This window comes from Eumetopias jubatus, unplaced genomic scaffold (genome assembly GCF_037043125.1).
Source record: "Eumetopias jubatus isolate StellerSeaLion01/CBP00866 unplaced genomic scaffold, mEumJub1_p1.0 scaffold_15, whole genome shotgun sequence".
NCBI classification, from domain to species: Eukaryota; Metazoa; Chordata; class Mammalia; order Carnivora; family Otariidae; genus Eumetopias; species Eumetopias jubatus.
This window is the reverse complement of record NW_028274821.1, coordinates 59,349,001-59,470,717: the sequence shown is the minus strand read 5'-3', so window position 1 is coordinate 59,470,717 and position 121,717 is coordinate 59,349,001. Positions and strand designations below refer to the sequence as shown.

Genomic DNA, 121,717 nt, shown 5'->3' with positions numbered 1-121,717 from the left:
TCTGCAAATTACAGCTTCATCATTAATTGAAATACATGAAATGCAAAAGTTTTATTGGATTTGAAATTCGCTTTACAGCAAGAACGCTGGATGAGTTGTTAAATAGTTTCACCTGTGGTAAATTATTTAATGGTTGTAAAAAATGTTTTAATGTTTTGTAACACCAACTCATTCGAAGCTTGTCTTTGGTGACTCGGTGATTTGAAAAGATCATTAAAAGTCTTTATCAGGCGCCGTGGGAGCCCTCTTCCGCCACCTTTTCTGCGCCTGCCAAGTTCCTCTTTGGACATCCCCGGGCCCGGACTGGTGGAAGGTGCCCTGAAGGGGAGACCTAGGTGGAGCGCCTTATGATCAGCTGCTATCTGCCTTGTTTGGATCATTATCAACACTCCATCAGTCTTCTAGCAGACATGCTCCTGGAGTGGCAAGGCTTTACCTCAAGAGACGGCTCTGGAGCGGACCGGCTGCGCGACAGTATTGTTTTGGTCAGGGCCTACGAAATGCCTGAGGGAACAGAAGGCGTAATTCTCCCTTGGGTGCAAGGCCAAAACAACTGCCACGTGTGAGGACCCGCGTTCCCCAGCGTGCGTGCGGCGGGCGGCGGAGGAGAACGCGCCGGGGCGGGGAGCACACACTGGCCGGCCCGCCACGACAACGGAAAACACTCCGCCCCCCTCACGGGGCCCCTGCCAGAAACCGTTTGGCAAGAGGGTGGGGCCCGGGCGGGCGCAGCCAATCACAGGGTCGCTCTCAGGTTACGTAAGGGCGCGTTCGCCGATTCGGTGCCGGGGGTACGCGTGCTGGGGCGTGCGGGGCTGGGGTCGAGACGAGAGTCGTCTACGCGCGTGGCGGACTTGTGGAAGCCGCAGGGGCGGACTTGCGCGGGCCAGCCTTCTGGTGTTGCGTTCGGCTCTCGCCCGCGAGGCGCGGCGGCGGTGGCGGCGGGGAAGGGAGCTGCGCGCCAGCGTCTGGTGAGAGCCCCGCATCGGCCGGGACTCGGGGGACGGGCCGGGGAGAGCATCCTCCGGGCCCCCACGGCCTCCTTTTCCGACTCCTGCCTCGTGGCCTCCGCGGTCCGGCGGAGGCCTCGGACCTCCCCGTGTCCCCAGGCCCGCACAAGACCCGGCCCTCGCCCTGTCTTCCGCAGGCCTACGTGCCAGGGCCCCTCTGTATTGCGGTCACGGGCTCCGTCTTGTGGCCCGCGGAGCAGACAGGTTCATTGCGGGCCCCGGGCGAGTAGCCGGCGGCTCGGAGTGACTCCAACCCAGGGGCAGTGCTGTCCAGTAAGGAAGCAGGCTGTCCCCCTGGGAGATAAGGTTCTGTTACGGAGGTGTGCAAAGGAAGGCGGCGAGGTCCTTAACAGACAAGTTGCCCTGGGGTGTAAAGGGTTGAACTAAAAGATGTTGAAGATCTGCGCCCAATCCTGACTACGTTCTGAGTCTTGGCTTTCTTAGAAGTTTGATAGGCGTTTATTTTTTCGCCCAAATCTGAGCACAGCCGTTAAATTGTTAGAGCACGATAAAGTATTGTCTTCTCTGAAAGGAGGGGTGCAGTTTAGCAGCTGTAGAGGGTCTGGAAGAAGCCAAAGCAAATTACAGCTCAGGAATAGGTTTCTGAATTTCAGGCCGTTTTTATATAGCCCCTTCTTCTTAATCCTGACTCTCATCCCCGCTGCACGGAGGGAAGAATGATATATCATGTTCTTTTCATTGCTGTGGGGCCTGGCAGGACCTGGCACAAAGGTCCATGGATGTTAATGATCGGATACTAGGCAAACACTGGATGTGGCAGTATCCTGCGTGCTGGGTTTGATTTTTGGTTCTGGCAATTATTAAATGTGATTTGGGGCAAGTAAATTATTTTGGCTGTACCTCAGTGTCCTCCTCTGTAAAATGGGGCTAGTGAGAGGGCTGTCAGGATGAGATGGTTAATGCTTACGAAGCTCTTAACACAAGTGCGTAGCACCTCAGAAATACTTCTCAAATGTTTGCTGTTACTCTTTGCTCAGTGATTGCTTGAGCCAAATGTTTGTGAGTCTTTTTCTACAGCTAAGTGGAATATTATTCTGGAAAGTGTTGAATACCTTTTGTCAGTATTTAAAATGGTCACTCTTGAGAGAATGCAGGAAGTGGTCTTTAGGAATTGGGTTTCTCAGAGATAGCCAGTGAATTCAAGATGAAAGCATACTTCTCTGGCATTTATCTTTATTTTAGTTACAATTTTGGAATTCATAGGTGAAATGGGGGCAAATATCCAATCCCTCCTGACTTTCTGAGCTTTAGGCTTTAGAGACTATGGACGACATACCTACTTCATAATATCTGTTTAAAAGAGTTCTTGTTTTTAAGAATGAAAATTTCAGATGTGCTTAAAAGGACAGAAGATGGTATGACACCTTCTACCAGTCACCAAGATTTAACACATATTAATATGTTACCATGTTTGTTTCATATTTCTGCTTATGGTATGATTTAAAAAAAAAATGTTAGCTAAAGCCTGAAAAGCCCCATTTTTCTTTTCCTTCCTTCCTTCTCCAAAGGTAACTACTTTCCTGAGTTGGCGTGGAACTTTAGATCAATAAACAACATACAGTAATGTTTTATACATTTTAAAAAACTTACAAAAATGGTACCCTATTGTAACTAACTTTTTAGAATTTGCTGTTTTCCTCTAATGTTCTGTTTCTGAGATTTATTAATATAGACAAATACAGACATAGTCCATACATTTTAATTGCTGTCTGGTATTCCATCATGTAAAGAATCGAGTTTTATATTGTTTGGTTTACGTTGTACTTTATGCAACTTAAATTTGTCCTATTACAGTTTAAGTCCATTTTGCCACTCATTATTTTGCCATTCATTCTATACTGGTCATGGGGACTCTGGTCATAGTTCTCAGTATAAAAATGTATCTTTGGGTATGACCTCTTATCCAGAGCAAATAGTAATGTATACTGGGCTGAGAAAAAAATTAATTTTGTTTCCGGGGATTCTGTTTGGAAAAGTGAACTAGTTAAGATCTGTTATGTGGCCTGGTGTCAGGTACTAGATTTAAGGTTTCTAAAAATCAGAGACAGGGTCTTTTTCAGTTCTGTGTCTCAGCTTTCTTTATAGTGCTCTGCACAGAGTAGATACTAAATGTTTGTGACACTGATTGTTTTTACTTCTGGGTCTTTCATAACCCTTCATATATTTAAAGAGGTGATGGCCAGCAATTTTCAAAACTTTGCACTTTTAGTTTTGATATTTCCAGTGCCTTTAGACTTTCCCATTTTACCATTCAATTCAGAAACATAATTAAAAGCATTTTGAAAAGCAAGGTATGCAACATCAGTTTGTAGAAAGTTATCAGTTGTATAATATATGCTGTATGTATTTATAAGCAAATACATCTGTATTTATATATGTATGGTTTACCTGTGAAAGTATAGATGAGAAACTAGTAACTCATAGCTTCCAGGGAGAAGAAGTATGTGGCTGGGGAACACAGATAAGACTTTTGCTATATAGCCTCTTGTGATTTCTCAGTTTTAAACCATGCGAAAGTACTCCCTTAGAAAAAAAATAGTTAAGATTATTTTAAAAAACCCCAAACCTCTCTCCTTAAAGAGGCATTTTAACCATATTTTAAAGATTTAAGTTCTTTCCTGAAGAAAACTTTGGTCTTAGTAACATTTTTGCCTTTTCATAGTTTGTTTGTTTGGCTAGCTTACTTTTGTTTTGGTAGAATAACTTTTGAGTTACTTGGTAAATACTAAACATTTTAGTATTGCGAGGCAGAATTTATGTTCTTTTAAAATAAAAACAAATTGACCAACCATGAATGATTTGCCTCACCTAGCAAGTTGAATATGACCAACAATTTATTCAGCTCAAATTTAATGATCAGTGAAGGAAGGATTATGTATAAGAACATTTAAGACAACCATTTTTGGAAAAGTATTTTTGTCTTTAATTAGGTAGTGCTTAGATCTGGTGAATACAACTCTCTTGACAGAATGCCTATATCATTATATCATGAATGCTTTTTGTTGGATGGAATTAGCTTTTACTGGCGATTGTTGAGTTCAGAATGGGCCTAATGATGGGGCAGTTTGTGTGCTCACAGAAGTTTGAGCCTAATAGAGATGAGATGGCAGCTGATGAGATTTCCAGTGGGTTTTAGAGTTTACACTGATCTAAAGGGCAGCGCCCCTTCTACTGGCATCCTTAATCAAGCTTCTTTGTATTCCTGATTGCAAATTCTAAATATTGACACACTTCCTGAAGCAAAAGCATTGAATCTGTGAGGTGGAATTTTACATTGATATAGAGAAGTTTAAAATGCTCCATAAAACATCTCATATTCCTGATTGCAAATTCTAAATATTGACATACTTCCTGAAGCAAAAGCAGTGGATCTTTGAGGTGGAGTTTTACATTGATATAGAGAAGTTTAAAATGCTCCATAAAACATCTCTTATCCCTTGCCCCTGATTTTTACTTTGAATGGAGGGTATAGATGGCAAGAGGGAGGGCCGGCATGGGCAGAGAAGTTGAGCAAAAGTATTATGTGTTGGGTAGGGCCATAGTGCTCAGAGGAAGGCAGCAGCTAAAAAGGGTGAGGTGAAGAGGAACTGAAGCTTATGTAGAGGTTTTAACGAGGAGGCAACGCTTAGACTGAGTTTTGAAGGAGGAGGAGGAGCCCAGGCCAGAGGGAAAGCAAGTTTTACCTAGAGGTGCATACGTCTAGAAAGGCACAGAAATTTGGAGACTCACTGGTTGAACGCAGGTACTTGGTATGGCTTTGGCACAGAGTAAGGGTAATTGTAGGTCAAGGAGAAGTGGTTGGAAAGATGGGGTAGGTCCAGATCAGAATTTGGACTTTATTCATAGGTTGTGTATTCTGTTGAGCATGATAATCAAATTTGTGAACTTTGGAAAGATCACTCTGAAAGTGTGTGGGAGGCAGGGCAAGACTAGAGACAGGCAAACTACTTTGGCGTTGTTAACAATGGTTCAGACCTAAAATGAGAGGTTAGACTAGGGGGTGTCCTGGGGATGAAGAGGAGGAGCTAGAGTTGAAAGATACTCAGGAGGTGGAGGGGCGCCTGGGTGGCTCAGTCAGTTAAGCATCGGACTCCATCTCAGCTCTGGTCTTGATCTCAGGGTTGTGAGTTGAAGCCCTGCTTTGGGCTCCACGCTGGGCATGGAGCCTACTTAAAAAAAGTTCAGGAGGTGGAACTGACAGGGTTTAGGAGGTACAGAGTAAGGGACAGAGAAGACAGGGATGGTAAGGGTCAAGGCATTTGGATGAATGGAAGTTCGTACCTGAGGTAGAGAACAAGGAAGGAGGAACAGAAATGAGGAAAACAGTAAGTTCGGTTTGGGCCATTGACTTTAAGGTGTGTATGGGTCAGTAGATACCTGGTAGGCATTTGGAATTGTCAGAAGTTTGTAGGCACTGGCTATAGGAACTAATGAGGCCTTGAAGGTAAGGTTTTTTATTTTACCTTTCTCTTCCCCAACACTAATCAAGTGCTTTGTATATAGTGGGTGTTTAGTGTGAGGGTGAATAGATCCTATCCCTTATAAGATGTGATCTTGAATCTTGGGGAAGTAATTTCCTCTCTCAAAACATGTGTTTCCCTTTCTGTAAGAGAGGGAGTTGAACTAGATCAGTTGTTTTCAGTAGTCTGGTATGTCGGGATCAGTTGTGAGGTATGGTAAGTAATTTCTAATAAAGAGCTGATGTTTGCTTGCCTTTTAAATGGGAGCTGATTTATGTCACTGTTTCTTAATTGCATTCCAGTGTGTTTTCTTAAGTGTGAGAGAAAGGGGTGGAATTAGTTGGCAGGAATTTCCTAGCTCTGGATATACCAGTGGGTGTGTCACATAGCAGCAGCGGTGGGGAAAAAAGGTTAAGAAGCACTGTATTAAATGGTGGCTAAAAGGCTTGGAACTAGGGGCGCCTGCGTGGCTCAGTTATTAAGCATCTGCCTTCAGCTTAGGTCATGATCCCGGGGTCCTGGGATCACATCGCGCTCCCTGTCCGCGGGAAGCCTGCTTCTCCCTCTCCCTCTTGCTTGTGTTCCCTCTCTCGCTCTGTCTCTCTCTGTCAAATAAATAAAATCTTAAAAAAAAACAAACTTAGAACTAGAAAATTCTGTGTTTATGTCTAGGATGTATCATTCTGATGATAAATAATTTTTATTTTTGCAACTTTAGGAACTCTATTTTAATAACCTCTCAAAACAAAAGAAACAAGTCATGGAGAAGAATGGGAATAACAGAAAGCTTCGGGTTTGCGTTGCTACTTGCAACCGTGCTGATTATTCTAAACTTGCCCCGATCATGTTTGGCATTAAAATGGAACCTGAGTTCTTTGAACTTGATGTGGTGGTACTTGGCTCTCACCTGATAGATGACTACGGGTAAGATGAAAGCAATTTCTTACGACATCCTTCATTGCAACATGGTGTACTAGAGAGAGCTTGGATCTTGTGGCCATGTGTACCTGTCTTCAAATCCCGGTTCTCCCTCTTAGTTTTTATATGGCCTTGGAGAAGTTGCATCTTCAGGTTCCTCGGTTATAAAATGGAGCGAAAACCTGTGGTGTAGTTACTGTGAAGAATGGAGGTAGTGATAGGAAGTGGCCCATCGCAGTGTAGCTGCTTAATAGGTGCTTGATAAATGATAGCTATAAATATTTTTATTATTACTTGTTACATTCAGGAGAAATGCCACTTATATGTTGTGTGACTCTAATAATGTAACTTCCTGTAATATGTTTTGTGAGTTCTAATGGTACTGCTTTCTTAAAACTCTTATATAGATTGACAGCATATAAAGTAGTAGGTATGAAACAAGATTTTAAAAATCTAATTTACAAGATAAATTAGAATGTTATATTGCCATTGGTATTTATCTTGGTGTTTGTCATTAGGTTTGTTATTGATCACAGTCTAAATTTGAAAAATGAAAGTTGGGAAATCTTAGAGGGAACAGAATGTCTAAACCAAAGATGAACATTCATTTTGTTCTGGGTAATAAAGTGGCATTTAGTGCACTCTTGTGGCATAAAAACATCATGCAGCTTCCAAAGGTGGTCAGTAATACCGTATTATATATGAAAGAAGCTTGTGTTAAAGTAAAATTGCCTTTTCAGACTATTCTGTAAAAGCAAGGCAACAACAACAACAAAAGCAAACAAAAACCTGCCTCTAAAAACCAGTTTTCTCTAAGAAAATACTTAAAGAGTAGAGGAGAAACTCATGTATAGCTCAAAAATCCATAGGTTTTAAAAATGTGAAATGAATTCTGGCTATCTAAGAAAATCCACTGGGTTTTCTTACATAGGACAAAGTAGAAGAAAAATTTTAGCTAGAGCCTGAAATGAAGTGTAAGTGTGTTCTTTTGCTTCTTTGAAAAGTTTGTTGGGAAGATGAGTAGGACAGAGGCTCTCAAGGAAATTGTGTTGCGTTTTCCTGTCTGCCATAGTAAGTAAGAGTGGAAAGGCAGTATTTGTCTCGTGAGACTGCTAGATAGGACAGTGGACTGGTACTTAATGGAAAAGTCATGTAAAGTACATTCAGACATAAGTTGGTTGCTTCTGGGAGAGGAACTGGATGACTGGGAGACAAAAGTGAGAAGGTAGCCTTTTCACTAGAGAACCTTTTGTATCTTAAATTTTAAACCATGTGAATGTATTATCTGTATTTCAAAGACATTAAAACAGAAAAATAAGCTACCCTCTATTTCAACTACTTGTATACTTTTAAAAAACCAGCATTTTTATACTCTTTAAGAACTGGGTGAAAAAGGAAATCAAATAAGTAACAAGAGACTAGTTAGAAATTCATTTGTTCATTTATTTCATATGAGTACATGATACAAAATATTAAAACATTTTAGAGTAGTTTTAGATCTACAGCAAATTGGAGCAGAAGGTACTGGGGTTACCCTGTATACCTCTCTGCCTCCACACATGCTTAGTATCCCCCATTATCAGTGTTAGCCCTCACCTCCAGGGGTACATTTCTTTACGTTACATTTTGAGAGAGAGAGCGCGTGCGTACACGCAAATGTGGGGAGGAGGGTAGAGGGAATCTTAAGCAGGCTCCACACCCAACGTGGAGCCCAATGCGGGGCTTGATCTCATGACCCCGAGATCATACCTGAGCTGAAATCAAGAGTCCGATGCTTAACCAACTGAGCCACCCAGGCGCCCACCCAGGTGGTGTAAATTCTGTATGTTTGGACAAATGTATAATGACTTGTATCTACCATTATAGTGTCAGAATTGTTTCACTGCCCTAAAAATGTGTTCTATAACTATCTCCATAGATTTTACCATCTCTGTAGATTTGCCTTTTCCAGAATGTCATGTAGTTGGAATCATATAGTATGTAGCCACTTCAGATTGGTTTCTTTCACTTAGTAATATGCATTTAAGTCTCCATGTTTCCATGTATTTCCATGGCTTGATAGTCCTTTTTAAAAATTTTTTTATAATTTATTTATTTGAGAGAGAGTGGGACAGAGAACAAGAGCAGGGGGGAGGAGCAGAGGGAGAGGCAGACTCCCTGCCGAGCAGGGGGTCCGGTGCGGGACTCGATCCCAGGACCCCGGGATCATGACCCGAGCCAAAGGTAGACGATTAACTGACTGAGCCACCCAGGCGCCCTTGATAGTCCTTTTTAGCACTGAATAATATTCCATTTTCTGGATTTACCATAGTTTATTCATTCATCTACTCACGGGTATCTTAGTTACTTCCAAGTTTAGGCATTTATGAATAAAGTTGCTGCAAATATCCGTTTTTCAGTTTTGTGTGGACATAAGTTTTTAGCTCCTTTGGGAAATACCAAGGAGCCTGATTGCTGGCTTGTGTGGTAAGAATATGTTTAGTTTTATTTATTTATTTTTATTTTTATTTATCTGAGAGAGAATGAGAGAGAGAGAGCACATGAGAGGGGAGAGGGTCAGAGGGAGAAGCAGACTACCTGCTGAGCAGGGAGACCGATGCGGGACTCGATCCTGGGACTCCAGGATCATGACCTGAGCCGAAGGCAGCTGCTCAACCAACTGAGCCACCCAGGTGCCCATGTTTACTTTTATAAGAAACCACTGAACTGTCTTCCAAAGTGGCTGTATCATTTTGTATTCATGCCATCAATGAGTGAGTGTATCTGTTACTCCACTGTGCTTATCAGCATTTGGTGATATCAGTGTTCTGATTTTGGCCATTCTAATAGGTGTGTAGCAGTATCTGTTTTAATTTGCATTTCCATGATGACATATGATGTGGAGCATCTTTTCATATGCTTATCTGCCAATTTTACATTATCTTTAGTGAGGTGTCTATTAAGGTCTTTAGTTCATTTTTTAAAAATATTTATTTATTTGAGAGAGAGAATGAGATAGAGTACATGAGAGGGGGGAGGGTCAGAGGGAGAAGCAGACTCCCTGCTCATCAGGGAGCCCGATGTGGGACTCGATCCTGGGTCTTTAGTTCATTTTTAAGTCAGATTGTTTAAAAATTTTTAATAAAAAATATAAAAAGGGGTGCCTGGGTGGCTCAGTTAAGTGTCTGACTCTTAATTTTGGATTAGGCCATGATCTCAGGGTCATGAGATCGAGCCCCATGTCAGGGTCTGTGCTGGGCGTGGAGTCTGCTTGAGATTCTCCCTCTCCCTCTCCACCCCCCCCCATTGCGCACATGCAGGTGTGCACTCTTTTAAAAAAAAAAAAGTTGTTTTACTGCTGAAGTCTAAGCCCATGGACCAAACAAATTCTAAGGGAAATTTGAAAAATCTTTTGAACTGAATAATAAATATTACAGTATATCAAAATTTGTGGGTATAGATGAAGGAATGCTTGGAGGAAAAAACAGTTCGGTTGAAAAGGAGTTTAGAGGGGCGCCTAGGTGGCTGAGATGGTTAAGCATCTGCTTTCGGCTCAGGTAATGATCCCAGGGTCCTGGGATTGAGCCCCGCATCGGGCTTCCTGCTCAGCGGGGGGTCTGCTTCTCCCTCTCCCTCTACTGCTCCCCCTGCTTGTAATCTCTCACCCTTTCTGTCAAATAAATAAATCTTAAAAAAAAAAGAAAAGGAGTTTAGAGAGGCACCTGGGTGGGTCAGTCGGTTAAGTGTTTGGCGTTTGAGGTTGTCCTTGGGCTCAGGCAGCCCCACATTGGACTTTCTGCTCAGTGGAGCCTGCTTCTCCCTCTCTGTGCCCGCTGCTTCCCCTGCTTGTGCTCACACTCTCTCTGTCAAATAAATAAGTAAAATCTTAAAAAAGTTTAGTTAGTGTTTTCACTTTATTAAGAACAGGATGAGAAAACCCCTAAGTAAGTAGAAGGGAGGAAACGATGAAGAGTGGAAATCAATGAAACAAAAGTAGATTAAGCAATAGAGAATTATACTTAAAAATATTAAGTTGACAAATTCCTAACAGAGCCGAAGAAAAAGAGAACACATTACCAATATAAGATGGCAAAGAAGATATCACTACTGATCTGATAGCCATTAAAAGAATAAAAGAATGTTAGGCCAACAAAGTTGGCAATCAATTTATATAAACTGGACAAAATCCTTGAAAAAACACTGCTTACCAAAACAACACAGAGGGAATAGAAAATATCTATAGCCCTGTATCAAAGAAATTGAATTCATTATCAAACACTTCCTATAAAAATTTCCCATAAAAACGATGTTGTCATTTATGAATTCTATCAAACATTTAAGCAAGAAATAACAATCTTTTTAAGTTTTTAATTCCTGTACAGTTAAAATACAGGATCATCTTAGTTTCAGGTGTACAATATAGTGATTCAACAATTCTTATTCAGAGCTTGTTATGATAAGTATACCCTTTACTCCCCTATGACATATTCCTCCCCACCCTTAACCATCAGTTTGTTTTTTACAGTTAAGAGTCTGCTTCTTGGGGTGCCTGGGTGGCACAGTTGGTTAAGCTTCTCACTCTTGGATTTGGCTCAGATTGTGATCTCAGGGTTATGAGGTCGAGTCCTAGGTCGGGCTCCACACTCAGTGCAGAGTCTGTTTGAGTTTCTCTCTCCCTCTCCTGCTACCCCTCCCCTGATTCTCTCTCTAAAATAAATCTTAAAGTCTACTTTTTGGTTTGTCTCTCTTTTTTTCCCTTTGTCTGGAAATAACACCAATCTTACATAGACTTTTTTAGAAAATAGAGGAGCAGGGAATTTTCCCAGATTGTTATATGAAGTCAGCATAATCTTGGGGCGCCTGGGTGGCTCAGTCGGTTAAGCATCTGCCTTTGGCTCAGATCATGGTCGCAGGGTCCTGGGATCAAGCCCCATGTTGGGCTCCCTGTTCAGCAGGGAGTGTGCTTCTCCCTCTACCCCTCCCCCCACTTGTGCTTGCTCTTGCTCTCAAATAAAATCTTAAAAAGTCAGCATAATCTTTTTTTTTTTAAAGACTTTATTTGTTTGACAGAGAGAGACACAGCGAGAGAAGGAACACAAGCAAGGAGAGTGAGAGAGGGAGAAGCAAGCTTCCTGCTGAGCAGGGAGCCCGATGCAGGGCTCGAACCCAGGACCCTGAGGTCATGACCTGAGCTGAAGGCAGACGCTTAAAGACTGAGCCACCCAGGAGCCCCTAAAAGTCAGCATAATCTTGATAATAAAACCTGACAGGGCGCCTGGGTGGCTCAGTTGGTTAAGTCTCTGCCTTTGGCTCAGGTCATGATCCTGGAGTCCCGGGATTGAGTCCCGCATCGGGCTCCCTGCTCAGCGGGGAGTCTGCTTCTCCCACTGACCCTCTTCCCTCTCGTGCTCTCTATCTCTCATTCTCTCTCTCAAATAAATAAATATGAAATAAAAAAATAATAAAAAACAAGTCATTTAAAAAAAAAACCTGACATTGTAAGAAAAAAAATTCAGACCGGTATCCCTTATGAACATAGACAGAAAATTAAAAAAATTAAATCACATCCAGCAATATAAAAAACAGATAATACATCATAACCAAGTGGGTTGGTCTCAGGAAAATCAGGATAGATATAACATTTGAAAATCAGTGTTACTCACACATTAACAATAAAGGGGAAGCACATATGATCATCTCAACAGATGTCAAAAAAAGCATTTGACAAAATTAGTTATAAAAAAAAAAAAACTTAGCAGACTTTGAATAGAAGGGAAATTCCACAACCTGGTAAAGGCCATCGGTGGGAAAACCTATAGCTAACATAAAAGTAAGCTTTCCCCCTGAGGTAGAGAACAAGGTAAGGATTTTTGCTTTCACCACTTCTCTTCAACTTGTGCTGGACATAACAGCCAGTGCAATAAAGTGAGAAATAGACAAAAAGACATAAAGATTGTCTTTGTTTAGAGACAACATGATAGTTTTATAGGAAAATTCCAAGGAATCTATAAGATGAGACTACTACAACATCCATATGATGTAAAATGATGTATGTAAAGAATCTTTCATGATCTGGGAAAATATATGAAATGGATTAAATAGATTATACAATTGTGTTCGCAACCATGTTAAAATGTACATAAAGTGGCTAGGAAAAAAATGATTTACATTGGTATTGCTGAGTGATAGGTTTAGGGACGATAATTTTATATTTTCCAATTAAAAATATAAAAATTCTAGAATTACATTATATATGTTCTAAATATATATATATTTAGGGGAAAAAATCCGTATCTTTTAAAATTATTCATAATAGGAAACCTTGAGGCATTGAGAATTGCTGCTGTTATTGAAGCATGAAACAGATTTGAAATTGCGTTTCATGGCCAAATTTTTTTAATTACAAAAAAATTATTTGAGAGTGAGTGCAGGGGGAGGGGCAGAGAGAGAGGGATCAGACTCCCTGCTGAGCGCAGAGCCAGACTCCCAGGACTCCTAGATCTTGACCTGAGCCAAAAGCAAGAGTTGGCCACTTAACTGATTGAGCCACCCAGGCACCCTTCATAGCCAATTTAATGCTGTAAAATCTACATCTACATCCCATTCAGAATTATGGTGCATTAATCGTACAGTACAAATTCAGAAGATAATTTCCATCATTCAGAAATTTATAGTATAGTGACATGTCAGGTATCCTAATTTCCTTTTTTTTTGTATTAAAAACACTTTGCTTTTAGAAGTAACTTTTTTTATTAGCATATTTCTTTTTTAAAAATGTATAAAAAGAGAAAAGTCAACCACCAAAAACTTTGGTCTCTGTTTTAATAAAAAAAATTCTCCGTCAGGTGTTTCTCTATCCAGGTATTGACCAGGGCACTAGTGAGACTTTGCAGGTGCTGAATGTGGTACATCTTGATCTGGGCGGTGGCCACAGGGGTATTCATGTAAAATAAGCGATCTGTACACTTATGATCTGTGCTTTTCAGTTTTTGTGTGTAAGTTAGACTTCAGTTTGTCTATTTTAACAAGTAGATTTTAGAAAATATTTCTCCCTTCAGGGTTGATGTTAGATTGCTTTTTTCATATGTTTTTATGGCCCTGTGTTGAAGAACATTCTCTCATATCTTTCTCTTCTGCTCTAGGAACACATACCGCATGATTGAACAAGATGACTTTGACATTAACACCAGGCTACACACAATTGTTAGAGGGGAAGATGAGGCAGCCATGGTGGAATCAGTGGGCTTGGCCCTAGTGAAGCTACCAGATGTCCTTAATCGCTTGAAGCCTGATATCATGATTGTTCATGGAGACAGGTTTGATGCCCTGGCTCTGGCTACATCTGCTGCCTTGATGAATATCCGAATCCTTCATATTGAAGGTGGGGAAGTCAGTGGGACCATTGATGATTCTATCAGACATGCCATAACAAAACTGGCTCATTATCATGTATGCTGCACCCGAAGTGCAGAGCAACACCTGATATCCATGTGTGAGGACCATGACCGCATCCTTCTGGCGGGCTGCCCTTCCTATGACAAGCTTCTCTCTGCCAAGAACAAAGACTACATGAGCATCATTCGGATGTGGTTAGGTATGTATCAAACTTTATTCAGTCTAATGGTTGTTTTTGTCCTCTTGGGTATGTTTAAGGTTTTTTTTTTTTTAGAAACTGTTGTAGGTAGAATATTCCATTAGAATTCAGAAGGCTAAAGTTTTCGTTCATAGATCTCACCCTATGGTATGACTTCACCTCTCTGAGACTCACCTTTTCTGTGGAATAGTCTTAATGGATTGAATTTTTTTTTTAAATCTGTGCTATAATTTGGGGCACCTGGGGTGGCTCAGTCGTTAAGCATCTGCCTTCAGCTCGGGTCAATTATCCCTGAGTCCTAGGATGGAGCCCTGCATCGGGCTCCCTGCTCCGCGGGAAGCCTGCTTCTCTCTCTCTCCCACTCCCTCTGCTTGTGTTCCTGCTTTCACTATATCTCTCTGTCGACTAAATAAATAAAATCTTAAAAAAATCTGTGCTATAATTTATAGAATGGAATGGTTTTAATCCATTAAATACGCTGTGGGTAAATAGTTACAAGGACAGATCCTGATAATAACAACAAGGAGGAAAAACAGGCTACAAAATTATATGTATAATAGGATGCCATTTTAATTAAAACTATAACATAATGGAAATTTTAGGAAGTATGTATACCAAATCATTCATAATGTTTATTTCTGGTTAGTAGAGTTGTGGGTGTTTTGGTTTTTGGTTTCCTGTATTTTGTTTTTTGGGGAATGAAAAAACTTTTTTTTTTTAAAGACTTATTTATTTGACAGAGAGAGGGGTTGGTGGTGGGAGAGGGGCAAAGGGTAGAGGGAGACAGAGAATCCCAAGTCGACTCCATGCTGAGCACAGAGCACGACTTAGGGCTTGATCCCATGACCCTGAGAGCACGACCTGAGCTGAAACCAAGAGTTGGATACTTAACTGACTGTGCCACCCAGGTGCCCCTGAAAAAACTATTTTTAATTTTAATGTCTTTCATATGAGATTGTTGGAATACTCAGATAATGTTGAAAGCAGTAAGCTGTAAGTACTTATTAACATAAGGGATTGTGGTGATTATCATTAAAGCAAAAGTCATAGTTGTACCGTTAAGATTATCTCTGTAAATAGCCTTAAGTTCTGAAATCTTCACTGATCAATGATCTAGCTTCCTGGAAATTATCTTTTTTGAATAAGAGGCAAAGGAAAGTTTTATAAACAGAATGTCAATTGCTTAATTTATAGTGAGTGTACTATCTAAAGGGCAAATCAAGACCAATCTTAGACATTTGGGACTCTGCTTTTTTAAGAGGTAGATCTATAGTATAATGAAATTAATGAATAGAAAATTGATTTAGTGTGGGGCACCTGGGTGGCTCGGTCGGTTAAGCCCCTGACTCTTGATCTCGGCTTAGGTCTTGATCTCAGGGTCATGAGTTCAAGCCCTGTGTTGGGCTCCACACTGGGTGTGGAGCCTACTTAAAAAACATTGATTTAGTGATTGTATGTATATTTCTAGCAAGTGGGGGGAGGGGCAGAGGGAGAGAATCTTCAAGCAGACTCCCTGCTGGGTGCAGAGCCCACCATGGGTCTCGATCCCCAAACCCATGAGATCATGACCCTGAGACAAAACCAAGAGCTCAGCCGATTGAGCCACCCAGGTGCCCTGTGATTTTGTATATTTTTAATTTAGATCACATTAGAACAGGAAAGGAATAGGGCTTTCCTACTAATGAGTTAATCCAATCTATGTATTTCTTACCGTTGGACAGATATTAGTTATCAAGGAGCCTGTCTAGATAATGCCAATGGAATAAATTCTGTCTTTTCAGGTTCTCCTTTTTGTATGCTTTTTTTTTTTTTTTTTTAGATTTTATTTATTTGAGAGAGAGATGAGCCAGGGGAGGGCCAGAGGACCATTGAGCAGAGAGCCCAGTGTGGGACTCGATCCCAGGACCCTAGGATCATGACCTGAGCCGAAGGCAGATGCTTAACCGACTGAGCCACCCCGGCGCCCCTCCCTTTTGCATGTTTCTAAGTGTACACTCTTACATTCTGATTATACTGTTTGCTCTAGATGGATTCTGAAAAACTTAGTATTTCTGAAAAAATGTAACGAATAGCAAATAACCCTTATAAAGCAAAATGTGGCAAGATTGTACTTGTGGGGCTTAAGGTTCTATTTGGAACCATTTCAGCAGTTTTTTTATGAAAAGAAGGATGACAAAATAGGAAGGCAATGAGTCTAAGCCACCCACCCCTGCCAGTATGTTTTGTGCAAAACCTGTAACTGCTTCTCCACCTGCAACTTCGTCATCAGAACATGAATTAGTAACAGTCATAGTAAAAATAGTAGCAAAGTTAAAAAGATTTGGGGCACCTGGGTGGCCCTGTTAGTTAAGCTTCTGACTCTTGATTTCAGGGTCATGAGGTTGGGCCCTGCGTCTGGCTCTGTGCTGGGCATGGAGTCTGCTTAAGATTCTCTTCTCGTTCTCCTTCTGCCCCTCCCCCTCCTTCTCTAAAAAAAAAAAAAAGTTAAAAAGACTTGTTAAATTCCTAATAAAGAAATGCCACAGTAAATAGAGAACTTTACAACATGAAACAAAATGATGATACCTTAATGGAAAGGGTTGTGTAGAAGGGCTGAGTGAGACAAAGCAGAGTGATGTCAGAAGTTGCACATTGAGGAGCAAGAGGTTGCGTGTTTAGTCTCTTCCTTCCAGTTCCCACCAATGAGAAAATGCAGTAGCCAAGAGACATAAACCGTAGAAGGTGGGAGGGTGTCTCTAGGAAGGTAATGGCCCTACGCACTACGGGGAAATAGCCATTACTGCTACTTTTTGGTCTCTTATTTATGTTAGTTATGCATTAAAGTAATCTTGAGCTTCATCAGTTCATTAATATTGTTGATAATTCATTAGAAACACTGGTTAGAAATCGGGAAGATTTGCATTTTTCTAATGCTTTGCACTATTTTGGATTTTAAAGCACCAGATTCTTGTGACTGCTGTTGAAAGTTACATGTTTTTGTTTGTGGTAGCAAGCGCCTTTGTCAAATGTTAACGTTGCTAGGTTCCTGGACTTGTTCCTGTGAGTTCTTACTGTTTGATCCTGTATTCAGATACTCTGCCTGGAATGTGGCAAACTGTTTTTTCCTTAGGATTTTTAAGCACAGACTTTGGGGTCTTGCTTTTTAGAATTTGCTTCTTCCTCTTTAAGATTCTTAACTAATGAAGCAGTGTGGTTTGATTTTTCTTTAAACAGGTGATGATGTAAAATCTAAAGATTACATTGTTGCACTACAGCACCCTGTGACCACTGACATTAAGCATTCCATAAAAATGTTTGAATTAACATTGGATGCGCTTATCTCATTTAACAAGCGGACCCTAGTTCTGTTTCCAAACATTGATGCAGGTAATTGAAAATGAAGTTATGCCACCTACTTTTCCGATTTGCTGTTTCTATTATGTCTTCTTTTGACTGCCCCTCCTGTCTTGCTTTTATCATTGAAGCCATTGTAGTCTGAAATGCATTCCAATTGTCAGGGGATCACCAAATTTGTAGTAGATGGAAGTTCGTGATGTTTTTGCCGAGTTTAGTAGAAACTGAAAAGGAAGGAAATACTATAAAAAATTTCTCCAGTCTCCATTGTAGTTCCAAATTTAGTCTCTTCCCTCCAGTTTCTACCAATGAGAAAATGCAGCAGCTAAAAGACATTAACCTTAGAAGGTTGAAGGGTGTCTCTAGAAAAGTAATGATCCTAGTGAGTGCAGTAAAATAGCCACCGTTATTTCTTGTTCTCTTACTTATTTATATTAGCTATACCTTAGTTTTGAGCATAGGCAGTTGAGATCTGGAGTCCCTAGCCGGTTCATCCTCAAGCCTGACCTGGTTGACCACCTACTGGTGAACGGTACTGTAGCCTTTGGTGCTGGTGAGACCTTAAGCAGGTTAATGGGAAGATGAGATATAAATGAGAAATGCAAAGCAGGACCTGACACTGCAGAATTTTCAATTACTGGTTTAGCTGATACCACTCATTGCTGAGCTTTTAGGCATTTTTTGATGAAGGAGGCAGGACCCTTCCCTGCAATACCAAGATGTCACCATCTTAGTCTGAAAGTATCCCTCCCTTAGTGTCTCTTGAATGATCTTTTCTGTTAGGGGAAACAATGTAGGATGTTAGTTGGAAAAAAAGAAATTAAGAACCCCCAACCCAGGTTTCATCCAGGTAATGTACCAGTATCTCAAAAACCTTTATATTGATTCTTCTAATCCTTTCAATTTTCTAAACATTTGGTAATGTAATTATATGTCTCTCATTCAGTATTCATTGTCAGCGATACTGTTTGTTATATACTTTCCTGATTGTATACACTTTAGAATTAGAGATATTTTTCCCCTAGGAAAATAAAGGGTCCCAGGAATACCTAAATCATGTCTCCTACTCACTTCTCCTCCTCGCAGGGTTTTTGATAAAATATACATAAGGAACAATAGGGAAATAATCGTGGCATCTCTTTATCATTATGTAGTATAGGGCCCAATTCCCCAATGTAGGAGAACAGACGTAGTGTTTAAGCCTAAACCAGAGAAAGCCTTCACTGAGCCCAGATCTGAATCTTGGAGTAGTACCATCTTCTGGTGTACCAAATACTGCAGTAATTATAGTCAGTGACCGGCATGCTCTGGCAGGACTGGGCATAGAGAGAGGTGGTCAGGCCTGCTGTAAAGAGTTACACCCTGAGTCTGTTACCTACCTCACCACATAGAGAATGTTAAAAAGAGAGAAAACACACGCATGTCCAGCTTCTCTTAAGTCAGTAGCTCCTGCCCACTGGTGAACACAGTGTGGTAACATGGTGTGGTCTCTGGTCCCTGTCTTGTCTAACCAATCTCGGTAGCAACCTTGTATCCTTCTAGATGGTAGCTAGGAAAGGGTGAGTAAAGAGGCAAGCTGAGAGGCATTAAATATTGCCTCCCCCATACATGTTTAACATTTAAAAAAATCAGGCATTTGAAATAAAATGTCAGCTACAGTATCAGAATCTACATGTATTTTCTTGGAGCTTTGTCCATGTAAGTGGGAGTGCTATCCAGTTGAGCTGTTGTTAGGATAAATATGAGCATAGCTGAGGCAGAGGCTCTCTGATCAGCTTGGTGTGTGGAGCCTGAGACCTTTCAGTTTAGGAACTCCCAGCTTAAGAGAGAGAGTGCTGGCCTGTCTTGAACCTCTTAATTGCTGTTTAAAGGTAGAGCTTTTATTGGGGCATCAATAAAAGGTATTTCCTTTGCTGAATGCTGTTTGAAACGTCCCAAATGCTGCTGTTTAAAGTTCCTAGATGAGTTGAAGCAGAGAGCTGACCAGACATTTTAGATAGTCATCATTCCTGAAAAGATCAGTAATTAAAATTACTGTCTCCCTAATAACCATCGTGAATTTTTATAGGGTGATTTCTTTAGGTGGGGCTTTACTTGCCAGTGGAAATGGTTTATCTCATAAACCATTTATCTCATAAGCCATTTAACAGGTGGTTCTTTTCATTTTCATAGGGAGCAAAGAAATGGTTCGAGTGATGCGGAAGAAGGGCATTGAGCATCATCCCAATTTCCGTGCAGTTAAACATGTCCCATTTGACCAGTTCATACAGTTGGTTGCCCATGCTGGTTGTATGATTGGGAACAGCAGCTGTGGAGTACGAGAGGTTGGAGCTTTTGGAACACCTGTGATCAATCTAGGAACACGTCAGATTGGAAGAGAAACAGGTATTTACCTCAGTTTGTGTCTCACTTGACTAGAAATCTGTGTGGAATCAGTGGCTCCTGCCCACTGGTGAGCCATTGTGGCCGCTGTCCTGCTGCCTGACCAGTCAGATTGGCAGCTTTGCCTCCCCTGGTGGCCAGTACCTAGGAGAGTATGAGGGGAGAGGCCTCTTTCTAAAGAAAAAGAAAAGTATCAGATGTTCTGTGTGCTGTGCAGGCTGTAACTAACACAAGGTAATATGATGGGATACATTAGATGGCATAAGGGAAGGCCTCACTGAGCAGATGACACTTCAGCCGAGACCTGAGTGACAGTGACTCTGCTATGTGAGAATCAGGGAGAAGCAGAGGGAACAGCCAGCGCGAAGACCCTAAGCTGGGAACAAGCCTGACGTATCTGAGAAACAGAAGAGCCAGTGTAGCTGTAAGGTAGTGGGCAAGAGGAAGAGTGATACAAGATGATGTAAGAGAAGGAGGCAGACCTTTGTAAGCCAGGGTAAATAATCTGGGATTTTTTTCTAAGTATCATGGCAAGCCATTTTTATGGGAGGAGGACACCATGTGACTTGGATTTTGGAAAGACCACTCTGCTGCTTTATGGAGAGTGGAATGTGGTGGGACAGGAGTGGAAGCAGGGAGACCAATTAAGAGGTTATTTCAGGTCCTATAAGAGATGGTACTGGCTTAGAGTACCTGGTAATAACAGAGATGGACAAAGGTTAGATTGGGGGTTTGTTAGAGTACTTGCTGCTGCTTGGATGTGAGCAGTGAAAGGAAGAAACTTTTAGATTTTTGGTTGGAGCAATGGGGGTACTCTTCCCTGACATGGGGGAAGCTGCAGGAGGAAAACATTTGGGAGGGGTGGAATTAAGAGTTCTCTAATGGCCGTGTTAAATTTGAGGTGCCTGTTAGATTTCAAAGTGGACATGGCAAGCAAGCAGCTAGATAGTTCTAGGAGAGTCAGAGTTGGAGATAGAAATTTGAGAGCGATTGGTGGTATGTGGATGGTGTTTAGTTAAGATATCAGTTCATTTGCTGTAACAGAGAGACCCAAAATAATAGTGCCTAAGTAAGTTAGATTTTCTTTGTTTCTCATTGGTATAGCTCCATGGTCATCAGAGAATTAGCCTCTGTCTGTCTTCTTGATAGATGCTCCACCTCTTGCTGTCAAGTCCACATTTTAGCCATTGGGAAGGAAGAGAGGAAAGGTATCCCTCCTTTTAAAAGCACAGCCCCCTCAGAAGTTGCAAATATTTCTTCACATATCCTATCAGAATATAGTCACAGGGTCACATCTAGCTGTAGGGGAAGCTGAAGAATGTAGTCTTTAGCTGGATTATCGGATACCCAGCTAAAAATTCTGATACTAGTACAGAGAAGGGCTATGGAGGATAATGGTGCACTCTGCCAGAGATGTCATTTAAAATGAAGGGACTACATGAGATTGCCCAGGGGTGACATGTAAATAGGGAAGAGAATGGAGCCTAGGACCAACCGTTGGAGCCCTCCAGCATTTAGAGTTCTGGTGAGGAGGAAGGGGCCGGCAAGGAAGACTGAAAAGAAACTGCCAGTGGGGTCAGAGGAAACCCAGGAGGGTGATAGCATTAAAGCCCAGGAAGAAAAGTGTTTTGAATAGACAGTGCTGAACGCTGCCGAGAGTTTAAGGACGATTCAAAAAGACAATTGAACGCTGGATTTGGAACGGGTCTTCTGTTGTCAAAGGCGGTCTTGTATATTCCGTCAGCACACTTAGATAAACACCTGCCCATCCATCCTTTCCTTCTTACCTGTTTACTTTGGAGGCTGTGGCATCTCTCTGTCCTGCCCACCTCTCAGCCTTCTACCCACGTTCTAGATCCCCACCCTTCCTACCTTCTCTGGGACCTCAGGGGCATCCTTTCTCTGCCATGAATCTTCAGCCTCCTCATCATTGAAACATGCCTCGGCCTCTCACATTTTAGAAATAATGACCCCACACCTCTCTCTAGCTACCGCTCTTCTGCTCTTCTCTTCTTAGCCAGCTCTATTGAAAAATATGGCCATTTTCACTGTATTGACTCCATCGCGTTGGTCAGAAAATACATGGAGACAAAGTGACTGAACAGCTGACAGGCTTATTGACTGACTGACCAACCTCACTTGAGCAGCTGATGAACAGCCGGCTGAGTAGATAATGGAAAGCATGGACACACTAGACAACTGGGGAGGGGGGGAGGGTTCGCAGGTGCTAGATTTATGCATGTCATTTATTTCAGTAAATCAACAAGAACTTGATTTTTTTTTTTTAAGATTATTTATTTATTGGGCGCCTGGGTGGCTCAGTTGGTTGGGCGACTGCCTTCAGCTCAGGTCATGATCCCGGAGTCCTGGGATCGAGTCCCGCATCGGGCTCCCTGCTCAGCGGGGAGTCTGCTTCTCCCTCTGACCCTCCCCCCCTCATGCTTTCTCTCTCTCTCAAATAAATAAATAAATAAAATCTTTAAATTCTGTTAAAAAAAAAAGAGTATTTATTTATTTATTTGACAGTGAAAGAAGGGAACACAAGCAGGGGGAGTGGGAGAGGGAGGAGCAGGCTTCTCACGGAGCAGGGAGCCCGATGCTGGCTCCATTCCAGGAGCCTGGGATCATGATCTGAGCCAAAGGCAGACGCTTAACAACTGAGCCACCCAGGCACCCCAACAAGAACTTGATTGATTCTCTTTGGGAATAAAGGACCCTAGTGTTCTTAAGTACTTAATACATGGAAATCTTGCTGAGAGTGCTTTAAAAGGTATAAAGGAGAAAAGTTGATGCTGCTCTAATAGAAGACTCATTTGAAGTCCTCTGGGTTTCAGGGTTAATTTTGAGCACAACACAGCACATTGCTAATTTCTTTATTCTTTGGACATTTCCACTTCCAAATCAATGTAATGTGTCACTGGGTTCACCTAGGGGAGAATGTCCTTCATGTCCGGGATGCTGATACCCAAGACAAAATACTGCAAGCATTGCACCTTCAGTTTGGTAAACAATACCCTTGGTGAGTATATATACCCTTTTTAGTGATTTCAAAGGGGAGCTGCCTCGGGTACCATTTTTAAGCTGTGACCATTCTTCAGTCATTTTAACAGTTTTCATTCTACATCCCTAGGGGTCCCCTAGCTGCTAGTGAGACAGGACTTGCTAATATAACCCCTATTATTCTACCAGGGGTTCAAATGGAGGATAACTTCTTTTATTTGTCTCAGTTAATTAATATAGCACTTCTGTCAGGAAATACATCTTTAGCCTACCTTGACTTTTTGTAAATATTAGAAGAAAATAACTGATTTTCTTTAAAAATAGTCTAGTTCAGCATTGTAATTTAGACTGCTCTCCTTTCTATTTCAAATTAATGATATTTTCCTATATTTGAATGTTTGAAATGTTTGAGTTCTGAAAATAACTATTTTTCCCCATGAATGTAAAGATTAAAAAAGCAACAAGTACATACATTTGTTTTCCCAAACTATGTTATATTCTGAAATTGGCTTAACAAAGATAATTTGTCTTTGATGATAGAGGCATTTGCTAATGGTATCTGAGGCTGAAAATAGCTGTATTTCAATCAGCAGTAGAATTAGACCTTCCGTTAGTAATGTGCATGTACTTACTGTGTTGCTGGAGATATCAGATGTTGTTATTTTAAAATGAAGAAGCACAACTTTATTACCTGAAGTCTCGGTTTCTATTTTACCATGTCCTACATATCATTTAACATGTATGAGGGAAGCATTTAATTTGAGTTTTTTGATATTGCAGTTCAAAGATCTATGGGGATGGAAATGCTGTTCCGAGGATTTTGAAGTTTCTTAAATCTATTGATCTTCAGGAGCCATTACAAAAGAAATTCTGCTTTCCTCCTGTGAAGGAGAATATCTCTCAAGATATTGACCATATTCTTGAAACTCTAAGTGCCTTGGCTGTTGATCTCGGTGGGACGAACCTCCGAGTTGCAATAGTCAGCATGAAGGTAAAATAATTCCTAAGTCTTAACTTCATATCTCATATAAATAATAGATTTTTTTTAAGTATGGTTGGAAGGTAGGACTAGAAACATACATTAGAGCTTGTAATCATTTGCCTACAGTATTGACTTTTGGATCCATTACAGTGTTTGCCTGTTTTACTAAGCATTAACATTTCAAAGAAGTAAAATTCTCTGGGAATCCAAGTTAGTAGACTTGAGTTGACAGTGGAAGACCCCTTACACACCAGAGAGGGCTCTTGCCATCCAGGAGACCTGGAATTCTATACTTGGTAAAGCGTGGAGCATGCTGATTACTGTCCCTACCCAGAGGAGGGTATCAGCAAATGGTGAAGGGAATTGCATCTTCTCTAGATAGAACATGATTTTAGTTGAGTACAGCATACCTTCAATCCCTTAACCGAAAGACCAACACAGTGTTGACAGAAACTGAGAGCCTTCGTAAAAACATAAATTGTTTCATGTTAAAATGATCTCTGATGACTTAAGAATAAACCTACCAGAAAAACCTTTTTTTTTTTTTTTAAGATTTTATTTATTTATTTATTTGACAGAGACACAGCAAGAGAGGGAACATAAGCAGGGGGAGTGGGAGAGGGAGAAGCAGGCTCTCTCCTGAGCAGGGAGCCCGATGCAGGGCTTGATCCCAAGACCCTGGGATCGTGACCTGAGCCAAAGGCAGACGCTTAACAATTGAGCCACCCAGGTGCCCCGTACCAGAAAAACCTTTGTTTGAAATGTAGTATATAAAATTTTAGGAGTCCATGAGAAATGGCAAGGATTTAAAAAATAAAGTTGTTTAGGTCAAATAAAACAAAGCAAAACAAAACATAATTTTCTCAAAAGAAGCCAATGGTCTCCTTTGTAAATACTCTTTAAAAAGCATTAAGACGGGTGCCAGGGTGGCTCAGTTGGTTAAGTGACTGCCTTCGGCTCAGGTCATGATTCTGGAGTCCCGGGATTGAGTCCCACATCGGGCTCCCTGCTCAGCAGAGAGTCTGCTTCTCCCTCTGACCCTCTTCCCTCTCATGCTCTCTATCTCTCATTCTCTCTCTCTCAAATAAATAAATAAAATCTTTAAAAAAAATAAAAAGCATTAAGAGATTTTCTTAACCTAAAGATGGTGTTTCTGTATCACTAGCCAGAACCCTTTGTAGTGGTTAAATTCTAGAAACATTCCTGTTAAAATCAAGAAGAAAAGAAAGATGTTTTCTGCAACATTGCACATAATTCTGGAAGTTAGGAAGGGAAGAAAAGCAAGGAACAAACAGCACAAGTGGAGATTGTGCACAGAGTAAAACAAAATATTGTAGACAATATGAATAAATAAGCTTGCAGAATTAATAAGACACCTGAGTAAAATGGTTAGATGTTAGGATAAATATATAAATATCAGTGACTTCCTACTTACATGAAATTTTAGGCAAAGATTTTTGAGTTTTCCTGTAAATGAATGTTTGTTAGCCTGACTGCACATTAGCATTACCTGGAAGCTTTTAAAAATATACAGATACCTGGCTCCCACCCCAAAACTAAATTGAATTTCTGGGCGGCATCAGTATTTATTCAAAGCCCAGGTGATTCTGCTGTACAGTGAACGTCTGAGAAGGACAACTTTAAGTTTGCTTTGTTTGTTTGTTTGTTTAGTTTAAGTAGGCTCCAAACCCAGCATGGAGCCCCAGTGTGGAGCTCAAACTCAACGACTGTGAGAGTAAGACCCGAGCCAAGATCAAGAGTTGGACCTTTAACCAACTGAGCCACGCAGGTGCCGCTAGGTTTATTTTTAATGACAGGCATTAGTGACAGCTCTAACCCTTGTAAATGGATAAAATCCGTTAGTAACAAAAGAATGGAAAAAGAACCTATTCAGAACAACAACCAGAAAAATTGTAAGAATCATCTAAACCAAAAAACTATGTAACCTATATAAAGAAAACTATAAAACTTTAGCATATAAGATAAAGGCTTGAAAAATGTCCTGGATGGGAGTGCTGAATATTGTTAAAATGTCAGCACTTTCCAAATGGAATTATAAGTTTAACATAATTCTAGTCCACATTTTAATGGAATTTTTTTTTTTTTAAGATTTTATTTATTTATTCATGAGAGACAGAGAGATAGAGGCAGAGGGAGAAGCAGGTTCCCAAGGAGCAGGGAGCCTGATGTGGGACTCGATCCCAGGACCCTGGGATCATGACCTGAGCCGAAGGCAGACGCTTTACTATCTGAGCCACCCAGGCGCCCTTTAATGGAATTTTTTTATTTTTTTATTTTATTTATTTTTTTTTAAAGATTTTATTTATTTATTTGAGAGAGAGAGAATGAGAGCACGAGAGGGAAGAGGGTCAGAGGGAGAAGCAGACTCCCTGCTGAGCAGGGAGCCCGATGTGGGACTCGATCCCGGGACTCCAGGATCATGACCTGAGCCGAAGGCAGTCGCTTAACCAACTGAGCCACCCAGGCGCCCCTAATGGAATTTTTTTAAAGTTTAACAACACTGTTCTGAAATTTACTCAAAATAATGCGCAAATGAGAAGAGCAAAGAAAATTTTTAAAAAATTTAGGAGAGACTCTCTTTGACTAGTATTAAAACATATCATAAAGCGCAGTAATTTATTTTTTTCAGGGGGCAGCAAAGCAAAGTTTATTGAGCGATAGCAGTGTGATAGTACAAAGCTCCCGAAGAGGAAGGGGACCCGAGAGGGTTGCCCACAAAGCGTGGTAATTTAAATATCATGGAACCGTGCTATTATTGGCTTCCGTTATGGGAGGTGATTAAAGGTTCACCTCCTTAGGATATTTATTTAGTTGCCTTAGTTTTTAAGCAAGGAAATTTTGTCAGCCTGAAAGAATAAACTATGACCTTCTCATGAAGATTGAGATTAGCCAGCATTCACTTGGTGCTGGAAGAGGGCCCGTGGTTTGCTGTGGAGGTGTCACTGCTTCAGGACGGCTTCCCAGGAGACGGCTTGGGCGTATCTTAGGGCTGGCCTGTACCAGAGTGGCTCCCTCCCGAGCACTCATCTAAATCTACAGGACTCTCTGTCCTATGGCAAAGTCTGATTTAGCATGAAAAAGGTCTGAAGATTCACAGGATGCTCCTTAGGTACCATCAATGAGATAGGGTTTTTTTTCTCTTTTAGGGTGAAATTGTTAAGAAGTATACTCAGTTCATTCCTAAAACCTATGAAGAGAGGATTAATTTAATCCTACAGATGTGTGTAGAAGCTGCAGCAGAAGCTGTAAAACTGAACTGCAGAATTTTGGGAGTAGGTGAGATTGTGAATTGCATATTCAAGAAATGTTCATTTTGATATACAGAGTTTACTGAGTTCTGATGCATGACTGACCATCAGGTCACTGCCCTGTGTATGTGGCTCCAGGTCCTGTCTGTGGACCCCAAGCATGGGGACTTTCTGGAACACCAGTAATCATTATCATTGGTGGGGAGCTACAGATTTAGCTCAGAATTGCTTGACATTTCCTTGCAGTCTTTGGTAATATTTGTCTTAGGAGATCTTGGGTGAATTAATTTGTGTTTGAAACCCAGGAAGTTGGCACACTTTTCTAAGATGGCTTATGAGCATTATTTTCCTTATGTGTGTGGTGGAGCTCAGGTATTTCTACGGGTGGCCGTGTAAATCCTCGGGAAGGAATTGTGCTGCACTCAACCAAACTGATTCAAGAATGGAACTCCGTGGACCTCAGGACCCCCCTCTCTGACACCTTGCATCTCCCCGTGTGGGTGGACAATGATGGCAATTGTGCTGCCCTGGCGGAAAGGAAATTTGGCCAAGGAAAGGGCCTGGAAAACTTTGTGACACTTATCACAGGCACAGGTGAGAGAAGTAAGGGAAGGTGGCTCCGGGAGCTAGAATGTGTGTCAGGGCATGCCCTCAGCATCAGCCAGGCAGCTTGTAAGTCTGCTTTAGTCTTCACTTCCTGCTTGAGTAGAGCCAGAAGGTGAGCCCCATGTGAGGGCATAGGGCCTTCCTAGGCTTTCCTGAGCATGTGCCCTGCCCTGGGCATGCATGTGGACCTCTGACTCCCAGGAACTTGTCAGAGCTATTCAAAGCCCTTACTCCCCAAAGCTACTCATTCCCAGCTTCTTCCAGTCTTTTTGATTAGTATAATATTTGCCTCAACTATCAGCTGTTGTCCTGGACAGCAGAGACTAATAAATATATTTTTCCTTTAAATGTCTTTGACAAACACCCCCTGGGTAGCCCCCTCAAGTTCTGAGGTAGGTGGCATAACAAGCTCTTTGAGGTGGGAGCTGCCAGGTAGGTCAAAACAAACCACCACAGTTTTTTGAAAATAGTCTTGCTCCCTCCAGTACTGCCATCTTTGCTGAGAATGTGGGCTGGTTCAAGGCCACCAAGCTGGGGAGGGGGTGGTGGGACCAGAAAATGCCAGAAAGCTCTCTCATTAAAATTCAGCTGTTTTTTTTGTTTTTTTTTTTTTTTTGATTAAGCATTCCCTGGGATGTTACAAACTTGTTAGTTTCCAGAGCTCCAAAAAAATTGGTTCTGACAGTTTTTGCCCGTTTATTCATTGCTTTAGTGAAGGGATGGACTTTTGGAGTTGCCTACTCTGCCATTTTTGCTGATGTCCTAGTTTGTTTTTGGAATGAGGAAACAGACTCCGCTAGTAGGTGGTTGAGCCACCGTTTGATCCCAGATAGGTCTAACCTCAAAACTTGTGTGCTCTTAAACTCTACATGATTCTACCTCCTCTGGAAGCTCAGGCCCTTCTTCTCTTAGTCTCAGACACAGTTTTAGCAAGCTTGGAGATCATTTCCTAGATTTCCTGTCAGAGCGGATAGTTTGCAAATTAGAGGGGTAGAGTTGAATAGTAGGTGCCACAGGAAGTAACTGATGGCAGGGTAAGTCTAAAAAGCAGAGCCTTCTCAGGCTTTCCTCCTTAATGACTCCTAAACACCACAAAACCAGAGTCATTGATACTCATAATCCCTGAGTCACAGATTTTTAGACACGGTGGCATTAAGAAGAGGCAACATCGTATTTTGTACACTCTGTTTAAGAAAGAGGGTGGTATATGATATATTTTGGAAAGATGGTCTTCCCTTGAATTTCCCCTACACCAGAGCCCAGGATGAGGACTTAGGTTATTTTATGTCGGAGGTGTTTCTGAGAAGCAAGAGTGAAGGTGTGAGAAGAGTAGAAACAGAGTAGGTGGAAAGCCATTATCCAAGTTGCCTTGAAGGCAGTGGGGGCTGAAATCTACCAGAACCTCCCAAGAAGTCTGCAGACCATCCAGAATTGTCCACTGGAATCTGCTGGCTCTTGCCATGCTTGGTTGAGGATGTCCTGTGCTCTCAAGGATGACGAGGCTTTTACTTTAGTGTTGGAGATGGCCTCAGGAGACACGCCATGTGAGCTTGAGGTGGTATACTGTCATCACACAGTGAGTCCGAGCCTGTGTGGATCTGTTCCCCACAGCCGTGGTTGAAATCACAGCCAAGTAGATGCAACACAGGGTTGCAACATTAGGGTTAAGGTTAGGGATCTGCTTGAAATATTTCCCTCCAAAATGCTTCCAAGGTAAAGTGTCGGTACTTAGTAAGTTACAGCTACTTAGGAAAGAAGGCATCATAAAGAACCTCACATTCCAAAGCTTTGCTAAACAGACGAGGAGTTGCTATATCACAGCTTCCTGTTTCAGTTGAAGAGCCACCTCAGTGATTGTTCTCTCACTGTAGGAATTGGTGGGGGCATCATCCATCAGCACGAGCTGATCCACGGAAGCTCCTTCTGTGCTGCAGAACTTGGCCATCTTGTTGTGTCTCTGGATGGGCCTGATTGTTCCTGTGGAAGTCATGGATGTATTGAAGCATACGCCTCTGGAATGGCCTTGCAGAGGGAAGCAAAAAAGCTACATGATGGTTGGTTTCTTTCGCCTGAGGAATTAAATAGCTATATGGTAGACAAGTATTTCAAAGTAGATTTTCCAAAAAGAGCTGGACACTGAAGCCAGAACTTTTACCCTTCTCACTTCCTGGTGGAAAGGTGGGGCTTCCTTATACCAAAGCTCCAAAATCCCCTTAGTCCTGACCCATATTAACACTTCCCAGTGGTGGGGATGGACAAGGGTCTTGAGCCCCAGGGTAGCAGGGAAGATTTGATTGTTGTTTCCTCAGCCCCTAGCTGAAGAAGTAAATGGATTAACATATTACAGTTGTGAACTCTGAGTCTATTTGAATTAAAGCTATTTCTGGACATGTTATAAAAGGATGGTTTCTAGTCTAATGCAAGAGGGAGTCATTTACTGTCATTATAATACAGTGTCAAGTGCCTTGAGACTGATGGCCAGGGGATGTAGATGCATATGACACCAGAGTTCCCTCCCTGCCCTCTTCATGCAGGGAGGGGAGTGTTAGGGTGCTGTCTGGGGGGTTGAGAGAGGGTAAATAGAATTAGCAGGGCAAGTTGGGATGAGCCCGGGATGCTTTCAAGCCTGGGAAACAGTCCTGTGGGTGCATAAAGGGCAGGGTAGGGTTGAGCATAGCAAGAGGTAGGCCAAGACCAGCACCTAATGGAGAAGCCATTGAGAACTTCTGGGGGAAAAACATGGTCAGGTCTGAATTTTAGACTCTTCACTAAACAGTAACTTTTTGTTTTCTGGGAGAAAAATAGGAGTCGAATGGAGTAGCTTTGAACGGTACAGTTCTAGGGTGACTTCGGTTTTCTCGTCGGAGCTGGCTGCGGTGGAAAGGGATGTGGGGGTGGGGGGTCTCGCCTGCGGGACGTGGGCTGGAGATGTGCAGGCGGCAGCTGGCTACGGGGGTCTGGCGCTCAGGAGAGAGTACTGGGCTAGAGGGTGGGGATTTGGGAATCATCAGTGCTGAGTTGCCAGTTAAACCTCTGAATGAGGTTTGGAGTGAGGCAAGAGTCAGGGGTGGAATCCTGCAAAACAGCATTTAACGGGCAGAAAGGAAAACCAGGAAAGGGTAAAGTCACAGAAGCCAGAGGGAGAGTGTCTCAAGGAGTCACACTGGGAATGTCAAGTGCTGCTTATGAGTAAGAGAAAATCAGAAGAGCTCATTGGCTTTGGCCATGAGGACATCATTTGAAACCCTGAAAACTTTGTTTTTCAACTTCTTTTTTATCATTAGCCTCCCTTAGGGGCCTGTTTGGACATTTTTTTCCTAATCATCGCTTCCACACATGATACTTCACAATCACAGATCTACTGTTTATCTATTTGTGTTTATGTACTATTTGTATAAAAAGAGTAAGCTTTTTTTTTTTTTTTTTTTTGCCTCAAGAACAGTTTTTGTCTCCCTGGGGGCAAATGCGTGTCTTAAGAAAGAGCGCATTCAAATAGCGGGAGCAGAAGCCTCACTACTCTGAGTAGGAGGGAAGAAGTGCTTTGAGGACAGGGAGACTGAGCATCTGCCAGTGGAAAGACAGTGCGGATGGAAGCGAAGGTTGAGAATGCAGACGAGAAGGGGCAGCTGAGTGCCCACTGTAGGGCCCCTGAGGAGATGCAAGTCTGGGTAGAGGGCCTGAGAGGGAGAGGAGGGGTGAAGGTGTGCAAATACAGACGTGTTTTGAGGCGCGGACAGGAAAGTAAGGGAACCCCTGCCTCGTGGGGTCCTTTATCAGAGAGGTCAGCAGTCTGGAGGTCTCATGGTAGTGGGGACGGGGTAGAAGGTTTGAGGTGGTGGAAGCTGAGAAGAGTCCTGGCGGGCAATGGGAGAGACTGGTGGCAGCTGCGAGGAGATTCCTGGGCCGGGGCTAGGTAGCAGCCTGCGTGGTTGGGGTTTGCTCTCATCAGGACCCAAGTATGATAGCAGATGAGGAGAGTGTGGACCCGGGTTGATGACGGGCAGAGTGAGGGGCAGAAAAGCCAAGGACTACAGGTAATAGAACTACTTACTATTTAGTGAGCATTGACTTGGCCAGCATTTGATGGAAGTTCTTTACGTCCATGATCTCATGTAGTTCCTCAAATAATCCTGCTAGGGTATGTGGTGGTACCCCCATTTTCTAGAGAAGAAAAGGGTATAGAAGGGATGTGCCCTGGATGTGGTTGTGCTGCTGCTCGTGGCTGAGCTGGTGACCAAACCCCGGTCCGTGTCAGTGCTACAGGCGCTGCTGTAGGATGGGGGGCCCTGCAAGTGATGTGCACCTGGGATGGATAAGGGAAGGAGAGAAATAGACGAGTCTCTGTTGCATGTGGAAGTGAGAAGTCAGAAACTAGAGGGCTGGCTGGGAGGCTCTGGTCAGAGGTGAGGATTTTCTGGTTAGGAAAGTTCTGGATGATGTGTAAGCAAGGCAGCAAGAGGGCAGCAGTGGCCTCTGGAGCAATGTATGTGGACATTTGTGAATGAGAAAAAGCTCTGCCAATGTGAAAAGAACACGCTGTCTTCCCACTTGGGGGCTTGCTGCCCACAGGCAGACTTCTCAGCCTGGCCCTCCTGCAGGGCTGCCACAGCTCACTAATGCCTGCTAATGCCCGCTGCTTCTCCCCTCTGCTCACACAGAGGACCTGCTCTTGGTGGAAGGGATGTCAGTACTGAAAGACGAGGCCGTGAGCGCGGTCCATCTCATCCAAGCTGCGAAACTTGGCAACGCGAAGGCCCAGAGCATCTTGAGAACAGGTGAGCTTGTGGCTCCAGGCAGCTCTGCCACAGGGGGGCCCTCAGACTGCCCAGGGCTCCTGCACATAACCAGCTTCCCTTGGGATCAGCGCCCTGGAATGTGTGGTCAGAGGTGTTTCTCCTGCTTTCCGAGACAGAAAGGGAATGGCATTCAAGGTATTTGGCAGCATTGCCTTTATTAAACAGGTTTTTTGTTTTGTTTTACAACTATGGATAAACTACTTGTTCATCTTACAGGAAATCTAGAGAAATAATAGGAGAGTAAGAAAAAGTTTCACTTCAAGTTTTACCATTCAGAGATGAACTATTAACATCTCCTTCCAGTCTGTCCTTTTTTTTTTTTTTACATAGCTGAGATCATATGGTATAGTATGTAGTATACCTAGTTTTTTTGTTTCAAAGCACATCACCCCCTCGTATCAGGAATGAATCATGAATAGCTTTGCAGGCACTGCTTTGTTCTCTAGTGTGGGTGTACTAAGTATTCTAGGCTGCTGACTCCTTCCACCATCCTCTGGCATTTTGTTGTTGTTTTATTTTTTTAAAGACTTTACTTGAGAGAGAGAGAGTACAAGTAGGGGGCCGGGCAGAGAGAGAAGCAGACTCTCCGCTGAGCAAAGAGCCCAGCACTGGCTCAGTCCCATTGGACCCTGAGATCATGACCAGAGCCAAAGGCAGATGCTTCACCGACTGAGCCACTCAGGCGCCCCCTCTGACGTTTTTGATTTGGTCTACTTTCATTTTTGTTTTCTTGTAGCTGGAACGGCTCTGGGTCTTGGGGTTGTGAACATCCTCCACACCATAAATCCCTCCCTTGTGATCCTCTCTGGAGTCCTAGCCAGTCACTACATCCACATTGTCAAAGACGTCATCCGCCAGCAAGCCTTGTCCTCGGTTCAGGATGTGGACGTGGTGGTTTCGGATTTGGTGGATCCTGCCCTGCTCGGTGCCGCGAGCATGGTTCTGGACTACACAACTCGCAGGATCTGCTAAGCCTCTGGAGAGTGGACCTGGACCGAGACTCAGAGCTTCTTTGTGGAATCAGGTTGTCTTTTAGACGAGCGTTTCTTAAAAAGCAGTTTTGGTATTTAAATTTGGCATTTGGCAGGTGACTTCGGCAGTTAATTTTTTGCTTTTAGCCTCCTCTTCCGAAGTCACCTTTCCCAGCCCTCACTTTTGTAGATGCTGCTCTTTCTGGGGTCATTTCCGCTCAAACCCTGTAAGTACCAGCCACAATCTTCTGTGCCAAAGGAGCTTTGATCGTAGACAAGGACGCCTCAGGGCTCTGCTTACCAGATGGACCACGTAGACCTGCAGGCCTTGCCTGAGGCGGGGCCTCGAGACTGGAGTGTGGATCACTCATCCTTCCTCCTCTGACCCTAAACTCAGATTGCAGAAAGGGATCTGGTCAGGAAACAGAAGGAAATCTCACTGTGAAAGGCTTAAGTAAATTTTTTTAAAAACAGCTTTACTGAGGTATTTTTAAAAATGTACAATTTGATAAGCTTTGACATATGTATACACCTGTGAAACCATCACCGCAATCAAGACATTGGACACCTCTGTCACCCCCAAATGTTGTTTGCTTAACGATGTTATTTATTACTCTTGCAGAATCTTGAGCAACTTTAGGGATTTGAATGACAGTGGCCCTGCTGACCTTGTCCTTATCTTCTTAAGGACAGCTGAGAAGCCACTAGGACTTACAGCCTCTGAAAGGAGATTAACCATCCCCGAAGGATCCTTGCTGCTGACAGACACCTCTCCCTTCAGTAACTTTTCATGCTGATGTTGAGTAGGACTCTGGAGTATCTGTTAAGGCAGTGTTTGTGGAGCCCGGATCTGTGACTCTGGATTCGGGCTCAATAAGATTCTGTGCTTTCATTGGTGTCAAGATACAAAGGCCAAGGTTCTTGCTATCAATTTTAACCTAGAAGAAATGCTAATACCCACCATTTATTAAGTGCCTACTGTATACCAGGCTCCGAACTAGGTGCTTCATATAAATTACCTTAAATTCGCACAACCTGGGAGGTAGGTGTCCTCATTTCCATTTTATACGACCCCAAACTAAGTCGTGGTGTGCTGAAGTGATGGACCTAAAGCCATGTGGCTAGTGAGTCTCAGAAACAGGGTTTGATCCCAGGTCCCTCTGTGCTTTTCTGCTACGCCATACAACCTCTCAGATAAAAAACTTGCAAAATGTGAATATATCCTAATTTACTTCATGCTACCAACAACTTTAATAAGACTGACTCACTTTGTCTTTGATGCTGTCCCTCAATGATAAATTTAATCAAATATTCCTCTCTGCTGTGGACATTTTGCCAATACAGTATTTGGTCTAGTGACAGGTTTTTATGGGTACTTTTAGATGATCTAAACAAGCATATGCATGTTTTTCAGATTTTTATTTTAGGAAAACCTGAAGGTTTGCATTGTTTCAGTGTTAACATACAAAATAAAGTGAAAGAATCAATATTGCATTTGAACCACTTCCTTCCTGGGGTGTTCATGTGAAAAGATGGGTTGGCTGATTCCTAGAATTTCACCAGCCCTGAAATAACCTCCAGGTCCTGGTTATTGTTGAAAAATTCCACAGTGATTCCTAGGAAGGAAGCTGGTCTGCTTGGCCATCAGCGTCCGGGGGGAGGCAGCAGACTATGAAGGGCATCAGTTCCTTGGCGACATCTGTCACTGCTCTGTACACCAGAGAGTGGCATTGCTACCAAGTTTCATACCAAATATTTGGAAGGATGGTACTAAATCTAAAACCAAATCTTAGTTTTTATTAAATTCATGGAAAGGCTAATATATTCCAATGTAATTATTACATATAGTTAAATCACATATTAATTTATTTTAATGTAAATATTTTTATGTTACTGTTCTGAGCCAAATTCTAAAGAAAAAATAAATCTTTGTGGAAATCCTAACATTTTTGCATTTTGTTTTCTTAATTAGTTAAAATCCCTTTTAGGAAGAGATTTCTATTGTTGCACTGCTTACTTTTCGAAGGTGATGTAACTTCTTAAGGCATCTAATATGAATTTCTTAAAAACGACAAAATTTTTTTTGATAATAGGAAGCATGCTATATAACATTTATATATATTGAAAAATCACCACAGTAAAAGAACCATCACCTTACATATAGAACTTCTCTTTCTTGTAATGAGAATGTGTAAGATCTACTCTTATAGCAGCTTTCAAATATACAGCTAAGGCATATATATATAGTATAGACATACTTCATTTTATTGTGCTTCACAGATAATGTGTTTTTACAAACTGAAGGTTTATGGCAACCCTGTGTCACACAAGTCTCTTGGCACCATTTTTCCAACAGCATTTGCTCACTTTGCGTCTCTGTGTCATATTGTAATTCTTGTAGTATTTCAAACTTCGTTATGTTTGTTGCAGTGATCTGTGTTCAGTGATCTTTGATGTTATTGTAATGTTTTGGGGCACCATGAACTGCACCCATATGATGGTGAGCTTAATCGGGAAATAGTCTGTGTTCTGACCAGTCCATTGACCATCCATGCCTCCATCTCTCTCCCTCTCTCCATACCTCCCTATTCCCTGAGACACAATATTGAAATTAGGCCAATTAATAACCCTAACAATGGCCTCTATGTATTCAAGTGAAAGGAAGAGTTACATGTCTCTCACTTTAAATCAAAAGCTAGAGATGAGTGAGAAAGGCCTGTCAAAAGCCGAGACAGGCCAAAGCTAGGTTTCTCATGCCAAATAGCCAAGCTGTGAACGCAAAGGAGAAGTTCCTGAAGGAAACTAAAAGTGCTACTCAAGTGAACACACAAAAGATTAAGAAAGCACAACAGCCTTACTGCTGATATGGATAGTTTCAGTGGTCCCCGATAGAAGATCAAACCAGCTACAACATTGCCTTAAGCCAAAGCCTCATCCAGAGCAAGGCCCTAACTCTCTTCGATTCTGTGAGGGCTGAGAGAGGTGAAGAAGCTACAGAAGAAAGTTGGAAGCTAGCAGGGGTTGCTTCATGACGTTTAAGGAACGAAGCCGTCTCCATAACAAAACTGCAAGGTGAAGCAGCAGGTGCTGATGTAGAAGCTGCAGCAAGTTCTCCAGAAGATCCAGCTAAGATCATTCATGAAGGTGGCTCCACTAAACAACGGATTTTCAATGAAGATGAAACAGCCTCTATTGGGAGAAGATGCCTTCTAGGACCTTCAGAGCTAGAGAGGAGAAGTCAATGCCTGGCTTCAAACTTTGAAGGACAGGTTGACTCTCTTGCTCGGGGCTAATGCAGCTGGTGACTAAGTTGAAACAGTGTTCATACACTATTCTGAAAATCCTAGGCCCTTAAGAATTCTAAATCTACTCTGCCTGGGCTCTGTAAATGGAACAAAGCCTGGATGACAGCACATCTGTTTACAACATGGTTTGCTGAATATTTAAGCCTATTGTTGAGACCTCCTGCTCAGAAAAAAAGATTCCTTTTGAAATATTACCCCTCATTGACAAGGCACCTGATCACCCAAGAGCGCTGATGGAGATGTACAATGACACGAATGTTGTTTTCAAGCCTGCTAACAAAACATCCACCCTGCAGCTCATGGATCGAGGAGTCAATTTCAACTTTCAAGTATTATTAAGAAATACATTTCGTCAGGCTACAACAGCCACAGATGGTGATTCCTTTGACGGATCTGGGCAAAGTTAACTGAAAACCTTCTGGAAATCACCATTCCCGATGCCATTAAGAACATTCATGGGGCACCCGGGTGTTTCACAGTTGGTTGAGTGTCCAACTCTTCAGCTCAGGTTTTAACCTCAGGGTCGTGATTCAACTCAGGTTTTAACCTCAGGGTCGTGAGTTCAAGCCCCACGTTGCACTCCATGCTGGGCATGGAGCCTACTTAAAAAAAAAAAAAAAAAAAGATTCGTGGAAGAGGTCAAAATAGCAACAGGAACAGCAGTTTGAAAGTTGATTTAACCCTCACAGATGACTTTGAGGGGTTCAAGACTTAAGGAAGTAAGTGCAGATGTGGTAGAAATAGCAAAAGAACTAGAATTAGGGGCGCCTGGGTGGCTCAGTTGGTTAAGCGACTGCCTTCAGCTCAGGTCATGATCCTGGAGTCCCGGGATCGAGTCCCACATCGGGTTCCCTGCTCAGCGGGGAGTCTGCTTCTCCCTCTGACCCTCCCCCCTCTCGTGCTCTCTATCTCTCATTCTCTCTCAAATAAATAAATTAATTAAAAAATTAAAAAAAAAAAGAACTAGAATTAGAACTGGAGCCTGGAGATATATCTGAATTGTTATAATCTCAGGATAAAACTTGAACAGATGAGGAGTTGCTCCTTATGGATAAGCAAAGAAAGTGGTTTCTTGAGATGGAATCTACTCCTGGTGAAGATGCCGTGGAGACTGCTGAAATAACAAAGAATTTAGAAATTACATAAACTTAGTTGATAAAGCAGCAGCAGGGTTTGAGAGAATTGACTCATTTCAAAAGAAATTCTGTGGGTAAAATGCTATCAAACAGCATCAAATGTTACAGAGAAATTGTTCATGATGAAAGGAGGAGTCAGCTGATGTAGCAAACTTCATTGTCTTATTTTAAGAACTTGCCCCAGCCACCCCAGCCTTTAGCACCCACCACCCTAATCAGTCAGGAGCCATCAACTTCGACAGCAAGGCCCTCCACCGACAAAAAGATTACAACTCGCTGAAAGCTCAGATGATGGCTAGTATTTTTTAATTAAGGTATGTAAATTTTTTAGACATAATGCTGTTGCACACTTAGACCAGTATAAGCATTTATATGCACAGGGAAACCAGAAAACTCATTTGACTCACGGTATTGCGATGTTCTCTCTGTCACAGTGCTGGGGAGCTGAGCGTGCACCATCTACAAGGTAGGCCTTGCCATGCTGTACATCACTTCCCTGTGATTTGTTTTATAACTGGACATTTGTACCTTCTGACTCCCTTTACCCATTTCACCCACTCCCTCCCCACCCTTCACCTTGGACAACCACCAGTCTCTTACTGGTTCTATCTATGAGCATGGTTGTTGGTTTCTGGTTTTTAGATTCCACATACGAGTGAGATCACAGAGTACTTGTCTTTCTCTGACTTTGCCCTCAAGGTCTATCCATGTTACAAATGGCAATATTCCGTTCTTTTTTTATGGCTGAATAATACTTCATTGTGTGTGTGTGTGTGTGTGTGTGTGTACGTATGAAAAAATATCTATATACAGAAAATGTATAAAAATGTGTAGATACACATATTTGTATATACACGTCTATATACACATATTCTTGTAGTTTTATTTTTAAATCTTTGAGGAACCTCCACACCGTTTTCCACAGTGGCTGCACCAATTTGCTTTCCCACCAACACAGCACAGGGTTCCCTTTTCTTCACATTCTCACCAACACTTGTCTTCTTGATAATAGCTATTATAACATGTATAAGGTGATAGCTCATTTGTGGTTTTGATCTGCATTTCCCTGATTGGGGATATTGAGCATCTATTCCTCTATCTGTTGGCCGTCTGTGTATCTTTAGAAAAATGTCTATTCAGATCCCCTAATTTTTATTTGGGTTTTTAGTTTCTGCTATTGAGTTACAGGAGTTTTTTATTTTTTTTAAAGATTTTATTTATTTGAGAGAGCGAGAGCACAAGCAGGGGGAGTGGCAGAGGGGGGTGAAGCAGACTCCATGCTGAACCCTGGGATCATGACCTGAGCCAAATGCAGATGCTTAATTGACTCAGCCACCCAGGTGCCCTGAGTTATAGGAGTTTTTATTTTAAAAAGATTTTTATTTATTTGACAGGGAGAGCACAGGCAGGGGGAGCAGCAGGCAGAGGGAGAGGCAAGCAGAGGGAGAGAGAAGCAGGCTCCCCGGCTGAGCAGGGAGCCTGACACAGGGCTCTTGATCCCAGGACCCTGGGATCATGACCCGAGCTGAAGGCAGACACTTAACCGACTGAGCCACCCAGGCGCCCTTATAGTTTTTAAATATATTTTGGATGTTAACCCCTTAGCAGATACGATTTGCAAATACTTTCTCCCATTCATCAGGTTGCCTTTTCACTTTTTGTTGGTTTCCTTTGCTGGGCAGAAGCTTTTTAGTTTGATAACAAGTCCTGCTTATTCATTTTTTCTTTTGGGGTACGATTGAAAAAATCACCAAGATCGATGTCAAGGAGCTTACTGCCTATTGGTTTCAGGTCTTACATTCAAGTCTTTAATCCATTTTGAGTTAATTTGTGTGGGTCTAAGATAGTGATCTAATTTTCCCAACAGAATTTACTAAAGAGACTTTCTCAATTATATATTCTTGCCTCCTTTGTCATAAATTAACTGACCATACATCCATGGGTTTATTTCTAGGCTCTCTATTCTGTTCTATTGATCTAGAGCATACTGTTTTGATTAGTATAGATTTGTAATATAGTTTGAAATTAGGGAACAGAATGCCTCCAGCTTTGTTTTTTCTCAAGGTTATGTTGGCTATTTGGGGTCTTTTAGGGTTCCATACACATTTTAGGATTGTTTTATTTTTTGTAAGATTTATTTATTTGGTCAGGGGAAGAGGGGCAGAGAGAGAGAGGGAGTCTTAAGCTGGCTCCATGCTGAGCACGGAGCCTGAGGCAGGCATCAATCTCACAACCCTGAGATGAGACCAAGAGTTGGTTGCTCAACCGAGTGCTACACCCAGGCACCCCTTAGGATTGTTTTAAAATATGCCATTGGAATTTTGAGAGATTGCACTGATTCTCTTAAGTTGCTTTTAGTGTGAATATTTTAATATTCTTCCAATCTGTAAACATGGAGTATCTTTCCATTTATTTGTCTTCGGTTTCCTTCGTTAATCTCTGAGAGTTCTCAGCGTACAGGTCTTTCACATCTTTAAATTTATTTCTGGGTATTTTGTTCTTTCTGATGCCATTGTAAATGGGATTGTTTTCTTAATTTCTCTAGTTTCTTTAGTTTGTTGTGCGTGTACAGAAATGCAAAAGATTGCTGTATACTGATTTTGTGTCCTGTAACTTTACTGAATTAGTTCCAACATTTTTTGGTCTTTAGGGTTTTCTATATATAATGCCATGTTATCTGCAAATACTGACAGCTTTACTTCAAGACTTACAGCCTTTTCTTTTTCTTGCCTAATTGCTCTGGCTAGAACTTCTAATACTGTGTTAAATAACTTTTAAAATCTGACATAAAAAGCAAAGTGGCCCCAATAAAGAAGTTTAAATGTTGAACACTGAGTTCCTGGACCAACTCCCTTCTTTTTATGGAGCCCCCTGTGGGTAATGGAGGCATCAGAAACAGTTCGAAGTTACTGCTGTGGAACAGACCTCAAAACTTAAGAGGTTCAAACAGTAATCATTTCTCTCATGGTTTCTATGGATTAGGGATGTAGGAAAGGTTCTCCTTGGCAATTCTGACTCAGGGTATCCGATGCATTTGCAGTTAACAGTGGCTAGAGCCAGAGTAGCAGGAGGTTAGAACACTGGGGACTGGCCAGGCATTTCTGCCTGTCATTTCAGGGTCTGTGTGGGCTGGTTTGGGCTTCATCACAGAATGTGGCTTCAGGGTGTTAGTTTTACGTGGTGACACAAGGACTACCAGCCTACACAGCTTGCATATTCCAACAAACCAGCTGTAAGCTGTGTTGCCTTTTATGATGGAGCTTTTGGAAGTCTCATAGCCGTACTTTTGTCATATTAACCAGTCACACTTTTTGATCTAGGGAATATCAGACTTTACTGATCTTTTAAAACTGCCACATCTACCCTCAAGAAGCCCTTCTGGTGTGGGAGGCCAAGACTAGTCCAGATAACACCACCAAGAGAATACCAAAAGGTAAGCTGCCCCAGGTAGAAGCCATGGGACCTCACGGAGGGGGGTAAGGGAAGGCACTGGTGGAGGTGACCTTTGAGCTGATTCTTAAACTGGACTGACATTTTTGAAGGAATAAATGGTTGGTGAACAGTGAGTGATTACTTGGTTGCAACCAGAAGTGGCTAAAGGGAAGGAGTGAGCAAAGAGGCCAGAAATGTGAGCCAGATCAAAGAATGCCCAACTAAGAAGCTTTGTGGGGGGGTGCGGGCAGGGAACACACGGGCAGAGAAGTAATGAAGTTTCCTCTTTCCTCCAGACCTAATTACCATAGGAGAGATGGCAGATTCTCCTTGCCAATACCTACCCTTCTGAGCGGTATTACAGGAGTTTACATGAGTTTCCAACTTGGAAATATCAGGTAACTATAAGCAGATTTGACTTGGCTTTATTACTTGCTCGAACCATTGCCTGAATGGAGCACAGGGTCTTAGTGGTACCTATTGTGTAGATCAGTATGGTCCAGAACTTTGTGATGATGGAAATGTTCTGTGCTGTGAAGTTGGGATGCTACCTAACCACATGTGGCCATTGAGCGTTTGAGATCTAGGGCTAGAAATGTACTTTTATTTAAATAACCACAGGTGCTTAGTGTATTGGCCAGTAAGGCCTAGTTGAAGGATTTGACAAGTGAAATAGCAGAGTTGCTAGGGCTGGCATAGACCCCCATGTGTACTGTGGGAATCCAGAGTAAGGGGACTAGCCACACAGTAACACCACCCTGATTCAGGTTTACTGACTGAATCTGAAGGAATAATATATAGCCAGAGAGACCCCTGTTGAAAAATACTATCCAAGACCTTAAAGTAGGGGACAGTGGCAAGAGCCAGCTGGGAGAAAATGTCTGGGTTGGTGAGGGGATTTCCCAGCTCTATTATCTCAGCTGGGCAACGAGAGGTTAATTTTTAGCCACAGAACCCTACTATCAATTGTTGTAACTAACTTGGAGCTCTCTGAGTTCGAGGCAGGGGTGGACATTCAGTGGCTGTGCCTCTGCGGTCCTAGAAATGGTAACAGGAAAGTCTTCATCCCTTAAAATCTCTCTCCAAGCTGCAGGTCTTGAAATCAGTAATGAAGCTTCATGTTTGTTTGAAACAAATTTATTCTCAGAATAATGCACAAAAGTAGAGGTTGAGGTTACCTTTGGGAGGCTTCCCCCCCCCCAACTCCTCCCCCTCCTCTCTGGCTGCCAGCAAGAACAGAGCTGAAGGAAACATGCAATCACAAACAATGATCAACTCTAAAGACAAAAAGGTTTGGTCCAAAAGAACTCAACATAATTAATCCAATTACTGTGAAGAGCTTCACTGAGTAGGATTAAGATCTTGCAGATGTAGTGTTTCCACAGGGTGGCTCTTCAGTGCACCAAGGGGGCCTGCTTGAGGGAGATGAGGACAGAGCGCATGCGGGAGACGTCTTTGGCCTGCTTGCTGGACTTGGGGTTAAAGTCACACAGCCGGGCCACCCGTTCCCACTCAGTGCCTGGGGACGACTCGTCTATGTCGTTTACAAAGGCTTCTTCTGCTGCCCTGGAAGCAACAACACAATATGTTGGTTTAATGCAGAACCCCCTCCCGTGAGCTACCTGGCGGCTGCCTTGTGACAGAAGTGACTGCCTCTTCATGCCTGACTTCCTTGCGTTCTGGTTTTCCAAAGAGGAACAGCCCCTGGCTCAGGTCAGACTCGGGAGCAGACCCGTGGCCAGTTCTCCTAGGCACAGGGTGCCCGGACCGCTGTGTAAAATGTTGGAATACAGGTGTTTGGTTCAGGGCTCTCTGTCGATACAGAGCATTAAAAAAGCAAGTCCTTAGCCAGCTATGCACTGCCTTCAGCAACAGGAGCAAAGCAGCAGGCCGGTCAAGAATGTGCACAGGAGTTGATGGCGGGCTCTACTGAGTTTCAAGTGAATTGAGAGACTTCTCAAAAGCCCACCGGTCATTGCACGATAGCCTCTGGATTTATTCCTAAGACCAGAGAGAAACAGGGCAGATCAAAAGGAATTCAAGACACAGCTCCCATGCGAGCAGCAGGCACTAGAGACTAAAGCCATTCTGGAAGGGGGTTTGTTAGGACATTCTCCAGTTGAGCTGCAAGTTGGCCATTTTCCCTCCAGTCAGGTGCCTTGGGCCACTCAGGGCACGCTCTGGAAGGGGTGGGTGCCCAATGGCTAAAGAGCCAATCAATGTTAGCTGCTTTTGGGTAGGAGGCTCCTCCAACATTCTTTCCCATCAAGGTCAGCCCACCCCCAGTTGGGAACTGGTGGGAGTTACAGCCTGAAAGGACAGTGGAAAGAGGGAAGACACACTCTATTCATCTACTCCAACAAGCATCACGGGCAAAGCGAAAGCGATGGAGATGACCGGTCTGTGGGGACGGAGGGGTGGCACGCTTACAAGGATGGCCGTGGCAAACACTGCTGCAGCCCGAGCCACTACAACACTTCATGGCACACACAGTTAGGGGCAGTGAGAAAGGTTTACTTAACTGTTCTAGGCTGTAGCAAGGATGGTTTATGTTTGTGCTTAAAGGTGAAAAGAAAAGAAACGAGAGAAACTTTAGGTCAGATATAGAAAATGAGAATGAGCTCAATGCAGATGGTCAGTAAGCTAGACATGCCCTTGCCACTCCATCTACACTTGGGAACGTGCAGCTGGCTTTGCTGGGCCACCCTGCTGCCCAGCAAACCCAGACTCAACCTTTCCAGTCTCCAGTTCTACGCCAGAGAGAATGTGCAAAAATCAATCCAACACCACCTGTAAGTCCAGCATTTCACAAATCTCATTGCAAATGCATCTGGGGACCCAGGAAACCCCGCTCTGTATTCTAAAGGGATGAACATGTCGAGGTCACAGGCCCTAAGATAAGACGCTCTACAGACAGGAACCTATCGTCCACCCTTCCCACCTGTGGTCCTTCCTTCTATTACCCTCATCTCCCTTACATCAAAATGGAGTCCTAATTTTTGAGGAAACAGCAAGCATTGTTTCCAAGTCTTCTTCGGCAATACTGCTTTGAATACAAGAGTCAAATGTTTTTCCAGAGAAGATGCAGTTTTCTTTGGGGGAAAAAGCCATCGTGGCCTATGAGACAGCTTTGGCTATCCCGACCTTAAAAAGCTGGGGCTTCGTTGTGCTAAAGTGGGGGGATAGGCATCAGAAGCTGGCCACTAAACAATTTCCCACATCAAGAGAGAAACAGTTACAGGATTCCCCCCCCCACCGCCCCCAATGAGACAACCTCCTCTGCTCCCAAGGGAGTAGCAACCAACCCCACATGTTCTTCAAAAGAACCAAACGTAGAAAGTGCTGCCCCACCTGGCTCCCAAGCAGGGGGGCAGCAGTGGTGGCAGCCACCCCAGTCCCAAAGCCTTCCCCAACCAGGTCACAAATGACCCACACTTTAAAAGGGAATCCAGTTCCTTCCCTCCAAAACCCCAAATGTGGAAAAAAGGCTCTCAGAGTTAAAGGGAGTCACGCTTCTACAAGACAATCGATGGATCATATCCCCAACCTTCTCTTAGGCAGTCCCCAGAGTGCCAGTTTGAAATATTTAGAAAGCAGAACTTGTGACATAACAGGAGCATTAACTCTAAACAAAAAGAATCAAAACAGGAAAAAGAATTAGTTTTGCAACATACACATAACCAATCACGTCAGCGAAGGGTTGTTTGTAGAAAGCTTCATCTGCCACCCTAGACAGCAAGAGGTCCAAAAGGCAGGCAAGCAGGCAGGAAAAAAGAGAGAACATTGAGAGGCAGAAACATCTCAAATCCATAACAGAGGCACGACTGTGCTCCGGGGCGCTGCTCCCAAGGCTGGGTGCTCACCCAGGGAAGCTTCAAGTGCTGGAGACTCCAGCAGGCAAGGTTCCCCATGGACCTTCCCCCTGGGGATTCTCCCGGGTGAGCCCTGCCAAGCCCTTCCCAGCATCATCCCTGCCACCGCGAGCAGGTCTCGGCACCCACTTCCAGGGAAGCCCTTTTAGAGCTACTGCGTCCACTTGATCCAATCCTCAACCCCGACAACATAGGGCACCGTGTTCTCATCAACACTTTACAGGTAACAGGAGGCCTGGACAGGAAGCCCCTTGCTCAACCCCAGGTGGCAGCAGAACTCCCAAGCAAGCCTGCCTGGCTCTTTTTACCAGACAGTAATGCTGCCCCCCAGCTGGCAGGTGCTCAGGAAGCTGGGCCACCTTCCTGCAGCCTCTGGCAAGCTCATGAGCCATCACGCTACGCGCCAAAGCCACTTCTGTCTTGGATTATCCGACTCCTGCTTCCCCGCCCTGACTGAATGGGATCACTTGTCAGTCATCTGGGAACAGATGTGGTCATTTCAAAATCCCCACCTTAGAGGTAAAAGTTGCTGGATGCAAGTGGTCTGGTGCAAAGAACTGCAGCCAAGAGTCCTGGCTCTGGCTTCCTGTCTGTCCCTAAAGATGGTCTGCTCAGTCCATGCCAGACGGGACTGAGGCTGTCAGTCAGTGTCAGGCTGTCACAAGGTGCAGCCCAGGAACCAGACCTTCACTTAACTCTTAACTCATACCATACATGGGTCAAAATGGCAGGCCTCTGGGACAAAAAGGAAAGGGGGGGCATGCTGGGTGGAAGAGTTTCCACCCCAGGGGACAGGCTCGCTTAGACCTTATTGGCCTGGCCAGCCCACCACAACCACTGTGGGTGGGCAGGGTACCTCCATCCAGGACTTTTACCCTGTCCTTTGCCAGGTTGGTTTGGGGCACATAAGTAGAAGGGACATTTTTAAGGATGATCATGCCTGCTTATTAGCCTAGCCTCCCTTATTTGAAGGGAAATTCTAGTAATTTTATTTTTATTTAAACTCACACATAGCCTTCCTTCTTTCCCATTTTGGTTTATACATAGGTGGTGGTTTGTGGAAATTTAAAGAAAGCAAAAAGAACAGCCTGATTGTAACTCTTAAGTCAGCAGGAAAACAGAGTTGTTTGTGGAGAGAATGAGTGGGTGGGAAAGGAAAGGCAGACCCGCTTGTAAACCCATAATCCTTTTAGTTTACACAAAGGACTAAACGTAATCGAATAAAGGTTGAATGACTACAGTCCAAGGCATCACTAAGACAACAAAAGCCTGATGAATGGCAGGCTTTCACTCCTTTGCAGCTAGCCCCAAGACTATGGAACTCGTCAGTGACAGCATAGCCCCATCCAGTTATAGACAAATGGAGCAAATGGAAAACCATGATCACCATAGGCGGCCCCTCTAGCTGTTTGTTCTTCACTCATCAGAGGGGCCTGAAAGCAGCAATCCTCAGGGAAGCCTGAGGGAAACGGGGGTGGGGGTGGGGGTGGTGGTGGAATGTAGGCCTGACCACAGGGTGCTCAAGCAGTGACCCACATTAATAGCGCCCAGTGGGCATGGAAAAAATATTTGCCATCATGGAGAATCAGGGGTTCCCCAAACTTTTATAAATCTTGAAAGATAAAAAGTTAGCACCAGAGCTCCCTGTAAAAGGGGTAATGTTTCTACTGGCTCCCATGGAGTGTCCCCCCCGCCCCCCAACAGGCTGTCACTAATCATTCATGGCTCTTGTGCAGCAATATTTGGGCCCCAAGTTGGGATAAAAGGAAGGAGATGCCAGCTGCAGAGGAACACCAGACTACAGATGCCATGAAGGCAAGATCTGCTCTCATTCACCCACTGCCCAGCACCATGCCTGGCACAGATGTGCTCCTGAGGTTTTAGGCCAGGGCATCTAGAAGGCAAGAGGCCTGATGATACACTCGTAGTAACAGCCTTTGCTCCCCACCACATCTCTCAAACTGCTTGCTCTGCCTTAGCTCTGTGTGCCACCTAAACATCCAGCTGCTGCAAAAGTCATCGAGAGGAAGACCGATACTTGAAATGAGCACTCTATTTTCTCCTGAGATTCACTATTTACCTATAGACAGTTCTTTTACATATATAAAAGGACTTACTCCTTTAGTCCCATGGGATGCTATTTAGAGAGTCAAACATGGAGAGGGAGTGGTCAGCAATGTCAAAATCTCCAGGGGAGGGGGTGTACCACTGGAAGAAGTCCCCCACGGTTGCTCTAAATGGCTCCCGCCCCAGCCCAAGAAGAGTAAGTCAGATAAAGCATCAAAACCATCCCTTCTATCCTGCAACCCTGGTGACAAAGGCCAGTGTGCCACTAGTTTGACACAGAGTCTGCTCTGTGCCTCAAGGTTTCTGCAAGGCAAGGGACCTGGTTTGGGAAAAGCCCTACATTCTCCGTGAGTGGCAAGTGTAAGTCTCTTCCCCTGTCCAGAGCTTGGGGGGTTCATCTATGCGAGACCATCCAACTCAACATTCTACAATTCTAAGAAAGGTACCAAAGGCCTAAATCCAGGCCTGGAGGGACTAAGCCTTGGTGACTGAGCTCCTCAAAAAAGGTATGCTTATTTGCTGCAAGGACAACGGATGCTGTATACAGACAACTCCTTTCTTTACAGAAGGGATACAGTTTAGCAAAACTGCAATTAGAAACCTATTCCTGACACAGTCATTTTTTACGTCTGAGAATCTATATGTGAGCCTGTTTACCCATCAGGGATCCTGAACAGGGAGGGTCAGCCTGGTTTTACCAAGTACTTCAGGGCAGAATGACTCATGGGCAACTTGCTGGATCAACGGGGCCTCACAGAGGGCTTGCACAAAGCACCCACTCATCTCCCTTTAGAGATCAGGCCTTGCACAAAGCACCCGCTCATCTCCCTTTAGAGATCTGAACTTGTACCTGGGGTCAATCATCTTGAAGGAGCAGAGAATAAAGCAGCCTGGACCTGTCAGCACTTGAGCTGACAGCTCAGGAGAAGCCCTGGTACCAAATGCTCCTCCAAGCAACTCTGCACCAAGAGCGGAGAGCAGTCCCCACCATATTACAGAGCTTCCCCTGGAACTGGAGAATACATCCCCCAGTGGACACAGGCTGCAGCCTGCCATCTGAGGGGCAGCTGACAGGACCCAGGCTGGCCAGCCAGAGACCGGTAGCTGAAGCCTACTGCACAGAACAGTCCATCTCTTCTGCTATCGTTGCCCTCCTTAATAAGCAACACACTCTGGCTGGCAAAGCAGTCCACTCCCTCTTCTCTGACACATTTCCATCTGAGCTAACAGAGGCAAGAGCACTTAAACCAACTTCTGCCTCTGAGGGCAGGAACCTATGGCTCTTTGCCCTGACAATTACAAACACCCCCGGCCCAGTCTGGCCTTTCTTTCCAGTGAGGTAGTGGAGTGACCACGGAGTGAGAGCTGGGCTCTGAATCCAGCAGGGCAGGAAGCCACTGGTCTCCATCAGGGCCAGCAGCACTGCCTCTACCTTTCTCTGAGCTACTTCCAAGTGGACTTTAAGCATGGAGTAGTCCAGACCACAGGTGCCAGTCAGTGGGGGTAGGAGAATGAACTTGGTTTCTCCCCACAACTACTTCACCTTCAGTAAGTGAGTCCATTCTGAAGAGCCTTTTAAAAAAGTCCACTCAAGTTTTTCCTAGACACGGAAGTACCCAGAGAATCCTTAACTCTGAAGTCACCATGTTGGAACATCCTTGGCTACCTAATCACACACACGGTTCCTGCTACCAGACCCCTTTGTAAAGCAGCTTTCAGAGGACAGGGTTGTATTTAGGGGATGCAACATGACCAAGTCTATAATCACCTCAGAAGTACTGAGACCCTGATATATTCATGAAAGTGGCCCTTCATTTCAGGGTTACATTTCCACATGGGGATTTGATCCATGAAATAACTTTCCCTTTTGCTGTTTCATACTATTACAAACAATACAGATTAACCAAACTCTTAGCTGAAGAGCTAAAGCCACTACAACTGGGGTGGCTAAAGGACAGGCTGAATTATGCTCCCAAGACCCAAGAGACTTGCAACCTTTATGTTTCAAGTACTTTTTCCAAAAACTGCAGAGACATTTCGTATAACAGGCAGCACCTGTGAGAACTATACCGGCTGCCAGAAATGAACGTGATTCAATCTTGGAGAACAAACAGTTGCCAGCAGCACCGGAGACTGACCTGTTGTTTGCTTTTGTTTTCTGTAGCTGCTCGTCCTGCCTTGCATACCACTCTTCTAGCTCCTTTATTGCTTTTTCTTTCCACTCTGCTTCTTGCTTCCGAGAATTGGCATCTTTGAAGGGAAGGAAAAGAAACACGAATGAAGCAAAACACAAACTGAAGTTTGCTCCATCAATTTCTTTTGGTCTTATTAAACTTGAGTGTTGTGTGTGTGTGTTGGAAGGACAATAATCAGGAGGGAAGACAAAATTCTATTTCCCTATTTGTACATCCAGTCTCTCATCCCAGTGATTCTATCCAAGTTCTTTCATATTCTCTCTCAGTCCACTGACATCTTAGTGGATTCACCAGTTTTGGGGTTTCCTTTCAGGGTAGGGGAGAGAAGGATACACAGATAAAAGCCTTTGGGGGCACCAACTAGGGAAAAAGCAGTTAGAGGTTTCTTTTTTTTTTTTTTAAGATTATCTGAGAGCACGCACACGCACAAGAGCAGGGGTGGGGGGGCAGAGGGAGAGAGAGGAAGTCTTAAGCAGACTCTGCCCTGAGTGTGGAACCCAACTCGGGGCTCAATCCCAGGACCCTAAGATCACAGGCTAAAATCAAGAATCAGGTGCTCCACCAACTGAGCTACCCAGACACCCAGGAGAATTCTTTAATAATTATGCTGCCAATATTAGTTCAGGGTGGACTGTTGATATTAGATAATATTTGAACAAAATCTTCTTACAAACTATAAGACCCCAACTCTGCTTATCGATGGTTTTGTAAAACACAAGGTGGCACTCTCTTAACTAAGCATGGTGGTAACGCTTCTATGAAGCAGAAAGCTATTGTTAAAATTACCAGAGGAAGAGAGGATTCAGGAACCAGGGAACAGAACATAGATGTTAAAAGTTGAGGGGACCACAAAACATCTACTCCTGCTTAGACTGCACAGTGAGTTTGTGGCAGGGCCAGGACAGAACTAAAGAAGCTCTAAGGGAGAGGACTGCAGGGGGTTGAGGTGGGGTGGCAGAATCATTAGCAGTTATCCAGAAGGTTCTAGAATGAGAGAGAAAACAAACTTAGCAAGTTTTCCAGACTGGATTTTCAAATATGACAACTAGCTAAAAAGACCAAGTCAGTAGATAGCAAGAGATAGAAATGCAGGCCATAGCTACCGCTGCAGGTGGCATCTAAAGTTACCCTGAGATTTCACTTGAAATACGTTCTTAAGCATCCTCTCTGGTAGGTGTTTTGTAACAGACCTCTCCTTTAATCCTTACAACAATCCCCGAGAAGGTAAACTCTAGACCCATGTTCAGCACTGAGAAAAACTATAGCTCAGAAAGTTTGAGGAATCTTTCCTAAAGTAAGTGGCAGAGCTAAGATTCAAACCCAGGTCTGACTCTGAAGGTTACACGTTCTTTCTTCATGAAGCTGCCTCCAAAGGGAGGGATGGAAAGGAAAACAAACCTAGAAACAATCACAAGATGTGACTAGAAGGTGGTCACCAGTGATCCAGACAAGAGTTTGGACAGTGCAGGGCCAGAGCCCAACCTGTAACTAGCTAGCATCCTGGAAAAGTAGAAAGCAGTGGTGGTGGCGGTGAGTGAAGGGAAGAAATGAAGCACTTTAGGGCATTTTTAGGTCCTTTCCAAGAACATCTTACAGTAACAACCTGCAGAAGGCTGTGTCTATAACTACTGGAAATAGCTAGTTCGCAGCTAGAAACTCCCCCAAAGTTTCAGATTATAAAGAACTTGTTACCCTGTTATTTAACTTATCAGAGGTGACCTATCAATTTTTTTTTTTTGAGAGATGGGGGGAACCCACAAAGGGAGAGAGGGAGAGTCTTGAGGCTTCACGCCCAGCGTGGAGCCCGACATGGGGCTCAATCTCACAACCCTGAGATCATGACCTGAGACACCCAGGCGCCCCACTCAGAATTCTTTTACTCAGATTTCCAGTGATGAGTCAAGTCTATACAGCAGACTTCTGATATGTGTCCATGGCATTAAGTAGAAGTGGAATGGAGGGCGCTAGGATGCGGTGGGAGATGCTGTGGGCTGGCAGTGCATGTGGACAAGAAACTGAAAAATACTACGGTTAAAATCTCCTTCTCAAGAGTGGTGAAATCACTTCTGAAACACTACTTTTTGATTGGAGAGTATTTCCTTTCTTTGTAGTCTAAAGATTTTTTTAAAGTTTTAATATACTAGGAATAAAATAGCACAGAAATTTCTCTGAAAAATTAATCTGAACAAAAATTGTAACCATCTGCACAGATTGTAGTTATTGCATAAAACCATCCCTTTAAATTGTCTTCTTGCTTTTACAGATTTTTTGAAAAAGTGACACTGGCAATAAGAATTTAGAATTCTGGGACATCTGGGTAGCTCAGTTGGTTAAGCGTGTGCCCTTGGCTCAGGTCATGATCCCAGGGTCCTGGAATTGAGCCCTGCACCAAGCTCCCTGCTCAGCGAGGAACCTGCTTCTCCTTCTCCCTCTGCTGTTCCCCCCTGCCCCCTGCTTGTGGTCTCTCGGTCTCTCTCAAATAAAATCTTAAAAAAAAAAAAAAAAACGGAATTTAGAGTTCTTAAATGCTTAGCTCAGTAGGACAAAGATCCAAGCGACAACATAATCTGCATCTGGGCATGAGAAGAGGGAGGGAAAGCTGAAGAGTCCCCTTGGGGAACAGGGCACACTGATAGCCATCTTCGTGGGCAGTCCTTCTTACTGTTCATGGAAAAGAAAACTCTGTGAGAACGCAGTCACCAGCTAAGCTGAAAACCACGCACACTGGTTTCTCTATATTTAGCATCTTGTGCATTCTCACAGCTTTTGCAAAGAAAAAAGAGGAAACTGAAGAAACACCTAATTCACAGACCAATTTAATTCAATTGCAAAGCCCAATGTTTGACTTCAGAAAAGCATCTTAAGAAAACAACACTTCATGGAATATTCCCAAAGTGCCCAATCTGATCACTGAAAGGGCGGGGGGAGGCAATTTTCCCAGACCCCAACATGACCAAAGTGTACTCTCTCCATGGAGCAGAAAACTTTGCTAAACTTCGGGGAAAGAGAAAAGATAAAAGTTGGGTTCTGTAATCTGACAAATACTAGTACCAGCAAAGTCCTGCCTCTCCGCCCACTCAGAAGAGACACACAAGGAACAGGCCACTACTAAAGCTACCAGCATCTCATGAAGACAGTTTTCATCTTTTTTTAAAGCTGCACTATCCAGTACAGTAGCTACTAGCCACATGTGGCTACTTCTTAAAATAGATTAAAACTTCAGTTTCCCAGTCATACTAGTCACATTTCAAGTGATTAAGAGCCACATGTGGCTAGTGGCTACCATACGGGACAGCACAGATCTGTACTACTTCCATCCAAGAAATTCTACTGGAGAGTGCCATAAAGGTCCAAACAGAAGTGTGCCCTTTGTTCTGAAAGCCACATGAATTGGGCTGGAAAGGGAACAGATTTGGCACTAACTGGGTCCTACTTCTAGGTGTCAGTTAACCCTCTCTGAAAAACAAGGAGTCAGTTTTTACTAATTCACTGGTTCCCATGAAGGACTAACAATGCTGACGTTGTTGGTGCACAGAACATCGTTATTTCCAGATATACAATATTTAAGCATGAAACAGATGATGTATCTGAAAGTGGATCAGAAATGTGTGTGTATAAAACATATACATACATACATGCTTCATTTACATAAAGATAACCCAATATGGCAAAATGTTAATCACTGAATCTAAGGGGGTACGCACAAGTTCATTTTACCCTTAACTATTTGGTTTGAAATTTTATTTCAAGTTTTAAGTAATCTCTACACGCAACGTGGGGCTTGAACTCACGACCCCAAGATCAAGAGTTGCACGCTCTACCAACTGAGCCAGCCAGGCACCCCTGTGTTTGAATATTTAATAAAAAGCTGAGGAAAGAATACCCCATGGCTTTATCTCCACACTGTGCCATACCTCTGCAACCCACCTACATACAGATACCAAGTCTCCTGATCTTGACCAAAAGCAAGAGCCCACGCACACAGTTCCTCACCAAAGGCCAGGCCGGCTGGCACTGGTCTCAGCGGGACAGCGTACACGACATGCATGGTGGCTAGTGGATGGAGGGGGTACGGGCTATGAAGCAGGGCGGACATCAGCTGAGTTCTGACGCTACTGCTTCTCAGCTGTGTGATTCAAAAACTTGTTCGAGAAGTCTCACTTTCCTCACTTACAAAAACATACAAACTTAGCTTACAGGGATATTAGAGTAGGAAAATCAAATTGTACACGTTTCCTAACATACTTCACATTTTCTTCTTAAAGCATTACCTTAAATTCAGCCTAGAAACAATAAATGGACCTTGAAGTCTCTTACCCGGAGACCTTCAAGTTTGCACAACACTCTCATAAACACATTCTCAGACGAACCCTGGAGGTGGTAACACTGATCTCACCCCACAGACGAAGAAACAAACTCTACAAGGTTTGAACCACTAAGTGCCCACAGCTCGAAGAGTTAAGGCTGGACCTTGAACCTACTCTTTCTTCACTGCAAGCTCAGGACTCTGCTCTGCTCTTCCCAAGAGGATGCACTTGGTGGTGGCTCTCTGAGCTGCCCTATTCCTCACAAAATGGCCTGTAATTAAGCATCTCCCTGTGGGTGGCCTTGTGACCCCTCAGGCTGAGGAAGAGATCTTCCCAAATACTAGACAAGGACATTATGGCTAATTCCAGTTAAAAAGGGCTAAGAGTCAAGGTCAACTATTCCATTGAAAACAAGACACCCAAAGACAGAAAAAGATTCCTTACCAAGGGCTTCCAAGCGTTCCGTTTGCTCTTCTCTCCATTTACGGATACTTTCAGGCTCTGACTGCAATCGATCCACTTGTGAAATAGCTGCGTAACTGTCTGTTGGACCATTACTCTCCTTAACACAAAAAACAATTGTGTTCTATCAGTACCAAACACGCCTTCCTGAAATGCGCTTCATACACGGTAGAACACCCCTGGTTATGTACTGACGGCCACTTTAACATGTTAAAGGATTACCTTAAAAGCAACAACACAACCTTACATGCTCATAGGGAGCTCTCAACATTACTGCACCTAATCCTTACAATCCACAAGGGAGGCAGAGTAGTTGTTAGCCTGCCTCTTAATAACTGGGACAGAAGTGGGAGAGAGGAAAGCGGGGGAGGTGGGTCATGGATTGACTAGGAAACAGTGTTAATGATTTTAGTTTCCTCACTTGACACACAGCTTGTGTGGGATCTTCAAAGTAACAAAGGTAAATACACTGCACAGCAAGGCCTAGAACCTAAAACTTCTAAATGCTATTACATGCAGGAAAAAGAGCGCTTGATACCACCTAACCAAAACAGGTGATTTCTGGGTAAAAGGGAGTCCAAAAGAAAACATGTAGTCACTAGTCACACCAAGAAAAAGAATAAAAAGGCAAGCAAATAGGAGTCACAAGTTGGGGGGGGGGAATGCGGGGCAGATTCTTTATAGTCGGTAAGGTCTGACAGCTAATAAACTGATAAAACTCAAATAGAATTTAATCTTTAGAAAATTTTTCACCTGTTGAACTAGGGAATAAATTCCAGGTTCACCTAATCAGACTATAAAAAGATGGAAGAATTATTGAAAGTATTAGTAACTAACTTATTGACATTTTCCATGTGTCAGGCACATAAAAGTTTTATCTCCCATGCAACTTGCAAAGTTTTGATTCTCATTTCACATTTGATGGGACTAACCTGAGGCAGAGAGAAATGACATGTCCACTTCACAGCTAGTAAGAGGTAGAGCCAGGTTCTAAACCCCATTCTGTCTCACTCTAAGGGCTAAGTTCTACCAGGCACTGGAAACTAGAGTCCAGGCCAGCTGCCTGTTTTTGTAATTAAATTCTACTGGAACACAGCCAGGTGCATTCATTCATGTACTGTCTGTGGATGCTTTCACATTACAGCAAGAGTAGTTTGACACAGTTACGACAAAGCTTAAAATGTTTACTATCTGGTACTTTACGAAAAAGTTAGTCCATCCTTGGTTTAAACCAATTAGACTAACATCCTTCCTGCCGGTGAACTGGTTGAGGGATGGGCAGAAACCCAGGCATAAGCAAAGCATCATGCTATTTCCCCAGGCTGTAGTGACTACTTCCAGTTGTTCCAGAAGGAAATGCAAGATTTTTGCTGGGTGGTTGGGAGAAGAGGAGAAACCCCCATCTTGTTCTAGATAACATGTCACGCACATGAGAAGCCCACAAGTGCTGTAGTCATCTGACCACCAAGAAAAAAGCTTGAGCACAAAAATGCACACTTAGCAAGCAGAGCCAGAGTCCCAGGGGAACTGAGAGTCCTGGTTGAAGGACACTTCAGTTATATAAACCGGTAAGATTTTTTGTGTTTAAGCTAATCTGAGTTGGGCTGGCAACTCAACGCCTAGTGATACAGAGGGAAAATAATGGCAGTCACCACAAATTCCAGCCCCCCTTCCCCCAAGACAATCTCAAAGGTTCAAATGCTGGCCCCACTGCATACCAGCTGTTACTTTTAGACTACTTTGTGCCTCAGTTTCTTCATTTGTAAAACAGGAATAATAGTACAGGTCCCCCAGGTTGTTGAGAGAATTAAAGAGTAAATATAAACAGTGCCTGACAGTGCATGGCACAGTGTTTAAATTAGCCATTGCTATCATCACCATGAAAGCTCATTTCTTTTTTTTTTTTTTAAAGATTTTATTTATTTATTTTGAGAGAGAGAATGAGATAGAGAGAGAGGGGGGAAGGTCAGAGGGAGAAGCAGACTCCCTGCCGAGCAGGGAGCCCGATGCGGGACTCGATCCCGGGACTCCAGGATCATGACCTGAGCCCGAAGGCAGTCACTTAACCAACTGAGCCACCCAGGCGCCCCTGAAAGCTCATTTCTTGAGAGTAAAATCAGTAATACTAGGGCCAGGTCAGTAACGTTTTAAAGGAATGATCAATGTCACTTCTCTTCAAATCCTTCCATTTTAGCAGGTAACATACCCAGTAATACATCTAGGAAAGTCAAAGGAGTGGGGTCCTTTCTAGGTCAATCAATTCAAATCACAAGAAAGGAAGACTCAACCACTATCTTTTAACATAATCAGAGTATTCTGTACCTGGTAGTACTCGCCATTCATCACTCCATCCACGGCATCTGCAAGACATAAAATTTCAGTTGGTCAGTCAGGACTAGTCAAATGCTGGGCCAAAGCATTACCGAGTCTAATACAGTACTATCTGCCTCAGGTACCGTAAATTATACTAATGCTATCCCTGTGCTACGCACTAGACAGAAAAATGAACGACTTCCTGTTTAATGAAACCAAGATGTGCTTATACACAAATTACTTCACCAAAATGGACAAATCTATACCAAACCCCCAGTTCAAAAGCTTTTTGATCTTTTACCCTAGAGAGGGAACACAAGGATGCCTGGCAGAAGAGTCTCATAGAGCAACAGTGTTTCTCCATGAAAGTTCTGGAGAAGGCAGAGTGGGGCCTGGAATCATTCAGTGAGCCAAGGACATGCAGCTTCATGTTCAAACCAAGGTGCTTTCTTGGGAGTCAGGACTCTCCATCCTGTGCCTGTAGACCTAAGGGTCTACAGTTGAGACTTCCTGAGCTAATTTCTCTAGACCCCTGGAACTAGTCTGGGATAGTAAGATTTGGGCATACCAAATTAAGTCAGTATTTTCAAGGATACAAGTTACAAAAAACTCAAAGTGTGGTGTACGATCCAGTCTTACTGGCACAATTCACTCATGAGCTAAATGAGAAAGTCCATTTGAAAAATGTGGAAATGATCTTTTTTAAGTAAGACCTAGAGACCATCAATCCACAGAGCATAAAATGATAGTCCACAGGCTGAACACATTTAAAACACACACTATTAAGTCAGAAAACTTCACAAATTCAGGATGTATAGGTTTTGGGGCAAGGGCAAGCAGACAGAAGATCTGGCAATCTTGAGCCTGCCTGAGAGGAGGGCAGCCTTTACATCCAGCACGCTCTGGTCTATCTGCCAGGACCCCAGGCTCCCCCACCCCTTTTTTTTTTTTAACCCATTCAGTGTCTCAGTCATTCAGCTGCCCGATAAGTATGCATCCTAAGCCCTGCCCCAGAAGCCATCACAAAGAGGCAGTCTGCACAGGGCCGCCTGCCATCCTTTCGAAAGCCTTGATACAGACACCATTTTTAGCTTCTGCCTACACATTCTGAACTCTGGATTTGTTGGCTGACCCATATTTACTACCTACTATGTAGGACTTCCATTATTTTGTCCAAGTTTTTTTTCAAACTACTTCAAACTACTTATTTGTCCAATTTCTTTTTTTTCAAACTTACTGCACGGGGTGGATAGGGAAGGTGACAGAAGAGATGCACCTAGTGCTCAAAAACTAATACAAGTATTTGGGGGGCATATTCAGTTGCTTCTCAGTAAGAAATCCCTTCACCTAGAACCGCTAGCACAGACCGTGCCCGGTGGGCAGCACCGGAGCTGCCCCGCACGCTGACACCATGCTGGTCGCCCTGAAGACCCTCCAGCAGCCGACCTTCAAGAGAGATTCTTGGGTCACAGGATATACATTTTAAAAACTTCTAAATGCCGACCATTTGCCCCCTTTTAGTGTCTCATTTATATTACTACCAGCAGCACATGACCGCCCCATTTCTCAGACTCTTAGTGAATACTAAAGATGGAGTTTTAGGTTTTTAAATTTTTGCTAAGTTGACAGCAGGGAAAAAACTTAGGTGGCTTTGTCCTGCCAATCTCTTTTCCTGTGAGGTAATCATGCAGCTGACGTTTGATTTTCTTCTTTACTGAATTGTCTGAGTTTTGCCCACTTTTCTGCTATCTTTTGATCTCTATTCACTTTATATTATTTGTCCTCTCATATTACAATTATTCCCCCATTGTCATTTTTTTTTTTTTTTAAAGATTTTACTTATTTACCTGATAGAGACACAGTGAGAGAGGGAACACAAGCAGGGGGAGTGGGAGAGGGAGAAGCGGGCTCCCTGCGTGCGGGGCTGGATCCCAGGACCCTGGGATCATGACCTGAGCCGATGGCAGACGCTTAACAGACGCTTAACGACGGAGCCACCCAGGCGCCCTCCCCCATTGTCATTTTATATGGTTTCTTCTGGTACTAAAAAAACCCAAAAATGCCTCTCTTTAATCCACCTGGAATTTATTTTTGTGTAAGATAGAAAAGAGGTAATTTTGACTCCTAGAACTTATAATGGTTAGCATGGCCAGACCTAGGCCTAAACTCTGGTTAATATATTACATTTAACACACCAACTATCCAGTTAATATATTCCAGCCCAGGGCCATTCCCAATAGGAGAGCCTTTGATCACTACACCATACACAAAACTAGAAGCAATTTTCATCCCATACCTCCTAAGTCACATGCTGCCTGTCCGTTATGACCAAAGACTCATCCAAATCCACTGGCAAGTGCTTTGAGCTCTTATTAGTTACTGTACTGACATTCAACTGGCCCAAGTCAAAGACCTGCCTGTTGCTACAAAACATACAGAAAGACATCTTAAGACAACCAGGCTAAGCAACCTGATGCTCCAGAAGGAACCTTTCTGGGGCATCTCAGGAACTCGAGAGAAACAAGGGCCAGAGTAAGTTTCCAGAGAAGAAATTTTGTCCCAAACCCACCTTCGACTTCCCATGGTGCCCATGCACTGGAAGTCAAGCAGATGTGGGTTTGATGAATCCCAGTGGAGACATGTATTAGCTTGCTACCTTAGGAACACTGCTTAACTTCCATGATGCTTTCTTTTCTGAAATACGATGCCTGCAGGTACTGCGTGAATCTGCAGCTACAGAGAACTGGCATGAGGTAAGCGTACAGTACTAATTGTCAAGCATGAAATTTCCCCGAACTTTTCTCCACCACTGCTACCAAGAAAGTTACTCTCCTCCTCCAGAAGGCTTTCCTTTAATTCACGTGCCTCTCTTCCTCCTCCAAGGAAAGGCTTGTCAGAAACAACAACCGGTGCCTCACTGCCGTACTCTCTCTGGAGCTCCTTAATCATCCCTTTCTCCAACCTCCTCGGCCCTCATAGTTGAGGGCTTTACAACAGCTCTAGACTTAAGCGGCCTCTTTCCTGACTACTTGCTCTTCCTCAGTATCTGAGCCACTTCACTCAGCTGGTTACCTTCCACCTTTAAACTTACCTCCCTTGTCCAGATCTCCTTACAACTGAAGGAATCCTCCAAGGCTCGGGCCCTCCAGTTTTTGCCTGCTCCTATCCTTCATGGGAGTTTTCCCCCAGGCTACTCGTCCATCTGTTAGAGTCTCCTGCTGATGTATCTCTGTATAGTAACATATCAGATACAGGGCTCTCTCCTAAATGTTTCCTCAGCACACCCCAAGGCCTACAGGCTTTGTAATGCCTCTCTCTTCCTACTCCCAAGGAATAAGAGTATAGCCAGGTACCGTGGCAGTAATATATCAAGTACTGTGTGTAAGCACTTCACAGGTCCTACTGTAGTCCTAGTAAGCCTATGTGGTATCTATCTGTACTGTGTACTGGTGAAAAGGCTAAGGCAGGGCAGTGGCGGTTACCGAAGCTGCCTGAGACCACAAAGTTAAACTTACACTCAAGCAGTCTAGGAGAGCACAGAATCTCAACCACTAGAGTGCCTCTTTTCAAAGAAAGTAAGTGTCCAACTAGTTCTCTAATCCCCAAAGGAAGTGCTGACCACTGCACTAGTGCCAACCTCAATTACACTGTCAGAGGTCTGGCTCTAAATCACTAAATGCTTAGTTCACTAAGAAAGTCCTTCCTAGAAACTAAGTCAGCAGTCATCCCTTCCTTCCCTTTGCTGAAAGCTTAACGCACAAGGGATCTGTGTATCCAAGTCTACCCTTTCACCTCTCCAAACTGCTCATCATCAAGATTTGTCATTTCTCTACAGGACTCTTGGACCTGGTATTTTTGTTCATACCTTTCTATCTACTACGTGCCAGACACCCTGCTAGGCACTAGGGATACAACTGTAAGCAAGAGTGACATTGTCCTTGAATCAGGACAGTTTTCTAATTATGGGTCCTGATTCTAACTCTGTCCTACCCAAGGCAGCCACACTGCCTTTGAGAAATGACAATCTCTTGTCCCGTGATACCCCTGCGGAAACAACTGCAACAGCATATGGTACAGTTGATGGGTAGGGAAACTGGGGGCATAGCTAAGAACTTGCCCTTTTTAAGTCATTTCTCTGCAGGACTCCTAAGTTTTCTCATATTAAATGAGAAAAGTAAACTAAGGATCTAAGAAGTAAATTTTATGATTCTCAGGCAAATGTTAATAAACATCACCCAACAACAAAACCCTACTGACTTAAAGCCAACTTCATCTCCCAGCCACAACCTGGTTCAGTCCAACCTGCTTGCTGTAATTCGCATTTTTCAGGTGTATCATATGTTCTCGTGTAAATTCTTACTGGAGGGCTAATTTGCTTAGGAGGTAATATGGTACAGGATAAAAACTCAGAGGCTGCAAAGGAGCAGTCTCCCTCTCCCTACCCCTCAAAAAATGGCTCCGCCTGGCTGGCACAGTAACTTGAGATTTCTGAGTCTGAATGCTTTCATAGAGTACAACTCTAGTGCACCAAAACCTCAGTCTCCAGGGCGCCTGGGTGGCTCAGTTGGTTAAGCGACTGCCTTCGGCTCAGGTGATGATCCTGGAGTCCCGGGATCGAGTCCCGTATCGGGCTCCCTGCTCAGCGGGGAGTCTGCTTCTCCCTCTCCCGCTCCCCCCTCTTGTGCTGTCTCACTCTCTCAAATAAATAAAACCTTTAAAAAAAAAAACAAACCTCAGTCTCCAACACTCCATAGTATCTCATTCCCAGCAGGTTTCTCTCATTTATGTTATCTGCCTGGCTCCTTAAGGTTTGAGGTTAGAGTAGTACAAACACTCCTATCTGCCCCACCGGTGCCCTGTTCTCCTTTAATTAGAATTTCTTTTTTTTTTTAAGTAAATGAAAACCCAGGTTTCATTTCTTCCAGCTAATTTCCTACTTCCTCATTCTACTGAATAGGTCCCTTCCACTCATCTTTTCCTCCCACTGTAATTCAAAGCATCACACACAGGTAAGGCATTCAGAGGTCACACTGGCAGCCTACTGCTCATTTTGTTTGTTTGTCTTTGCTTGAGTTTGGCTGGGAAAAGGCCACCCTACATTCTCTATTCACTTTTTGGAAGACTAGTTCAGGCTAATCTTAAATTCTGCTTAGGCAACACTGCCTACCAAAGCTGTTCCTAGAGGAAGTAGAGCTCCAGAAATCCCAGCCATAATCCGTTCGACAAATGGTAAAACTCTTATCCTTCTTTGGCTGGAGTTTCTTCCTCCAGGATTAGAACACCCTTCTTGAGTTCCCTATTCACGCCTCCTTTCCTCCCCATAATCCAACATTCTGTACACCTGAAGTGCTTAAATACTGAATTGCACTGCCGTTTTTGTTTGTATATATCTCAAAAATGATACTAGTATTCTCATTTTTTTCTGCTCTCCTTTCCTAATAACTGGTTCTGTGCCGGGCTCAGGCTTGCCTTTAAGTCTGGCCAAACTGCGCCAATGCGGCTGTGTTTCAGAGGCCAAGCTCAAAGCACAGTAAGTGCTCAATGAAAAGTTCCTGGACTGAACGGGCTTCTTCGAGCTCTTCAGCCTGTCACCCTATTTTCTTTGCTTTCTCGCTCTGCCCCGTCCGGGAGCACTCAAACATACTCATACCACTGAGAAGGCTTCCCGAACCTAGGTTTCTGCTATGACTTGGGCCGGGGTCTCGTTTTTCTCCTTGCACTCTTCCTTAACCTCCCGGTTCAGCAAGAAACAAGAGTGACACAGAGCCCTCAGACCCACCCTGGGCCGAGTTTCTATACAAGCCCTCCCGCCCCAAACGCCGCCGCACTCTCACCGGGACCCCCTGGCGGCTCGCCGTGCGGCTGCGGCCCGGGGGCACCGCCGTCCAGGATGGCGAAGGCCTCGTCGTTCTCGATGCCCGCAATCTCGCTCTCTTGCTGCGCCAAGAAGGCCGCGGCCGGGTCTTCTTCGCCGGCACCGACCACCCCGTTCCCTAGCGCGGGGCCGCCGGGAGCGCCGGCAGGAGCGCCGAACGGATCTAGTTCAGCCATGGCGGGCAGTTCAACGGCACGGACACCAACGTTGAGCGACACGCCGACCGACCCACCAACACCGCGCCCCGCAGCGGCTGCTGTGGCGGCGACCGCGATCCGACGACAAGCGGGAGGGAGAAGACGGAAGCGGAAACCCTGCCCCTATATCCGGTTGGTGTAGGCGGTGTTGGAGAGCCGAAGGGATAACAACCAATCAGAGGACAGCGATGGTTCAAGAACTACCCAATCAGCAGGAGGAGGGGTGGGCCCCCGAGGAAAACTCGTGACTCGGGCCTCAGCGGCTGTGAGGGTGGTGAGTCCGGCGGAGCGCGAGGGAGGCGGAAGTGCCTTGACTTAAAGCAGCTTTCCCTGCCTGGCCTTTGGGGCCGCCCTGCCCGTGGACTGCCACCTTTGCGGAGACTCAAGTGCCATAGCCGGAGGTGAGGGCGGCAACGGATCGATCGGTTGACTAAGGCAAGCTGCTTAGGTTTCCTGTGAACCCCCGTTTGCTCGTTTGTGAAATGGGAACGAGAATCCTACACTGCTTCCTTCGCAGGCTCCTTGGGAAGACTGAATCCTTTCACGGCTGTGTACTGGCTTTATTAAAAATTTTGTATTTGTTAATTGATTCACCCAGCCTGGATTACTTTCTCTTGTAGAGCCGCCTGACTTAAACGTAATTCAAAATTCCTGCAAATCCACTCTGTTTTTTCAACCCCACCGTATGTTTCTAAAAGGGCGAATATCCCTCCTTTCCAAAGCCCTTTTGCAGCCAGTACATCTTTCTAGGGCTAGACAGAAGTTTCTAGAACTACAACACTGCTTAGGGATCCCCTAGGAATTTCATATTGGAACAGGCCCCCGTCTGGGAAGGGATTTAGCACGCAGGGAGTGGTCAAGAGGAAACCCAGGTCTTCTGGGCACCTCGGTAATTGTACAGCCTCTTGTATGTACATATTTATGTCAGCTGAGGAGAACAGGAGCTTTCTGTAAAATTCGTTCAGTATTTTACATCAGGGGATTTTGTCTACACCATAGAAATGATAATAGGTGATCACAGTTATCGAGCTCTTGCCGAGATAAGCAATGGCCAACAGGAGGATCTTTCTCCTTCACCACCACCCCCTCAAAAGGAAAAAAGCAAAAGTCAACCAGCGATCAAAGAAGTCTCCAGAGATAGCAAGGGACAGGAAAGTGGTTTTTTAAAATATACATGTAGCTTTAATGACAAAAAGTGGTGATTATTTTCTTAAAACATGTATTTTTAGTCATTTTCAGTATGGAACATAGGACAGTTTTGAAGAAAAACATTTAAGAAACTTAAAATTCTAGGGCCTGCAATTCACTCAGTTTTCTTCTCCCTCTTCTTGTTTAATGCTCATCCCTAACGTAAATTATCCACAACATAGGAAGTAGTTTCACATTCATCTTTTCCTTGAAACAATCTCTCCTGCCCTGGGCGGAGGATAATGGGAAAGGATGACCATGAAAGAGTCTGAAGAGGGCAACTGTTGAATGCTGAGGGACAGACAGCACTCACTCCTGAAAGTAAATCCATACAGCTGAAGACAAGTGTGGAGTCAACTCAGGGAGGACTTGAGTGCCCAGGTGAGGATTATTCCTGAATTTCAGGGGCTATAAGGAGCCTTTGAAAGACTTTAAGCAGGCAATAACTTAGAACCCTGTTTTGAAAGAATCTTCTGGCAGCTCAGGCAGTGTAAGCGTATGAGAGGGTTCGGAAAGCAGGGAGTTCAGTTAGGAAAGGTGCTGCAGTGAACCTGCAGTGGTTCAGGAGAGGACAGGGGCCAAGGATGATATTTCAACAGAGATCCTGTGGAAGGAAAATAATGGAGGTAATGTACCGAGCACTTGGGAAGTGACAGCATTTAGGAGGGAAGAGATTCACAATTTTTTTTTTAAAGATTTAATTTAGAAAGAATCTGAGCTGGGGGGAGGAGCAGAGGGAAAGGGAGAATCTCAAGCAGACTCCCTGCTGCTGAGCATGGAGCCTGCCATGCGGGGCTCAATCTCAAGACCCTGAGATCATGACCTGAGCAGAAAGGTTTGACTGAGCCACGCAGGTGCCGCCACAGACAATATTTATAGCTTAGAAAACCACAAACAGAAATAGGACAGGAAAAGCCAGTTGAGTAGGATGAGGCAAGAGATGAAGAGTTCAGTGTGACTTCTTACTGAGCACAAGGGACCTGTGAGATAATTGAGGCATTCAACAGGATATTGGAAATCAGTCTGACATTTAGGAGAGAAGGCTCTAATTCTAGCAATGGTGGGCAGAATTGCCTACGGCCAACTCTTTGCTGCAAATAACCAGAAAAGCTGGGCAAGAAGTTTTCAAAATCTCTGAAGGCATCAGAGGACTACCAAAGCAGTGAGGAATTGTGGGCCCAAGTTCTAGGAGAGGAGGGTAAGCCAAGAAAAATGATCCTAACATTCAAGCCACTTTTTCTCTCAAGGAGATTGTTAGTTCTAAGAGCTGAGAAGCTGAGTAAAGCTTTCAGTAAACAAGGCTGGGAGGAGGGGCGCCCGGGTGGCTCAGTTAAGCGTCTGCCTTTGGCTGGGGTCGTGATCCCAGTCGCCTGGGATCGGGCCCTGAATCGGGCTCCCTGCTCAGCGGAGAGCCTGTTTCTCTCTTTGCCCCTCGCCCCACTCGTGCTCTCTCTCAAATAAATAAATCTTTGGGGTGGGGGAACAAGGCTGGGAGGAGAAAATAGTTGAGGGCTTACCAAAAAGGAAGGACCCTGTTAACTACCAGGTTTTTAGTTGGGATCAAGATGAAAATCGACTGAAGCAGAGCTTTGAGTCCTGTAATTCCTTGATTGAATTAAAATGATCCAGGCTTTCTAGTGTCTTTAGCCTAGAGCTGCCTGCCGGAAGCAACAGTAAATTCTAATAGAAAAAAATTCATCGAAAAATAAACATGAAAAGACAACATGCTCAGAGACATTGTGAGAGACAGACTTAGAATAGAAATTCCAGAGGATTCAGATAATGGATTTATCAGACCTAGGTTTTAAAATAGCTGTGATTGAGCTAAAGAAATTAAAATAGAGAATTTCAGTTTAAAAATGTGAGAACTAAAATTATAGTATCTGTTATTAATTCGGTGGATAAATTTCAGAGTGGATTAGACATGGCTGAAAAGAGAATTAGGGAACCAGAAGATAAGCAGAAAAGTATCGAGGCTGAACACAGAAAGGAACATAAGAAAACATATGGGATATGAGGGATAGGTGTTGGGTTTTTTTTTCTTAAGTTTTTATGTATTTTAGAGAGAGAGTGTGTGCATGTGCTCACAAGGGAGCAGCGGTGGGCGGGGGGGGGGGGCGAAGACAGAGGGAGAGAATCTCAAGCAGAATCCATGCTGCAGGCAGAGCCAGATGCAGGGCTCAATCCCACGATCCCAAGGCTATGACCTAAGCCAAAACCAAGAGTTGGAGGCTCAACCGACTGAGCCACCCACCTGCCCCAGGAATAGGTTTCATAAACATGTAATTTTAGCTAGAAGGAGAGGAGAGAATGGAGCAGTGTTAGAAGATAAAACGGCTAAGAATTTCCCAAAATTGATGAAACCAAGCCACAGTTTTAAGAATCCATGAACTCCAAGCAAGATAAAAAATACCCTCCCAACAAAATGTAATGAGCACTGGGTATTATATAAGACTGATGAATCACTGACCTCTACCTCTGAAACTAATAATACATTATATGTTAATTAATTGAATTTAAATAAAAAATAAAAATACCCTCCCTAAAACAATTTAAAAAAAATTGACAGGCCTCTTGTGCATTTTTAAATTGACATCTTAATTTTTTCATAACGTAGTTGCAAGGATGTAATTTCTAATATATTGTAAATATTGATCCATTTAAATAAAATTGTTGCATTGCTCATTAAATGTATCCAATGGTGTCTTCATGATTTGATACTATCATCCATTAAAAAAAATACATTGCAAAGCCTTTTATTAACACTAAAAAATTTCAGATTCTTACTTTCGCTCCTTGAACACATACTGTCATTCCAACAATTGCCCCTAAATTCTATCCCATTAGAATGTTTTTGTGCTTGACTTTTTTTTTTAAAGATTTTATTTATTTTAGAGATAGAGAGCAGAAGGAGGAGCAGAGGGAGAGAGACAAGTAGACTTCGCACTGAGTGTGAAGCCCCATGCAGGGCTTGATCCCACAACCCTGAGATCATGATCTGAGCAGGAATCAAGAGTTGGACACTCAACCAACTGAGCTACCCAGGCACCCCAGCTTGAAAGACTTCTATTGATCAATGTATCATACTTCTTTGTAACAATGTAATATAAATATAATTGACTTTTTGAAAATATCCCATAACCATAAGGCTCTGTTAAAATTCTGTTTTGGATTGACATAATTATTAGTAGTATATATTTAATCAAAACAGCAAAATATACCAGAAAATGTCATAATTATTAAATATAAAATGTAAAATTTTATTAGAAATTCCTGTCTTAAAAAGCTAGATGGGCTTGTATTATCTATTGCTGTGTAACAAATTATCTTAAAACTTAGCACCTTAAGGTAACAAACTTTTATTATTTCCCAGTTTCTGAGGGTCAGGAATCTGGGCAGGCTTACCTGGGGTTCTGACTCGGGCTCTCTCAGGAGGTTGTAGTCAATCTATTGGCAATGTCTGCACTCATTAAAATCTTGATGGGGATAGGATAACCACTTCCAAGGTCACTCACATGGCTGTTGGCAGGAGCTGTTGGCTCCTTGCCACATGAGCCTCTCCAAAATGTTGCTTAGGACACGGAAATTGGCATTCTCCAGAGTGAGTAATCCAAGAAAGAATGACCAAGACAGAGGCATGGTATCTTTTAATAGTTTTATTGAGATACATTTCACATCCCATACAATTCACCCACATAAAGTGTACAATTCAATGGCTTTTAGCATATTCACAGAGTTGTGCATCCATCACCACTATTTTCATTACCCCCAAAGAAATTTTACACTCCATCTTCTCAAACCCTCTAACTCTAGGCACTAAGTTTCTACTTTTTGTCTCTATAAGTTTGCCTAATATGGACATTTCATGAAAATGGAATTATACAATAGGTGGTTCTTTGTGACTAGCCTCTTTCACTTAGCATAATAGTTACAATGGTTGTCCATGTTATAGTACATATCAATACTTTGTTTCTTTTGATGATTGAATAATATGCCATTGTGTGGATATATCTCATTTATCCATTTATCAGTTGATGGACATTTGAGTTGTTTCTACTTTTTGACTATTATGTATGAACACTCATGTACAAGTTTTTTATGCATATGTTTTCATTTCTCTTGAGTATATAAACCTAAAATGAAATTAATGGGGAATATACCCCATATATATTACTAGGTCATACGGTAACTCCACGTTTAATCATTTGAGAAATTATCATACTGTTTTCCAAAGCTGTTAAACCATTTTATATTCCCACCAACATTTTTTTAAAGATTTTATTTATTTATTTGACAGAGACACAGCGAGAGAGGGAACACAAGCAGGGGGAGTGGGAGAGGGAGAAACAGGCTTCCCACGGAGCAGGGAGCCTGATGCAGGGCTCGATCCCAGGACCCTGGGATCATGACCTGAGCCGAAGGCAGACGCTCAACAACTGAGCCACCCAGGCGCCCCTAAGGTTTCCTTTTTTTTTTTTTTCCACATCCTCACCAACACTTATTTTTATTATAGTGATTCTGGTGGGTATGAAGAAGCATCTCATGGTTTTGATTTGCATTTCATTGAAGGCGTATGATACTGAACATCTTGTCATGGACTTATTTGCCATCTGTGCATCTTTTTTTGAGGAAATGTCTATTCAGATCCTTTGCCCATCTTAATTTTTCTTTTTTTTTTTTTTGCTTTTTATTGTTGAGTTGTAAGAGTTCTTTATGTATTCTAAATACAAATTCCTTGTCAGATATATGCTTTCCAAATATTTTCTCAATTGTGTCTTTTCACATTCTTGATGGTGTCCTTTGAGGCACACTTTTTTTTTTTTAATTTGATGATGGTTATTTGTGTTTTTGGAGTAATATCTAAGAAACCATTGCCTATCCAAAGTCATAAAGACACCTATGTGAGAATGATACTTTTTTTAATTCAAAATCTGGAATAAAAATGGGGTCACTGAAAATTTAAACACATTATAAAGTTCAAAAGAAGATATACAGGGGCGCCTGGGTGGCTCAGTTGGTTAAGTGTCTGCCTTCAGCTCAGGTCATGATCCCAGGGTCCTGGGATCGAGTCCTACATCAGGCTCCTTGCTCAGTGGGGAGTCTGCTTCTCCCTCTCCCTCTGCCTGCCACTCTCCCTGCTTGCGCTCTCTCTCTGTCAAATAAATAAATAAAATCTTTTTAAAAAAGGAAGACATACAAACAATTGTATGTTAATAACTTTGAAAGTTTAAATGAAAAATTCCTAGAAAATGTAACTTAAAAATAACACAAGGAGAAATAGAATTAAATATTCCTATAACTAGTAAAACCAGTTTAATAAACCAAAATCCTTCCCACAAAGAAAACTCCATTTGCCTTCATCAGTGAAACTTCTTGTCTTCACAAATTCTTCTAGAGAATTTTAAAAAAGAGAATACACTCCAACTGGTTTTATGGTAAGCACGGTCTTGATACAAAATCCAAAACAGACAGTAAGAGAAAGGAAAATTACAGGCAAAATCATTCATGAATATAGTTGAAAAAACCATGAGTGGGAGTGAGATGGAGTAAGCACATTCCTCCTGGTCTTTCCCACTGAATGCAGCCATAAAACCTAGCCAGAGTGCATGGAGCAGAAGCTATTTGAGGACTCTGGAGAGTAAATAGTGGCAGGCAAATTGGGGAAGACCAAAAAATATGAAGCACTGAACTGGCAATGAGTTCATTATTTTTTATCCTCTGGTTATCCTGCCACTTGGCCTCAGACATGGGCACAGTTACGAAAGTGCATGGCAGACAGAGTAGGCTAGGCAAAGCTCTAGCTTTCTGGTGGAGAACCAAAAAGAGGAATCTCAGGGAAGTGAACAGTACAAGGGAAATCACAGAGAGGGAGCAGCTTGGGGAAGTGACCCTGTAAAATTGTTTACAAACCCCTGGACTCAGCCCTCAGCTGTAATTAGGTTGACGTGGTCTTAATCAGCACCTAACTTTTGAGAACCGAATTTTCCACCGTCCAGGTCCCAGACTGTCCACTGGGTGGCGCACATGTGGAATAGATCTGAACACCATTGCAAAGTCTGAAAATTGAAATGAAATTCTAACCACAGTCCACAAGAGTGGTTTGGAAAACTTATGGCCTGAATCTAATTAGGTCAAATGCATAATAATACAAAAATATCAACATTCTTCATATGATTTAAACAAGAGCCAGAGTTTCATAGCCTAATATTCAAAACGTTTAACATATATTCTTAAACTTGGCAGATGAATAATTAATTGGCATGTGAGTAAGGAAAATCTCAACTCACAAATAAAGACAGTTAACACATGTCAATACCAAGATAACTTAGATATTGGAATCGTGACACAGACTTTAAAGCAGCTATTATAAAAATGCTCTAAGAATTGTAAACACCCTTGGAACAAATGGATAACTAGAAACGTTCAGTAAGGAAATAGAAAATACAGAGAATAATAAAATGGAAATGTTAGGACTGGAAAGTAAGAAAACCCAGAAATTAAAAACTCACTGGATATTCCAAAACAGAACAGAGATGACAGAGTAAGTGAACATAACAATGAGTAAAAATAGGTCTGGAAAACAGTGAGAAAAAATAAAACCCAAAAAGATCCCCAGGGACCTGTGGAACAATAAAAAAAAGTCCAGCATTTGTTCCATCAGATTTCCAGATATAAAAAAGGGTGCAGAGCTGGAAAAAATGTTTGAAGTAATAACAGCTGAAAACTCCCCAAATTTGGCAAAGGACATAAATCTACATATGCAAAAAGCTCTGTGAACTCCAAACCAGATAAAGCCAAAGAATTTTATCCCCATATACATCATAATAAAGCTGCTGAAAACTAAAGAAACTAAATCTTCCACGTGGCCAGACAAAAATAACACATTCCTAACAGAGAAGCAATGATTTGAATGAATGTTGAAATCTCGTCAGAAACCATGAAGGCCAGGGGCACCTGGGTGGTGCAGTCAGTTAAGCATCTAACTCTTTATTTCGGCTCAGGTCGTGATCTTGGGGGCTCAGGTCATGATCTTGGGGTCATGGGATCGACCCCGCACTCAGCAGGAGTCTGCTTGAAATTCTCTCTCTCTTTCCCTCTGCCCCTCTCCTCGCTCATGTTCTCTCTCTCTCAAATAAATAATACATACATAAAATCTTTTTTTTAAAGACTTTATTTATTTGAGAGAGAGAATGAGATAGAGAGCATGAGAGGGGAGAGGGTCAGAGGGAGAAGCAGACACCCCGCTGAGCAGGGACCCCGATGCAGGACTCGATCCCAGGACTCCAGGATCATGACCTGAGCTGAAGGCAGTCGCTTAACCAACTGAGCCACCCAGGCGCCCCATACATACATAAAATCTTAAAAAAAAAGAAAAAGAAAGAAAAAAGAAATCTGAAGCCCAGAGGAGGTGGCACAACATTTTTAAGGTGTTGAAAAAAGGAACTATCAAGCCAGAATTTTCTATCCAGTAAAAATAACCTCCAGGAATGAAGACAAAATAAAGACATTCTCAGAAGAAGGAAAAGTAAGAGAATTCATGGCCAGTTGACATGCTCTAAAAGAACGGCTAAAGGAAGTTCTTCAGAGAAGGGAAATGACACCAAAATGAAAGCTAGAACATCAGGAATGAAGGAAAAGCAACAAAAATGATAAGCATCTGGGTAAATATAATAGACCATTCTTTTTCTCTTGAGTTTTTAAAAATAAGCTTGATAGGGCGCCTGGGTGGCTCAGTCGTCAAGCGTCTGCCTTTGGCTCAGGTCGCGATCCCAGGGTCCTGGGATCGAGCCCCATATCGGGCTCCCTGCTCCGCGGGAAGCCTGCTTCTCCCTCTCCCACTCCCCCTGCTTGTGTTCCCTCTCTCGCTATCCCTGTCTGTCAAATAAATAAATAAAATCTTTAAAAAAAATATGCTTGATATTTGAAAGCAAAAAAAAATCAGTGTCTGATGGGGTTTTCAATGTGTGTAGATGTAATGTATAAGATAATTATAATATAAAGGGCAAAGGTAAAGGGACCTATATGGAGTAAGATTTTTATTTCCGCTTGAAGTAGTAAAATATTAATTTTAAATAGACTATGAAGTTCAGTATGTATATCGTAATCCCTAGAACAACCACTAAAAACTTTATACAAAGAGATATTGTCAAAACACAGTAAATTAAAATGGAATACTAAAAAATATTCAAATAACCTAAAAGAAGGCAGGAAAGAAGGCAGAGGAATGAAAAAGAGGGGGAAAATGGAAAATGAATAATAAAATGATAGACCTAAATCCAAACATATCAATAAGTGCCATACAATGTAACTGTTTTAAACACACCAATACAAAAATCAGAGTTTGTTAGAATAGCAAGATATGAACCAATTATAGTCTGTCTATAAGAAACTTCAGGATGATATAGGTAGATTAAAAGTAAAAGGATGGAAAATTATAAACCATGCAAACACTAATATCAGAAAAGTAGACTCAAAGCAAGGAAAATAACAGGGGATGAAGGTGTATATTACCTAATTATAAAAGGGTCAATTCACCAAGAAAACATTAAAATCCTAGTTGTGTATGTAAGTAACAACAATTACTTCAAAATACATGATGCAAAAACTGACAGGATGAAAAGGAGAAACAAATACACAATTATAGTTGGGGACTTCAACACTCAGAAAAATCTGTAGAACTAGTAGAAAGAAAATCAACAAGGATATAGAAGAACTGAACAACACCATCAACCAACTGTATCTAATTGACATTTATAGGACACTCTATTCAACAATAACTAGATATATATTTTTTTCCAAGTGTACATGGGACATTCATCAAGACAAACCATATCTGGGGTCATAAAACAAACCTCAACAAATATTAAAAGAACTGGGAAAAAATAGTGTATGCTCTCTGACCATAATGGAATTAAAGTAGATATGATGAACAGAAAGATATAAAGAAAATTCTAAAACTTTGGAAATTAAACAAAACACTTCTAAATAATCCATGAGTCAAGTCTCTAGGGAAATTAGAAAAATATTTTTAACTGAATGAATGAAAATACAAATATAAAGTTTGTGGGATGTACTTAAAGTAGTTTTTAGAGTAAAATTTATAGTAGTAAATGCTACTATTAGAAAAGAAAGGTCTCAAGTAAATAAGCTTCCACTTTAAGAGACTAGAAATAAAGCAAATTAAACCCAAAGCAAGCAGAAGAAACAATAAAGAGCATAAATCAATAAAGTTGAAAACAGAGAAATAGAGAAAATTAATGAAATCAAAAGCTGGTTCTTGGAAAAAAATCAATAAAATAAATCTCTAGCAAGACTGAAAAGAAGAGAAGACACAAATTACTGGCATCATGAAGTACTCTGCAACATGAAAAGGATAATAAGAGAATATTATGAACACTCTGGGTACATAAATTTGGCAATGTAAGTGAAATGGACAAATTCCTGAAAGCCACAAACTACCAAAACTCATCAAAGATGAAATGGTAATCTGAATAGCCCTATGACTAAAAAATCGAATTTATAGTTAAAAACCTCTCCCCAATGCAAAAAAAAACAAAAACAAAACAAAACAAAAACAAAAAAACAACAGCAACAAAGCAGAACAGAACAAAATGAAAAACCAACAACGACAACAACAAAGCAAAACAAAACTCCAGGACTAGATAGTATTGTCAGCCAGTTCTACCAAATATTTAAGGGAGTAACCACCAATTCTAAGCAATATCTCCTGAAAAAAGAGAGAGAGAGAGAAGGGAACACTTCCCAACTAATTTTATGAAGCAAGCATTACTCTGGTACTAAAACTAGGCAAAGGGAGTCCAAAAAAAGAAAACTATGGATCAATATCCCCTAAGAACATAGATGCAAAAATCCCCCAACAGAATACAGTCCCCAACTTAATGATGGTTCAATGCGTGATTTTTCAACTTTATGATGATGCAAAAGCAATACTCATTCAGTAGAAACTGTTTGAATTTTGTATTTTGATCTTTTCCCAGGCTAGTGATACGTGGTACAATACTCCTTAGTGGCGGTAGCTCCAGATCACAAAAATAAACAACCGATACACTTAGAACCATTCGTACCCATACAACCAATCTGATTTTCACTTTCAGTAGCCAATAAATTACATGAGATATTCAACACTTCATTATAAAATAGGCTTTGTGTTAGATGATTTTTTCCAACTGCAGGCTAAGGTAAGTGAGCATGTTTAAGGTAGGCCAGGCTAAGCTATAATGTTTGGTAGGTTCGGTGTATTAAATGCATTTTTGACTTGGATATTGTCAACTTAAAATGGGTTTATCAGGACATAACCCCACTGTAAGTTGAGAAAGATCTGTATTAGCAAATTGAATCCATCAACATATTAAAAAGAACAGTATATCATGACAAAATGGAGTTTATCCCAGGATGCAAAACTGGTTCGATATTTGAAAAACAAATCAATGTAATCCACCACATTCACAGTCTAATGAAGAAAAATCATATAATTTACACAGAAAAAAATTTTGACAAAATTCAATACCTACTTATTATAAAGACTCATCTATGAAAAACCTATCATATTAATGATAAATTTGACATATTAATGGTGAAAACTGAAGGTTCTTCCCCTCAGATTAGTGACAAGTCAAGAATATTCCTTCACCGGGACGCCTGGGTGGCTCAGATGGTTAAGCGTCTGCCTTCGGCTCAGGTCATGATCCTAGGGTCCTGGGATCGAGCCCCACGTGGGGCTCCCTGCTCAGCGGGGGGCCTGCTTCTCCCCTTCCCTCTGCTTCTCCCCTTGCTATATTCTCTCTCTCTGTATCTCTGTGTCTCGAACGAATAAATAAAAAAAAACTTAAAAAAAAAAAAAGAATATTCCTTCACCACTCCTGTTCAATATTGCATTGGAAGTCCTAGCCAATATAGTAAGATAAGAAAAAGAAAAAGAAGGCATATTGGAGCGGAGGTGGGCAGGGAGGGTGGGTAAAATAGGTGAAGGGGATTAAAAGTACACTTATCATGATGAGCGCTGAGTAATGTATAGAATTGTTAAATCACAATATTGTATACCTGAAACTAGTATAACTCTGTATGTTAACTATACTGGAATTAAAATTAAAAACTGAATTTAAAAAAAGGCATACAGATTGCAGAGGAAGGAATAAAGTTGTCCCTATTTGCAGATGACATGACTGTCTACTAGAAAATTTCAAGAAATCTACCCAAAACACTCCTAAAATTAATAAGTGAGTTTAGCCAAGTTGCAAGACATATGGTGAGCACACAAAAATCAATCGTATTTCTCTATACTAGCAATGTGTGGTTAGAAACTAAAAATTTTAAAATACCATTTATGATAGCTTCCTATGATAATTTTACAAGTAAAATAAAAATGAGTGACTATATGGCAAATGAAATCCAGCAATACATAGAAGGAATTCTATAGTTACTAAGTCTAGTAATTATATAAAAATATACAGTATTTTATATAAAACTATGTTATATGTCATAGCCAAGCTTGAATGGTTTTGCATTGACAAATTAATAAAAGTGACTTGTCCTAATTAATAGATTAAAGATGAAAACCTGTGCTCATTTCACTAGATGCAGAAAAAAATATTCAATAACATTAACTATCACAATAAAAACTCTTAGTGAACTTGGAATAGAGGAAATTTCCTTAAAGAAATAGAAAGTCATTATATGTAATATAATTGTGTATTTGGAAAGTACAGAAATATCTAAAATAAATTATTTAAAAATTATTTACATATTCTGGATACAAGTCCTTTGCCAGATAGGTGATTTGCAAATATTTCCTTCAATATGTGGCTTGTCTTTTCATGCTCTTAATAGTATATTTCCCAGAGCAAAAGTTTTTCAGTTTTTAAAAGATTTTATTTACCTATTTGACAGAGGGAGAGAGCGAGCGAGAGCACACAAGCAGGGGGAGCAGCGCACAAGCAGAGGGAGAGGGAGAAGCAGCCTCCCAGCTGAGCAAGGATCAGGGGACTCGATCCCAGGACCCTGGGATCATGACCTGAGCTGAAGGCAGACGCTTAGCTGACCGAGCCACCCAGGTGCCCAAAAGTTTTTCATTTTGATGAGGTCCAATTTATCAATTTTTAAAATGGATCATGCTTTGGATGTCATATCTAAGAAATCTTTGCTTAACTCCAGGGTACAAATATTTTCTCCTATGTTTTCCTCTAAAAGTTTTGTAGTTTTGCTTTTTACATATTCATATTACATGATTCATATTAGTGGAGAGAAAATATTTACCACAAGTACAACTGATAAAAGGCTCACATCCAGAATATGTAAAGATGTCCTACAATTTGCTAAATACAAATCAATATACAAAAACCAGCTATATTTCTAAATACCAACTATAAAAAGAGGAAATGAATTTTTAAAAGGATATTATAAGGTATACTTACATGTGTGTGTACAAATTTTTAAATGTCAAGTACCTAGAAATAAATCTAACAAAAGTATGTGAGACCTCTACAAAGTGAAGTATAAAACTTTGTGAGAAATTAAAGAAGACTCTCTAAAGTGGAGAGATACACCACGTTCATGAGTTTTACAAAATTGATATTGTAAATATATCAGATTTCTCTAAACTGATCTATAAATTTAGCACAATCACAACCAAAATCCCAACAGGTTTTCTGTGGATCTTGATGGCCTAATTCTACTAATCTAAACTGTGTAGGATGTGATAAAGCTTTGGTAATGTCAGTAACTGCTGCCTGTGGTGTTGGTATAAGATCAGAAAAATAAGAACTAGGAGAGCTCATAAACACATTTCTCTATAGGGACATGTGATTGACAACAAAGGTCGCACTGCAGAGAAGTGGAAAATTGATTGGACAGTTATATTCCCACATGGGAACCTTGTGACCCCAAGGTAGAGAATATTTTCTCCAATTATCAAAGAGCAGTAACCAAAAAGGAAAAAACAAATAGGACTAATTACAATTAAAATATACCATGAAGAGTGAAAAGACAAGCCACAGAGGGGAAGAAGATATTTACCACATATGTAACTGATAAAGGGCTCATATCCAGAATGCATTAAGAATTCCAGGGACACCTGGGTGGATGTCAGTTAAGCGCCCACTCGTGATTTTGGCTCAGGTCATGATCTCATGAGTCATGGGACTGAGCCCTGTGTCAGGTTCCACACTCAGCGGGGAGTCTGCTTGAAGATTCTGTCCCTCTGCCCCTCCCCCAGTTCTCCCTCCCTCTAAAATAAATAAATAAATCTTAAAAAAAAAAAAAACCCACATTGAGGGACGCCTGGATGGCTCAGTCAGTTAAGCATCTACCTTCGGCTCAGGTCATGACCGAGTCTGGCATCAGGCTCCTTGCTTGGGCAGGGAGCCTGCTTCTCTCTCTGCCTGCCACTCCCCCTGGCTTGTGCTTGCGCTCTCTCTCTGACAAATAAAAAGATCTTTTTTTTTTTTTAAAGATCTTATTTATTTGTTCAACAGAGAGAGAGACATAGCCAGAGAGGGAACACAAGCAGGGGAAGGAGGAGAGGGAGAAGCAGGCTTCCCGCTGAGTAGGGAGCCTGACGTGGGGCTCGATCCCAGGACCCTGGGATCATGACCTGAGCCGAAGGCAGATGCTTAACGACTGAGCCACCCAGGTACCCCCAAATAAATAAAATCTTAAAAAAAAACAACCACATTGAGATACCACTTAATATCTAATTGGCTATAATTTAAAAGCCTGAGAATACCAAGTATTGGCAAGCGTGTAAAACAACAGAAGTTCTCATATACTGCAAATGACAATGTTAATTAACAATCACTTTGCAAAAATAATTTGCAAATTATCTTACAAATAAGAGAGCAATCCCACTACTAGGTATATGCCCTAGACAAACTTGGTACATGTACACGGAGTACACTCACAAGAACAGCATTGCTTGTAATCGCCCAAACTGCAAACAACCCAGATGTCCATTAACAGGAGAATGGATAAGGAAAATGACATGTTCATATGACAGAATAGTATACAGATGTGAAATGGATGGAACTAAACCTACATACAACAACATGGATAAATTATAAAACATATCTTTGAGCAAAAGAAGCCAGGCACAAGATAATTCATACTGTACAATTTTCTTGTGAAGTCCAAAAACAGGTTGAACTTATCTATACATGAGAAATGCCTATTTAGATAATAAAACTATAGAGAAAAGTCAGGAACATATTATCATAAAGGTCACAGGGGAGAGAAGAGCTTATAATCAGGAAAGCGGCCAGAGAGCTTTTGAGGTCTTGACAATGCTCTATTTCTTGTGCTCAATAGTAGTTACATGGTTACTTACAATATTTACAATAATTTGTTAAACTACATAGTTATGTATCATTGCTTTTGTGTGTTGTATTCACAATAAAAAGGGTTTATTTAGCATGTCATATTTCTTATATGACACAAGAAATTTCTCAATAAGCAGTCTAACTTACATGGGATATATTTACTTTTCTCAATAAGCATTCTAACTTACATGTGATACATTCACTTTTGTTCAAAGCTGTAAAGATGTAACACTGATCTTTTGGAAGTAAATGTGGAATGTTTTATGTCATCCTTTAAATGGTATAAAATAGGCAACTAGACGTGGGATAACGGAGCTCCTTCTCGCTAATGAGAAAGGTGAAAATGCAAAGCATACTTTGTCCTAGGTATTTTCTAAAATACTTTTAACAAATCTTCAATATTCCTAATTCGAAAATAAATGGGTAGGTAGGAAAGCATAGACTTGCCATGATTCTGTGGCCAGAATGAAATCATACACTATGGCTGTCGATATTTCTGGGCCACACTGTCTTTGTTTTGTCCTCACAGAACCCTTCCTCAGGAAGAATGCTTTCTCTGACAACAGCTCAGAGTGGAAGAGGCAAGGTTATTAAACAGCTCTCATAAAATAAGCCCATGGGAAGATGCTCCGGCATCATTAGCCATCAGGGAAATGTCAGTCAAAACCACAATGAGATACCACTTTGCTCTCAGTAGGATGACTGTATTTGGAAAGACAGACAGTAAGAAGTGTTGACAAGGACATGGAGAAGTTGAAACTGCCATACATTGCAGGTGGGAATGTAAAATGATGCATCTGCTTTGAAAACAGTCTGGCAGTTTCTGAAATACTTAAACATAGAGTTACCACAGGATCCAACAATTCTACTCTGAGGTGTATACCCAACAGAAATGAAGACACATGTGAACACAAAAACTGGTACATGAATATTCATAGAGCATTATTCATACCAGCTAGGAAGTGGAAATGACCTAGATGTCCATCAATTAACTGATAAATGAATTAATAATATGTGGTATATCCATACGGTAGAATATTATTCAGCCATAAAAAGGAATGAAGTACCGGCATATGCCATGACATAGGTGAACCTCGCAAATATTATGCTAAGTGAAAGAAGCCAGGTAAGAAGTCACATATTGAATGATTCCATTTTTATGAAATATCTTGGATGGGCTAATCCATAGAGACAGAAAGTAGACTAGCAGTTGCCTAGGGCTGGGAAGATAAGGGAGTTAGAGAGCGACAACTAAGAAGTTCAAGGTTTCTTTTTGGGGTAATGAGAAGGTTATAAAATTGATTGTGATAATGATCGTACAACTCTGTGAATATACTAAGAGCTAATGAATTGTACACTTTGGTTGAATTGTATGGTAGGTGAATTATATCTCTATAATAAAGCTTTTCCAAATATGTCATCATTCCATCATGCTATTTAATATTTCTGAACAACCTAACTTGGACCAAAGTACCCCAGTTTTTAACACCAGACTTCACACCTTAACAGAAATAGTGTAAAAGTAAGACAGAAAAATACAACAAACTCTTCTTTGGCTGTTGGTGTCTTGATGAAAGGAGGCTTCACTGACATCTGTTTACACCCTTGTGTGGCATCCTGAAGCAGTGCATCCTAGGAAGATGTGGAATGGGTAAAGGTTGCTGTGTGTGTGTGTGTGTGTGTGTGTGTGTGTGTGTGTGTGTGTGTGTGTGTAAGGTGTTCGGAGAATAATTTTGAAAGGGAAGGTGGGAAAAGAGAACTAGAAGGAAATCACCACAGGTGTATTCTCAAGTAGACTGATTTTAGGAAAAAAGTTGAAGATCCGGAAGCCGATTCCCTAAAAACTGTGCATGCTGAATTTCCCTTGGAAAGACTTCATGTTCCTGAGTTTGAAGACCTGAGTTGTAGTTCAAAAGCCTTGTCTTTCAAGACCACATTCCCTGCTATGAATTGCTAAAGCTTCCCTTGGAGCTAAAGCCAAGATTTTGACTCCGAGTCCGGCATTTGGCTCTGCCAGCCTCCTCAAGGTGGTAAGCCTTGAATGGTTCAGCCTTATGGTCTGATTTTAATGTGGGGAGGGCTTAGGTATGCCAGAGACCTCCCTTTTAAGCAAGCATCCTAGTGATTCTGCTACAGGTAGGAGAGGTCGGTGCTGCCCAGTACTGCCAGGGAAAGAATCGATGGAGAAAGGGACAAAGAAGACAATGTGGTGAGGAGACAGTTTGGCAGCATGGTAGGAACAGAAGACAGCCTGAGCCACTTAGAGATTGATCTGGAAATGAGAGATGGAGCCAGAGAGCAGAGACGTTTAGGACGCTCAGCTGAGGAAAAAGATGGGCAGATGGCAAGAGGTGAGCCTCAGAGCTGAAGAGGGTTTGTTTCCAGAAAAAGAGAAACTTGAGAATATTTATGGAATAAAGAGAAAAGATCAGGAAGGGGATGTATAGAGAGAAGGAACTGAGGGGTCCCGAGAAGCTGTGAGGTGACAAAATGGAGAGCGAGGGGAGGGGGATCGGCGTTGAATCGTGGCAGGACACTGCTTCCTCTGAGTGGCAGGGAAGCAGCAGAAGCTCGGGAGAGTTTGGGGGGATGTGGGACTGTTCGTGGAGCTCAGATCATGTGACCTCTCTTTCTCTGGAGGTCTGGTGGCAGAATGAGAGGTAAGCCGTTGAGAAGGAGGGGAGGAGAAGAGTGGGGCCTCAGGACACCAGAGAGGGCTAGAGAATCAGCTGTGGAGAATGGCATCCGGAGTCAGACAAGCCTGTGGGCTCGGGGTGGGGGAAGCCGGGCTGAGTGGCTTGGATCTGTAGGACCCTTCCATGCTTCCAGCTGGAGAAGGGCAGTGAGGCCCGCGGAGCTGGGGGCTGTCCTGCGTCGAGGAAGTGAGAAAGGTGGGGGAAGTTCCAGAAAAGAGAGGGTCAGCTGTGAAGTCCAAGGTCCTCACGTTCAGGGAGCAAAGTAAGACTTGGGCAGAAGGTGGGCTTTGAAGCAAGTGGCCACCCAGCAGAGAGGTCAAGAAGATGGTGCTGAGCCGGTCGAACAGGACTAAGAGGGAGAAAGAAGGGGATGGAGCAGGTTTGAGCCATGAAGCTATCTAAACTGTCCTGCACCATCTAATACAGTAGCCCCTAGCCTCCTGGGGCCTTATGTATTTGGTTAGTCCAAATCCATTTGTGCTCTAAGTGTAAAATATACACACGATTCCAAAGACTTAATATGAAAAAAATAACGTAAATATCTCATTAATAAATGTTTACACTGATTATTTATTTAAATAATATTTGGATCTATTGGGTTAAATAAAATATTATTAAAAGTAACTTCACCTGTTTATTATTACTTTTGTAATGAAGCTTCTAGAAAACTTTAAATTACATATGTGGCTTGCGTTACATGTCTATTGCACAGAACTGCTCTAGATAGTCCCTTGCTGGGACATGGATTGTCTTTGTCTGCACAGAGAGGCCTCAGGGAATGGTGTGCGTGTGCGTGTGCAAGTTGATGAATAGATGAATAAGTAAATTCATGAACGAGTGGATAAATGAGGATCGAATATGTTTCTCAAGGACTTGGTAATTTCCTCTCAGTTGTGGAGGATTATAGATTAGTACACCACTGGGTGAAAGGGAAACAGAGATAGTTAGAATTGAGGAAAGCTCACCAAGGCTTTGAGGGAGGGAGTCTCTAAGAGCCTTTTAGGGGATCTTACTTGATATAAAGGCTCAAGAACCTGGACCCTTGCCACACTCCTCTTTCCTTTTTTTTTCCTTTAAAAAAAAATATTCTCCTGTGGCACCGTAATAACGCCAGGAACCGTCCTAGGTATTCTGCACGTATTAACTCATTTAGGCTTTGCATCACCCTAGGAGGTAGGCACTCTTACTCTCCCTCTTTTGCAGATAAGGAAACAAAGGCACAGAGACCTGAAGTAGTTTGGCCAGGATTACCCAGCAGGTGGTGGAACGGGTTTTAAGCCCCAGTGGCCATGCTCCCAGCTACTACACCATCCGGTCTCTTTCTCATCCCCAAGGTTCTCCCCAACAGAGATACAGTAGTCCCCCCTTATCTGCAGGGGATCCGTTCCAAGACCCCTGGCAGCTGCCTGCAACTGCAGATAGTGCCAAACCCTCTATATACTATGTTTTTTCCTATATACACACACACACACCTATGATAAAGTTTAATTTACAAATTAGGCACAGTGAGAGAATAACAACAACAATGAATAATAGAACAAATTTAACAATTTACTGTAATAAAGTCACGTGAATGTGGCCTCTCCTGCTCTCTCAAAACGTCTTATTGTGCTGTACTCCCCCTTCTTGTAACGATGTGAGATGCTAACCTGCCTACGTGAAGAGATGAGGTGAGGGGAATGACGGGGGCGCTGTGACGTAGTGTAGGGCTAAGGCCGACCTTCCGAGGATTCGTCCGAAGCAAGATCGTCTGCTTCTGGACAACAGCTGACCACAGGAAGTAAAACCGCAGATAAGGGGGGACTACTGCATAGATTTCTTTTTTCTCCCTTTCCTGATCTCTCACTCCCAGTCCCTCAGGCCCTGTATTCCTCGAGAAAGTTCCCGATGTACTTTGCTTACTGAAAACAGTTGTAAGTAACCCCCCAACTTCCCCACAAATAAGACTCAAACACACCACAGCTGCATGGGCAGGTACAACGGCCACGTAACCCTGCCTCCTCTGTTCCCGCTATCCCCCTCCCTGAGCCTTTCCCGCACCATTTTCTCCACCCCCACCCCCCAGCCCAGCCCGTGAGTTTCCTGTCCCAAACCTGGCATGGGCCCTCCCCTGTCTTCCCGGACAGACTCGAGGGCAGTGAGTGTTGGAGGAGCCTGAGGCTTCATAACTCTAAGCAAACACTTTCTCTGTCTGTCTAGCAGATGCTGGCGAGAGAACTATAGGGGATAGAATGGGGGCTTTCCAGACACCACCTTGGCCAGTGCCCAGGAGATGCTTCAGTCCCACCCACCAGGGATTCCATTCCAGCCTCAGCTTGGATCCCTCCAATGACAGAGTCGCCCTGAATTTCCACCCACTGGGAGCAGCCCCAGCCCAGGATCTCCACTTTCAGGGCCAAACAGACTGGAACACTAAGAAGGAACCAATAGGCCATCTTCCACTCTCTCATTAAATTGTTAATAATAATGCATTTACTTATTCTCCCACTTAAAAAGTTGTTTAAATCCTTTGAAGAATCTTGCAAGGTAGCTTGGCTAGACAGCAGGCAGGACAGTCCAGTGCCTCTGGTGGGGGGGCCAGGGTCTTCCACTCGCCTGTCTTTTGGTCCAACAAGTAGGCGTTTGGGTTGATGGTGTAGTCCTTCGTCTGGACGTCGCTGGCTGCGGTGACACCCCCACATACGAACACTCTGCTCTCTCCAATGGAGCATATAGCATGGGACACATCTAAGGGGCAGTTGTTGGGCAAGAGAGGCACCGAGGTGGTCGTCTTGTTGGCCTTTATCTTCTGCAGGTTGATTTCCACACTCTGCCGGTGGCTGTGCACACAGAGGATGTTGTCCTGATGGAAAGAGAGCAGGGGCCGGTGGTTGAACTCAATGGGGAAGGTGATACACTGGACCACATCCCCAGTGTTGGTGTCAAAGCAGTCCACCACTCCAACCCGGGAAATATAGCCTTTCACCAAGCACCGCCCTGTGACAATGTACAGGTTCCGGTCACCCTTGGTGATCACGGCTGTGCCATCCATAGGGATGCTCATCTTCCCTGCCAGGCACCAGGCCTCCTTGCGCTCATCATAGCGATAGATGTTGGAGACATACCGCCTTGGAGCAATGCTTCCACCCACTGAGTACACTGTCCCCCCGCAGGTCACCATGGTGTGGAAGACAAGCCCGATCGGCAGGTCTGGCAACTTGGTCCAGGAGTTGTCATCCATGTCATACCGCCAAGCCGTCTTCAGCCCGGAAATCTGCTCAGTAGTACCACCAGAGATGTAGATGTAGCGACCAGCAGAGGTGGCACTAAGTGCTGCCGCCCGATAGGGCATCTCTGACAGCTTCAGCCACAGGTTCTCCTGGATGATGTAGGCAAACACTCCGTCATTGAACTTGCCATGGGCCTTTTGGCCACCCAGGATGACCACCGAATCAAGCAGGGCCCCTTTCCGCTGGTAGCTCAACAAGCTGGATGGCCTCTCCTGCTTACGGTCCATGAGGACACTCTCAATCAGGGTTGCATGGGCTGAGCTGTTCTCCATGCCCATCAACTTGTTGCTGGCAAACATCAGTGTCTTGTTGGAGACGGCATTAAGATTGATGTAGTTGAAGAACTTCTTGAAATACTTCTCTCGCTCATCCTTCCTGAAGTACACCCAATTGATGAGTGCACTGAGAGCCTGGTCCTCGTTGAGCACATGCAAGTTTTCATCTCGGAGCAGGCGGCCAAAGATGACAGGTGGACAGCGCATGAAGTGCATACAGCCCTCAGGACTGGCCCAGTAGTGGAAGTTGTCACGAATGCCAGAGTAGGCCAAGTCTGATACTTCTTTGAGCTCAAACAACTCAGCCAAGAAGAGGTAGCGCAAGCAGTTCGCACGGCGGATGGACTTAATCAGGAAGTCGTTACAGTGGATTCGAAGGCGTGGTGTGTTGAAATACTGGGCCCCGCGAAGGAGCTCCTCCACGTTCTGCTCTGAGATCACCACCTTGCCACTGTAGAAGTAGTCCAGGAGCTGATCTACCGTGGCCGGACTCAGGTAGTTGGGGTCAATGGTGATAAAGAGCTCATCGGTGGTCTTCATGTCATTGCTGGAGATGAGGCTCTTCACCAGTGGGGAGACAGCAGCCAGCACGTTGCGATGTGCAAAGAAAACATGGTGGTCCACAGTCAGGGCCATGTCCCAGTACTCTTTGCGTTTCCTCTGTTTGTTCAGGTTCTGCAGCACAAAGCTGTTGTAGTTTTTCTCCGTGAATTCCAATTTCATGGTGCTTCTTGCTGGCTGAGGCAGAAGATCAGCAGCAGGTACTGGAGAACAGACGTTCTCAGGCCTTTGGGATTCAGAGTGATGGTTGTTTGCAGAGCAGTTGATCAGGGAGGAGGGGGGCTGGGAGAGAGGGTGATGTCATAGAATGGATGAGGTCATCACAATGCCAGCCGCTGAGGCCTTTCTCAGAGGCACAGGACCTTTCTCGCCTCTGATGGCTCCAACCTGCCAAGGCTAGATACCCTGCCAGATTTAAAGCCCTGGGCCCAGAGCTCAGGAGAATCTCAGAGACGGGTTGCGGGGCTCTTACCTGGGGCTTTTAAAACTCAGTTCAAGGCTATTTTTGGAATGTCTGAGCCAGTCTGGGTGGGGGAGGTATGGGAAGGGAAAAGGGGAAGGTGGGGGAAGATAAGAGATTTTTGGATCTAGAAGGATCCTTCCATGTACAGGAGGGAAACAGGCCCAGAGAAGAGAAGGAACTTGCCCAAGATCACACAGCAGGTTGGAATCAGACCAGGGCCTGGAAGCCAAGCCTTCTATAACTCAGTACTCTTCATCTTTCCAGGAAGCTCCTAACTACCTAACTCTCCTCAGTCTCTGTTTCTCAGGCCTCTAGGTACCTTTCTCTGCCAAGGCTCCTGGCCATCAGAGAAGAATTTCAGGCTCTGTCCCTTGCCTTCTGAATTTTGTAGCCATCGACACCATTCTTTAAAATAGAGGGAGAGGTAGAGACCACTGGCTGGAGTAGGGATAGAGGAGTTAGCCACACACGGCGGGATGGGAGGGCCTCTGAAGCCCTGATGATTTCAGTTCCACAGCAAACCGGGACCTTCTGTCCACATTTTCATGTCTGTGGTCATGCAACTTTGGGGGCTGTGGTGGGTCAGCTCTCTCCATCAAACGTCGACTTGGACAAGTGGCTCAGACTCTCTAAACCTCAGTTTCCTCATCTGTGACATGGGAGTAATAGTACCCGCTTTGAAGATTATTAAATGAGAAAATGATTAGAGCGCGTTAAGTAACAATGTTTGTAGCAAACGTTCAGTAAATGTTAGCTGCCGTTACTTTATTGATAATCATCTTAGTTCACCCAGCGCCGGTGTCCTTGGCTGCTCCCTTTGTACGTAAATACCTGTCGCCGTCTGGTTGGTGTTTGGTTGGGGGTGGGGGGGAGTCTGGAATCCCTCCGGAATCCCGCGCCCCGTTTGGGCGGGCTCCGCGAGCCTCGTCCGGCCACGCGGTGGAGCTGGAGGGCCACCTCGGGCTCGCAGGCCCCGGCAGCAGCGCCCCCCTCCCCACCCTCCCCGGCCCCCTGGCCGCGGGGCTCCCTCGCGCCCGGCCGCCTGCGGCGACTGGAATGCCCGTGGCAGGGCGTCCCACGTTCACCACAAAGCCGCCTGCGCCCGCTTTACAGGTGGGGTGCGGAGCCCGGCAGACAAGCCGTCTCTGACTCGGGGCGTCACCCCTGGGCCCCCTGCCGGGTGGGGTGCCCGCAGACTCCGCCGCCCCCGGGCGGGCGTGGGGTTCCCGGAGTGCCCGTGCGGAGGAAGGGCTAAGGGTCAGCCGGAGCCCCCACGGAGGGCGGACGGCTTCTGCTGAGAGTGGGAGAGCCCAGGGGCCCCACCCCGGACCAGCCTTGGGGGGCTCCCGGCAAGGGGCTCAACTCGAAGGCCTTTGCGGCGATGGCCACATGGTACCGAGAGGACCTGGGCCCCAAGCGCCACCCCTGACCCTTAGGTCGTCCTTAGCGCCCCTACAAGGAAGAGTGGCGCCTGGCGCTTGGGGAATGGGAGCGCGCCTGCCTTTTCCTTCCCTCGCTTAGTCAGGTGATCATTCAGCGTCTCTACCTCATTCTTCCATTGCCGACCTGGCTTTTTCTTTGGGGATTTGGCAACTTGAAAACGATTCAAAAGTACTTAACGTTTTTTGTTTTTGTTTTTTTAAAAGATTTTATTTATTTATTTGACAGAGGGAGACACAGCGAGAGAGGGAACACAAGCAGGGGGAGTGGGAGAGGCAGAAGCAGGCCTCCCGCTGAGCAGGGAGCCCGATGTGGGGCTTGATTCCCGGACCCTGGGATCATGACCTGAGCCGAAGGCAGACCCCTAACGACTGAGCCACCCTGCGCCCCAAAGTACTTACATTTTAATGCTGAATCTGTTCACCTTGATTCCCGAATGGTATAGAGGCCCTCAGTCTCTTGATGGATATCTGCACAAAGCTAAGACCTTCTGTTTTCCCCCATGAAAACACTTAGATTTCAGCCTCTCCCCCAGACTAGCTGTGTGGTCTGGGTGGGTTCTTCTCTGTTTTCTCCATGTGAGATTAACTGAGCTCTAAAGGCTTCGCTAGCCCTGATCTCCCGAGGGGTGGCAGCAATTTAGGCACAGGCGAGACCTCTTGGTGTTGATACCAGACACCTTTTCATTCCTATTGGCATCTAGGCCTGCCCTGGCGAGAGGCTGGCCGACCTCACCTCCTGGGGCATTCCAACCAAGAGTAGAGCATGGGTGGAGTCAGGCCTGTTGTTGCATCTGCCCCTTGGCTCCCACGACCTGGGGCACTTTGGTGGAGTAGGTGGCTGGGCCCCTTTGCTTTTGTTTCAAGAGCCAGACCACAAGGGCAGGAAGGTCTCTCCAGTTGAGAAAGTTGGGCATAGGGGGTGTCATGGGCCTGAGAAGGTCCAGTAGACTTAACTCCATGTGCCAGGGCTTTGTACAGCTGGACAGACTGCAGCCCAGAGTGCGGAAGGGCGCATAACTCTGAGAGCACGGGGCTAGAGCTTGGAGCTGGGGTCCCTGACTCCTTCCTCGGTTCTCTGGCTACAAAGGAGAGCTGGCAATCTGGCTTGTCCTCTGCTCTAATTGAACTGTGGGAGTTGCTGTCTTTAAGAAATCCATTGAAGAAGTAAAATTAGTGCCCACCTGCTCAGCCAGCTTTGTTGCCTGGCTTTTCTTCAGCCTAGAAAGCTCTTCTGGTCAGCTTTTATCTTTCTCCAGCCAACTGAGGAAACAGATGCCAGCCTCAAGAGCTTGGCTGCATGCCAGTGTCCACCCCCTGGTTGTGTATGTGTATTGCGTGCAAGGTCTCCCTAGGAGCCACCAGGAAGTCCACTGACTGGTCATTCAGTCCCTGTTGCTCAGGCTGCCCAGGTGTGGCCTCAGCCCAGTCTTTTTTTTTTTTTTTTAAGATTTTATTTTATTTATTTGAGAGAGAGAGAGAATGAGAAAGAGAGAGCACGAGAGGGAAGAGGGTCAGAGGGTCAGAGGGAGAAGCAGACTCCCCGCCAAGCAGGGAGCCCGATGCGGGACTCGATCCCGGGACTCCAGGATCGTGACCTGAGCCGAAGGCAGTCGCTTAACCAACTGAGCCACCCAGGCGCCCTCAGCCCGGTCTTTTTATTCCACCCACCCTCCGCTCCCGGCCCAGCTCAGCATTTTTGGCTTAAGAAGACTCCCTCGGGGAGGGGACCCTCCCAGTCCAACCTTCTGGGGAACATCAGTTGACAGATCCTTTTGCTGGGAAGCCCTGCAGACGAGGGGTATGTTTTAATGGTGCACGGATTGGGCCCAGAGCTAGAAAGCTCAGGAGCGCCAGCTCTTTTTTTCCTCTAACACTGGCTTTCTCACTGCCACTTATTTGCAACTGGCAAGTTGGCTTGCATATAGTTTTGGCTGGCCACGGCCCTAACTCAGACTCATGGCATCCTAATTTTTTTTAGTTCCACTGGCAAATTCTCTGCTCATTTCTTAGCTCAAATTCCTGGTCCGTGGCCAGCCCAGGGATTGGCTGCCCTTGGATCACATGTCCACTTCAGTCCAGTCAGCCCTGTGAGGGTAGGTCACACGGATCAAAACGTAGCTGCCAAAGGGGCGCAAGGTACGGGGGAGAGGTTGGACGTACTGGGAAGCCTCAGTTACCTAAGACAGGAACTAAGATGATTACCTTAGTCACCGATTAAGAATCGGGCATGAATGACATGGAAGATGTTACACAAAAAAAGAAAATTTTATTGTTGTCTCAGTCACTATCCCCGGGTGAAGTGGAGGGCACAGCACGAGGCTGTGTTCACAGTGCAGTGCAGACCTTCGGGAAGCATGTTCCCTGACTGGCCTGCTCTGACGTCCCTAAGGCGGCAGCCTCCTAACTCCCACCCCGGCCGTCTTAACGCTTGGAGAAGCCATGCTTTCAGGACACCCAGCTTGGCATCTGGGTCAGTTCCTCCCACGAGGACCATGTGAAATCGTTATTCAGAGGCACTTTGTAGGGTGTGAGGCAAAACAAAGAGCCAAACTGGCGAGTCTAAGCCCCCACATGGGCTATCTCCCTGGAACACTTGGGCCTGTCACACACTCCAGGAGGGAGCAGGGCACAGCTGCAGCCACGGCTGCCGGAACAAGCCAGGGCTCCCGCCCTGTGTGCGAGGGCAGGGCAGAGGCTGGAGGGCTTCCTCTGGGGGCCCTGGTGAGCTCACACTCACCCCCACGCTCACTGACTTCATCGGTCGGACGCTTGGCCAAGAGCCCGGGCAGTGTGAGGGGCTTCCTCCCAGAACAGGCCCTGGGCCACCTAGCCAAGGGGGGGAAGGGTGACTTTCAGACCCAGGCCCCAGAAACCAGGGGGCACATACCGAGCTCTGAGATGCCAGAGGATTTTAAGAAAAAAGGTGGGAGGGGGGCAAGGGCGGTGGTAGTAGTGGTACTTTGCTATTTAAAGACAGAAAATGCAAGGAAGTGCAACTTTTCTCTCCATTTGTTCTTTGGCATTCCCATTAGAGAATTCCAGGAGGCATGCAGATGACATCATGTCTTACAACTGAGAAATCCCGATCATTTTGTGAAATGCAGTTCCTGCCTGTCCCATGTTTCCAATGGAAGCTGCTTTATATTTACGTGTTTAAAGCTGTTTTATGTTCCATTTAGATGAGAGTTTAATCATCTTAAATATCTACCAAAAGTAGATTACAATGCATGAAGATCACATAAAATGAACTTCACCTCGAAGCATCATGAACGTTTAGAATAGAAAAAGACCCGGGATGGGTATTATAAGAAATGTACAAAAGAAGTTTGCTTAAAAAAAAAAGAAAGTTTTAAAATTGATTCTTTCCCCCCTACGTCCAAATAATTGTGGTCTAGGGAACCATCAGGGTAAAGGCTTCATAGGCTCATTCCTTTTGATAAGAATAAGTTCATACAGAACTGTATATCCAAGTGCGTGTGCACGAGACACTCACATGCATCACACACACAAGCACATACACCCACAGGGACAGACACACAGCTGAGTTTTTGTTGTTCTAGGCACTTCGTATCCATGTTAAGTCTGCCACATTCCCATTACATTTAATGAATTACTTCTTTGGAGGCAGGACATTTTCTTCGAAGAAGCCCTGGTTGACGACATTCCCCGCTGGGAAGTATCGGGCCACCACGAAGGAAGACCCGTCACTTGCAGATGCCTTCCCCACGCCCATCTTCTTTGTATTCTTCCACACCATGGCTGTGAAGTGTCCTGGAGGGGCAGAGGCAGGGGGAGAGGGAAACGGGTTAGTTAGCAGAATCTGGAGGAGGATGTTTCTAAGGATCCTCGAACCCCTGCGCCATCTTGTCAGGCTTGGGAAGCTTGAACTTCACATACACCAGTCAGAGGCAGGAAACATACAACATTCTGCCTGCCTGAGTTTCTGAGGCATCAGTTCCTCTCGATCAGCCACACAAGACCCTCCTCACCTCACCGTTTCCCGATGCCCAAAGGTTTCATGGTTTCCCAGAGATCACAACGAAGCCAAGTGACCCCAACAGTTAGGATGCCACCCCACTGGCACCTGCCTCCCACCCCGCCCCGCCGACTGTATTCTTCAAGGTCACCCATGATCTCCATGTTTCTCCCCAAAGATCACTTTTTGTCTCTCTCTTACTTGACATCTCAGGAACATTTAATAGAGTTGACTCCTCCCCTTTTCGAAGTACCCCCTCTTTTGGTTTCCATGATGCTGCCCTCTCTTGGCATTCCCATCTTACTGCCTTTTCCTCCTCTTCCATTTCGCTGGTAAATGTTGGAGGGGCCTGCCCTTCCCAAAGCTCAGTCCTGGGCTTGCTTTTCTTCACTTGCTGTACTCTTTAGGCAATTTCATCTTTCCCTGGCTCCCAAATTTATTTTCCTAGCTCAGATCTCTCCTCTGTGCTCCAGATACAACTACTTACTTGACATTTCCACTTGGATGGCAACCAGGCATGTAACCTGTCCAAACCTCACTCTTGATTTTGGTTCCCCCAGAGTCACTGCTCTTCCTACCTTTCATTTCCATTAATGTTCCCTCTATGCACACAACCCTAAGGCTTGGTCTGTATTCCTCCTTCTCCCTCATTTCCCCCTCAACAAGCCATCATTCAATCCTCGAGACTCTAACTCCAAAATAGATCTTGAGTCCATCCACTCCCCAAACGTGGGTTCCAACCACAAACTTTCTCACTTGGACCACTGTAATGGCCCTCGATCGGTTCGCCAGCGTCCACCTGTGCCTCCTTCAATTCACTTTCTCTAAAGGAGCCAGAGTAATCATTTTTAGACATAAGTCATATCTGTTTCCTTTCCCACTTAAAAATCCTTCAATTGCTTCCAGTTGCACCTCAGATGAAAGGGAATGCTCTGGCCCAATGGCCTCTTTTCCATTCCTTGAACATGTCCGGTTATTTCCCACCATGGAACCCTTGCACACATTGGCCACTGTGTGGAATGCACTCCTGATGACCAACATCTTCCTAACCCTTAGGCCTCAGGCTGAATGTCACCTGTGCAGAGAAGTCTTTCACAATCACTTATTTCCTGAACACCTCCCTCCCAAGATCATCTTATCATACCCTGTTTTACCCCTCAGAGCATTCTTAACCATTTGCAAGGTTATGTGCGTTTGATTTCTTGTTCATTTTGCTTGGCTCCTTCACTAGGCTAAGAGACTCACAGGGGCAGGAACCAAACTGTTTTCCTCACCAAATTATACTCAGTACCCTGGCACAGCCTGGCACAGGAAAAGTGTAAAATAAGACTTTGTTGCATGAATGAGTGGAATGAATGAGGGAATGAACGAAAAGGTATACGGAAGAACCACCTTGGACTTGGGTTCTACCCTCACTGCAAGTGCAGGCCTTCTACATTTTGTGCTCTTTGAGACATTGACAAGTTAGAGCCTCCTTCAATTCCCTCTGCTCTGAGCCAAACAGTCCAGTTCCTTCTCAAGCTACTGCCTGACCCTCCACACATTTCTGTGGTTTGCTGAGCTTCTCAGCATCAGTGTCCCACTGCTGAGGCTGCCCGCCCCTCACTCACTGCTTCTTTCAAACCTTTAATATAGCTTAGCTTCCAACTCCCCTTCCACTTGGGGGTCAAAGAGTTGCTGTAATGTACTCTTTGCTCAATGACCATAAATTCTTCCGTCTCCAAGGAGTAGAGGGTGGAAGCTGGTCCTTCCCACCTTTACTGTTAAGGACTTACAGAGATCCTTTGACAGGTCAATATTGACTTCTGTAGCACAGAATGGCATTCATTTGCTCAAACAACACTGAAGAGATTATGTTTCCTCCTTGAGGGGTGGGGACCACACCTGTCTTATTTTATTTTTTTAAGATTTTATTTATTTACTTGAGAGAAAGTGAGAGCAAGAGAGAAAGCACAGAGGGAGAGGGAGAAGCAGACACCCTGCTAAGCAGACAGCCTGGTTGCAGGGCTCGATATCAGGACCCCGGGATCATGACCGGAGCTGAAGGCAGACGTTTAATCGACTGAGCCACCCGGGCGCCCCTGCACCTGTCTTACTGACCACAATGTCCCCAGTGCCTAGCACTGAGCTTGGCACATAGGAGATGCTCAACAAACACCACATGAAGAATGGAAGAGACAGAGGGAAGGAGGAAAACCGAATCAGAAGTGGCTAAGTATCCCATAGGGTAAGAAAGAAAGAGGGTAACCATTTTATACCCATTTGGGTGGATTTTTTTTTTTTTAAGAAGAAAATAACAAGCGTTGGTGAGGCTGTGCAGAAATTGGAACCCTTGTGCACTGCTGGTGGGAATGTGAAATGGTGCAGCCACTGAGGAAGACAGTATGGTGGTTCCTTAAAAAATGAAATATAGAATTACCATCTGATCCAGTAATTCCACTTCGAGGTATAAGCCCAAAAGAACTGAAAGCAGGGACTCAGATATTTGCACACCAATGTTTTAGCAGCATTATTTACAATAGCCAAAAGGGAAAAAAACCCAAATGTCCACCAATGGATGAATGGAGAAACAATATGTTATATATAAACATACAATATTATTCAGCCTTAAAAAGGATGAAATTCTGATACATTCTACCTTGAGGATGAACCTTGAGGACATTACGCTAAGGGAAATAAACCAGACACAAAAGGACAAATATTATATGACTCCACTTATATTAGATACCTAGAATCACCAAACTCATAGAGACAGAAAGTAGAATAGTGGTCACCAGAGCTTAGGGGTGGGGAGGCAGAGAGGGATGGATGGGGGTTATTGTTTAATGGGTTCAATTTGAGATGGCTGACAAGTTCTGGAGATGGATAGGGAAGTGGTTGTACAACAATGTGAATGTACTTAATCTCACTGAACTGTGTTCTTAAAATGATTAATTTTTTTAAAGATTTTATTTATTTATTCACGAGAGACAGAGAGAGAGGCAGAGGGAGAAGCAGGCTCCCCGTAGAGCAGGGAGACTGATGCGGGACTCGTCCCTAAAAATGGTTAATTTTATGGTAAATATGTTTTAGCAGAAAATGAAGAAAGGAAGGAAGGCAGGCAGGCACCTGGGTGGCTCAGTGGTTAAGCGTCTGCCTTCGGCTCAGGTCATGATCCCAGGGTCCTGGGAAAGAGCCCCACATCGGCTCCCTGCTCAGCTGGGAGTCAGCTTCTCCCTCTCCCTCTGCCCCTCCCCCCTGCATGTGTGTGTGTGTGTGTGTGTGTGTGTGTGTGTGTGTGTACGTGCGCGCGCGCTCTCTCTCACAATAAATAAAATCTTTAAAAAAAGATTGTGTGTATTTTGCCCTACAGATGAACTCCATTTTTATAATTTTTAAATTTAGGTAATACTTTATTTTATTTTGTTGTCTATATCCATAAAAGATTTTAGGTTACCAAATTGTTTATGAGAATAACAAACCATAAACAGTAATCAGTAGAACTGCTGTGATAAAATCAAAGCAAGAACTAAAGGAAAACAAACCCCAACGTATAATTAGGCATCTTTTCCACTTATCCTTAAACTTGTATTAACCACTGCCCACTAAACTCTTGACTTTCACCTCAAAATAGAAGAGAAACACTACTTGCCTATTCCCCCTTGGTCCTCCTACTTTTTCAGTCACAGCTCCAGGCTTTCCAGCAGCTTTGCAAGGTGTCGCCGCTTCCACAGGCTGTCTTTTCATTAAGGCTCAAGCCCTTTTCCATGCGAGCCTTTTCTCTCAAGAGAACCGGCCACTTTGGCTATTGACCACCCACTCTCTCTGTTGCCCAGACAAGGAAGAACGGCCATTTATCCACTGGTTACCAAGAAAATGATCACAGACACAAGGTGCCCGTCAGCAGCTCGCATGCCTGTGGAAGCCTTTTCCAAACAGCTGAGGCTAAGTGATTTTCCCACTGGCCGGGGAGGTTTTTGTCCAGAGATAATTAAGTATGGGTATTTAGAAACAAGTTAAAGGACACGACTTCTTTAGCAACCATCAGATACACAGTGGTTTCTAACTAAATCACTAACTCACACAAAACCTTTTTTTTCCCCTAAAGGGATCACATTCTCCTTTCCTGCAGTCGACCCAAACTTCCTAGAATATACATTTGAAAAAACACATTAAATAAGTTACAGTATATCCTTGCAAGACAATAATGATAATGTGCAATAGTAAGAAAGAATGACAAAGCTCTTTTTGTATTAACGCGGAACAATCTCTAACAATCTGCTGGGTGAAGAAAGCAAGTGCAAAACAGATCATATACCAGGGTATAAATAAAGGGGAAAAGAGACCATATTTACCTAATGCTGGTATAAGATCAGACCAACTCTAGGATGACACACAAGAAATGGGTATCACTGGTTGGAAGGGAAAGTGCTAGAGACCAGGAATGGAAGGACTTTTTACCTTACACAGTTTGCAGATTTCATATCATGTAAAAGTATTATTTACTCAGAATAAATGAACAAACCAACCTACTCATTATGTCACAAAGGGGGCGCCTGGGTGGCTCAGTTGTTTAAGCGACGGCCTTCGGCTCAGGTCATGATCCTAGAGTCCCAGGATCAGTCCCGAATTGGGGCCCCTGCTCAGCAGGGAGTCTGCATCTCCCTCTGACCCTCCTCCCTTTCCTGCTCTCTCTCTCAAATAAATAAATTAATTTTAAAAAAGAATGTAACAAAGTAACAGTTTCTCTCCGCTCACCACGCAGCAGAGAACTGTGTCCTTCATCACAAGATGTGGACTCAGGGTGAGTGGGTGGGGATAGATTACAGGATATTTCAAAGGCTCTTTCCCTACAACACCGACTCGGGTCAGGGAATCCCTACACAATGGTGCGGCTCGAAGCAGCTCTGGGGGAGCCTGAGGCATGGGAAGGGTCTTAGGGTCTTGCAAGCTCTGATTCTAACACCACCCAAAGCTGTCCTCCTGTCTTGAGCTCAGGCTCTGCCTGTCCACAGGCATTGCCCACTAGCACCTGGGACAGCCTAGGGGCTAGTTGCTCTGGGGTTTTCCTCTTTAGGGGTGGGAGATGTGGGGCAATGGGTTGGACAGGTGGTCAGTGATCACGGCAAGTCCCATCCCAGCTCTGACACTTGCAAGATTCCCACCTTGGAGCAGGAGCCATGGAAAAAGCATCGGATTGAGGATAGGAGATCTAAAAGACGTCTCTTCCTCTTTCTGGGCTTCAGTTTCCTCCTCTGCAAAATGGGTAGAGTAAAGCCCCACCTACAACCGGTGTTGTGAGGCTTATGTGGCCGGGAATGCGGACACTTTACAACGGCCAAGTGGCAGGCACACATCAGCAATGCTAGTAACTTGCCCTGACATGTGTCCGGTTGCTCGGGAGCCTTGCTCATGGGAAAAGCAAATCCAGAGGCTGTGAAATAAAATGCCTTCTGGACACTGAACTTTATGAAAAGAAGACACGTTCTGTGTCTTCATAGAACCTTAATCACCGGGCGGAGGCTGTTCCGGTTCCCTCCCTCACTTCTCGAATTTAACTGCCACAGAACCATCGATTCATACTTAGGCCGCTGAGAGCAGCTTCCTTGGCCCCGGCCTGGAGAGCTGGGAGGAGAAATGCCCCAGCAGATGCCACCACCTCTGCCCCACAGTCCTGCCCACACTGTTGCAAGAACCCCTGCCCAAGAGGGGTGAGCAGCAAACCACAGGAAACAGTGACTAGCTCCGAGAGCATGTCACTTCCTGCTTCGGAAGAATCTTCCAGAGGGTGAGAGGCCATAGGGGCTCGACCCAGGGGGGGGATGGGGTAGGGTAGGGTAGGGTAGGGGGTGGGCAGGGAACCCCCTTTTCAGTTTTCCTGGCGCCTTCTGGTCAGAGAAACTCTCAGCCCCTTCTAACCCATCCTGGGCCGCAAGTAGATCTGAGTCGGTTCTGAGGAAAGATAGGCAGGTGCCAGGTGAGAGAAGTCGGCTGAGGGGCAGGAGGGAGCCCAGAACTCAGAGTGGCTGCCTGGGGCTTCAGTCAGCCAAATGTTTACTGCTCACCCTGGAGGCCTCACAGAAAAGCTGGATGGTCCCAGGGCTGCCGAGGCCTGCAGCTCTTGCCTGCATCCACACACCAGCTCTCAATGTGCCCTAGAGGCTACTGCCTTGCCCCTCCCTCTCCCTCTGGGACAGGGAAGGACAGAGAGTCAATCCAAGTTCACACAACTAATAGTGCTGGAGCTGAGAGCAGCTCTAGGCTGTCTGCACTCCAAGCTCATCTGAACCGCAAACTGGAGAAAAAAGGTGAAGGGGGAGGGGGGAGGGGATGCCTGGGAGGTGGGAGGTGTGGGGAGCATGTAGGAGGGATGCAGGGTATTGGGGGGGCGTTAAGACTAGAAGGGGAGAGTGAGCAGTGTGGCCCTTTTCCTGAAGAGAGGGCTTTGGAATATTCTGGTTGCTGGGAGCAGAGGGGAGCAAGACTGGCACTAGGATGACTGGTTATAGGACCACTTCCGGGAGGAGCACTCAGGAACTTTTTAAAATCCACAGCCTCCTTATGGCACACTCTAGTCACGTGGAGAACTTGGAGCTGGCGGGGCAGGAATCCGAGGCTCACGTGTTCTCGGACGGAGGGGTGTGTGTGTGTGTGTGTTGGGAAAAGTGATGGGGAAAGAGAGTATTGCCCTTTGGGAGAAGCTGAGCCAGAGAAATGTGGAAGAGGTAAAACAGGAGGGAAAGGATCGATTTTCAGAGGGTTAGTGCCTTTCCAAACTCACATGCCCAATGGCAACCCTGCCCAGGCCCAGGCCACTGGGGTGACCCCCTCACTCACCAGTCCCAGAGGTGAAGCCAGGCTGCTGGAAGTTGTAGTTATTGATTTCACTGTACCATCGATCAGCCACCTCCTTTCCTGTATGGAAAAGACATGTTTCAAACTCAGCAGCAAAATCAACCCACTCGCTACTCCTTCCATCTTCTCCCCTTAACCCCATACCACCCACCCCACAGTTAGACGTCTGATAAAGCACCAATGAGCTGAAACAGGGACTCCTGCCCATGAGTGTATCCAGGCTGAAAAGGGGGCCTTGCTGGGGATTGGGAAGAGCCTTGGCCTGGCGTTGGGGGACCTGCCATGCCACTAACTTACTGTATAATCCTGGGCAAGGCCTCCCCCTCTCTGGGCCTCTGTACGAGGGTTGAATGCCATGTCCTCCAAGGGCTTCTAATGATGCTCTGAGTTTTCGGGACACTCTGTCCTCACCCCACCCCAGGTGTGTCTCCTGAAATATCCACAGGAGGAAAGGCAATTGGGCTGGTGGGTCCTCATTCTAAGCATCTGCTGGTCCAGCCGGTGCTGGTAGGCGAAAACCCACAGCATTTCCCTGGGAACTGTTGATGTCAAGGCCACAGCAAGGAGCCTCCATCCCACAGCAGTAAGTCTCACTCCTAACTTTGATATATGTATGGATCAGCTGGGGTGCTTGTTAAAATGCAGATTCTGACTTCCTAGGTCAAAGTTGTCTGTGCAGGCTCTGAGTCTGCATTTCTCACAAGTTCCCAGATGCTGCTGCTTCCCCACGGACCACACTTTGAGAAGCAAGGCCTCAGAGAACAGAGGCTACACACCGGCCTCACGGGGGGAGCACTGAAACGTGGCTGACACGCGGGGCCCACCACAGACTGCGTCAGTGTCTCTGGAGGAGAGACCCAGGCATTGGTGTTTTCTAAAAGCGCTGCAAAAGATCCCAATGTGTAGCCAGGGTGGGGATAAAGACAGCCTGCGGAGACAGAGATGGGAAAACCGGGGCCACAGAGGGTAGCGACTTGCTCAGGGCTCCACAGGGGGCCAACGCAAGGCTGGGACCAATCACCTCCACTGCCTGCTCCTCCTGTCCGTTCAGGGAGCCTTCTTCCCATCAGGGCCCATGGCCTGGCTTGGAAAGGAGGCTGCAGGCTGCAGGCTGCAGGCTCCCGCCTTCCTCAGGAGCATGCGCACACCTCTCCCGGAGGCCCGCTGCTCTGGGGAAACCGAGAGGATTGCAGGCCTCCCCAGGGAACTCCCAGGAATGTCAGGCCCTGGGTGTGGGGTGGGGGGCGGGCAGGCATGCTCCTGCTGGGGTCTGGAGAAGGCTTCAGAGGGCAAAGTAGCTCTCTCCAGCACTTTTTCCTAAAAAGCCACAGCAGCCCTGTCAGAGCCAGGAAGCTCAAGAATGTTTGGTCAGTGTGGCAGGATCACCATTCCAGGCTGCGACCTTGGATGGAGGGATTGTCTTTCTCATTTTTTTTTTTTTTTCTAACATGAAAAAAGCTCAACTGCATTTTTCTGAGGATAAAAGTGAATACACCAACACTTTAAAAAAGAAAGCAAAATGTGAAGAATGTAAAACTGTGTCTGGGGATACTTGAGAGCCCACAGGGTCAGGCTGAAACTCTGCACGGAAAGGGCACAGAAATGATTTGCCTCCCCCGCCCCCATTCCTCAGCTGGGAGCTCTTCCGAAGGGGAGGGTCGGGCAGTCTGACTCATCTGTGTGTCCCTGGCACCCAGCACAGGCCTGGCCCTGAGCCAGCCATCTGAGACACTGTGGTGAGCTGCAGGCAGACCTGGGAGCACACACAGAGAGTTCTGGGGCCCCTTTCCCTTTCTGGGCCTGTGGCACCAAAGCTACGTGGAGGAGGGTGCTGGGGCCTGAATACTGGAGGTCCCAGGCCCAGCTCAGGCAGAGGAGAGGGAGGCTGAGAAAGCAACCTACCTGTCTGATCATAGGAGGCCCATGCCAGGTTCTCTCCACACTGGCCACGACTGGACTCCGGGCTGTGCTTGAGGATCCTTGTGCTGGCCAGGGCCTCTGAATACCTGCCAGAGTCCATGTGCCTCCTCAGAGCGGGCCAGCCCAGGGAAGCCCCAGAGGGTGAGTCCTAACCTAGTGTGGCTGAGCTTCCTTCCCTGCCCCAGGCTAGCTGTGCAAATCAGGAGCATCAGGCCAGCCTCTCTTCTGCGTCCACAACAGCCCCATTTTACAGAGGAGCAAACCGAGGCTCGGGGGAAAAGGACCTGCCTAGGTAAGTGGTACAAGGGTTATTCAAGCCTGGCTGTATCTGCCCCCCAAACCCATGTTCTTCTGGCCACCCCACTGCCCCTCCGTGACAGCGGCAACAGCGCCATGAAGGGCCGGAGTCACCCCGGGGCCCTGGGGGACTCACTGCTGAGCCTCCCGGTTGAGCTTCTTGCAGAGCTTCAGTGGGGGGACGCCATGCTGCTGCCGGTACTCGTTGTGGGCTTTCAGGACCTCATTATTAAACTGCTTGGAAGCTGCAATAATTTCAAAATGGAGAAGGTCTCAGTGCAGAGAAAAGACCCACCAAGAAAGTATGATGGCCAGCTTCAGAGTGATGCTCAGCTCAACCCTCAGGCCACATGGATGGGCTGCCGCGCCCCTTTTGGCACCCCAGCCAGCCGAGCAACCGTGACACCCTGCTCCACACCCCTGATGTCAGCCTCCCCGTCTCTGCACATCTGCACCTCATGGATCACGTGGGGCCCTGTGGACCACGTGAGGGATTTGGGGCTTTGTCCAGGGCAATGGGGAGGGGCTGAATGGGCACAAGGGGCTGAGATGAGGAGATGTGTGTTTCTGAAAGACTCTGCTGTCTGCTGAGCGGAGGCTGGGCCGCAGGTGCACAGAAGGTGCAGGGGATCGGGGGCGGGACAGGGAGACCGGAACGGCTGGGGAGAAAACGTGTGGAGCCCGGGTAACTCAGACTGGACCTATGGGGTGTGGTGGGGGCTGGGAAGGGCTGGAGGTGGGAGCCCAGGGAGAACAGGCCTGGCTGTGGTGAGGGTGCCTGCGTTGTGCTGGGGAGACCAGAAGACTGGGACAGATAAAGAAGGGGACCAGGGGAGGGCAGCACTGGGGCAGTGGAGTGGGGGGGACAGGGCGGAAAAGAATGTGGTGGGGGGCGGGGGGCAGCTGGGCCCAGGGATGCAGAGAGGGAAGAGGTTGAGCCTGTGCCCAGCTGGGTCATGACCTCCAACGAACAAGCTCAAGGAGGCTGGAGTTAGGGAGAGAATAAGAGGCGGAGGCAAGGTCAGCGGTGGACGGAAGCCACCCCTCCGTGGTGGGTGGGAATGGAACCCCCTCCATCCCACACCCTTCACCCGTCTCCCCACCACTCATCCGTCCCTCTCTTGGTTCGTCATCCTTTCAGCAGCAGCCAGCCACCCATCCCCCACCCATCAGTTCATCTGCTCTCTGAGCGCCGCCTCCACTCTGGCTCCTGGATTGTGCGAGAGCTCCGGAGACACAGCCACCTTGTCCTGCCCTCGGGGAGCTCACACACAGAAGGGAGACGGCCTTGGAGACAGACACCGGCAGAGTGAGAGGGCCAAGGTGCAGGTGAGCATAGGTCAAGAGGAACTTGGAGAAAAGTAACCTACCATGGGCGGGGGGGATCAGAAAGTTGCCCAGACAGGAGCCAGTGAGGCTGATTGGGCGGGCACTGAGCACCAGCCGTAGGACTCTGGGATCGGGTGGCTTATGAGGAAGAGCCACGGCGGCCCTTACACCAAGCTAGTCTCATCTGGCAGGGGCCTGCCCCTGAGGCTTGGCCGTGGGCAGTAAGGGTGCACCGTGGAGGGTGAACAAAGCGCCACTCCTCCCCCGCCCCGGGTCATTCACCAGCTGCCTTTCCTCTCCTCTGCTCTTTTCATTCACCCCAGAGGCTGAGATGACCCCGTAGGGAGTCTTCCCCCTCCCTCAGCCAGATTCCCCAGGTCTCCTGGGACTTCGAATCAAATCCCACTGGGTCTCTGAGGAGATGCAGGAAGAGAAAGACCTAGGGCAGGGCCTACCCTCAGGGCTAAATGCGGCCCTTGAGAAAGGAGGTAACTGCAGGCCATGCCCGTGGTGGGGGGCAGTTGAGCCGGCCCAAGGGGGTTCCAATCACCTTAAGAGTTAGGCCTCTGGGGCCCAGCGGGGCAGTTCAGTGAGGTCTGGTCACAGCAGTGTGGGCAGGGGGAGGCGGGGCTGAACAGCAGGATCTGGGAGGTTGTGGCTGACAGGCAGACATGGGGGACACCGTGAAGGAAGGAGTGATGGTAGCTGCTGTCTACCATCTTGTCACCAAGACAGAGGCGGAGCTACAACCTGAACTCTTCGGGTCTCTGTGGTCAAGAGAGGGGCCAAACCCTTGTTTGTGTGAAAGATAAAGATTTCATGTTTATGGGAGGGAGGAGGAAGAGGGAAGGTACTGTTTACTGGGCAGTTTCAGATTTTCAGGATGGAAGAGTTCAGCAGATGTGTGGTAGAGCAATGTGAATGTACATACACTACTGAACTGCATACCCTGCAATGGTTATGATGGTAAATTTTATGTCCCGTGTTTTTTTACCACAGTAATAAAAAAGATTTTGGGTTGAATATGTTAACGTGGTATTTGGGATAACGGAGTCACAGAGGTTCTTAAAGAATATCTCAGGGGCGCCTGAGTGGCTCAGTTGGTTAAGCGGCCGCCTTTGGCTTGGGTCATGATCCCAGGGTCCTGGGATCGAGTCCCAGGTCGGGTTCCCTGCTCAGTGAGGAACCTGCTTCTCCCTCTCCCTCTGTCTCCCGGCTTGTGCTCTCACTCTCTCTCTGTGTCAGATAAATAAATAAAATATTAAAAAACAAAACAAAACAAAACAGAATATCTCAGGTGGAAGCCATAGCGACTAGTAGGAACCAGAGGGGTTCTTGTTGATGAAACGCAAAGGAGTCAGCAGGGTGGCTTGGCGGCTAGAACCCCACCAGCTCCTGGGCAAAGGCACTGCTTGTCCTGTAGGAGCCAGTGCCCAGCCAGAGTGCCTCGCCCAGCCTGGCCCCCACCTTGTCTGAGAGGCGGCAACCATCTGAAGTGCGTCCACAGGTGATGACCAGGTGGAGAAGGGGCTGGACATGGGTCTTATAAGGAATGGTGGCAAGTACTGGGTCTGTTCATCCTGGAGCTCAGACTTTGGAAGACACAGAGGAGACCTCTGATGAATTCTGGGGCTCCAGAGGGCAAAGTCAGGGCCAGTGGGTGGAAAGGGCAGGACGATAGATTTTAGCTCAGCCTAAGAAAGAACTTTCAATCAAAGCTTTCCAAAAAATGAAAGAGTGACCTCACGAGGTAATGAGCTCTCCAGCACTGGGGGAGTACAAACAAGTGACTCCTCTCAAAAGGATTCAGGCATTGGAGGCCAATCGGATGACCTTCAAGTCCCCTCAATCCTGAGATCCCATAAGGTCCCATCAGGGTGGGGTGAGAGGAGACAAGTGAATGGCTACCCTCAGGCTTCCAAGGAGTTCAGAGCTTCTCTAAGGAGATGGAGTGATCACAAGCGTATGTGTCTGTGCAGGGCCAGGTGTGGGTGCACATGGTCAAGGTGGCAGCGGGTCCCCATCTGAGGGACAGGCTTGGCGAGGCCCACACTAATGTCCCTGCCCGCTCCCATGTCGCCGGCAGGCCACAATGGGACACCACAGGAGGTGCATGGGACTGAGTGGTGCAGGCAATGGGGACCACCAGTGTACCAGGGAAGGCTCCCTGGAGGAGGCAGGGAGGAGGCAAAGGGGGCACAGAAAGAGCCAGGGCAGACCGGAGAGCTGGTGGATCTGGGGCTATGGGGAGGAGGGGGAGATCCAGGGAGCAGGTGGGTAGCTAAGGTGAAGCCAGTTTAAAGGCAGCTCTGAGTGCCGGGCTCAGGTCGCACTGGACCCAGTAGCTTTATGGGTCCTGCAGTCTTTTTAGCAGAGAGGTACGTATAAGGCTGCTAAAAACTAGGTCACTGCACTCCCAGAATGTGGGAAGTAAAAAGAAACAAAAGTGAAAGTTCCTGTGCCCAATCTAAGCTTGGTGCCCAGAAGCCAATGCTGGTTACTGTTGCCAGTGGGGCCAGTGTGCTGGGCCAGGGTTTCTAGGAAGGGGTCAGGAAGACTTTTTGATAAGGGAGCCTTCTCTCCCTACCCCCAGCCACACTTCTGAGGCCAGTCCCTGCCCAGGTGGCTCCTCAGAGCAGGGCCTCAGCCTCCGGAGTGGGGGTGGGGGGGGCAAGAGATCACTTGTGAACACACCCAGCAAAAGGCACACTTTATTCTGTAGAAAAACTCTAGAACACAGATAAGCATAAAGCTTAAAAGTCAAAGAAAACCCACCCATCCCCACAGTAGGCAGGGAGAGCCCTCACAGCCACCCCACAAGGGGCGAGGGTAGGAATGATATCCTTATTTTGTAGGAGGGCAAACTGAAGCTCAGAAAACGACAGGTTCAGGGTGCCAGCCCAGAATGAAAGAGGTCCTTTCTTCTGCTGACCAACCATTTCTAGGGGCCAGGCCTGCACATGGTCTTAGTTGCTTGTTGCCACCTTTTGTACGAGCCCCCACTACTGTACCTTTTTTTTTTTTTTATAAGGAAACGGAGGCTCCAGAAGAGAAGTAACCTGCCCAAGGTCCCACAAATGGTCCAGGGGTAGTAGACCCACAAAGAGGGAAACCCTGTCCTTAACCCCGTACTACCCCCAAGGCCCAGGGCCCAGAGGAAAGCACACAGAAGAGACAGCGGGGTCACCAGATCCAGGAGGAGGATCAAGCCCAGTACGGTTGGGCCTGCCGGTCTGAGGAGGAGGAAGGAAGAGGAGAAAAGAACTTTCTCAAAAGCCTCCTCTGTGCCAAGCCCTTTATGGACAGACCTGTCTGAGGGGCCCCAGACGAAAACCAGGGGCTGCCGGGGACAGTTGTGGGGCTTAAGGTCAGAGCCCCTGGAAGGTGGGAGGAGCTGTCTCGGCCTGGCTCCCTGTGGCTGGGGGACAGAGTCGGGGCGGGGCTGTCTCCACCACAGGAGGGGCGCTGAACTAAGATGGGGGCTCTTGAAGGTCCTCTGGGGCCCAGGCTTCTAACTGCCAGATAAAAACTCAGGTCCTGCGCCTCCTCCCTCTGGCTGTTGGCTGGGACAGACTCCTCCCTCAGCGTTGGTCCTCTTCTGAGGCCTCCCTGGGCCCAGCATGACTCATGTCTCTGCCCTCTCCAAAATCCCCACCAAAGAGGCCCATCAGGAATCAGGGTGGAAATTGTGGACAGGCTCCTCCTGTCCCCTTGGCAAAAGGCTGAAAAGAGACCTGGTCCCATCTTTGGGGTAAAGCCGGTTTTGCTAATTTATCAGGAAGAAAAATTATGAGTTGATTTAAAAAAAAAAAAAAAAGGAGTGAGCTCCAGACGGGTAGCCTGGGTAGCTCCTGCTCTTCCTGCCTGGGTTCCAGGAAATTCAAGAGGCAAATCCCAGCTCTGCCTTTTAATAGCTGTGTGATCTTGGACAAGTTGCTTAATCACTCTGTGCCTTTCTCCCATACATAAAATGGGGAGAACAGTTTCTTATCTCACAGAGTTGTTGTGAGAGTTAAATGAATTAACTTATGAAAATGCTTTAGAGGGACGCCTGGGTGGCTCAGTTGTTATGCGTCTGCCTTCGGCTCAGGTCATGATCCCAGGGTCCTGGGATCGAGCCCCGCATCGGGCTCCCTGCTCGGCAGGAAGCCTGCTTCTCCCTCTCCCACTCCCCCTGCTTGTGTTCCCTCTCTCGCTGTGTCTCTCTCTGTCAAATAAATAAATAAAATCTTTAAAAAAAATTCTTTAGAATAGTTCCAGAACACAGTGAAGAGATCCTAAATGTCAACCATGATTATTATCGTCACTTTTGGGCAGAGACCTTTTGGCCTCTGGCCTTGGGAGAAACTGCCCTGTCAAAGCCTAGACTTTAGGGGCTCCTGGGTGGCTCAGTTGGTTGAGCCTCAGGTCATGATCCCAGGGTCCCAGGATGGAGCTCCATGTTGGGCTGCTGCTCAGCGGGGAGTCTGCTTCTACTTCTCCCTCTGCCCCTCCCCCAGGTTTGTGCATGCTCTCGCTTGCTCTCTCTCAAATAAATAAATAAAATCTTAAAACAAAACCAAACCTAGATTTTTTAAAGCGAGCAGGCCTGCTGGTATTTAAATTGGTCTCAGACACATGCAGGGTGAATGAATACATGAACAAATGAATGGAGCCCCCACACGGGCCTCGAGAAGGCACTAGAATGGGAGCCTTCTCATTACAGAGGAGTAAACTGTGGTTTTCGGTTGGCTATGTGAATTGCCTGAGGTCACACAATGAGTCCACATTACAGCCAGATCTAAGAATGTCCCTCCCTTCACCTTCTCCCCTCCCTCGTATCTTGCACACTTTCAGTTCACATACGTCTTCCTCTCCCTAAGGGCAAAAATGATGGACAATGAAGAGTTGTCCAATTGCCCACTTGGGAACAAGGATGTCCCGGAGCGCTGGCCCCAGGCAGCCCCTTCGTGGGCAGACAATAGTCCTTGCAGGACTGAAGGAGCCCAGGAGAGCTAGCTCTGGCCTGCAGAGTGGCTGGGCGTTCTCGGCCGGGCTTGCGGCCCCTCGGGCCTGCCACAGGCACCGGGCAAGTCCCTGCCTCTCGGCCCGCTGCTTGCCCACCTGTGTGAAGGAAGGATGGATGACATCTGTGGATTTCAAAGTAGCTTCAAAGCAGGAAACCCTTTCTTTGAATCACTTCCTCCCCCCACCCCCTTTTTTTTCAATAAAATCAACACATGAAAATGGAACTGCTGGAATGATCTGGTCCACACAGCCTTCCCTAGCAGAGGTGTGAGAGCCCCTGCTTGGTAGGAAATTCCTGGGCTGTCAGTCCCTAAAAGGCCTTCTGCTCTGCTGTCCTCTGGTGCTGGGACATGTGGGTAGTGGGACACTAAGATTCTTAGAGGTAACCACAGGCTGTGTAAAGGTCCCTATGGGGCTGGAATCCAGGGTGAGAAGCAGGTGGGGAGCAGGCGGCAAGTGGTCCATGTGGCAGAGGGAAAAGCAAGCGGCTGGGAAGGCAGAAACCCGGGTTCAAATCCCGATTTGTCCACTTACTGGTCAATGTGTGAACTTGGGCAAGGTAGTCAACCTCTATAAACCTACAAAATTGATAATACCTGCCCTGTAGTGTTGTTAACAAATGTTGGTAACATGTATAAAATACCTAGCTCCAAGTCTGGCATGCACTAGGAGCTTAATAATTGGTAATCACTATTATTAGGGACCAGAGGCTTCTACAGAGCCTGAGGCCAGTGCTTTTCTTCTCTGCCCTCATCACACCTACTGCAGAATGAAGCCCAGCAGGGAGACCAGGGCTAGGAGCAGGTCCTGGGAACCTCGAAGCACTGGGCCAGGTGTCTTCTGGAATTTAAGCTGTGTCAGTTGTGTGATACATCTTCAGCAATGCCTACAACCCCAGGAAGCTCTGACGTATATCTGAGGTTAAAAAAAAATTTTTTTTTAAAGATTTTACTTATTTATTTGACAGAGAGAGAGAAGGAACACAAGCCGGGGCAGTGGGAGAGGGAGAAGCAGGCTTCCCGCTGAGCAGGGAGCCCGATGCGGGGCTCGATCCCAGGACCCCGGGATCATGACCTGAGCCGAAGGCAGACACTTAACGACTGAGCCACCCAGGCGCCCCTATCTGAGGTTAAAAATTAAAAAAAGATTGGCCTCTATGCAGTGATGAGAAAACTGAGGACCGGAAGAGGCAGGGGCTGACTCCTTACCCTGGTCTTTCTGGAACCACATAAAGCCCCTGCGTGGATAAGTATCTGTGAGTGCTATGGCCACCGGAGGCACAGATAACCTCTGGCTGGTGGCCTGGAACCTCAAGGTTGGGCCTGTGTTGAAGGCCCATGTGGCCTGGGTCACCTAGAAAAGTCACTTTCTCTTGGGTACCTTTAGGGGAGCCAGACACTGTCCTGGGGGCTGTTTTTGGGAGAGCCAAGTGAAATGCATGTGCCTATGAGGGAGATAGGCCTGGACCAGCATTCTGGAAGGTCCCCGGGTATGTGTGGTGGGGTGGGAAAGCAGGGGAGGGGGGCGGGGATGCCTGCCTGAACCAGCTCTTCCTGTCCTCTACCACTGCCCTCCACCTCTGAGAGCAGCCTGACTGTGCACCGCTGGTCCTCTGAGTGTCACCACCAGCCTGCACCCAGACTCACCCTGCTGGCCCTTCCCTCATGTTCACAGTAAGACGGTCCCCAGGGCTGCTTCTGGCTACCATCTCAAATATCCATCTCCTCGTCCTCTGCAGTCCTTAGATGCCTCTGTCATCTCTCTCCTGGGTAAGGGCAAGAGTCTCCCCTGACCCTCACCTCCACTCTCCCCGTCTTAGCCGCCCTCCACCCCGGCACAACTCGGGCTTTCAGAGCAATGTCTTTCAGCGGCACCCAAGGGCCCATGGGTAAAGATCCTCCGCGAGGTTCGATGATCCCCTCTGCAGAGGAGATTTCTCCCTCCCCTGATCTGCCACTCTCCACCTGTACCCGCCTTGTGGCTTGAATCATTTCCCACTTCTTACTGGAGCCTATCCACCCCCACCTCAATCAGCTTTAGGATTCGTTTCCCGATCCAAATGAACGGTGCTGAGGACAGAGGCCGCGCCCGCCACAGCAGGGGGTCTGCAGCTTGGCACACAGCTAAGAAATAGATGGGGGAAGAGCGGGAAAGAGGAAAGGAACCAAGAGGGGAGGGAGGGAGGATGGATGAACAGATAGAAGAATGGGCATACGGCTGAATATTAGAAGTTCTGGAAAACTGTTTCTTAGGGAAGAAGCCAGAAACAACTGACACAAATGTAGCTTTAGAGAATTTGTGGATTTTCTCTTACGGTACCGAGAAAGGAGTTGATTTCTCAAAATGCTTTTTCACATCTGCCATGCTCTTGCCTCATTACCGCCTATCACCCTGTTCTTGAACTACATGACAACTCCTTATGTCACCTCTCCATACTGGAGAGCATATGGGCCACCCTCACTGTACAGATGGGGAAAATGAGGCACAGAGAAGGAAAGAGCCTTGTTCAAGATCACACAGCAAGTGATTAGCAGAGCCAGGGCTGAAAGCCAGACCTGTCACAGCAGGTCAGGATGAAGGCCAGGGAAAGCCACTTACTCTCGACACCAGTACCTCATGAGTCTGGATCTTGAGAAGAGATTCAAGGAGGGACCCAGCCTCACCCAGCCAAGGATGAAAGCCCCAAATTCCCATGGAGCAGGACTTCTGAAGTCTGTTGGACAGCTGTTCATTGAGAGCGCCCTGTGAGGCAGGAACTATGCTGGGATAGACTCAGCCCCTGGCCCCCAGCAGTGAGGAGTCTGTGGAAAACAGGTCCATGGCTGGGGTAGTGTCCCAAGCTGATTGCTGGGAGGGCTGCAACAAAGAAGACACAGAGGGGGCCGGCCCTGGGGGGTGGGGGTGGGGGGGGGAAATCAGGGCAGGGAGCCCAGGCCAAGTTGAGCCTAGAAGGATGGAGAGGATTTGCAACCTCAGCAAAGTGGGAGAGGCAGAGAGGTGGTGGCGAGCGCTGGGAGAGGGAACCCAGGGGAAGGGACAAGCGTGCCAGCCTCCTAATAGATGCGTGCAGGGGGAGGAAAGAGGTGACGATCAACTCCCAGGGGGCCCCACGCCCCACGGAAGAGTACCTACTCTTTCACCTGCCGACAATGGGATGAAAGGTGTTAGAAAGTGACGGGACAAATCTGCATTTTAGAAAGTTCACCCGGACAGCCACAGTGGTGAGGATAGGCAGCGACAGGTCAGAGATAAAGGGGAAGCGCGACTTTGTACCCGGGTGGAGCCAGACAGAGCCTGGCACAAAGAGGACACTCAGGGGAGGAGGGACAACGACAGAAGAAAAGGATGCTCAGAGCCGTCCTTAGGAAGGTTGGTTGGGGAGAGCTGTTTTGTAGCAAGAGATGCTGTCATAGTTTGGAGGCTTTTTCCAATTGTAACTCTGCTCTAGAAACAAAGCAAAAGCCACGCCTTGGCCGGACGCTGAGCGCTAATCCCATCAGCGCCTGGACACCCTCCCTGACGCAATCTCTGGCTCGCAGACAGGGGGACCCTCCCTCGGTCTCGCCTTCTCTCCTTCTCTCCCGGTGGCCCGACGGCCACCCCGGCTTCCTGGCTGCCCGGGAAACTGCCGGCGCGGAGCCTCCGGGCGCTTCGCCTCGTACGCCTCTCCAGTCCGCAGCCGGGGTCTCGCAGCTCAGCCCGCGCCCTGACCCCGCGTAGCGGCGGCCGCCCCGCTCCCCCGGCCACCAGCCCGCCGCGGGGGAGGGTGAAGGCGGGGGTCTCGGAGCCGAGGCTCGAGAGCCTTCCCCGCACTCGCCCGGCCGGCCCGCGGGCTCACCTGACTTGCCCATGGCCCCCTCGGCGCGCTCCCCGGCTCCCGCCGCCGCTGCGCTGCGCTCTCTTACCGGCCCCGCGCAGCTGGACCCCGGAGAAGGAGGCCGGGCGGCCGCAGCCCCTCCCCCGGCGCGGCCCGGCCCCCGCCTTATAAGGCAGCGGCAGCTGCCGGCGGAGGCGCCGGGGGCCACCCCGCCGGCTGCCGGGAGGAAGTGCTGCGCGCTCCGCTCTCCGCGCGCCTCCCAATCGGGAGAACTCGCCAAGCGAAGGGACCCCCTCGACTGTCCAGGGCTCTCCCGGTGTGGACTGGGAGTCCGGGACCTCCCGGATCTCAGCCCCGAACTGCCCCTCTCGGGACGGAATGGGGGTGCATAGGGAAGCCGCTAAGGCGCTGCGAGGACCGTAGTGCTTGCTGTCGCGGCACGAGAGAGGCAGTTCCAGCCCGCATCACCAGGGGTCGGGGCTCTCTCCACTTCGGCCTGACCCCCACAAACACCTCAGGCTCCGAGTGCACCGCCTTCTGCTCCCCAGTGACACTGGACTCCAGGGGCGTCTCTTCTTCACAGGACATACCCTCCGGTGCGAATCAGGGTTGGAGTCCGGCTCACCCTCCTAACCTCGCCAACCCTGCGTGTCCCTCCCAGGGAGGCTGCGGCAGCCTTGCTCTGACCTGTGGGCCTGTCCCTCATTGGCTATTAAACCAAGCCAAATCCCCCACCCCTGAAGTCTGGCTCCAGACCTGTCTCAACTCCCTAACTTCATCCCATGCTCCAGTTAAACTAGACTTCTTGACATTCCCCAAACACGCTCAGAGACTTCCCTCTTCGCCTTTGCTGGGTCCGTTTCCTCAGCCTGGGTGCTGGCTCATCTCTGCCCATTCGAGTCCCACCTACCCCTCACGGCCTTTGGGTCCCTTTAACTTCCAGAGGCTCTGACCTTTCTTGACGTTGAGGGCTGTGGTCAGTACACACCTGGCAATGGGGAGACTTGGTCTCAGTCATGGCCCCACACCTGTGTGACAACAGAGCACTTGCAGGAAGACACACCCTGGGTCACCTGCGTCACTCCCCTGAGTAACTCCTAAGTAAAGGAAGCTAAATTTAGGTAGGCCCTTTCAATAAATGGGCACTGAAGTGAACTGACTTGATCGGAAGGGGAGAATTTGCAGTATCATGGGCTTCAAATGTCCAGTAGGGCAATGGTACTTTCTACTTCCTCCCCCTATGTCAGACTTTCAAACTGTGGTAGAGTGTTAGAAAGAGTGGCCCACCCTGAATCAAAGGGAATTTTGGTGCTAGATGAAGATCCAACCCATTGTGTTCAACGCCCTCTCCCATTTTGCCAACAAATCCCCATTGAAATGACCAAATACACCCTGTTCCATATCACCTCTAGGATCTCTAGAAGGCTGTCTCCATTGTAAGGAAAACTTCAAGGCCCTGAGTGGAGACAGCTGAGCACAATGGAGCCACTCTAGCTGCTGAGAAGGACCACTGAGTTTCACTCCCATTTCACCCCCATACAGAGATGAGGGTGGGCTTGGAGGGGGTGGGGAGGACAAAATCCAAAGTTTAATGGCATCTTTGGAGTCTGTGCGGGGTGGGATGCTGTGGGCTCTAGAGGTGGCCTTAGCTTGTGGAAGGGACAGTGTGCTGAGTGGGGTTAGGGCAGTGCCAAAGTTGCCCCTTCCAAGGGCTGAGGGCTGGTTGGAGGGAGCCACTGCCCAGCTGGTCCCAACCGGTGCCCAGGCAGCAGAGATGAGAGAAATGGCAACAAAGGTCAGACACAGGGAGGGTTTGACCCAAGTTACCACTTCTTTTTCATTTTATGTCCTATTTAAGAACTCCTTACTCCAAGATCATGAAATATTTCTGTTTTCTTCTAGAAGTCTTGTTTTTTTAAAGAATTTATTTATTTATAGCAAACTGGGAGGGGGGCAGAGGGAAAGAGAGAGAGAGAGAGAATCTCAAGCAGACTCCACCCTGAGCCGGAACCAGAAGTGGGGTTCGGTCTCACCACCCCAAGATCATGACCTGGGCCAGAACCAAGAGTCGGATGTTGGACTGACTGTGGCACCCAGGTGCCCCTCTTCTAGAAGTTTTAAAGTTTTAGCTCTCACATTTAGTTTTAGCACTTAGATTCATTCTGATTATGGTGTGTAGTATAAAGTCAGGATTATAACTCTCTCTTTCCTTATCTGGCATATGAATGCCCAATTGCTCCAGTATCATTTCTTGAGTTAACTATATGTGGGCTCCCTATTCTGTTCCATTGATCTATATGCATATTTATACACATATTTTTACACTAATACCACCCTGTCTCAATTGCTGTAGCTTTATAATAAATCTTTTTTTTTTTTAAGTAGGCTCCATGCCCAGTGTGGAGCCCAATGTGGGGTTTGAACTCACAACTGTGAGATTGAGACCTGAACCAACATCAAGAATTGGATGCTTAAATGACTGAGCCCCTATAATAAATCTTGAAATCAAGTAATGTAAATCCTCTTATTCTCTTTTCAAAGTTGTTCTGTTCATTTTACTTTATTTTATTTTTTGGTTTTGTTCATTTTAAGTCCTCTGCATTTCCATATAAATTTTAGAATTGGCTCATCAATTACTGTAAAACAAACAACCTGCTGGGGTTTTGATTGGAATTGTCATGAATACATAGATAATCTTGGGGGGAACTGACCTCTTAATGAAATCGAGTTGCTGGCCCATCACCATGGTGTATCTTTATTTATATCTTCTTTAATCTCTCTGTGTTTTGTGGGGTGTTTGCTCTGTATTTAGTCTTTTCTTCTTACAATATCTTTCAGATTTGGGGATCAACACTGGCCTTATAAAAGAAGTTGGAAAGGGTTCTCTATACTATTTTCTGGAAGAGTTTGTATAGAATTAGTATTATTTCTTTCTTAAATATTGGCTACAAATCATCGGTGAAGCCGTCTAGTCAAGGAGGTGTTTTTATTCTTTTTTGGGCGAGGGAAGGTTTTCAATTACAAATTCCGCTTTATTGATAGATATGGAATTCTTCAGATTGTCCTTTTCTTCTTGAGTGAGCTTTGGTAACTTGAATCTTTTAAGAAATTTGTGTATTTCATTCACCTAAATGGTGGAATTTATATGCATGAGGTTGCTAATATTGTTATCCTTTAAAAGAATGATGTCTAATGGTGACCCTTTATCATTTCTGATACTGTGCCTTCTAAAGGTTTATCAACATAGTTGATCCGTATTATTTGTGGATTCTGTGTTTATGAATTCACCTACTTGCTAAGATTTATTTGTAACCCTCAAATCAATACTTGCAATGCTTTCAGTCACTGGAAAACATGTGCAGACATTGAAAAATTTGAATTGCCCAACACACAAGTTCCCAGCTGAGGTTGAACAAGGAGACGCCATGAGATAGCTCTCACTCGTAAACAAATGTCCTTCCCAGAGTCTATGTAGTCCCAGGTTTGGGGCATTTTTGTGTTTTCTGTTGGTGATTCTGCTGTTTAAAATGGTCCCCAAGTGAAGTGCTGAAGTGTTGTTTAGTGCCCCTAAATGCAAGAGGGCTGTGTTGTGCCTTATGGAGAAAATTTATGTGTTAGATAAACTTTGTTCAGGCATGACTTCAAATGCTGTTGGCCATGAGTTCCATGTTCATGAATCAACAGCATAAATTAAATAAGGTATCTTTAAACAAAGACACACATGAAGTAAAGCTATTACTGATCTACCGACAAAAATGTTGTGGCCAGAGGCTCACAGGAACCTAACCCGGTATTTTCCCTAGCAGCAATGGGTCAGTATTCTCCAATGCCGTGTCCCCTGCAATTTTATAGAACATAAATGCTGCAAATCATGAGAATCAATTGTACTATTGATCTCAAAAAAAAACCAGCTTTTTGTTTCATTGATTTTCTCTATTATTTTCCCATTTACTATTTCATTGATTTTTATATTACTTTTTTTCTGTTTACATGGGGTTTAACTTACTCTTATTTTTCCAGTTTCTTAAAGGGGAAATCAGGTCATTGATTGTAAGACATTCTTCCTTTCTAATATAAGCATTAAGTGCTATAAATTTCCCTCTAAGACTGTTTTTAGCTGCATGTCACTAAATTTGATATGTTGTGCTTTTGTTTTTATTTAGTTCAAAATCATTTCTAATATCCCTTGTGATTTATTCTCTCATGACTTATAGGTTATTTTAAAATGTTATTTACTTTCCAAATATTTGGGAAATTCCAGATTATTTTTCTGTTATTGATTCCCACTTTAATTCTGTGTGGACCGAGAATATACTTTGTATTACTTCAATCTTTTCTTACATTTACTGAGAATTATTTTATGGCCCAGAATGTGGCCTTATCTTGGTAAACATTCTGTGTACACTTGAAAAGACTGTGTTCTGTTGTTACTGGGTAGAATGTTCCATAAATTTCAACTAGATGAAGTTGACTGATAATGTTGTTCAAGTCTTTTATATCCTTATTGATTTTCTGTCTACTTATTCTATCAAATATTGAGAGAGGGATGCTGAAATCTTCAGATATAATTGTGGATTTGTCTATTTCTCCTGATATTTGAATAAGTTCTGCTTCATGTACTTTGTGTTTTTTTGTAATTTTTAAATTTAAATTCAATTTAGTTAACATATACTGTATTATTAATTTCAGGGGTAGAATTTAGTGATTTATCAGTTGCATGTAACACCTAGTGCTCATTACATCAAGTGCCCTCCTTAATGCTCATCACCTAATTACCCCATTCCCCCTACCCACCTCCCCCCCAGCAACCCTCAGTTTGTTTCCTAGAGTTAAGAGTCTCTTATGGTTTTCCTCTCTCTCTCTGTTTTCATCTTATTTTCTTTTTCCTTCCCTTCCCCTATGTTCAGCTGTTTTGTTTCTTAAATTCCACATGTGAGTGAAATCATATGGTGTTTGTCTTTCTCTGACTGACTTATTTCACTTAGCATAATACTCTCTAGTTCCATCCACGTCATTGCAAATGCCAAGATTTCATTCTTTTTGATGGCTGAGTAATATTCCATTGTATATATACTGTATCTTTATCCATTTATCTGTCAGTGGACATCTGGGCTCTTTCCATATTTGGGCAATTGTGGGCATTGCTGCTAGAAACATTGGGGTGTATGTGCCCCTTCGAATCACTATGTTTATATCCTCTGGATAAATACCTAGTAGTGCAATTGCTGGGCTGTAGGGTAGTTCTATTTTTAACTTTTTGAGAAACCTCCAGCCTGTTTTCTGGAGTGGCTGCACCAGTTTGCATTCCTGCCAACAGTGTAGGAGGGTTCCCCTTTCTCTGCATCCTTGCAACATTTGTTGTTTCTTGAGTTGTTAATTTTAACCATTCTGACTAGTGTGAGGTGGTATCTCATTGCGGTTTTGATTTGTATTTCCCTTATGCCAACTGATGTTGAGCAGTTTTTCATGTGTCTGTTGGCCATTTGCATGTCTTCTTTGGAGAACTCTGTTCATCGTCCCATTTCTTGACTGGATTTTTTGGGTTTTGTATCCATTTCTTGACGGGATTTTTTGTTCTATAAAAGAACTCATAGGTTTTGGATACTAGCCCTTTATCTGATAAGACATTTTTTCTCCCATTCTGTAGGTTGCCTTTTATTTTTATTTTTTTAAAAAGATTTTATTTATTTATTTGGCAGAGAGAGACACAGTGAGAGAGGGAACACAAGCAGAGGGAGTGGGAGAGGGAGAAGCAGGCTTCCCAAGGAGCAGGGAGCCCGATGCGGGGCTCGATCCCAGGACCCTGGGATCATGACCTGAGCTGAAGGCAGACGCTTAACGACTGAGCCACCCAGGTGCCCCTGTAGGTTGCCTTTTAGTTTTGTTGACTGTTTCCGTTGCTGTGCAAAAGCTTTTTATCCTAATGAAGTCCCAATAGTTCATTTTTGCCCTTGCTTCCCTTGCCTTTAGAGACATGTCTAGCAAGAAGTTGCTGTGGCCAAGGTCAAAGACGTTGCTGTCTGTGTTCTCCTCTAGGATTTTGATGGATTCCTGTACCACATTTAGGTCTTTCATCCATTTTGAGTTTATTTTTGTGTATGGTGTAAGAAAGTGGTCCAGTTTCATTCTTCTGCATGTGGCTGTCCAATTTTCCCGGCACCGTTTATTGAAGAGACTGTCCTTTTCCCATTGGATATTCTTTCCTGCTTTGTCGAGGATTAGTTGACCATAGAGTTGAGGGTTCATTTCTGAGTTCTCTGTTCGTTCCATTGATCTATGTGCCTGTTTTTGTGCCAATACCATACTGTCCTGATGACTATAGCTTTGTAATATAGCTTGAAGTCCAGAATTGTGATGCCTCCAGCTTTGATTTTCTTTTCAACATTACTTTGGCTATTCACGGTCTTTTGTGGTTCCATACAAATTTTAGGATTATTTGTTCTGGCTCTGTGGAAAATGCTGATGGTATTCTGTAGGGATTGCATTGAATGTGTAGATTGCTTTGGGTGCTTCATGTACTTTGAAACTTTTTATTTGGAGCATAAACATTGAAAATTCTTGTATCATTTTGATAAATTAACTCATCATTTGAGAGGGTTCTATCTCTGGTAATATTCCTTCCTGTGAAATTTACTTTGTCTTATATTAATGTAGTCATTAAAGCTTTCTTTTAATTAGTATTAGTAGATTCATCTAGTTTCCACCCTTTAACTTTTTTTCCTTGTTTCAGCAACATAGGATACTACTGTTTCCCATACCAGAATGCCATTTGGCCTTTATGTTTCATAGAATTATAGCTTATTGGCATAAAACTTGATTTTGAGGGGCGCCTGGGTGGCTCAGTTGGTTAAATGTCTGCCTTCCCCTCAAGTCATGATCCCAGGGTCCTGGGATCAAGCCTCGTGTCAGGCTCCCCACTCAGCAGCCTGCTTTTCCCTCTCCCTCTGACCCTCTCCTCTGCTTGTGCTCTCTCTCTCTCTCTCAAATAAATGAATAAAATCCTAAAAAAATAATAAATTAAAAAACTTAATTTTGATGTATTTGAAGGTTATGTATATCGAGTAGTATAGAAATACGTAAGATGAAATGTGTACACATATGCAAAAAATGTATAACCCTTGCTTTATTGCAACATTGTTCACACTAAGCCACCTGTAACTGAATGCTCTGTAAATATAAAAATATAAACTTCATGTGAACAATGTGTGACCTTGGATAAGTTACCTGACTTAGTTTTCTCCTCTGTAAAATGGTAATAGTAATAGTACCTCCCTCATACAATGATTGTGAAGATAAATGAGCTAGTAAATGTAAAGTGCTTAGTTCTTTTTTTTTTTAAAGATTTATTTATTTATTTGAGAGAGAGAGAGAGAGCACATGCACAAGAGTCAGGGGTAGGGGACAGAGGGAGAGAGACACTTAAGCGGACTCCATACTGAGCGTGGAGCCCAACAGGGCTCGATCTCATGACCCTGAGATCAGGGCCCTGAGATGATGACCTGTGCCAAAACCCAAGAGTCGGATGCTCAACCGACTGTGCCACCCAGGCACCCCAGAACCGTTCTCGACACAGAATAAGCACTATAGAAATGTTTACCACTACTTCACCCTTTAACGTCTAATCAAACTGTTTCATTACATTAAAAATGGACAGCTGTAGTTGACAAGATGTAGCTGGATCTTTCTTTTTATCCAGTCTGACAATATCTGCCTTTTAATTTGTGTTAAGACCACTTAAACTTGATAACTTTATTTTCAAATTTCTAGGGAACAAATACAAAAGTTGACCCCAATAGTAGTCCTTAAAGTAAACCATGATAAATTCCTGAAAGTAGAACCATTTAAATTTTCTGAGCACAATGTAATAAAACTAAAACTTAGTAACAGAAGGCTAATTGAAAAATTTTGAACCATTTATACATTTTTTAAAAATCCCTCCTAGTGCACTGAAAGGCAAAATCAAAGCAGATGTTCAGAGATGAATGAGAATTAGAATACTAACTGTAGGGGCGCCTGGGTGGCTCAGTCAGTAAGCATCTGCCTTCGGCTCAGGTCATGATCCCAGGGTCCTGGGATCGAGCCCCACATCGGGCTCCCTGCTCAGCAGGAACTCTGCTTCTCCCTCTCCCACTCCACCCTGCTTGTGTTCCTTCCCTCTCTCACTGTGTCAGATAAATAAACAAAATCTTTTTTTAAAAAAAAGAATACTAACTGTAATGTTTAAGAGTGTGGGGCATGGACATGAAGTCATGTGGCTCTCATCCAAGTTCTGGCTCTGCTCCCCGCTGACTGTGATTCTGATCCAGGTGTTGATATAAAGATAGTAATACCTATCTTAGAGGGTTTTTTTTCCAATTAAATGAGATGACACTTAGCAGTCTTTAAGTGTCACTGTTTACACTGTGCACTTAACATTTCCCAATCACAATTTAGATATGTAAAAAGGGAATTCTTTCCCTGTCGAGATCAAATCCAAATTCTACTGATGGCAGAAAACGCACACTTGAACACTGAAGGTAACTCAGTCACAATTACTGTAGTCTCTTGGGGATTAACACTCAAGCAATCCAGAATCTTTCCTGACTCTCTCCACATTTCTGGGTCACCTTCTCCAGACTCAGGTTCCTGGGCAGGAGCATCTGGTGGAGCCAGGGTCACATGCCTGCATCCAAGCTTTCAGATTTCCAATAGAGAAATGAATGTCTACCCCCTTGCAGCCTCCATAGTTGGGTACAAGATCTTTTACACTCAAACAGAGACTTCTCCACAAGCTGAGCAGCCTAAACCCAGCAAATGTCGACCAGATCTCCCTTTTCAGAAAAGGCATTTTGTTTTTGTCCTAAAATCTGTTTCCCCAGAATGTGCTGCATCCCATGACTCAGCCCTTCTCAGTCTAAGCTCTTACATCGTTATAAAGTCTTCTAGTTTAAGATTCAAACTATGCTTTAAGCCCTTCAGGCTTTGGCTCTTGTTCTGCAGAGGTTTTTAGAACAAAAAATTCACTGTAGTAGCTCAATGGGTAGAAAGCCATGGCAACTAGAAATTAAAAACCTTGGCAGAAAATCTCCTTATTTTATCCTATTATACTCTCTTCATTACTGTTGTTAGAAAATATATGGGATGGGCCAAAGCCGTACTTAAAGGGAAATACACAGTATAATAAATATGAGCATAAGCTTTAAGTTAGGCCTGGGTTCAAAATGTCCCTGCTTTGCTACTTACTAGCCATGTGACCTTGGAGAAATTCTTTAATCTCAGGCTTAGTTGCATCAACTATAAATGGTGTTAATAATATTACAGTTTGGGATACCTGGGTGGCTCATTTGGTTAAGGCCTGCCTTTGGTTCAGGTCATGATCCCAGGGTCCTGGGATCGAGCCCCACATCAAGCTCCTTGCTCAGCGGGGAGCCTGCTTCTCCCTCTGCCTCCCGCTCCCCTTGCTTGTGTGCTCTCTCGCTCTCTGACAAATAAATAAATAATCTTTAAAAAATAATATTACACGCGGACTCTCCTGCTTCTGTACCTTTCTCATACTGTACCTTTTACCAAGAATGCATCTCCTAAAGTCATCTGGCAAAGCCTTCCTGTTTCTGGCCCAGCTCAAATCAAACCCTCTCCAAGAAGCCTTCTGTCTCCTCCTTTCTCTCCTCCTCCTAACTCCTCCCAAGGCACACTAGACTGTCTAGTTAGGAGGAGGAGAGAAAGGAGGAGACAGAAGGAAGGCTTTGCCAGATGACTTTAGGAGATGCATTCTTGGTAAAAGGCACAGTATGAGAAAGGTGGGTCCCAGTAACAGAAGAGTGGAGCTGACAAGTTAGGAAGGGGAGGTATTGAGCAGATGAGATGTGCTGGCCTTGAATGGCATCCAGAGCCTCTGCCCTTGCCCTCTCGGTTCTTCTGACTAACCTGGATAGCTCTGGTGTGCATGAGAGACCTTTGATTTGAGATCATCCCCTGATCTCGTTATGAGGCGGTGCTTCCTCTCCTTCTGTCCTGTGAACATCCTGGACTCTGCTGAGGAGACATTAACAGCCAGGCCAGGTGCCAGGCTTCCCCTGGGCCTGGCCTCCATTCTCAGGGTTTAGCCTCAGCCTGTTTATCTCATGCAATTCTCACAGCCTCTCTATGAAGCAAATACAGTTGACCTTGAACAACACAAGTTTAAACTAAGTGGGTTCACTTATGCACGACTATAGCTGGCTGGTCGGGGTCTCTACACTCTGCTGCCCAAGCCGAGTCAAAGTCCAGGAAGGCAAGTAAAGAGGCAAAGGCTACCAACAGCATTTGCCTCAAGATAAAAACCAGTCTTTCACAGGCTCCGCTTGTTAGGGTGTAAACATGAAAACAGTTTTACTTTTCTAGGAACTGCCTTCAGCTGTGCTAGGTGGACCCCTGTCTGCAGCTAGGTAGTAGAACTCCGTATCAACATTGTCTGCCTCCATATCATCAGTATTACCTCCAGTTATCCAAACAGCCTCATTCCATTTCTCAGGCCTCTTCCCGGGTTATTTTAAAACTTCAATCCCACATCCTCCTCCAGCGTCAGCTCACTTCTCAGTGAGTTGGTGAGCTTGGCATGGTGTCACTATCGGCATCAGTCACAGTCCCTAGGACATCTTCAATACAAGCTTTGGGACATTTGTTTCTGGTAAGAAGGTCTGTCAACTAAGATCTGAGTGGCACAGCGGTTAGTTATGGTTTGCCTGTACAAAACAGGAGTAGGTAATCTAACTGTAGTCTGTACAGTCATAGTCCTCTCTCATTTCTCTAGTTCCTTCCCAGACTATGAAACTTCTACTAATTTTCTAATAAAAAATTTTTGTCCATCCTGGCTATCCTGATGAGAAATGACTTCCATGGTGGACTTTATTATTGTCCCAAATACTCATGGTCCCTCCCCCAGCTCCATCCTTGCTGCCTCCCCCCAACACACACACCCACCCCAGAAGATTATACCTCCCTACCTTTTGAACTCAGGAGTGGCCATGTGAGTTGCTTGGGCCAGTAAGATGTAAGCAGAAATAACAGAGTCACTTCTAAGCAGAGACCTAAGGGACAGCTGTGGTTCTTGTCTCTTCTCCTCCTCCTTTGGTGGTTGTTTTGTTTTTTGGTTTAAACAATAGATATTTATTTTCTCAAAGATCTGAAGGCTGGAAGTCCACGATCAAGGTGTCAGCAGGGTTGGTTTCTTCTGAGGCCTCTCTCCTTAGCTTGCAGATGGCTTCCATCTTGCTTTGTCCTCACATGGTCTTTCCTCTGTGCACATGCGTATCTCGGGCACGATGTTCCTGGTGCCACCATGCCAGGCTCAGGGGGATGCTCTCCACCTGATTTTGTACACAGGGCTGACCGAAGATGGTGATTTCAGCTAAGTCTCCAGAGTGAACTATGTCCTCTGTTGGCAGGACCTGGCTCATCCACTCCATTTTCAGAATTACGACTTGGTGTCTGGGCTGAAGATTGAGTCAGTCAGCCATGCCTCCAGGTAAAGCACCAATGGGTCTCCTAGTTCCTGCACAGGAATCTGCCACAGCTGGATGTGAATCCGTGGTGGCGGAAGCGGTGACCTCAGCGGCCTATCCAGGAACCCGGCAGGTGTCCACTGTCAGCCTGGGCCTTAGCGGCACCTGTGCTGTCGACCCTGCTAGGACCAGCAGCCCAAGAGCAAGCTCCGAGTAGCTCCCTCAGAGCTCCAGCCTCTTTCCTCCCACTCTGTGAGGACACTGGAAGGGGTCCTGGAGTGAAGACGGTGTAAAGCAGAAGTGCAGCTGACCCACAGTAAACACGTGATGGAAGTAAAATGTGAGCCTCTGTTGTTGTCAGCCATGGAG

The 121,717-nt window shown here is 44.9% G+C and overlaps 5 protein-coding genes and 1 long non-coding RNA gene across 13 annotated transcripts; 3 read left to right on the top strand and 3 right to left on the bottom strand.

The window, feature by feature from the left end:
• Positions 1-793: 793 nt before the first annotated feature.
• Positions 794-35,256, top strand: GNE (glucosamine (UDP-N-acetyl)-2-epimerase/N-acetylmannosamine kinase). 3 transcript variants are annotated; one of them, XR_003610224.2, is made up of 13 exons: positions 892-971; positions 6,210-6,415; positions 13,531-13,982; positions 17,196-17,348; positions 19,488-19,700; positions 22,629-22,716; positions 23,478-23,688; positions 26,847-26,976; positions 27,321-27,542; positions 29,426-29,608; positions 32,213-32,329; positions 33,087-33,374; positions 33,944-35,256. XR_003610224.2 is itself a non-coding variant. In XM_028108759.2 (12 exons), exons 2-12 carry the CDS (start codon positions 6,252-6,254, stop codon positions 33,320-33,322), a joined length of 2,169 nt encoding a protein of 722 aa, XP_027964560.1. In that variant the 5' UTR covers positions 794-971; positions 6,210-6,251; the 3' UTR covers positions 33,323-35,256. The 3 variants fall into 3 exon arrangements, 2 of the variants coding, with proteins under 2 accessions (XP_027964560.1, XP_027964561.1); XM_028108759.2 differs by having other exon boundaries at positions 794-971; positions 33,087-35,256; XM_028108760.2 differs by lacking the exon at positions 6,210-6,415 and having other exon boundaries at positions 794-971; positions 33,087-35,256.
• A 2,328-nt stretch (positions 35,257-37,584) lies between these two features.
• LOC114213454 (uncharacterized) lies at positions 37,585-51,836 on the top strand. Its single transcript, XR_003610220.2, has 4 exons — positions 37,585-38,228; positions 41,083-41,195; positions 41,491-41,592; positions 51,592-51,836. It is a non-coding gene; the product is annotated as an uncharacterized LOC114213454 (long non-coding RNA).
• On the bottom strand, positions 42,316-62,586 carry CLTA (clathrin light chain A). Its single transcript, XM_028108660.1, has 5 exons — positions 62,245-62,586; positions 56,420-56,457; positions 54,080-54,197; positions 49,272-49,383; positions 42,316-42,760 (listed from the first exon to the last, which is right to left on the bottom strand). The coding sequence occupies exons 1-5, from the start codon at positions 62,459-62,461 to the stop codon at positions 42,589-42,591; spliced, it is 657 nt and encodes a 218-aa protein (XP_027964461.1). The 5' UTR covers positions 62,462-62,586; the 3' UTR covers positions 42,316-42,588.
• A 20,610-nt stretch (positions 62,587-83,196) lies between these two features.
• Positions 83,197-84,963, bottom strand: CCIN (calicin). The gene has a single exon (XM_028108785.2). The coding sequence runs from the start codon at positions 84,961-84,963 to the stop codon at positions 83,197-83,199; it is 1,767 nt and encodes a 588-aa protein (XP_027964586.1).
• A 3,989-nt stretch (positions 84,964-88,952) lies between these two features.
• On the bottom strand, positions 88,953-110,013 carry GLIPR2 (GLI pathogenesis related 2). The gene is made up of 5 exons (XM_028108640.2): positions 109,908-110,013; positions 99,870-99,978; positions 99,419-99,522; positions 97,499-97,576; positions 88,953-90,477 (listed from the first exon to the last, which is right to left on the bottom strand). The coding sequence occupies exons 1-5, from the start codon at positions 109,918-109,920 to the stop codon at positions 90,317-90,319; spliced, it is 465 nt and encodes a 154-aa protein (XP_027964441.1). The 5' UTR covers positions 109,921-110,013; the 3' UTR covers positions 88,953-90,316.
• On the top strand, positions 96,230-105,681 carry LOC148162432 (uncharacterized). 6 transcript variants are annotated; one of them, XR_015766891.1, is made up of 5 exons: positions 96,230-96,449; positions 97,962-98,099; positions 98,221-100,219; positions 100,878-101,062; positions 104,094-105,681. XR_015766891.1 is itself a non-coding variant. In XM_088019052.1 (4 exons), exons 2-4 carry the CDS (start codon positions 100,084-100,086, stop codon positions 104,118-104,120), a joined length of 351 nt encoding a protein of 116 aa, XP_087875178.1. In that variant the 5' UTR covers positions 97,052-98,099; positions 98,221-100,083; the 3' UTR covers positions 104,121-105,681. The 6 variants fall into 6 exon arrangements, 1 of the variants encoding a protein (XP_087875178.1); XR_015766890.1 differs by having other exon boundaries at positions 97,938-98,099; XR_015766892.1 differs by lacking the exon at positions 96,230-96,449 and having other exon boundaries at positions 97,052-98,099; positions 98,221-99,728; positions 100,875-101,062.
• Positions 110,014-121,717: the final 11,704 nt, after the last annotated feature.

Coding starts and splice junctions, on each gene's coding strand:
- GNE (XM_028108759.2), top strand. CDS start 6,252: ATGGAGAAGAATGGGAATAACAGAAAGCTTCGGGTTTGCGTTGCTACT. Junction 19,701..22,628: donor TCAGATTGGAAGAGAAACAG/GTATTTACCTCA, acceptor GGGTTCACCTAG/GGGAGAATGTCCTTCATGTC. Junction 22,717..23,477: donor TTTGGTAAACAATACCCTTG/GTGAGTATATAT, acceptor TTGATATTGCAG/TTCAAAGATCTATGGGGATG.
- CLTA (XM_028108660.1), bottom strand. CDS start 62,461: ATGGCTGAACTAGATCCGTTCGGCGCTCCTGCCGGCGCTCCCGGCGGC. Junction 56,458..62,244: donor CGAGCCGCCAGGGGGTCCCG/GTGAGAGTGCGG, acceptor TATGTCTTGCAG/ATGCCGTGGATGGAGTGATG. Junction 42,761..49,271: donor AAAACAAAAGCAAACAACAG/GTCAGTCTCCGG, acceptor TGTTGCTTCCAG/GGCAGCAGAAGAAGCCTTTG.
- CCIN (XM_028108785.2), bottom strand. CDS start 84,963: ATGAAATTGGAATTCACGGAGAAAAACTACAACAGCTTTGTGCTGCAG.
- LOC148162432 (XM_088019052.1), top strand. CDS start 100,084: ATGGATGGGCTGCCGCGCCCCTTTTGGCACCCCAGCCAGCCGAGCAAC. Junction 100,220..100,874: donor CGTGGGGCCCTGTGGACCAC/GTGAGGGATTTG, acceptor TCATCCTTTCAG/CAGCAGCCAGCCACCCATCC. Junction 101,063..104,093: donor GTGAGAGGGCCAAGGTGCAG/GTGAGCATAGGT, acceptor TTTTTTTATAAG/GAAACGGAGGCTCCAGAAGA.
- GLIPR2 (XM_028108640.2), bottom strand. Junction 97,577..99,418: donor GGCCTCCTATGATCAGACAG/GTAGGTTGCTTT, acceptor TTTTCCATACAG/GAAAGGAGGTGGCTGATCGA. Junction 90,478..97,498: donor TGGCTTCACCTCTGGGACTG/GTGAGTGAGGGG, acceptor CTGCCCCTCCAG/GACACTTCACAGCCATGGTG.